The following is a 124,875-nucleotide window of genomic DNA, read 5'->3' on the forward strand; positions in this document are numbered from 1 at the left end:
CTTTTCTCAAGGTCACGGTCATCATCTCATTTTCATCCCCTTTGCTGCCCGAGTAATGTGCTTTTTCTTTCATCTTTCTATCTGCAACGGTCGTGAAGATATTTGGTGGACTAACGGACGGACAGACGAACACACAAAAGCTGACAATTATCACTGCTTTGAAGCGGGATGAAACTTGAACCAAGGCAGTCAGAGACTGCAAAATCCCGCGATGGGATGCCTCACATGCCTCCAGCAAACAGGACACTTCAGCCTTCCTTCACTTCAATGACCAGTTATTTTGATTCAACTGTTAAGGTGTGACTTTAACGAATCTTAATGTGTCAGCAATATCACAACACTTTAAATAGGTGAAACCCCCGACAGCCAGCTAGAACTGAGGAAGCCTCCTGGATGCCAGGTAAAACCTCTTCAAACCACCAACAGAATAAAGCTGCATCAGATTAAAGCACAACCACCCAAGTATGTCAGTTTTATATATACTTACAATCAAAAACAGGAAAAGGAGGGCAAAACGGTCGAAGTATGGCAGCAACATAGTAGGTCAGGCTCACGGTCACTACTGCAAGCCTGTTGGCTGATTTGGATGGATGATTGGATGATTTTATGGACACTTTCAATAAAACAGTATTCCAACTGCAAGACTTGAAGGTACAGATTCACATTTTCACCTCTGCTGCTTGAGGATATTTTGCAACATAACTTCCAAAATATTTAGGAATTTCTAGAGACTGTAAATGATGGTGACTTTGGAAGTGGTACTTAGGTTTCTTAGGGTATTGCATGCCGATTCTATACAAATTATGTACCGCATATGTGTTCTATCACATTTGACAACACAGGGCAGTTTTGTTTTGTTTTTTCCGAAACAAGAAAACAGTTAGACGTATTTATTTTTACTGACTGGTCCTAATAATTTCAGTCATTTGTTCTCTCGCACCATTAAACCAGCAGATGGCGACCCGTGGCAGTCTATGCAATCTACTTTGAGTGGACAGACCTGTGTTGACTCATTGAGACAGAAGTCTGGACTGTTGGGGTAGGTCCTTTGTCATCCAGATCAAGATAATTCAAGAAGAGCATAAAAGAGTCAACTGAAATGCTTTCGGTTGGTTGAAGATGCTTCACTTCTCATCCAAGAGTCGTCTTCACTTCTGAAGAAGTCTATTTGAATCTGTTTTGGCATTTTTTGAATCGCCTGAACTGTTGTTGAGTTATCCATCTTAGTAGGGTTTCACCTAATGACTAAATTGTCTGGGTTGTTGCAACACCCCTAATCTATCCAGGCAGTTCTGTCTTCATGAAGTTACCAATTAGGACTCATCCCCAGCCTCAACATCGTACTTTACGAAAAGCAATCTCAATTCAAGGACAAGGTTTGAGATAATCTGTTTTCTCAGAAGCTGTATTCGACACCGTCCGCTAAATCCTATTCACATCAACTGCTAGTAAACCTGGCCTTGATGACTCATCCAGTCTCATCCCAAAAGAATCAATTGCGTAATACTGCAAATAACTTCTTATGCTATGACTTCTACTTTCTTTGGTTAATTTTTATCTAGGTCAGAACGTACAATAAATTAAAACTTTATTCATCTATTTGCATGTCTGTTAAGAATGAATAAAACGTGCATTGCCTGCGGAGGATTAATGCTTGTTTTACGCATTGTTGTGAGAGAGAAAGGGACGGTCCAGATGTCCACCCCCTCCTGAAACACTCTGGACCGTTCCTCTCTAGTGGTCATCTTCACTCCATTCCCTTTTAACCTTTTAATAAAAGTTCAATGCTGATATTGTTGGTATCCAGTAATAAACTGTGTACTCCTGGAGTTTTTAGACCCCATATTGTAAAAAGACATCATGGCTGTACCCTTCCCACAACACTGTTAGGCTCAGAGACATATGTTACACAACAGATTACACATACCGGATTAGACAGCGTGTTAATCTTCAATTTATGTCATGTCAGTGATCATTTTTGTTTATGCTATCTGTAACAGCTTTCAAGAATCCCTTCTCTAGCTGATAGATTAGCTGTCAGAACACAACAGGAATCCTTTTCATTCCCCATAGGTACTTAATATGAGGGTCACAGGGAAATTGCTGTCTACCTCCATTCAGATGGAAATTGTGCCTAAAACCATTTTAAGAGGATTCTGAAGTGGTACCTAGATCCACACGTGGATCATTCTAACAGCTGCATGATGAACTTTGTTTCTTCAGGCTTTGATAATTTTGAAACAGTGCTAAAGAACAGCTTTGAGCAGAATGAAATTTCTTTCCACTCTTTAGCTCTATGCTATTTGGATAAACACATAAATTCAACAGTAAATTTGAATGTGATGCCATTTAAACTTAAAGGGATTTCACCAATTTAGATATCCTTTCCTTTCTTGTATACACTAAGCACTTGTATTGCTATTCCAACAACAACCAATGCAGTCAGAGACTGCAACATCCCGCGACACCTCTGAATTCAACATTTTACCCTGACCTACTTGCATAGGTCAAAGATCAAAGCTAGTGTTCCGACCTACTTTCATAGATCAAAGCAGTAGCTTTGATCTCCGGTCTTACACTGGCCTTCTCCCTTGTCTTTCTATCTTATCCTGTTCCTGAGTGTGCAAGTTAAAATTTGACCTTGACCTAGTTTTCTCAAGGTCTAGCTCATCATCTCATTGTCATCCCCTTTGCTGCTTGAGTAACATGCATTTTGTTTCATCTTTCTATCTGCAGCGATTGCAAAGGTGGACTAACGGACTAACGGACGAACACACAAATGCTGACGATTACAATATATCACCACTTTGAAGCGGGATGTAACAAAATTCCCGCTTGAACCACAGTGGCCACAGAGTTATCTAAATTATAACTTATAGCAGTGCAGGAGACCTGCAGGGGTCCGTTTCATAGTCTTAGTCAACTTTATTGTCAAATGTACGACATACAGCATACATGAAATTACAGTCCTCTCAGGCAGTAAAAAAAAATATGAAAGAAGCGCTGTAGCGGGAGAGAGAAGCCGCTGTGGGCACACGCCGCCAGAGAGAGAGAGAGAGAGAGAGAGAGAGAGAGAGAGAGAGAGAGAGAGAGAGAGAGAGAGAGAGAGAGAGAGAGAGATAAAGGATAAAAACATCGTTCACACAGGTCAGACTTCTGCATTATCTCATTGGGAATCCTCCTCATCCTCGTTATGTTTGACATTCTACAGTAAATATTAGGTGGACGTTCGACTATTCAGTTGTTTTATCACCAACATAATGCTCTTTACATACACGTAATTGTGCTCTCATCTATATCATCATCTGTTAAATAATGAAACTTATTTAAAATTTAGATTTTCATTTAAATAAAAGAGTAAATCTGCATATGCATGTTACAAAAACACTTCTCATGAAGAATATTTAAACCCATGTGTATACCCATATTCTAAAAAAACTGAAATCAAGTACTGACATCTGGCTAATTTGCACGGTTTCCTTGATAATAGCCAAAACTGGTGTGGTTCTTACATCAGTAGTTATGGCACTGTGCTGCTCAGAACAGCTTTTAGGCATTCCAAATTTTATTTTCTATTATTTTCTAGAGGCAATAGTATAAAGAACAACACAATTATATTACAAACGCCTCTCAGGGAATCCTCCTGGCCTTTCAGCAGGCCTATGGTCATCTCCACCCAGCTTCTCGTCCTGCAGGGAGCCCAGTTGAAGTTTTGTGGGGGGCCTGGTTCAGTGTCAGGGGTCAGCAGCCTCAGTTGCCATGGGTAACCACTGTCCTCCAGATAAAAAACATCAAAGTCTCAAAGTCATACAAGTCTCCTTTGGTGGCTTTGATGTATTGTGTATATATTAGAGTGGATTAAAGGATAAGTTAGTTATTGCAAACATTTAAGCTACCTACCACGTTACAGTCTGTTGTTCAGGTAAGACTCATCGTACACCTGTGAGTCAGGAACCAACCAGAGCACTTTACTTCCACAAGTGTCCAGATCACAAATGATCTGGACAGCTGTTAGTTTATCTATGATGCTGTCTTTAACATGTAGTCAATCTACATGCACATTTATGCTCTGAACAGACTTCCTATTCACATCATCAGCTTCATTATGTGAGGGAGCCTTGATGGAATGTGGATACCATCTCTGCAGCAAATTACATCCAATTCTGAGGTTGCAGCACAATGCAAGAGAAAGTATTTTCAAATTCAAATTTTAACATCATTCACCTGCAATCCTGTAGAACTCCTCCTTGATGATTCTGACGGGATTATCTCCAGGGAAATTGACAAACTAGGGTAAAAGCATTAACTGCAAAGAACGAAGATGCACTGTGTTTATCAAAATGAGTTTGATATATACTGTATATCAAAGTCATTTTCACTGAAGGCCACATCAGTATAATGGCTGTCCTCAAAGGGCCAGATTTAATTTATTAATGTGACTAAATGTAAGTCAATGTAATGTAAAATAAATCTAACTACTCCTTAATGTTAGTAACCCTGAATTTATTACTTATTCAAGTTACAAACATAACAGTTGCACAGGGGAAAAAAATGTTTGTTTGTTTCTCTGTTATAACAAATCCTTTTAATTTGTCAGGTTATGAAACTCACATAATCCCATCAATCAAGGATCAAAACTATCCAAGTGAATAAAGAAAAATAACATCAAATAAAAGTTAGGACATTAGTTTGTTCAAAGTGTTTTTGTCAGAGTTCAAATCGGCTGAATTACTGTATTGTAGGAAATTGCTCAAAGCACACTTTTGACCTATTTATTTTGATACACTGACCTTTTATGCTCTCGTGGGCCACGCAAGATGATGCGGCAGGCCACATTTGGCCCCCGGGCCTTGAGTTTGACATACAGTATGTGAACTAGAGTGTGCCACTACTTTCCCTTTAGGGTTTATTCAAGTATATGAAATTGAAAAAAGTTCTATTTCTGAAGCTTTTATCAAAGGTTCTGCTGTTGCTCAGCAAGGCTTGGCAGCTAACCAGAAGAGGGAGAACAGCGCAAACAAGACAATCACACCAAATATGTGACACGCAAAATGTATTTATTTATTTTTTACAATTATGACTTACAGCAGGCTTATGTAAACGCAGTAAAAAAAAAACATATTCGTGGCGTTTTTTTGTTATCTCTTTACTGCAAAGATCATACAACCTACGACTCAGTAGGAGTATCCTTAGCAACCATTCAAGATTGATTGCCATCATGTGACAAGCTCATCCAGCCAGGCATAGAAACATTCAGGGACACACACCCTAGTGAGGGAGGGAGGGAGGGAGGGAGGAGTGTGTGAAAGAAAATGAGTACTGTTGATGAGTCAGAGGAGGGTGATTCTGATGTAATCTTCCAACCAATCCTTCCTTCAGTTTTCTTTATCTAAAGGACTGTTCCTGGATAGTCTGATCAGTCTCCTGAATCGCTTGTGACAGGGACAGAGCAGTGAATGATATGAAATAGCTCACCTCGTCTGTAAGCATAAATGTATCTTGATCTTCTTGACATATTGCATTGACACATTGATGTTGATGCTGAGTTGATCATCCATGTTGATTAACTCAAGTAGACCAATGAGGTTATAGTAATATATTCAATTAATGGCTGCTGGCAAAACTCATAGTTGTCTGATTAAAAATACTTTCTAATATCTTATTTAAATAATCAAGTGCAAATCTTGATGGAGCAGTATTAAGTGCCAAAAATAAATTAATTACATTTGTCAAGGAATCAGAGGATACAGCAGATCCTAAGAATATTTCACCACCATTAAAAAATAAATAAATAAAAATATATACACACACACACACACACACACACACACACACACACACACACACACACACACACACACACACACACACACATACACATATATACATACATACATACACTTACATAGTTTTCCAAAATGATTTATTTTTATTATGTATTAAAGAGCTCAGTCCCTTACCTGCTTTCACACATAAAAATGCATCCATGGGAGAAAATCTATTCTATTAATATACGAATTATTTCGTACATTAATGGATTATCTCGCAGCCCAAATGTCGGTTCGTCCGCATCTGAGCATCTCCGTCACAGAGAAAATCAAAAGTGGATTCTCCGCAAATTGGTGTTAAAAAAAACCTTGAAAGTGTTTTTTTTTTTTTTGCACAGCCTTAGTTTTTCGTCCGGTAGGAGCGCATGCGCAGTGGGCCGTGGTGCCACAGGCTGAGCTCGGCAGGAACCGTCACCTGGAGATAAAAATCCAGCCGTAACCCCTTAGAGAGAAACTCCTGGGCGGTAAAGGGACACAGAGGTCACTGCAGAAGTTTAGTTTGATTGATAATACAGGAATCAATGTCGCTGTGCTGAAATCGTTTCACCACGTGACCAGGTATGACCAATCGGAACGAGCCAGATGGAACCGACAGCGTGGTCTTTGTTGGAATATTTTTTTTAAAAACTTTATTCCCACACGTGTAGCCTTATAATTGTACGTAGGACCAGATGTGTGTTTGGATCGGACGTGTCGTGTCAGAACGGATGCTCAGCGGATGCTTTTTGTTGGTGTTCGCGGGATGCCACGTGTTCAGGTTTCGATCAACATTACAGTCAGACTCGTTTCATCACATGACTCCCCTCCCCCACCCAGCCTGGGCCGTGGGGGAGGAAGGCGGACATGTTGGGCAGAAACGTGTTGGCCAAAAGTGTCGAGGTGGAAGACAAGAAGATTATTTCAGAGAGGTTTCATCATATTTGGGATTTACCAGTTTTTTTTTTAATGTTAATTTGAAATTCAAGGTTCTGTTATTCTTTTCAAATATATTTGTTTTTTTTTGTCTTTTGGATTATTCAAATGTTAAGTTTTAATTCTGTACGTTACACCTTTAGATTAGTTGTATGTGTTGTTTCCTCATGTATGATCGAGTCAAACATCCCATCGTTAGTTTCAGTGACATTGTCTTGAATTTTAACCTTGATATGGGGGATGGGCCCCCTGGTTGGGAAACCATTTTGTGTGGTTGTATTCAGAAAACCTTTAAGCTAAATAAGTGTATTTGTAGTCGCGGTATGTTTTGTTTTCGTGTATTATCTTTAAGTTAAATGTCAGATCTGTCTTTTTATTACATGTTTCACGTTGTGCTTAATAGTCATCAGTATAATCCGTAGTTATTTTGGTTGTGTGGAAGGATTCCTGTCCCAGGGATAAACTGCTGCGTCATGCTGGTTTTGTGTCTTAGGTGTGGTCGCTGTTGTTTCTTCCTTTGGGAAACGAAGGGCGTTGCAGTTTAATATTTTTTAATTTAAAGCTTGGTTTTTGTGACTAGTGAGTCTTAAAATGGTGGTTTTCTAGCAGATGGTCGGTACGCATTTCCGGTGTTGCTGTTTGGAGCGAACGTTTTACACGTTCTGTGATATTCGACGTTGCTAGTTTTCAAGATGGCGGCTGTGCCGCCTTGTCTGAAAGACAGAAATGCGGATATTGTCGTAAAACCGAGAGGTTGTTGGGAAAGGATTGCTCTGCGGAGTTTGAACGAGTTCGACGAACAGCCAATAGGCGTCCTGGTACCTACCTTCGGAGCCCGCGTTAACGTCCCGCTAACCAATCACAGTCGTCCGTTTATCTACGTTGACGTAATGTAATCTGATTAACCAGAGGGCTGCCTCCTTGCTTTTGCATATCGTACGGGGTTGTATGGAGGAACCAGTGGTAGACCGAGTTTCTTTAGTACACAGTATGCTGAACCAATAGTATTACGCAACTGCTTTGACGGACAGCTCAACCTTGCGAATAGGTTGGGCTAAAAGATTGGCAGCGAAGGCACACTTTCAAGGGGTGTGGCCATTTAGATGGAAACCCCATCCAGCGAATCGCGCCTTAAGGGGCGTGGAAGCTGAGGCAGTCCAGCCAATAGGGTAAGCCATAGGTTTATAAAGTACCGGGTGTAGTCGCGCATTCGCCATTTCAGCGTAGTGGAGCAGCGGCGGTGTACTGTAACACTTGGCGGAGGCGACGGGCGAACAGAAACGGATCCGGGTCTGAGTCTTGTAAAAATTTAATCCGGATCCATCCTAATGGATATGGCTGTGAACCCACTCCTTGACAGGTATCCACCGGTAACATTGACTTTCAGCTTTTCATCAAAGGAAATATTGCATATATTTGTTTATATTTTCAATCATATCTTTGTTCGCAACCAAATGGAAAAGAGGAATGGACGCTGAAAGTGCTGCAGGAGGAAATGTTGTCGTGTGAGTTGAGTGAAAAATTCACGGGAAGGAAATATTCTTGGGTTGTTTCTGTTGTGGCGACTGGAACTGTTCGCAGTCCGCCGGCGCCATCTTCGGTGCTCGTCTGCCGTTGGCCGTCGGATCGGCTGCCCGGTAGTCACTAGCTGAGTAGCGTTAGCCGCACAGACCTAATGTAAATCAGATCAGACCGGCGTGTCTTGTTCGTTTTTAGCCGCAGACAATGTATTATTTTCAGTTTTAATGGATATCGTCAGGGGGGTGTTTCCATAAGGTAATGTAGCGGCTAGGGTTTGTTGTGATCACCGGGTAATTTATCCCAGTGTTAGCGTGGGGGCTAACGTAGCTATCCATGTGTGCTATGCTGGTCACATCGACCAAATTCCACTCAACAGTAAATTATAACCCAAAATTGCCTTATTTTATACATTTTATAATCACAATTGCATTGTATTCAAGTACAATTTTTCTTGTTTTTTGTTTCTTTCCCCTTTAGCATACACATAGCATTTTGCTAATTTACAGCTAACAATGTTTTTTTTTTTGTTTAGTGATAAATGTGATGTATTGGATTATATATATATTTTTATAATAAAGTACACTAACTGTCAAATTTGTTTCCAAAAGTTGTATCATTCAAAACTTAACTATAATCTTCTCCATCGCTTCACTGCATGCTGTAGCAGTTACGCTAGCCGCACAGGTAATACGTACACATACCCATGGGATTGCCCAGTAAACAACGTGATGCAAACACGGTAATCCTGCAACAATACTTGCATCAGTCGCTTTACAGGAGAGAGACTATAGATGCACAATGTGCGCTAATGTTGGTTGTAAAGGGGGCAGGTTACCGTGATGCTGCAAGTAGATGGACTTCAGCTTGTTTCAAGCAGATGACCCTCGAATGCCCTATCCATGCCCTTGAAGCAACTTTTGTTAGTCTGTGTGTGAGTGTGCTACCGGAGATGTCATGGTGAGTTCACTGATTTGACATAATGTATATTTCTGCTATATAATACAAAGGAGTGCATACCGTTTGTGGTTTTTGTCCCTGTGGTATGTAATGTATATGGTGCGAAAGCGACATGTCACTGGCTTGACTTGTGTGAAACTATTGTTGGCATTAATGGTATTCTGCAGAAATGGCCTCACTATATTTCCACTTCTGGACACAGTTGATAAAATATGAATGGCATTCATTCTATTTTTTACAGTAGGTGTGTAATATCTATAATTTTCTAGTTTTTGGTGCAGTGTTAAAAGACAACACTTTGTTGGTTGATGCCAGCCCGTGGAAATCCAGGTTATATGAAAGTTTTAAGTCCATTAGAATCTCATGCAGGTTATTGATGCTGTTTGGAGCCTGGAAATAACTTGATTCTAGCAGGGGCACTGACCAGCAGAACCTCGTACTGAGAACTTGTTGTACGGCACTGCAGGATGTTGACTCGTACAATGACACAGCGTCTGGTCGATGTGTGATCTGGACAGTGAAAGCTAAACGGTGTGTTTATTTTTTCCTAAAGGAAAGTGGGTGAGGAATGTTGTCTGATAGGAAGGATGTTGTCATACCCGTTGACCTGGAACTGGGAGGATTGAACCAGCAGGAGGAGTTTGCCCCCTGATGTTTTGATCATGTGACCAACTGAGTCAGAGGATAGCAGAGTAAACGTTTATTACTAGTCACATTTGTGTATAGAATCAGTGTACCTGACTTTCTTCGTTCGATTGGGGGTAACTCACCAACAACATTCCCTTGTTTTCAATCAAGCGTTTGAATTTCTTTTCAATGCACGCTGCTACATCCGTCTGAGTCGACATACTCAAACTGGATTGATCTGCTCTCTACAGCTCTCACATCGGGGGTGAGGTTGGCATAATGGGAGTCACAACGATGGACCAGGGGTCCGGCGCGGCCGGAAAACGCATCCGAAAGCCTTCCCTCCTCTATGAGGGCTTTGAGAGTCCCGGACTGCCTGCCATGAGCCAGATGACCCACTCGGGGCCCCCGCAGCCTCAGGTGAAAGACCCCAACCGACACGGCAGGATGACCAACCAGCTGATGTTCCTGCAGAAAGTCCTGCTCAAGTCTCTGTGGAGGCACCACTTCGCCTGGCCCTTCCACGAACCCGTAGACGCAGTCAAGCTCAATCTGCCCGTGAGTGTGAACGTATAAGGCCGTCCTGATTTTGTTTCCTAGAGCTCACTTGAGTGAGAGCAGCTTCTGAATGTAACGAACACTGTTTGATATCCCGCTGCCCTCCAGGACTATCATAAGATCATCAAAACCGCCATGGACATGGGCACCATTAAGAAGAGACTAGAAAATAACTACTACCGCAGTGCGAGCGAGTGCATTCAAGACTTCAACACCATGTTCACCAATTGTTATATTTATAATAAGGTAAGACGTTGCTAAGTGTATGTGTGTACAGTATTTTCCGCACTATAAGGCGCAACTAAAAGCCTTTAAATTTTCTCAATTTCTTAAAATCCAATGTGATTTATGTATGATTTTTTTTTTAAAATAGACCATTGAAGATGAGTTCTCCAATGCGTTTCATAATCCAGTGCGCTTTTTGTATTTTTTTTTTAAATATGGCATTTATTGAAGGTGCGCCTTATAATGTGGAAGATACTGTAGCTGTGAGAGGATGTGGCGTTCTGCTAAACTACTATTTAGCTAGTAACCGTTAAGACCTGACCTGATTTTCAGTTTAGTAAACGTCATAAAATCCACTTCTCTGATTGGGATGATGTTAACTTTGCCCCCCCCCCCCTGTAGCCGACCGATGACATCGTGCTGATGGCGCAGTCTCTGGAGAAAGCCTTCCTGCAGAAAGTGGCGCAGATGCCCCAGGAGGAAGTGGAGCTACCTCCCCCCCTTCCAAGGAGCAAACAAGGAAAATCTATCAGGAAAGGCCGAGCGAACGCAGGTGAGACCGACTCTTCATCCTTCGGAGTCGCGTTGACACGCGTGTGCAGACGGTTCCATGATTATCGACCTCCTGTAACCCCACCTGTTCCGCCCCGACCTACAGTCCCTGGAGGAGTGACGACAGCCCATCAGGTCCCGGCCGTCTCCCAGTCGGCGTATTCGCCCCCCACCCCGGAAACACCCGACCCCATCCTCTCCACCCCCCCACAGACTCTTCTGACCAAGGGTCTGCCGTCTCTTCCGCTCGAACAAAGCCTCCCCACCCTCACGGGTCTGCCCCCCACACAGCCCACCGCCAAGGTAGCGCGACGGCCTTTCGAGTAAAAGCTAACGGAGACGGCAGACTAAACTCTGACTCACCTACTCGCATTCTTTGTTCACCCCCCAGAAAAAAGGTGTGAAGAGGAAAGCGGACACCACCACCCCCACGACGGTTGCCATGCCCATCATGAGCACCATGGGCATCAGCCTGGCGGTGGGCGGCGGGCACGACTCCCCGCTTACCCTGACGTCTCTCGGCGTCGACCACGGTGCCACCCTGGGGATGAACCCCGGTCTGGGTCAGGGCATGGGGGGGATGGGAATGAGCTGCGGCGCCGTGATGATGAATAACAAAACGTCGGCGGGCGCGAGGAGAGGCGTGAGCGGACGGCCCATCAAGCCCCCGAAGAAGGACTTACCGGACTCCATGCTGCCGCCGCCGGTGCGCCGCAGCAAGCTGAGCCCCCAGCTGCGCTACTGCAGCGGCGTCCTGAAGGAGCTGCTGTCCAAGAAGCACGCGGCGTACGCCTGGCCCTTTTATAAGCCTGTCGATGCGTCAACACTCGGTCTCCATGACTACCATGACATCATCAAGCAGCCCATGGACCTCAGCACCATCAAGGTATCATTTTTTTAAGAGTACAGTATTTTCCGCACTATAAGGCGCACCTTAAAAACCTTTAATTTTCTCAAAAACCGACATTTTACCTTATAAGTGCACAACTTTCGGCGTGAACAGGGTGATCCTTGTTCTGTTCTGCTGACTAGCCTTCGTATCGCCACACAATTTTGTGTGTACTCCTTCTGTGACATCAGATAGATGGATATAAACTTTATTAATCCCGGAAGAAATTCCCACGTATCCGCTGCTCAGGCATTAAACAATGAGTACATACTGGATAAACACCAGGAGAAAAAGAAACACTGGCACCACAGGACATACACTACACTAACAGACACATGCAGCATTAACAGGACTTATATACTAAACTATAACTAAAATATAAGCTGTATAAAATTAAATAAAATAACAAAAATAAAAAGTGCAAGTGAAAATTAGCAGGAGGCCGACATGGTGGCTAAGGTACATCCTTACAATGTAAGGCATCACTATCTAACAGGACAACATCTAGTATGTAATATATATCTAATATCACAATGGTCAAAAATTTAGATGTGATGTTCAAAAAAATCCATTTCCAATCCAGTATTTAGTTCAACTTTTTTTTCTTGTTTAAAGCGGAAGATGGACTCGAGAGAATACCTCGACTCGCCGCAGTTCTCTGCCGACGTCAGACTGATGTTCTCCAACTGCTACAAGTACAACCCCCCCGATCATGACGTGGTGTCCATGGCCAGAAAACTCCAGGTGCATTTTGTGTGAGAATAATTCATCCCTGTCTTCGTCCACAAACCGGTCCACTCACTCACAGATTCCCTGTTTCAGGATGTGTTTGAGTTCTGCTTCGCCAAGATGCCAGACGAGCCCCCGGCGCCCCCTAGCTCCTCGTCTTCCTCCTCCTCGTCTTCGTCGTCGTCCGAAAGCGAGCTGAGCAGCGAGAGCGAGGAGAGTGAGAGCAGCCCCAGCTCCGACTCTGAGGAGGAGAGGGCCAATCGCCTGGCAGAGCTGCAAGAACAGGTGACTTCTGGGACTTCATGCATATTAATGCAGTTAATGTGATATTCTGAATTTGTTCTTTCCCCAGTATTTTAGTGATTCATCCCTAATCTCTCCCTCTCCCTCCAGCTAAAAGCAGTACACGAGCAGCTCACCGCGCTCTCCCAGGGCCCCATCGTCAAACCCAAGAGAAAGAAAGAGAAGAAAGAGAAGAGGAAGAAGAAAAAGGTAGAAAAAGAGAAACATCGGAGGATAGAAGAAGAGCTGCTGCCTGTTAAACCCGCCAAGGCCCCCAAGATCACAAAGACGCCAAAGACCAAGAGCAGCCGGGCTTCAGGGTGTCCTGGAATTCCAATTAAGAAGGCGCCAAGCAAGAAAAACAACAAGAGCAAGTGAGTAGTGACACCTAGTGGTCAGATGTGGAACTGAAACCTAGTGTTAAGGCTTGGAAAAGATGCCTGGAAAATTACTACGAAGTACCAAAACAGTCTTTGATCAAACAGGAAGTTATTGTTAAAGTTGTCAAAATGGAAAACTGTTCTAATACTTTCAGCATTTTAAATACTCCTCTAATCACCCTCTTTCCTCAGATCCAAAAAGGGCAGCATGATGTTCAGCATGCCTCAGTCCGTCCACGACCCCATAGTGAGTCATTTCGACTCCGACGAAGAGGAGGAGACGGCGCCCATGTCGTACGACGAGAAGCGGCAGCTCAGCTTGGACATCAACAAGCTACCCGGAGAGAAGCTGGGCCGCGTCGTTTACATCATCCAGTCGCGCGAGCCGTCGCTCCGGGACACCAACCCGGAGGAGATCGAGATCGACTTCGAGACGCTGAAGCCGTCGACGCTGCGGGAGCTGGAGAGATACGTCATGACGTGTCTGAGGAAGAAACCTCGAAAGCCGTACGGTCAGTAGAAGGAAACGAAGGAGTCCAACTTGAATCCTGGTGGGAGGGGCGAATCTTTTCTGAGTTTTTCTGTTTGATTCTGATGTTTCTGTTTCCGTGCAGCGAGTAAAAACATGGCCGGCAAATCGAGGGAAGAGCTCGCTCTGGAGAAACAGATGGAGCTGGAGCGACGGCTGATGGACGTCAGCGGTCAGCTGAACTCTGGGAAAAAGCCTCCAAAGACCAAACGTGAGTTGGCCACTCCCCCCCTGAGGATCCCGCCTGACGTCAGACCCCCGCCCCTGACTAAAAACCTGTCTGTGTGTGTTTCCTCCAGCAGAGAAGCCCGCCACGGAACCCCACGCCCAGCCGTCCCGTCTCAGCGCCAGCAGCTCCTCCTCAGACTCCTCTTCGTCCTCCTCCTCCTCATCCTCCTCGGACACGAGCGACTCGGACTCTGGTTGAGAGGGTTTTCCAAAGGGAGAAGGGGGTGTTCTTCGTGCGAGAGGGACCCCCCCCCCCAATCGTTTCGGCTTCCCACCCAGTGGACTGAAACGCACTCGAGCTACTGACGACGGCGCCGTGGGGACAGATCGGACCGGCGGGACTCCCACGAGACGAGACTTTCCGGGGGTGGGAGTGGGGGTCGTCGCTCTGGTTCCCGCGCTGGTTGAGGATGGATGAGTTGGATGTAAAGTCGGACGCTGATCGCGAAGCCGTTCTCTGGAGAAACCGACCTCGTTTGGTGTAAAAGGAGAAGAGCGACGCGCGTGTAGGAGGGATAAGGGTGCTAGAGCCAGAAGCTGTCTTATTTCTGGAGATATTTTCCCTTCTTCCAGCGCTCTGTCTTTATGCTGTATGGATGAGATGTACAGTTATAAATCTAATTTCTTTTATAAAGAAGCATTTTATGGAGCTAATTTATCCCCTCATTCTGGGGGAAGATGAACTGTGTGGACGTGTCGTTTTAGTTGTTAAATTTAGTTTGTTTTTGTTTTTTTCTTGAGTGGAGGTAGAGGGGGAAACAACGTGTGTCTTGTATGAATGATTGTGTGTGTGTGTGTCTGTGTGTGTGTGGGCGGGTGACACCCGGCAGCACAAAGCCCAGCCTCGTGACGTTCTCATCGATTTCGACACAGGCGTTGAAAATCCGTCTGCGTCCAGAAAGCACCTTTGTTTTGGTTCAGTAGAAGAAGAATGCATGCAATACAGAGGAGCTGACAAACACCTGCATACTCATGTACTACTTTTACTGCATTGTGTACTCGTCTGAAGGGGATGGCCACTGTACAGCGACGTTTGCATATCAGTTACTTCATAATTGTGTTTTGTTTGTGCTGTCGTGTTTTTTTTTGTTGTTCATTCATGTTTCTGTAAAGATCTTTTTTTTTTTTTTTTTCTTTGTGACCAATCTGCTAATAAATTGTGAGGACATGTGTTGTCCACTCATCTGCGCTCAAATAACATCTTTGTTCTTTTGATTTCTCCTTAATCAGGTTTTTTTTAACCTGACTCACAAAAACAATAGAAATGACTTTTTCTGGCTCTCATATATTTTATTTAGGAAGAAGGTCGAAGGTTTTTTGGTGCATTTACCAGACAGACCATCGCTTCACAAACTAGAGCTGCTCTGTCCAACCATTAGGATATTAACAGGCGTGGCTTTTATTTTTGTTCTTTAGTTGTGGAGTTAGTTTCTTTGTGAGATCAGAAGCGTGATGAATATTTTTTCACCACATGTCTAGTTTCTGTTTGGTGAAACTTTAATAATTCTTTCGTGAAAACGTCATGTTTTCCGTGTGACATCTAGCAGCCGATTCAGTCAGTAGAAATACAGGATGGTTTCATGTTGCATAATAATGCACTGTTTGGTGGTGGTACTGTAATACTAAAATTTGATTTTAGGCAAGGCTTTTCTTTTTATTGCTTTTAAAATCTGTGTGGTAAGAGATTGGAGTTTAGCGTTTAAAACTTATTTATTTAGGAGGATTTTGAATAAAGATCCTCAATTTCATCCAACAGAAAGGAAAGAAATGCTTTCAAATCAGTGAAATATGCACATAACAAGATTGTAGGAATTTAAATATTGAATGATCTCAATCTTTGATTGCTTCTGTTGGTTTTCGTAATTTAGGCCAGCAAATTTTTTCCCCAGCTTTTGTAAAATACTCCAGTCTTCTGAAGTTTGTCAGAAAATTCCTCTGTACTTGACTCCATCTGGACATGTGTACATAAATAAACTGAGACGTGTTGACTTTATTGACTGGGGGAATAATTCAGTTCCAGGTGTATTTAAACCTGATATTTAACAAGTCTTTGAAGGAGGACCTTCAAACTGAATGATTGACTCTTCTGTTTGAGGCCTGTGAAGCTACATAAGTGCAAAGACAGGTATAGCAATATATTATTAACAAAAATTATTAGCAAGGCTGTTATTTTTTCCATAATACCACAATATTGAGGAGTTTAAAAAAGTCAATCTATTAAATAAACTAATTGTGCTAATGATGTGCAAATAATTCAAATTTTGTTGCAAATTTGATGCAAATTGTGATGCAAAGAAACACAAAAAAATTTTTATGGTTAGGAAGTCATGTACTAACAAGCAACAACAAAAATAAATGCCAAAATGTTATGTCAACTTTCACTATGAAGTTGAGTTAATTAAATTCTATATAAAGAAGACTAACAATAGATGAATGTACTGTATTTTATTAACGTATAAGATCATACTTGTGTTGAGTACAGTATTTTTAGAACAAATATAACTGAAATAACTACCACGTTATTCCCAGAATGTTGGAATCGATAAGAGCTCTAATCCGGAAACAAGACCCACTGTTATAGGAATTACCGGTACCTCTGCTACTGTATTATTATTACTATTATTATTATTATTATTATTATTATTATTATTATTATTATTCGAGCTTTGTCTACCCTCTAGTGGTCAAATAGTACATCTGCACTACTTCCCATGTGCCATTGAATAAGCAGTACTTCCGGTAGTATCTCTCAAAATAAGACTTAGCGCTGATGCAACTACAGTACACTAGTTATTGTGCATATAATTTATTGTGCATTAGTCCTGCCCTATCTGAACTACTGCGCTGAGGTGTGGGCAAACACATATAAAAGTGGTTTACAGCCTCTATGCTTAACCCGGAAAAGAGCCATAAGAATTCTTAACAATACTCACTATAGAGCACACGCAAATGAATTATTCATTAAATCCAAATAACTTAAGATACATGACATCATAAGCTTATATGACTGTTCAACTCATGTACAATGCAGCCAACAACTGTTTACCACAAAATATACACGCACAGTGAATAATGAGTCCAACTACCAGCTGAGATGAAACACAATATATTGTTATTGTTATTAGTAACGATAACTATTAACAAGGCTGTTATTATTATTATTTATTATTATTATTATTATTATTATTATTAATAATAATAATAATAATAATAATAATAATAATAATTATTATTATTAGTATTAATAATAATAATAATTATTATTATTATTAATAATAATAATAATAATAATAATAATAATAATAATAATAAAATATTTGAAACTTGGGGACCAACAGCTGAAAAGCTTTTGAATATACGGTACTGAGCTATTTTCATTCACTCCTTATTTTCCCTTCAATGTAATGATAAAAGTACAACACACTGAACAGTTATGATCAGAACAGACTTTGACTAAATACCCTTCAGTAATCAATACAAGTGTAATGTTGGTATCAAACCTCCTCTACTTTTTAACCACGATACCATTTTTCTGTCTAAAGGTCGGGTGTTGATTCCCCTCACAGACCAACACTGACACCTAGTGGAGGAGATGAAAACTACAACAACACAGGAAGCGGAAGCGTCATGGCGGCCACCAGGCTCCTGTCGAGGTTGACTCTGGTCACCGGTAAGTCTGGAGGTTAACGGGCTCATTTATTCAGATGAAATTAGAGAATACTTCTGACAGGTGATCCACTAATCCAGCACCACAGTATTTAAGTAGAAGAAATGTTATATTTCCGTTACATGTTGGTTACCTGAAGGTAAAAACACAACAGAACAACCATCTGTTTGACGGCTGTTACCTGATAATGGAATCCTGCTAGTAATCCCCCAGATTCGGTGGATGTATTTGTACTTGGATTACATCTTTTTACTATAACATTTTCAACATTTGATTTTTTTTTTTTACACTCTTGTTTTACATACTATATCCATTATCCCGTCATTAGTTTTGCTTCAGAAAGTACAGTTTGACATGTGGGTACAATCAGCTTGTTTGAACTGATGTACACTGAACGCTGAGTAAATCATACATTGAAGCATGAAAAGTGTGTGTGCACGTTACTTTTTAGTGCAAATGTATTTGCAAACAGATGTGAGCCAAATGCAATAAAAACCAGCTAATAAAACTCACGCCTCATGCCTGTGAGCCTGCAGAAACCCCCATGAATTGCAAAAGAGGAAGAAGCGGATAAGATGATGAATGAATGAATGAATGAATGAATGAATGAATGAGATGAGATGAGATGAGATGTACCATCTCCATCCAGGTGGAGGCAGTGGAATCGGCCGGGCGGTGTGTCAGCGCTTTGCCGCTGAGGGAGCCTCGGTGGTGGTCGCTGACATCAGCGAAGAATCAGCCAAAGACACCCTGGAGAGTCTGCCCAGTGACCTCAGTGGACAGGGTCACATGGCGGCGGTGGTGGATGTATCGTCAAAAGACAGCGTGAAGACACTAGTCACAAGTATCCAGGTGTGAGTTAGAGACACTTTCAGCCAAATCGTTTTTGTTGAAATGCTGCAGAGAGTGTTTCTGGTGACCGTTCATTTCCTCTCCGTCCTCTGCAGACTCATTACTTTCATCCACCTTCGGTGTGTGTGAACGCTGCAGGCATCACACAGGACGACTTCCTGCTCAACATGGAGGAGGATCAATTTGACAAAGTCATCCAGGTCAACCTGAAGGTACCCAGCAGTGGCATCTGGAACCTGTGATGTGAAATGACGTTATATCCCAGAATGCACCGTTATATCCCAGAATGCACAGAGAATAACTTCAGGAAACAAACACCAAGCTGCATTTACATTTATCTTCTAACATTTATCTTCTAAATGGATCTTCCTCCATTTATGTTCCCCAGAATGACATAAGGCAACTTTGTGGTGTGTTTTGGAATGAGAAGTGTTCCATGTTGTCTTAAACTGGACAAAATCAATCAAAGTTCTCAGATTTATTTTACAATCTGAACACGGTAACAGTCTTACCTTTAGACGCTCGAACCAAAGGAGGAAAAACTCCATAAAAACGGTGGAAAAAAAGAAATTTGTGAGAGATAAGGAATCTCTCTCCACAGTAAGGTTAAACAGGATGTTACAAGTATAGAACAAAACCATTATAGCAGTCAACAACAACTAAAGTCCATAGTGGTTGAACTGAGTCTGGGAGCATTTTATTGAAGAGGTGCAGCCCAGGAACCACCGGTTCTTCTATCTGTTACCCAGAGCCACATGGTCACATCTCCACTGGACTGCAGGTTACTGGTAGAACCATCATTCCTACAAAAACAGGAAGTTGGGAAAATCTAAAACAGTGAAACTCCGTGGAGAAAATTCCCTGGGGTGGAGTTATTAACACAGAAAGTCAGTTGTGCAAAGTTTGAAGGAGCAGAAGTTGAGGGGAGACTAGATAGAGGGTCTCAGGATCTGATCAGAAGACCCCCAGCAGTCTAAACTGTAGAACTGTAGCTCTGGGCCGGCCTGTGACATCTCAGTCAGTTCGTCAGTCGTTCCTCCTCTGTCTCTTCCAGGGTTCGTTCTTGGTCACTCAGGCTGTGGCCCAGGCCCTGGTGGCCTGTGGGGCCCCCAAAGGATCCATCATTACTGTGGGCAGCATCGTGGGGAAGGTGAGAGTCCTGCGGGGCTGATTGGCATGTTAGGGTATCCAGAGAGGCACAACAGTCAGTGTGATGTTGATCTACAACACAGCATGTTGCTGAAGGGAGTTTGGAGGCCATGTGTGATGTTCAGGTTTCTGCGACGCGTGATGTGCTGAACCCCCAGGTGTGTTTTGTGCAGGTGGGAAACATTGGGACAGTCAAACTACTCGGCGTCTAAAGCTGGCGTGGAGGGTTTAACCCGGACCTCTGCCAAGGAGCTTAGCAGGTGAGGAGAACATTCATTCATTCATCTTCTTTTAGATTATTGTCATTTTCTAATCTTATCTGAAAATACGGGTCACGGATCTGCGGGACCCCACCTCAGCTGGCTACGCATGAGAGGTGGGGTACACCCTGGATGAGTTACCAGGTCATCGCAGGGCTACATTCACGCTACACACACATCTAAAGTGTCCAATTCACCTGAACTGCATGTTTCTGGAGGTGGGAGGAAGCCGGAGAATCGAACCTGGGCTCTCCTCGTTGTGAGGCAACACCAGACTGCAGCGTCACCACTTCAGGACTTCATAAAGCAATTCAGACATGGATCAATCACTTTTCCTTCTGTCTTCCTTCAGGTTTGGCATCCGCTGTAATTGTGTGCTGCCAGGTTTCATATCAACGCCGATGACAGACAAAGTTCCAGAGAAGGTCATCGACAAGGTGTGACCTTTAAACCGTCTGCTACGCTGTTGATGCAGACTTTACGGTGACGTTCTGACGACTGAACACAATGCATTTTTTAACAATATTTATATTTAGTATACAGTATTTTCCGTACAATCAGGCTTTAATATTCTCAAAAACTGACAGTGCGTCTTATAATGCGGAAAATACTGTGTTCATATTTTTATAGCTACTGTAAAACTACTGTATTTTGAGCAATTTTTGCTTTTATTTCAGAATGAAATGCGGTTGCTATTGCACTATAGAGACTATAGAGTCATCTTCACAATGAGAGAAATCCCAGACGTTAAATATCCCGGTGTAAAATTTCCATTAGTATAAGTTTCTTTTGTTTTTTGGAAACAAGTGGGAGTTTTAAAAGTTAATTATTGATATAATCTCCATCCAAGTCAACCAACGAGCTTCCATGATTCGGTGTCTTCCTCACTCTGCTCTGTCATGTTTCAGATGAAGTCCTTGGTGCCTCTGGGGAGAATGGGTCAACCTGCAGGTCAGTGAAGGCGTCTTAATCTTGTTATTACCGTATTGGCCCGAATATAAGACGGTGTTTTTTTGCATTGAAATAAAGGGGGTCCTCATACAGCTGGGGTCTAGACATTATACCCATTCACAACGCTAGATGGCGCCAGATATCTTTAAAAATAAAATGCTTTTTTCTCTCGAATATATTGTTGTAATCATTTGTTTCACTGTCATTATTTTCTGTATAAAAATTAAATTTGGTGTTCAAAAAGTCTTTTTCTGAGTCTTATAAAAAGAGGGGGTCGTCTTATAATCAGGGTCGTCTTATCACACTTCTCGTGCTTTTATCGCCTTCCTGCAGAGGTTGCTGATGTTTGTGCCTTTCTGGCTTCAGACGACTCTCGATACATCACAGGAGCGAGCATCGAAGTCACAGGTTCAGTACGATCAGACCCTCACCAGACGGTCTTTAGCTTTGCTGTCATAACAATTTACAAATGAGACGCTTTCTAGAATCCTACATTTCAGACGTTAACCTCAGCCTGTGTCTCTTTGTCAGGAGGACTCTTCATTGGTTGACTCGGCTGCCCGTCATACAAGTCCAGATCCTTCATAGTTAAATGTATTAAAAATGAATCTTCATTAATTAGCTTTTTAATAATTATTGATGTTGATCATGTTTTCTAAATATTAAACATATAATATAGAATATAAAGGAGTTTGTGCCAATAGACTCCTGTTTGTGACATTTCTGTCATGAATGTTGTTTTAATTTGAATAAATAAAGTATATAATTGACCATTCAGATGACTGTAGTGTCTCATATGATACTATTTTTTTAAAACTATTTTTATTTTTTACGGGGGAAGATGAAGGGAAAAGGTCAGAAGATTTTTGAATTTAGATTTAATTAAATGGTGATACCTCATCTATATTATTGTGAAGACCAGATCACTGATCAATAATAACTTAAATGTTGTTGAGGATGACCTCCATGTATTTTATTTGTTTTAACTGACTTAGAGAGAGAGAAATTTGATTTCCTGATTTAAATATTATGAAGTCGTCCTTGGTTTGAATCCCACTGTTACCACAAGATGAACAGTTGTTTTTATACTTGAAAATCTACCATGTTCTTGTAAATAACATTCATTTGTTTACACATAAATGGTTATATATATTTGTATCATATACTGCAAATCATACGAACACACATGAACAAGTGTGTTCTTTGTCCTCCTGCCAGTACGTATCAATATTATTGTCTATATTATTTCAGATCAATTTTATAAACCTTTTCAATATCTCTCTGTCAACATCAGTCCAAAGGGATCACATGACCATGTTCACCTGGTTTAAAACCACTTTCATTTTTCACCAGTGACTCCACCCCCCACCAGTGACTCCACCCCCACCCAGTGTACATAAACAAATGTGAAAATACATTTAAAAAATTGGAAAAAAATAATTTCCCTACAGGGATGAATAAAGGATATTTCTTCTTCATCTTCTAAATATATATACAGTTATCCACCGAAGACAATACTGGATCAATAAGTTATAAATCCAATATTCACTCCTTTTTCTTGTCTTCAGCTGCTTCAAAGCCTGCGGGTCACACGTGATGCTGGAGCCAGTCTTGCAAATACCAAGATGTAAAAATAAATACATAAATAATAATACGCTATAATAATACGTATAATAATACGCTGGTAATATTACTCCATACATAGTCATAGAAATGTTAAAATGAAAATTTTTTTACGGCTCACAACAACAGACACATATCAACATATGACATCAGTAGGGGTGGGCACGGTGTTATACGGAACGACGTTTAGTCATAAAACAGGAAGCCAATTGATAGTTTGTCCTTTGGATGGATTTCTACTGAGAAAACAATTCAGTTAATGGGGTAGAAACTTTAAAGATCAAATGAAACATGGTGTATCAATGGAGATTAGGATTAATCCAGTGTTCCATTCATTCCTTCATTCATCTTGACTGTTTCATCTGCTTTCGCGGGTCACGGGGGTTGCAGGAACCAATCCCAGCTGACTTACAGCAGGGATTGGTGAATCCAGTGTTCCAGTGTTCCCATACGTCTTCCCACTGACTTTTTGAGTAGTGCAAGCTGCTCTTGTTGATGTCAGAAGCAGGATTCAGAGTGCAAACCACATATTTAACATTTACCTAAAGAGCATTACAAAAACAACACAAGAGAATTCTGTGTTGCTATGGTGACGCACTCAGGCTTCCTTAACAGTAACATCCTGGGAAGCACTGATGGAAGGGATGTGGAAGAAAAACAAGACGCAAAGAGCTCTTTTTAAAAAGAGTGTATATTACATCAACAAAAATTAAAAAAAAAAAAATTACTTACACACATTTTAAATATTTGTTTTTCTCTATTCAGCATCATATTTTTAAATTGAGATGTTTGTCTTCAACAACAATTAAAAGAAATACTTTAGGTCATTAATTCACCCTGAATGCCAAGTAAGGTTTATTATCTTTTATGTTTTGGCCATCCCACTCCATCTTCCTGCTATATGTATAAAAAAAAACAATTAAAAAATGAACAAAAAAACCAGAATGTTGTCACCCTTTAACCCTCCATTGTGACTGATAGAGCTGTCCCCTCCCTACACACAGCGGGCTCAGATAGAAACGTGAACGATCGGCAGATTGTGTCCATATTATTTCAATAAACTGTTTCCACGATGCAATTAAAAGCATGGATAGCCTCAATCAAACGGCAACAAAGAGAAATGAAATGTAACAGAGCTGGAGAGTCACCATTTAATCATTACAGTGGAAGCAAAATTCAACAGCAACAGTACAGTTGATGAAAACACTGAAAAGGGACATTACAATAAAAGATGGCCACAGATTCTCTGGTTCTAACAAAGGGAGTTTGGGGCAGGGCATGAACAGAAGCACCATAACTCAGGTCGGCTGTGAGTTTGACATGTTTCATTTGACCTCGGATGTAAGATACAGGAAATAAATACAAATGAAATATACCACGTTTTGACTGGAATATCTGGTGGTCCTTGTTTTTATTCTCAAAGCACCCTGTTTGTTTTAAATAAATACAATAGAATATCACTATTTCTGTACAAATGGAATGTAATGCACATGTTCCCCAGTAAAAAGCCTTGTGACATTATAAAAGAGACTAAAGACATTGAAGGACTTCTTACAATTTTAATGCTTTGGTATAATTAGCACCTTGCCACACAGTTTCTGGCAGTAAAAGCATGCATTTTATTCACCGCTGTGGGAAAAGGGAGGAGGGAACTCATATACATATTTAAACCCTGATGATGTTCTGTGCTTGGATGCAAAAATCAGACAAATCAGACAATGTGTGCTGACGGAAGACAATCATTAAGAAACCCAGAAAAGCGACTGAGCAAATACTGGATTGGTGTGTGTGTGTGTGTGTGTGTGTGTGTGTGTGTGTGTGTGTGTGTGTGTGTGTGTGTGTGTGTGTGTGTGTGTGTGTGTGTGTGTGTGTGTGTGTGTGTGTGTGTGTGTCGTTCTGATTTAAACATGCAAGTACAACCCCAATCGAGTCCAGCACCGTTTAGGATAGCGATGGCTTTTTAATTCAAAGAGGCTATGTGTGAAATAAAATGAACCTCTTGTGTCACACTGGAGTAACCTGAATGCATGAAACCGGAGAGTTTCCATTTTTATACCGCTTAACCCTGCAGGATGTTATCAAATGAATTTTACCAAGAGTGGAAAGTTGACCCAGAAAAACCCTCAGATATCATTGGTTTCAGTTGGTTTAGGTGTTTATTCTGTTGGATGCTGGTGATGTTAATTCTTTAAATTAAGGACTGATTATTTAATCTGTGTTTTTACGATGTGAGCAAAGTGTTTGAAAGGTCACTTCATTTCTTACAAAACTAGACGACCAGGTGAGTCAGAGACGGACTGAAGCTTCCTGTCGGCCACACCTGAACATTTTCTTGGCACAGCTTCCTGTCGTCACATGTTTTTATGTAGTGAACACGTGTTCCACCTGGCGAGTGCAAAATAGAGATAAAAAAATTGATCCACAGCTATTAATCCTCAACTGTCTTTGAGCACTGATCGAATGCTCGAGCCGTGAACGAAGACTTCCTACATGCGGAAAAGAGTGACCGTCAATCAAATTGCTTACAGGGCGAGTGTGAGATTAAAGAAACGTACGTAACATCCAAGACCCTCATGTGTGTGTGTGTGTGTGTGTGAGGAGGAGGAGGAGGAGGGGGAGGTAGAGCAGGTGAGATGAGTGGACAAAAAGAAAGAAAGCAGGGAGGCGAGAGGAGGTGGTGGTGGTGTTGGTGGTGGTGGGGGGGGCGGAGACAGGGGCGAAGGGCTTCAGGCTTTCAGACGCCGGCTCAGAAGCGAACTCAGACCGGCTCCTCAGAGTTTCTCCTGGCGTTTTCTTCTTTCCTCGCAGATGGTCTCCTCTCTGCAAGCGTTTGACTTCTCTTTCCTTATATTTGACGTCCGTTAGTTGTCGGGAGGATCTCGTGTTCCCCCCAGGCACGTACGTGTGAGTGTGAGAGCGTGTTCGTCCCACGACAACATTTTTGTGTGTGTATAAGTGTGTTTGTCTGTCGGGGTTTTTTTTTGTGTGTGTTTTTATATCATTTACAAGTTAATTTACAAATTACTGGGCTTGTATGTTTTCATATATAAATGTGTCTTTAAGTGCATGTGTATGTGTGTGTGTTTGTGTGTGTTGTTCTTGCCATGATGTGTGTGTGTTTTTTTAGCCTTGGAAACAGACAGGTCCCACTTCAAACCCAAACTGTTGGTTGCTCTCCCCAAAGTCTGACACCTTGATATCCAGCAGAGGAAGATGCTCCACCTGAGGCGTGTTGATCTCCAGGACTGTCCTGTCAAAGCCCTTACGATACTGCAGAGACACAAGGGGTGTGAAGAAATGGAAGTGAGAGACGGTTTGTGAAAAATCAGTTTTCAAAAAAAACAAGAGTTTATAAGAGCCGGGACTATGGCTGCATACATGAACTGCAGCACACAAACAACTCAGTGGTGTCTGTTGTTCTGTCCAAACATGGCTGTTTGACTGGAAACATAATCATCCTACACAGTGTGAGTGTGTGTGTGTGTGTGTGTGTGTGTGTGTGTGTGTGTGTGTCATCACAGTTTTCACAACAACTGCGTTCGGTCAGTTACACAATGATGGTAACTGGTGACATTTTCGAAACACCACATTCTGGTACCCAGTTTTAAACAATGGGTTTAAAGAAATGGATTTAAAACGCTACTGGCACCCAGTTTAAAACTAAACTGGTTCTTAAAACACCCCAACTCAGCTGATGCTCTTCCATTTTATGCAATGATGAATTAATTTCTTGAAAAACAGGACCAGATAAAATTAGAGTATTCTTCTTTCTGCTCATTTTCCTTTTTTTTTTTTGGTGTATAGTGTGCCCTCGTTCTTCACGGTTAATGCGTTCTATGAACCACACGTGGTTAACAAATTCCACAATATAGCGACAAACTATTTATCTTATTATTTATAGCAATTTGAACTGATACTGATATTAAACCACCTTTTATCTGTATCACGATTTCCCACACTCTTATCGACCGTTTAAAGCACTTTTGTGTCTCACTGAAGGCCGAGACTCACAAAAGAGTAGCACACTTCTGGATGCCGTCAGCCAATCAAATTCGCGTATGGTATCACGTGACTGCCTACCAAAAATCCGCGATGAGGTGAAGTCGCGAGTGTTGATGCACGATTGCACGAAGGCAAACTATACATTTATGTCAAATACCCAGAAACAAATGAAAAGAATCAACGAAAGTAAACTAATCTAAACTAGACTAGACTAAACTGACCTTTAACCTTCTGGAAATAAAATGTTTTCACTAAATTATTTTGTCTTGTTAGCACTTATGTTAACACACTGTCAAACAAATTATTGAGTTATAGCTCAAACAACTTTTCACCAAGTAAGGTCAAAGGTTACAGTGACCTTTGACCTCCATGTGGAACCCTCTTAAATTTAATGTAATCTGAAACAGGATGTTGACATGCGAGGGATGAAGCTGTACTTCCTGCCGTAGCACTATCCCTTTATCAGTATGGTATGATGGGATGGGTAAAGAGCCAGAGTATTCAAAAAATGTAAATAAAATTTATCAACCATCGTTATGCCACAGAATCGTGTGAGCTATAGCGACAGTCGGGTTTGATCATGTGCACTCACAGAGCAGCCGTCGACCAAGGCTTTAATGTACGGGTTGGTCTCGTAGCTCAGGTCCTCCTCGTTTGCACCGCGGAGGTGCAGCGCCCTGTTGTGGTTGTTCTTGGCACTGCGGTCGGACCACGCCACAGAGCGGTGGCAGTGGTAGGTGAGACTCTGATGGGCCTGGACGCTCAGGAGACGCAGGAAGCCCAGTTGGACCACACCCACAGGCTCGCCGTTAGAGTCTATGTAGGAGAACTGGGATGTAGAGGAAGGACAAGAAAAACAGAAGGTGGGAAATAAAGGAGAAGAGATGACATGAGGTATATCTAAGAATTAAAGAAAGATTCCCGTCCAGCCGTCACGTCAGAGAAGGTTACTGACCTTTCTACCAGTGGAGAACTGACTGTACCAGGATCCTGGAGTCTCTTTCTCCCAGGAGCTCATCTTCACCTATCACATGTCACAAACAATTTTAGTTGGATATTTGTTAAATCTTATTTTTGCATATCTTTTATTTAATGGGTAGGAAATGCAGCAGACATGCAAGAAAGTGTGTAGAGTGTGTAGATGGGTGCACGACTCGACCGCTGCACCGTGGATATGTCAAAGTTTGAGCAAATAAACAAATAAAAACAACTTGCATGTGTAAATCAAACCATTTTAGAACAACCTGGTCCAAAAGTTTCTATTCCATTGGCGAAATCTTACTGTTTTTATTATAAATATAAATAAAGGCTATCATTGTAATGTATTTCTTAACATTCTCTCAGGTGCTTTGGCTTGATAATGGGGAGGACTGACCCTGTTGGTGTTCTTGCTGGGGTACAGGCACGTCTCTGCTCCATTTGTGAAATTACAGAAGACCTTGAAGGAGTCTCTGGAGCAGCCCTGGTTGGGGTCGATCCAGTACTCTCCTGCAGAGGATGACATTCTCTTTTAATACTTTAAGGTTTCTTTATTAAGCTTAAATTGATTTTCTTATGACACAAATTACATTCTTCACATCAACTTAGCGGCAGCACGAAATGAGAAACAGGAAGTCTTTGTGATGTCAACCTTTTCATGACATGCAAGACAACGTCCCTCTGGTCCTACGACATCTTTGGTCATCTCACATGGCCCTAACGACTGTCTTAATGTCCTCACCGTCTTTGAGGTCCGGCTGACTGAGGTGCAGGTCTTGACAGGTACGGGCAGGGCTGTCCCGGGTGCCCAAGGGGAAACGCATGCTCTCGATCTCCTGTCGAAGTGAGTTGAGGGATCCAAAGATCTCCTCCATGCCTTCACTGCCCATCAGGAACTCAGTGCCAGTGGCGTCAGACGCTGGCATGTCGGGGTCATTGTCGGGGAGCAGCTGGCTGGCATCGATGGAACGCTTGGACTTAGGACTCCTTTGGATGGGAAGAGGCTGAATGACCTCGCCAGGCGGACCCTGGAAACCAAGGAGGAATTTTAGTCCAACAAAACAGAAAACAACCAGTTGGAGTACTTACTTGGTGAAAAGTTGGAGTACTTACAGGAGGCCCAGGAGGTCCTTGTACACCCTTTTCTCCCTTTGGACCAGAGCCTCCCTAAATGCAGAGCGACAAGATTCAAGCATCATTACTACATGTTTTTCATGACTGACATGTTGGCACAAAGAATTTTAAAGGATACTCACAGCAGAACCCTTGGCTCCTTTGACACCTTGAGGACCCTGTTGAAGATAGGAAGATGTAATTGAATGATGATGACTGTCCATTCAGGTTTTAGCACTAAGTCCTACAGTACTAAATGGAGTACAAAAGAGGAAAATATAATGAGTCATCATGTTCATGGGATTAAACACTCACAGGCAGACCAGGAGGACCAGCAGGTCCAATGGGTCCAGTACTTCCGGCTATCCCCTGTTAAAAAGCACAAATATGTCCAGCATGAGAAAATGTGATTGTACTGATCATTGAGAATAATGGTAGTTGGTGTCTATCCAACACACGTGAAGGAGGTATGACTCACAGACTCTCCTTTTGATCCAAGAGATCCCTGAGGCCCAGGAAGACCTCTGTCTCCCTTCTCTCCCTGTTCTCCTGGGGGTCCAATGAGACCGATAAGACCTGGGTGTCCCTTCTCTCCCTTGGCACCGTGGTCTCCACGCAGGCCGGGCAAACCAGGAGGACCCTATGAGGACAAAGAAGAGACGGGAGTGATGGGAGGCAGAAAGTTGGAGGACCGAAACAGACATGAACGTGACGTGAATACGTCTTACGATAGGTCCGGGTGGTCCTTTCTGCCCAGCAGATCCTGGAGAACCTTGCTCACCCTGGAAGACATTAGAAACACATGAACAAGCGTAGATCACACCCTGTATACAACACACTTGTTAGTCAGGAGATCATCTTGTTTGTAGTTACACAAAGAAAGTAAAAAAACCCTCTACTGACCACTGATCCTGGAAGTCCTCGGAGACCTTCTGTTCCTGGTTTTCCTGGTACACCCTGGGGGCCCACAGGGCCAGTTTTCCCAGGGGGGCCAACAGCACCTGGGTCTCCCTGTAGATTATAACAAGAGTTGCAATTGGATGATGTGACACAATGACAATACATAATCCCTATCCCAACACAATCTAGATCAACCACGGCCCGTGGGCGATGTCTAGGCTTTGTAAACTATACAATACACACTAAGACCTGCATATGTATGCTTTTCTGCCTGTTAAAGGTCAAAACCCCTAAAATAATGTTTTTTAAATGTAATTTGCGTTAGTACAAATAAACACTTTTTCTGTCTACTCCTCAGCTGGACCTCCTGTCAGATTACAGAACCGTGTGAGCCACCAGTCAAACAGTTTGACCACCCCTGAGCTAGAGTATGCTTGATAAATGAAATCTCAGATACTGTAGAAATGTTTCCAGATGGAAGTTTTATTCTTTGTGTGACAACATGAACAACTTTGTTGTTAAACGTCTATGAGCACATGTACAGTCATTCAAGCATGTGCACCTTCTTTAGATGTGTGTGTAATCTTTTATCATCAAATGCTGCTCACCTTTGTTCCTTTTTCTCCCTGCCGTCCCTCTGGTCCTCTTGTTCCAGCAGGGCCCTGCAAATAAAACAAATACCAGAACATTAACAACCACAAGATGTGTCTGTCTAACTGCTCAAGCTGGATAAACGGCTGAGAACTAATGAACGAAAGATTTCAAATCTCATACATTATCAGATATATACTAGTAAGGACAGATAACATTGCTAGTATAAAGTAAATTTTTTCAACACTTGGGTGTGTTAAAGGACTTGTTGGTGGAGATCAACTGCGTTACGTCAGGACGACTGCTGCAATTTAAACTTTCAAAGCAGCGTTAATGCTACCATATGTACCTTTAACTCATGTCCACTTCTTTACTACACAAACTACACAAAATACTTCATCCAATAACAGTAAAAGAAAACAGAAAAATGGATCAAAGCGGGGAAAAAACATTAATGGGCAGTATAAACAATGCCTGGTCCTCAAATACACCAAATTTCCTAGATTTTAAATGAATATTTTTAACACAACTTATTGTAAATTTCTGAATCCTTTCCTCAAAATTTAAAATTTACCTAATTATATAACTGAGTGTTAGTAAGTGAGTCCCTGTTGCATGTTGCCTTTAGTGGCAGTCACTTAATATCTACCACGGATGTGGATCTCAAACAGAGCAGGACTACCTGAGGAAATGTCAAGGTGACAACTTGTTATGTAATGTTTTGTTATGTTTTCCTCTTATGGAAATGTTTAAGATGCTGCATGAATTCAGATGCAGCAAAGAAGAAGCATGTTTGAGCCCTTTTTTTCTTTCAACTGCTCCCAATTTGAGATTGCCTTCCATCAGCATTTTGGGTCTGTTATTTGTTACGCACCAGATGCCCTTCCTGTTCCATAAATACTGTCCTCAAGGACACTTTGACATGTAGACTACAAGAGCTGAGGATTGACGACTGCTGAGACTTCAGCTGAAAAGTCAGCTTTGAGCGGGACTCCATGGCGATTTCAGTCCTACACAGAATCTCACTACCTCCTACATTATTTACATCACTATATTTTTGTTTTCTGTACTGATCCATACTGTTTGGTACCTTCAAACCGCGTGAAATGTGTCTGTGATCGTCATGGAATGAGGGAGACGACACAAGATGGTGAGGTAAGAATATGAACACGTTACAAACCAGGACAGTGACCTTACCCTCTTTCCTAGGGGGCCTGGAGGCCCATTCTCACCAGGAGGTCCAGGAGAGCCCTGCAATAGGAAGCAGACTGTAAATGCTGATATTATTATTACACTTGATTCATAAAGTTGCTTTGCAGCTTCGTTGACTCACAGACTCTCCTTGTTCTCCGTCTTCTCCTCTCTCTCCTTTGGCACCGTCTTGACCCTGAAGTGAAGCAGATCTGGATTAGTGGTTTACCTTCTAGTTCAGCAAAAAAACACAAGACGACCCCTGACCTGAAACGTGTACTACATAGTTATGACATCCAACAAAATAAAGAATTGATATGATGACAAAAAGAACACTCACTCTGGGTCCAACTTCACCAGGGGGACCAGGATCACCAGGAAAACCAACAGGACCCTGATGTTAGACACAACAACAACAACATGATACACTTATTGAGAGGAAATAATTTAAGGTTCATGTCATTGTGTGTGTGTTTGCTGGGTTTTTGATGCCCTACAGGGTTTCCTTTTGGTCCATCATCTCCAGGCCGTCCTCGTCCACCTGTAGGTCCAGCGGTTCCTGGTTGGCCGGCCTCTCCCTTTTCTCCACGCTCTCCTCGAGGACCCTGTCAAGAAGAACACATGGATGTTATTGATCAATCATCAAAGGCACAGCATGGAGACGAAGGAGATAACTAGCTGTTCACTCACCTTCTTGCCCGGCTCTCCTCCGATCCCTGGTGGTCCGGCCTCTCCGGGTTCTCCCTATGGAGCACACAGCGTTACCAGTAGCTGTCAGGTCAAGTTAAACTGGAATTCTTTGGGTCTAGTTCATGCAGAAATAATGTTTCAGGTGTGTTTGTCTCTTCACCTTCTCTCCAAGAGGTCCAGGATTACCCAAACCACCAGGTGGACCTTGAGGACCCTAAAAAAACACACAGGATCAATAGTTGAACCCCCTCATTAAATCAGAGTTATCCTGTTAGCAGCTTGATAAAACCTTTTGTACCAAACTATGCTGTGTGACTATAAACTAATTTAAATTTCTAATGACATTCAATGTTACAGCAATGCCTTGATTACCATTAGATGTCAGAGGATAACAACTAAACACTCACATCAGCGCCATTGGGCCCTGCAGGGCCACGGGGTCCAGGAGGGCCTGGAGGACCCTACAACCGAGAAGAGACTCACATTACAACATCATTAATGACTGTGTAGTTACTAAATAAGTCAGAGTCACTATGACTTGTGTCATAAACTGGTGAAGCTCACCAGAGGGCCAACATCGCCAGTCTCTCCTTTCTCGCCTGGTGGTCCTGGTAGTCCCTACAGGACAGATATGAAAGTTACTCCAACAGCTTGTTTTGCTTATTATGTACATATTTATATATATGTAAAAGTGATATAAATCTACATAAATATGTATACATAGAAATTTACAGCACACATCTGTGTGGCCATTGGTATCCTGTTCTTAAATGGACTGAGGTCAGGGGCCCTTATGGTGCATTGGTATCTCAACGGAACAGAAAGGGAAGGCAGCACGGGGCAACAAAACTCTGGTCTTGAATCAACAGTGCTTTGTTTCGTCTAAAATTTAAATCTGCATTTTTTAGATGATAATCTTAATTTGACTGGTTTGTAACATTCTGGAAATATCAAGGCAGCTTAAAGTCAACATGATAGAAGAAACTGGACTCCACTGGAGGACGGTTGTGACAGAGCTCTGGATTGGTAATCTAGTAACGAAGAGAGTTAATAATCTAAATAATTAATCTAATTGTCCTTTCTGCAGGTAATTTAATATAGATATATGTTATTAAAGATGAAGACTGTTATCTGCAGGAATCACATCATACACACACACACACACACACACACACATGCACACCTACACACACACTGGCAAATCTGTTGTTGCGTTGGTGTCAAATGGTCACACTCAAAGAGCATTTGTTTTAGAGCTTTTAAACAAAGTCCTATGATTTAATGAAGAATTAACAGACTTCCCCTCTGAGGTGAGGATTGTGATTTTATTATACCTGCAGTCCGATGGGTCCAGGGGCTCCTGGGAATCCTCTGGATCCTTCATCACCTTTAGCTCCAAACGGCCCCTGTTGGCCCCTCGGTCCCAGCTCTCCATCAGCACCCTGAACCACAGAAGAAGAAAAACACAGGTAAAGACCAATAAGTTAGCAGAAAACATTGTGCCCATTTACTCATGATGGGGACTTAATGTGTTCTTATTCCAGTAATCAGATCAGTTTAAATGTAATTTACTAGATAATTTAATCTCCAGTTTGTGAGTATATGTAGCTTTTGTGTTATACAACAAAATTATAGCTAAATGGATATTTTATACACTTTATTATGCATGTTAAATCTTGGTTTTGTACAAATCAATGAATGTTTGCAATATTTCTAAACCTGTGAAACTAGAACCCAGTTTATCCCATCAGAAACCAGTAGGACCAGCTGACACTGTCAACTCTCCTTTAGTCTTTGAGTGTGAACTTACAGCAGCACCTGGCTGACCGACGGGACCCATGGGCCCCGGTGGACCAGGAGGACCCTGTCAACACCAACAACAATAAGCAACAAACATCAGTAAATAAAAGAGAAATATCAGAAAGACAATTTCAACTCACAATAAGTGACTAAAATAACCACTCACATGCTCTCCTTTAGCACCCTTTGCACCTTTTTGACCGTGCTCTCCAACCTCACCCTGCAATACCAAAAAAAATTGATGAAAAGATCTGAATGATAATCAACCTTCCTAAGAAGGAATAAATAAACACAATTCACAATATCACACATCTTTTGTGGCAACTCAATAAGTGATTTGTTGTATTTAAAGTGATGAATGGGTCTGAAACTGGTTTTTGTTTAAGGGCTGACCTTGTCACCATCCTCTCCAGGTACTCCAGGTGATCCAGCAGGTCCAGGTAGACCCACAGGACCCTGGACTCCATCACGTCCTGCTGGGCCAAGGGGACCTTTATCGCCCTGGACAGGAGAGAAGGACAAAGCTGACGCTCAGTCGGGTTTCTTTGGCTGGAAGGTGCCATCTTTGTGCACAGTGAGACGTTAGATGCTATTCTTCACTCACAGGAACTCCCTTCTCTCCAGCGGGTCCAGGAGGCCCTTGAGGTCCCGGTCTTCCAGGGGGTCCAACAGGTCCAGCAGTACCAGGTTGCCCTCTTTCACCAGAGGACCCCTAAAAACATACAATACAGGATCAGGCCCTATTAGAGCAAGTAAGCACCAACACCAACCACATCCTGTAACAAAATAATTATTTCACTAAAATTAAGTGAAATTAAATTATAATTTTCTCATACAGAATTAAAAAACCTTTCTACCTGCTAATCATGGCAATTTCAGTAAACAGTAAAGAGACTTTTTACATCATGTTTATGAATAGTTTCCTGAATAAAATTCTTATCATTGGAAGAAGATTGGCCACACATGTTTTAAACATAAACGTACAGCAGGTCCAGGAGGTCCAGCAGGTCCTTCACTTCCTTTGAGCCCTCCACCTCCCTACAAAGAAGGCAAGAGAGGGTTCAGTCAAACCTCACCCTACAGGATAACAATGTCAGGGATGTCATCAAATAGTCTAGCTTCAGATATCTTCCTCTATATGTCTGTGGGTCACACTCACTGGGGTTCCAGGCAGTCCCCTCTCTCCAGGAAAGCCTCTCAGTCCTGGTGGTCCATCTTTCCCAGGACCACCAGGGGGTCCAGGATCTCCTTTGGTACCCTCTTTCCCTGAGGGACCAGAAAGTCCTTGCTCTCCAGGTGGACCTGGGGGTCCAGGATGCCCACGCTCACCCAAAGGGCCAGTCTCACCCGATGGGCCCTGGGAGGGGAGGATGGAGAGGGCAGAGACGGGTAGAAAGGAGGTTATATAGGCGAAAACAAAGTTCAAGGGTGATAAATATGAATAAATATTATAGAAAATAAAAGAGTCAAACTGTGTTTTATGGCACCGATGCCGTTCACTCTAAAAAGTATGCACCACAATCGTAAAAACTCACCTGAGGTCCAACAACTCCAGGAGGTCCAGGTGGACCCATTTTACCTTGGAAACCCTGGAGGAGAGAGATTCAGTTTACGATAAATCCACTCAGGTCTGAACTTCATTAAGACTGTCGAAAGAAGTTAATGTGTGTACAATCCAGGCCTGAACAACACCAACAAATTCAAATAACCTTCATCACAGTCTGAATTACATATGTAGATAACAGATGTTGATTGAGAATTCATTTGTCTCCAAAGGGTGCCAAAACAAAAATCTCTGTCTGTATGATATTTCTTCATTTAGGATGTTGAACATTTGACTGGAAGGAAAGCAATGACTGGGATCATGGTAAAAATAAAAATAAAAATTCAATTTAATAATCAAGAATAACAATTTTTAATTGTGTGAAAGACAAAAAAAACATGAAAAGCAAAATATAACTTACAACTTCTCCTCTCTGCCCGGGGTGTCCGGGAAGCCCATCCTTTCCTGGTGGTCCCTGTGAGCACATATCAAACACTCATCATAAGTGAATGAAACAATCATCAATCATAGGTGCCCCAACAAGAGAGGGGACCCAAGACAATATAGGATTAAACATGTACAGTATCAACAAAGTCTTTGAGAAAACAGGATCAAATGTTTTCTTACAGGAGGTCCCTTTGGTCCTGGGAAACCATTCGCTCCCTGAGGCCCGGGCAATCCCTGGTGGGACAACAACATTTGATGGAATGAAGCATATTAGAATGTGGAAACACCCACTTAAAGCCCCGTTATAATAGTAAAAGATATGAATATAAGCTCTGGCAATGTGCAGCCCAGGAGGAGATGCTCACCCTCTCTCCAGAGGGACCAGGAGGGCCATCGCTTCCTGACGTTCCCTAAAACAACGAGAACAATGAGACTGTAAACAACAGAGAATCCTTAGAGGATGGCATGTTCCCCCACGTTTTGTGTAGACAAGACAGTCTTTCCCCTACTGGTCATTTTCCTGAGCATTATAACCATAATTTAAGAAAAAATACATTTATTTATAAATAAATAAATAAATAAATAAAAATAAAATTTATTTAATTTAAATTCAATTACTGTCAATTAAAATTAAATTAAAATTAAAAAATATTAAAAATATTAACAATAATAATAATAATAATAATAATAATAATAATAATAATAATAATAATATTATAATAATACCCTAACATTGCAAGTATAAAGTTATTATTAAGTGTGGAACTCTGAATACACAGGACTTAATGATAAGCCATATCTACTACTGGTCATTTTCCTGAGAATTATAACTGTAATTAATGTTGTATATACAATTTCAACGCTAAGAATATGAATTTATGATGATGAGACAAACCTTTGCTCCGGGCTTCCCAGTCGCGCCCCTGGGTCCTCTCTGCCCTCTGGGGCCCTGATGGACACAAACAGGATAGCATCACTGGTGAAGACCTGTCATCGTTCATCTGCAGCAGTAGTACTGTCATTTAAAAGTCCACAAATTCATATTTTTGTTTTTATATATCAGCTTGAGCAAAAGATAGGTAAATGCCTTTTGCTCAAGCTCTGAGCAAAATGGTCTTAAAAGAATTAGTGAACGGCTGTGAAAAGCTACCGTTGGTCCTCTTTGTCCTCTTGGTCCTGATTTGCCACTTAGACCCTGAAAAAATAAAAAATAAAGATTCAGTCATGTATTAATGAACAGCACATTACTGACTATAATGCTGAGGATATTATTAGCCTACAGGATCCATCATTCTGGCTCATATCGTTTAATATTGATTATTTAAAGCAGAAATCTTCCACAGAGACATCAACTTACCCGTGTTCCTTTCTCGCCGTTTGAACCAGGGAATCCTGGGAATCCAATTGATCCCTAAAAACACAAATCCACAACTTTATATTAACAGTTACATATAATACAGAGGCCCAGCAACTCTCAAGACACGTCTTTCTGAAGGAACATGTAAATCGTTTTCTCTTACCTTGAGGCCTTGTCTTCCAGGATACCCAGGAAGTCCAGGGACGCCAAGTTTACCCTGAAAATACGCAGAAAACATTGTTTAAATTTGTCTTGTTTGAATACTATGAAAATTGTTATAGACTTTTAAAACAAATGCATGTCATTATCTGAAAGATTCATGAACAATAACTGAGGTATGTGATTGTTATACAAGCATGCAAAAAAAACCCCAGAAACCATTTTGGATCAAATCTAATATTTGGTCACATTCAGGTATCAAATTTAATAATTAATTATGCATGCATTATAATCGGTACAGGTACTTAACATAAGTACGTCACCTCGTGCACATGTACATGTTTTAGCAAAAGAGAGTTAGGGTTAGGGTAGATATTTACTGCTTTATGTACCATAAGGATGGAGTCTAATACTTTTTTTAAGGAAAGCAAAAAATCTTGCTTAATTTGCAAATGATCCGTTTTATGAGTCCTTCACTTTACACGACAGTACATGGAACAGGTAACTGTACCAGAGTATCAGAATGTTAGTAACGTGTCTGATGTTACCGAGAGGCAATTATAGTCCTGATTCAACAGGCTGTACCTTCTCTCCAACAAGTCCAAGTGGGCCGAGCTCACCAGGGGGTCCGACGCGCCCCTTTGGCCCCTCTGGACCATCTTCACCTCTGGGTCCTCCTACTCCGACCTCACCCTGTCAGTAGGAGACATGGAGGGCAATACAAATGACAAGCTAATCAATCAACACACATCTTTTCTACTAATGACGCGATCTTACCCTCTCTCCTTTGGCACCAAAATCTCCCTTCACTCCAGGGAAGCCATCTTCTCCCTAGGAGCACAGTTCAGACTCAGTGTCAGTGAACATTAAGCTCAAATCCCCTCAAGAAAATGACCTTTTCTGTTTCTTCTACATATTATCTGTCATTGTGAGTGAATTACACACACAGCTTCACTATTCAACTGAGATCGAAGAGAGGATATCTCTTGAGACGGCGATGAAGGGAATAACTCACCTTCTCTCCCTTGTGGCCCTTCAGTCCACGGATTCCTTGACTTCCCTGCAAACAAAATATTTCAAAATCAATGAGATGTGGAGCAATATTTATGTTTTGTTGGTCTTGTTTTTTGCATGTAGAACATAAAATATTCTACAAGGCAAAGCAACAGGAAATCATCTCACTGACCTTGATACCACGAGGGCCAGGATAGCCAATAGCTCCTTGGGGACCATTGGGACCCTAAAAAAAAATCAAAGAGAGAAGGAAATACCTTCATGTATTATCAGTGTGGATTTCCCTTCTCTAATAAATACAATATGTGAGTCTAGCTCTGAGTCACAGGAAGGTGATGGTGAGATGAGGTTGCTTCTGGCTGACACCCACCTGGTTTCCTTTGGTACCAGTTGGCCCCTCTTTTCCTGGGTGACCCTTGAGAAGAGCAAATTGAGAGTTAAAGTATCAGGAAACACGTCTCAGCACTGGTTGATTGAACTTTATTTAGTTCACAGATAGAAGGAAAGAAAACCCAAAAACACAAACATACAGGAGGACCGTCAGCGCCTGGCATTCCTGGGAGACCAGGTTTTCCTGTGGGACCCTGGTGAACGAGAACGACAGGTGTAAGACATGTTATTAACACAACTTGATACTATCTATCTGTCTGTCTGTCTACTATATGTTTGGTTTCTTACTTTCTCTCCTGGGGGTCCGAGGGGCCCCTGGGGTCCTGGCATTCCCTGCATGAAAACAAAACAAATGATGCTCAAGTGATCTCCAGCTCCTGATCGCTCATTGATAGCTGTCAGCATCACAGGTGTGTTTGGGTGTCCTCTGTCTCACCTGAGTTCCTGGGGTTCCCTGCTGCCCTGGTGGTCCTGGCTCTCCTTGGGGGCCCTGAGAGACAGAAAAACAAGAAACAGTGATGAAAAACATACAGCATGGCGTAGTGAGGTACAGAAAGGTAATTATAGTACGGAAAGGTGATTATTTCTATTTATACAATAAAAGTGAGATGACAACACATCCGATCACTTGTGTTACTGACCAAGTTTCCTTTAGGACCATGGGGCCCGTCATTTCCTCGTACACCCTGAGAAGAGAGGATAACCAGAGGAGAATCCAAATCAACAAACTGAATGTTTAATGTTTGTTTTGCTAAAACTTTCCTCATTGATCCTTTTCCATTTAATAGTTTGGATAATAATTTGATTTTTGAGGTAATCAGAGAGAGTACTATAGGAGAACAGAGCATTTTTAGATTCCTGAATATCTCTGTCTGTGTCTGTTCATGGGAGTCATTCAGGACAGATTCTATTCCATAATTCTAACTATTTAATTATTATAATAATTATTCTATTACATATCTAACATCAACACAGTGTGGTGTGAAACTGGTTTTACTCACAGGAGGTCCAGGGATTCCAGCAGGACCTTTAGGGCCGAGCAAACCACGAGGTCCCTAGAATACACACACACACACACACACACACACACACACACACACACACACACACACACACACACACACACACACACACACACACACACACACACACACACACACACACACACACACACATTCAAGGCCAGTCAGTAATCATGAATGACAGTCAAACCACCCAAATGAATACATCATGTTGATAAATAACAAAAGCTTTGCACCAAATAATAATATTTTAATAATTCATAATTTAATAATAATAATTAATAGTTTAATAATGTCCCTACTGGGATTACTACAGTAAAATAAAATTAAAAAAATTAAAAAAACAAACAAAAAAACCCACACGGATATCCTGAACTGATTCTCTTAGCTGTACTTTATAAGCCTCAGTTCATCAGTTTCACCTTTTAACGATCTTTTAGTTGTATTTTTATTTCATTGATTTATTAATTTGAATATTTTTTTGCTTCTTTTAATTTTCCAAAATGTTTGCTACCCAGTTCAACTAACCCTAACCTAATCCTGACCCTAATCCTATCTCTGACTCTAACCCTAACCGCGACCTGAAACCTGACTCTAACCTGATCCTGAACCCAAACTTAACCCTAACTAAAACTAAACCTGACCATGACCCTAATCCTAACCCTAACCTTGTCCCTAACCTTAACCCTAAACCTAAACCTAACCCTGACCCCAACACTAACCATGACCCTACCCTAACCCCCTGACCCTAATCCTACCTCTCACCCTGACCCTAACCTAACCCTAACCCAATTTGCTTGCAGCAGAACCAGTTTTTAAATAAAGACTCCCAAAGTTCAGATCCTTTCATCACAAAAAATTGTCTTCACAGGGAATTTTATGGAGACATGAAGGACTCTGTATTTATATGGACCTTCACCTCAACTGGTGACTTTTTAAATAACACTAAGATTTTTCATATTGAATAATCTGTTTTAGTTTAGTGTCAGTTTGTACGAGATGGTGATATGATGGGAATTGCCCCCTACTACCATAAATCCCCCTAGTACAACACCACCTTTATCATTTTGGGCAATTGGGACAAAACTGATCTGATTGACTTTTTTTACACTTAAATGTTGTGTATTGTATAATGATACATCCATTTACAGCAAACTGTTATTGTGATTTGTTATTAAGCTAGGACTGTCTATCTACTAAAATGAAGGCTGACATTCTTTGCACTGCTATGAATAAGAGGGTATTTTATATTTTGTTTTGTGTAGAGTTGTAAATATGTGGGCTTCTTTCTTCCATAAACCGAGAAAGGCTTATAATAAAATAAGGGAGGTGGGTGCAGTTTATAAAAGAGTTTAAACCAGCTGTGTTGTCATGGAAACACTCACTGGTTCACCTGGAAGACCCCTGGGTCCAACTTCTCCATCGTCTCCCTGGAAGAACCACAGAAACATTCAGGAGGTGAAGACATGGACTGTTAGCCGTTACAGAAACATGATGGTGGTGGGGGGGGAGTCTTTTCATACCCTCTCTCCATCCTCTCCTTGAGGTCCTGGGGTCCCCTGTATTCCTGTGTCACCCTAGGTGGGGCAAAAAGAGAATTAGAAACATCCTAAATACCTATTCAAGTCTTAAAGTTCTAGTACACAATTAAAAATAGTATTTTTCTGCTGATAAACAACATTAATAGTTAAAAACACAGTTTATGTGTGACGTGAGCTGCTTTGGACTCACCCTGTGTCCTTTGTCTCCAGGCAAACCAGGTAGGCCATCAAATCCACGGTCACCCTGAGTGAAACGCACACGTATTTAAGGTGCTATTTCTGTTTTTTTATGTGTCATTCAAAAGTAAAAATTGAAATAAATCAACTTTATTCAAAATGTCACTTCATTTTAACAAAGCAGGCGTGTGACCAGGTCATTTTGATGAAGATGGCGTTACCTTCATCCCAGACTCTCCTGGCATTCCCCTGGCACCGTCAGCTCCAGCACGGCCCTGTCAGGAGGTGAGCAGAGGATGGGCACGCTTTAAAAGGCAACAGGACAATGAGAAGAAGAAGAGCAGGTCATTAATTATACTGGACTCACTCTTCTTCCAGCTTTGCCTGGAGGTCCCATCACTCCCTGGGATCCCCTTGGACCCTGGAAAATAAGTTAGTGTGTGTGTGAGACATTTTTGTATCAGAGCTCTGACCTACAATAATAAAAAAAAACCCCATCTGTAATGAAAAGATCTGACAGATATATTATAGAAATGGTCTGATGTGAGGTCAGAGGTCAAGTTGGCACAGTAAGTGTTTGTACCTGAGGACCAGGGTCTCCGCTCTCTCCCTTCAAACCATTACTTCCTGGATTACCCTGAAACAAACGCAGTGATCATTACTTCCACCACAAAGCAGTCATTTCACACCACTTAATGTTAAGAAAACGAAAATGCTGCTTTCGCAATAGAGAGATTTAAGAAAAAGGTCAGCCGATGTTGTTGCATTCTGAAGCTAGTTTATGAAAATGACAGCAAATGACCAAAGGACAGATGACGTACCAGCGGTCCAGGGCGTCCAGTGAATCCCATTGGTCCAGGAGGTCCTTTCAGAGCCATCTGGAGACGACATGTCAGAGTTAATGATCATAGAATTCAACGTCTGTTTGTAGAGTTGGTGATACATCAAGAGGAAAAGACAAAACCTCCCTGCATGAGAACAGTCAGTGTTGGCATCAGTACTAAAGACAGGCTGGTTCCTTCACTATATGTACACATTATAATAAAGCTCCACAGTACACCTCACTGGTGTGATCTTTGAGGCAAACTGGCTGAACGTAAAAGTGATGACTGACCCGGGCTTGAGACAGGATGGCTGCTGCCTGGGCTTCCTGTGCAGACACGACCGGACCCTTGTCTCCTCCACTCTGACCAAAACGGAACTGCAGAAAAGACAAAAAAATAAGTATTTACAATATTTTCCGCACTATAAGGCGCACTTAAAAGCCTTTAATTTTCTCAAAAACTGACAAGTGCGCCTTATAATCCAGTGCGCCTTATAATCCAGTGCGCTTTATAATCCAGTGCGCCTTATATAGGAAAACGGTTTTAAAATAGACCATTCATTGAAGATGAGTTCTCAGAAGAGTTCTCAGAAGAGTTCTCAGCTCTCAGCTGAAACCTCAACCCCCACGCTGTTGCTCATCTGGTCAGCAGCCCAGACAGTCTAAGCTGCTCCATCCTTCCCACAGTTACCTGCTGGTTCAGGTGTCAACCACATTTGCGAATCGATTGTAGCATGCCAGGAACCTTTGGCTAGCAGTGACTTGGCTCTTGAAATTTGAGAAAAGTCTGCAGAGTCATGAATGAAATCCCTTTAGTGCAACTCAGTCTTCTTCTTCTCCTTACGGCTTTTCCCTTCAGAGGTCTCCACAGCGAAACAGTGTCCTCCATCTAACCCTGTCTTCTCATCCTCTTCTCTCACACCAACTACCTTCATGTCCTCCCTCATTACATCCATAAACCTCCTCTTTGGTCTTCCTCTAGGCCTCCTGCCTGGCAGTTCAGAACTCAGCATCCTTCTACCAATATATTCACTATCTCTCCTCTGGACATGTCCAAACCATCTCAGTCTGGCCTCTCTGAATTTATCTCCAGAACCTCTAACATGTGCTGTCCTTCTGATGTATTCATTCCTGATTAGCGCAGCTCAATCTAACGGATGCATAATGCGACCACAGTCACTACAGTAGCTTCTATTCTATGCACCTTATAATGCGGTGTGGCCTATTCTAGTGGAAACAGTTTTACAATGGGCCATTCATTGAAGGTGTGCCTTATAGTCCAGTGCGCCTTATAAAATACCGTAGCCAATGTGAGGGGCGACAGTGCAGCAGAGGGGCGATTGTTGAACAGTAAGAACGTCTCGTGTCCACAAAACATGAGAATCTGCGTCATTAAACAGGACTAGAGTGGGCAGCTGTGGATCAGGTCCTGAGATGGACCAGGTGCTGAACCAGAGCCACACAGGTAAACTAATGGACACTCAGACAGGACAGTCATTAAACACCAGATGTCAAAGGTGACTCACAGGCAGCATGACTGAGGTTCCAGGAGGTCCAGGGACTCCGTCAGCTCCAGACAGTCCAGCCTTACCAGGAGGGCCCTGTAGGATGGGGGGTTAAGGTAAGTTGGTACATTCAAGGGTAGAGCGGAAGTGGCTTCAGCAATGGCCTCTAATATTTCAGTTGTCTTATGCTATAATCTGACAAACTTGCTTTTCTTCAGATAAGCTCAAACACTCACCCTCTCACCAGGGTCGCCCACGGAACCAGGAGGTCCGGAGGAGCCAGGGGGGCCAGTAGGACCCTGAACAAGGGTGAAAACAAAGTAGTTCAGTTTTCTGATTATAGGCTCATTGAACTGGTCTGTTTCTATGTCGCTGATGAAGGAGCAGCCTGAACACGACTTAACATTCCGTTAAAAAAGAAGAGCAGAATGGTGTACTACCTCAAGTGGGAATCAAGGAGACTGCATAGCTCCAACAAATAGAGGTTAATGTGGGAGGAGGGGTGTGAGGTGATGTATGAAAGCATGTAAAGTAACCAAAATAACCATTGTTAACTTACCGCAGGTCCCTCTGGCCCTGGAGGTCCTTCAATCAGCATTCCCTGTAACACCAAAATAAAGTTAAATGCAGTGCAAAAAAACAAAAACAAGACATATTTGATAAAAAATTTCTTCAAATTTTGCATCTTTGTTGTTTCCTGCAGTTCAGACTTGGTGGTGGCTTAATGATTGCCACTCGTTGACATAGTGTGGTTTATTTCACCTTGATGCTTAAAGTTCTGGTAAATAATTCTGCTGAGGAGATCATCTGTCTCCAGAGATCCTGGATGATTTTTGGATGGAGCGCACAAATAATGATCAATTGCTCTCTTGATCTTATTAATTGATCAGATAGAAAGCAGTATTCGGTACTAGGAGGTTTCAGGTACAAATCCCAAAAGTGACTTTGCAATCCAAAGAAGCTTTCCATATCTGTCACAGAGCTGCTGAGTCCACCTGCTCAGGTGACTTACTGGCTCTAAGACAGCTGGTTCTCCTTTCTCTCCTTTCTGGCCTCGGACTGCAGCCTGTGGAAAACACACATGTAGGCACAAGACAGCGTAGTCAGTATAAAGTTATGCGCTCAATAATGTCATGCGCTTAACAATGAAGGCAAACAGGAGGACGCACACTCACACAGCACACAAAAGTTTGCATCAAACACTGTAAAAACCTGTTTTTTTTTCGTGAAAGACATAACCTTTCATCCGAACAGGATGATTCAATGGTCGAAACGGTCTGTCCCTTCCTTGTGGAGCTTTTTGCATAGATGCAGAGAAGCCACTGAGCTTCACAGCTCAGAAAAGCCATACACTGAAATAAATGCATTTGTGTCAAAATATGCAGCAATCATTTAATTCTGCACTTTGAAATGCCTTTTTATTCAGTGTATTTAGCAGATATCTTCAGGAACTCAAATAGCTTTTACAACAGTAATAGCTATTTTCCCCAGGGCCCTGAATTGTCCCACGATACACTGCACAGAAAAAACCCTTTCAACCACTGCTGTGTAGAAAAGCCCTTTATTTGAAAGAAATTCAAATTTAATTTAATTTAATTTAATTTAATTTAATTTAATTTAATTTAATTTAATTTAATTTAATTTAATTTTAATTTAAAAAATTACAAATTAAAATTAATTTAAAAAAATTATTAATGTAAGGTCACATCTAAATCAATAACTGGTCAAAAATTGTTGGTCTTTCTGATTTTGTTTTGGGTCCCTCAAAAGTCCGTAATTACGCGTTAAAGTCAAGCCAATAATGCCGTATATTCTATCTCAAAAATAAGATAAGATAGAGTTGGGCACAACACCAAACGTATCCCAGGTATCCACCATTTACAAGAAGGTCAATAGGTCCAAGATAGTAAAAAACAAATCACACAGAGAATAGAGAATATTATCTTCAGGTGGAGATTTGGGAAGTTTAAAGTGATTACATGTTTGAAGATATTTTGACAAAGATAACGATTCAGAGTTGGTTGAAATTGATTTTTCTTTTTTTTCTTCTTTTTTTTGCATGTGAAGCGAAACGACTTACGCCTCCCTCGTCTGTCACGGCAGACAGGGCGGGGCCCATGTTGGCATCGATCTCTCCAGTCTCCAGTAATGGCTCATTGTAGTCCCTGTAGGAATAGTCGTATTCCTTAAGGCCCAAGTCCCCAGTCACATACTCCTCAGTGAAGGCCTCTTCGCCCACACCGCCTGCCTTGGTGGAATCTACCTCCTCTCCAACCAATTCCGGCTCCACCTGGGGCTAGGTTGGGTTTGTCAGAGTCGCAAAAGAATGGAAGTAAAGGAAGTGAAGGAATAAGGAATAAAATGTAAGAAGAAAAAGGTGGTGGTGAAAAGAACCAGAGGTATGTTTGATGGGGAAATGTCAGTGAAGAAAAGAGGAAAAGTGGAAGAAGGAGGCATATATAGAAAGAAGTGAGTCTTACCTCTTACAATTAAACATGGACAAACAGTCAGAAAAAGACATCTGATGGACTTGAGCCTCTAATTTAAAAAAAAAAAAGTATAATTTTTTTTTTAAATGTAATTTTTAATCATATTGAAAGTGGATTGTTTCAGTTGAAAAATTATTGCCGACTATAACAGAATACAATTAAACAAAAACATATTCTGATCCTCCTGTGTGTGATGACATGCATCCAAATGATTTCTCCAAATTACTGAAGATAACAGCTGAGTTTGATTTAAACTAGAAAAAGACACTTTCACTGTGAATCTCATACTCACATAGTCCATAAATAGAAATCACAGAACTGATATGAAGCACTTTGTGAAATCAAAGCTGTTGTTATGTGCTGTGTTATGCAAAGCAAAAACTATGTTATTTTCTATTTTACTTACCCACAAAAACCAATAAGAATCCAATGGAATTATTCTGTTCTCTTAAGACAAACACTATGAATAATGAGTACATAAATGTTTCTATAATATACTATACAGAACGGTAGATCATAATATTAACAAAAATCGCTTTCTTAGTATTAACATTGGGAAATGAGGCAAAAATAGTTAATATAAATAAAAGGAAAGAGGGTCAGAACTGAGACTCATTCTCAAATTCTGAGTTGCCATCTTCCTTATTTTAGTCAGATTTTCCTCCTCAAACAAGAATGCATTATATTCACCTGTCTTTGGTTAAAACTACACATCAAATATTCCTACGCAGATCCCTTTTTTGACAAGATGTTTGTTCTTATGTCGAGATCAGATTTCCGATCAAGCCACGATCTTGACATGAGAACAAAACAGGAATCTTGGTGTTAGGAAAAAAAAGAGAGCCACATAAAAATATTTGATGACATAAAACAGGTAAATATGGCGCATTCTCCTTTGAAAGTGTTTCTATGTCTTGCTCATGGCGTCGGTGCCGACAAAACATTGATGTGTAGTTAGAAATGTAAGGACAGACATAGAGCTACAACTACTTAGTTAAACTACAAGGACTGGGCTCACCACCACACAAGTATTACACCATCTTCTTCCCTTGGTGACAGAAGTCTGTCTTATAGTGATGATTTGCTCTTGTTTGTTGGTAATTGTTCACTTCTGTTTTGTAATATTTTACGGCGCAAATCTGTCTGGAGACTTTGCATTAAATCTATTTTCTGTTGGTCTTCCTGGACTGTTTAATTTCTTTTCATCTATTGTTGCTGATTGGTGTGTAATTTTCTTTTTACCTGTACTGGGACCTCTTCTGGTGCAATCACCTCACCATCTGGCATTGGGACCATCTCTTCATAGTAATAATCAGTCTCTGTAGGGGTGTGGCCAGCCTCTGCATATTCCGTGTCTACATCCTGATTGGTCAAGTTGACAGGAATTGGGGGGAGCAGGGAGGAGGTAAGAAAATTTGATTGGAAGAGTGTGGTTAGTTCAAAAATCTACTTGTAAGTGATAATGAGTTAAAAGAAGAAATTGGAATACATCAAAAAATTGTGGTTGCCAGACTGACATCTCACATTTTTTCACTTGCAAAGATTCTTTATAAAAAAGAAATATCAGGAAGCTTGAGAATCTCACTGACTTTAAATGTTGCCAAAGATGCAATTTAGTGAGTCACAATGAGATTATCTTGCTGAGATTTCTCTTTAATAGTTTTGTTTTTGCTTTTCTAAGGTTACAAAGCTGAGATACTGAAAAGGGTGAAGTCTAATCTTGCGATTGAGAGCCTAGATTCATCCCGTAAGAAGAAAACATCACAACTTGATGCTCTGGGATGTCCAGTTTCACCCAAGACAAGAAAACAGATATAAACCCAACAGCAGCCTCACAGAACACAATTTAGCTACTTCAATGTGACCGTCAATGTTATGACTTTAATGGTCTTGAACCTCATGAACCTCAATGTCTCTACGATGAAACACCTTGGATTCATGGTAGATTACCCATTGAAGTAACTTTAACAGCAAACAAAAGCTAGCTGTTTTGTTTCTATGAGGCAACTTCATTCATATTTGATACAAAACATATCCAGACAAGGAGACAGTCGAAAACACAGGCACTTCAAGAAACAAAGACAGAAAATAAAGGTGTAACAGGGTAGATTTGTTGTGTTTCTTGTGTTCAGAATGTGATAGTAGTTGTGTTTTTAGCTCTTGAGCCACAGCAATCCATGCTCATTCACTGACGTTAATAGTTTCCTCTGGAATGAGAAAGTGCTGAAGTATATTCAGGTTCTGAGATCTGGTTTCAGAAGCTTGAAGGTAGGAGTATGAAGTGAAGTAAAGGACAGTCAAACTGTACATGCTTTTAATGTGTGCCGCTGTATCATATCATATAGAGAAGTTGGCGTGATCACGAAGATCATATGATATATAAACAGAGGCAAAGCCATCCAGTTTGGTATGAACCAACTTCCACACTGAAGACCAGATTGTCCACCATCGTGATCATTTACCTCTGAATTTGTACTGCCATTCATCCACCAAAAGAGGAAATTAATGAATAACAGACAACTCCCAAAAAACGTATTACAGATGTTTGATGGTGGAAAGAGCTGTTAACCAGATGGGACAGATGGGACATACCAGTCTGAGCATTCTGACCTATATATGGGCTCTCCTGTTGTACCTGTTGATAACCGTTGGTGATTTTCTTTGCTGGGACCGCGGTTCCACTCAGTGCAGTCTTTCCAAATGGTGGGAAAGGTCTGTGCTGGGATTTGACATTAATGTCCACCAACATCTTGGATTTTGTGGGTCTTGGTGGAGTAGGTCGGACAGGGACGGATGTCGAAGATACTTTTTTTGGGATGGTAATCTTTTCGACCACCTTCTTCACTACTTTGCTTTCCGTTGATTTGACCAGTGGGACTTTGGTGACCACAGTTTTTACTTTGGTGGCCTCTTTAACCTCTGCCTTTACTTGGGATTTTTCTGCTGAAGCTTTGGTGGCCACAACCTTTGCTGTTTTTGCTGACTTTGTGGGTTTCGGTGCCTTAGTAGCTTCCACTTTGGCAGCTGACTTAGCTGCACTGACCACAGTCTTTTCTATCTTATCTACTTTAACAACTTTCTCAGTCTTTGCTTTTGTAGTGGTTTCAATTTTTGCCTGATTTGTAGCACCATTGCTGATGACTCTCTTTTCTACGAGAGTAATAACTTTACTATTGCCGTTAGCCTTTGCATCACCAATGACTTTATTGTCAGCTTTACCATTAACTTTGATTTGAACCTCTTTAATCTCAATGGTCGTTTTGCCTTTCCCGTTGGCCTTCTTCTCCGTTGTAGATTTGCCGCTCTTAGACACAACAACGACTTTACCATTTCCATTGGATTTCTTTTCTGCTGAGGATTTTCCATTTCCAATGACTTTCTTCTCTACTACAACTTTGGTATTGCCATTCATAGTCTCTTTGGCTTGAGCTGTAGCCTTGGTACCAGCTATCATTTTTCCATTGCCATTCATTTTGACTACAGTTGTTTTTCCATTGCCATTGTTGGCGGCCTTGGCTGAGCCATTTGTTTTCTTCTCCACAGTTGCTTTACCATTGCCATTCTTAGAGGGGGCAGCGGTGGGCTTGGATTTAGCTGCAGATGTTGGTTTGATCTTGGATAAGAGGATCTCTACTGCAGTAGGTTTGGCTTTCGATGGCTTGGCTGTGGAAGATTTTGGTACTTTGGTGGCCATAGGCACCTTGACTACAAGTTTCGATGGTCCAGTCTTGGCTGCCTTAGTTGGAGTGACTTTTGCTTTGACAACGGTGGTAGTTTTTTTCCCATTCAACACTTTCTTCTAATGTCCGTGATTAGTATGTGATTTATGAGGGTGTTGTTCAGTATGTAACAGAACATATTGATGAAAAGAGGAAGAGAACGTGTTGGAAGACAATGATATATGGAAGGGTTGGGAGGGGGTTTATAAGCACAGACAAGGGATGGACAGAAGAAGAGAGAAAGACAAGAGTGCATGTTTGAGAAACAATGACATAAAGATGGCCATGGTTTGATTTACTGAGACTTTACAGGCATTACTGGATACAGCACAGGATTTAAAAGATTTCAAATAGAATGCAAGAAAACTACAGAACAATGCACTAAAGTTCATAATTAAAAAAACACATTTTGATAAATTTCATGTCAAATTGTTTTGGTAAATTTCTTTAGATTTCTATTTTTGCTGATCTCTCCAGTAATGCCATTCCCAATATTATATGATAAAGCAGCATCTTTGTGCTAATATTAACTGGAGCCTGTGGTTTGGCAGAGGCACTGAGGTTGTGACAGGCCAGTTATAACTGGTGCTGGAAACACACACACACACACACGCACACGCACACACGCACGCGCGCGCACACACGCACACACACAAACACACACACTACTGATGTACTGAAAGCTGTGCTCATACAGAGAGAAGGTTAGCCATGCAAAAGAAGGAAGATGGATGTCAGACTAGTGTGTAAATACATGCTAGTCACATAAAACCACAAAATAAATACAAAGAAAATCATTCTTACAACTCATGCTGATATATATAAAAAACATGCAAATATCATCGGAAATAAATAATAAATTAAAAAATGCTCCCTTAGTTATGCATGAAAAAAGGCCATCGTGTGAAATTATACTGCGTAAAAATTCAATACAAAACACAAACAATCTAAAAAGAGAAAGTACATGCAAATCATGTATTGTATGTCATACAAAAGCTATATGAACACATCATAAAAGCAAATAACACACACAAACATGTGCATTGATAATTCTTAGTTAACAGGTGGACTGGTGTGAAAATAGATGGCAGAGATATATAGTAGAAACATGCATTGACATCCTCCAAGACATTTGAGAAAACATGCAGGACAATAAAAACACATGCTCTGGTCAAATAGTATTTTATGTGTAGCCACTTGTATGTATTTCCTGTGCTATCATGTATTTTCATGAGGTAAGTTTGTCTCCAAAGAGAAAATACACAGCAATCATGTAAACCACACAGTAACTACATAGTAATGACACAGACCCATAAATCAAAATATGAATTGATTTAAATAAGTTGAGTCAAAATTCCTACCAATCAATATCTTAATATGATAATGATTATATGTTCTGATTTAACATGCATATATTCTGACATGGCTAACTTAATCTCACAGCCCAGCGTCCCAGATTGTGATAGAACTTTCTTTTTTTTTTGAACAACGCATGATAAGTGGTGAACATTTTGTTACACTACTAAACATTTAGGTCCACTCTATTCACTCAGTTTATGGTGGGATAGAATGTGTGATGAACTTGAGAAGATATGTGTGTATACCAACACAGCTGCACTCCCACCACCCCAGTGCCCCCACTTTCCCACATGTGAACGCACATACATTTATCACAACTCGTAAAAGACAATGAAGACAAAAAAAAAATATCACAGTGAGACACGATAATCCTGCGTGACGGAGACGGTTGAGACGAATGTGGATTAAAGGGAAGGTGGAATGTGACTAAAACAGGAGGTGTGGAGTGAGGAGGGATGAGGGAGAGATATCTAAAACCAAACACACACATTTTCAAACAAACGTTTGTTCATTTTGTGGATACTTAAATATCAGGAAAATTGAACTTATCATAGGAATTGTCTCATTAATACCCATCTCTCTCATTCCCTTTCTCTTCCACAAACCCTGCTTGTGTTCCTCGTCTCTTCCTCCCTCTTTACCTGTTGACTGGCGGCCCCAGGTTGGGGGGAGAGGGATGCAGTGGAGGAAGGAGCGCCTGTTGTTTCCTCATAATAATAGGGGTATTCATGGTCATCCTCCTCATCAAAGTACTAAAAGAGGTGGGGGGGAGTGGAGATATTGACAGATGGGAAAGATAGAGGGAAAGATGGTTTGGCAATCAGGAGCAAAGTGCATGAAAGGAGAGGAATGGGAGGATGGGAATGCAGGATGAGGGAGGGATACAGGTGTGAGTAAAGGTAAAGGGCACAGTGGTTGAAGGGGAATAAATGGGGGCAGTAAGAGTGGAGAAAATAAAACATTGTGATAGACAGCAAGAGATTTATCATTCATCAAAAGGGGTCTGTGCTGTGCTGATGGTAAAATGTTCAAATTCAGACGACCTTCATGAATGAAATGGCTGCAAAAATAAAGCAATGGGGGCAGAAAATGAATAAAACCACAGTGATTTATATTCATTCAGAAAAAGAACAGATCATGTGCTTTGGATGGATGAATGCAGAGGAAATTCACTCACTATCTATGACTGGTGTTATTCTCTATCCCCTACCTTTCTGTGATGATCAGAAAAAGTGACGCTAGTCAACTGCTGTGGAATTTCTTCAATGCAAACAGTAGAAAATGATGTTAAAATGTGCATTAAAAAGGTTTTTAAGTTTCCCCAGTGACATATAGACTGAGGAGGTGAAGAGGAAGGGTGATGATAGACTGTTGATGATGATGGGGATGCATGGGGAGGACAGAAAGAGACAGCAGGACTTTGATGACACGATCTGACCTTTAACTAAACCTGACAATTTCCCTTTCATTTTTTCAGGACCCTGAATGCAGCGTGCAAACTTTTTCACGATGTTCTAAAAACTGGAACAGCTGACAGAGAATACACAGTTCTACGTCACTCCGGGTGTCATTTTCTTGATGATCATTGATTCAGTACAAGAAAAGACATCAGATCCAGTGAAGATTCAGTTTTGTTTCTCTGTTCACGTTAATCAAATTTATAAATTGCCACAAAAAAATAATAATAATAAAAAAAAAAAAATCCAGGTTCTGTTCTGAGTAGATTTATCGGAGCTACGAATCATTTTATGAGTAAGTTGCATCAACAACACGATCTGGGGTTTGAACGGCTGCGACATTTGTGTAGGAACGATAACAAGAGGTAGAAAAAAGAGGAACAATCGTTAACATAACCCGCAGGATGTTTTTCCATGTAGTGTTTGATCAGAGTTCTCATCTGGGTGTGTGTGAACTCATGTTGATGGTGTTACTCACGTAGGTGTTGGGGTCCTGAGCCTGGGTCTTGGGCAGTGGGGAGTCACAGTCGGGGCTGTAGTGTTCACAGAAGTCGTAGGCGGCCTGGGGGTTGGAGGCAATCAGCAGCTGCTGGATGTCTCCCTGTGGAAAAGAGAAAAGCAATTTATTACACGTGTAAACGGAAACGTCATCAGCATACAAATCCACGTCTTTTCATCTTTCTATAAATAACTACACACTTCATCATTTGACAGTTTTGCCTATCGGAGTCCTCACCTGGAACACCTCCTCATCCAGCAGACGGGCTCCGAACACGGTGATGCCGTTGGTGTCCACCTCCGCCTTGCTGCTGCGAGGAAGAGGACGGCTCATCTTCTTCTTGCAGTCCAGCAGCAGGGTGACGTTTTTCTTTGAGACGGAGAAGGCGACGCGATGCCACCTGCAGACGCGGAGGAGACGGAAACGGAGGACAGATAAATATGTGATGCTACTGCAGGCCTCATTTATCACACACACACACACACACACACACACACACACACACACACACACACACACACACACACACACACACGGTTCCCCAGGACCCACATGACACTCAAGGTGTCAACTCAACCAGTCACAAACTGGTTGTTGCTGGTTACTGACTTGCCATCAGCCAGGTTGATGCCTCTGAACAGTGGGTAGTCCTCGGGGGCTGGTTTTCCATTCTGGTCCTCATACAGGAAAACAGGGGAGCGTCCCATTTCAATGCCCAGCTGCTGGATGCCCTGCTCGCTGTAGATAGAGAGGAGGAAGGCCTGGAGGCCAGCCTGGGCCTTGATCAGAGCCATTACGGAGAAATTCTCTGGGAATCGACCTGTATATGAGGAAGAGGAGGGGTTAATTAATTACACACAGTTAAAGTCTGCATGTCTGCTGGTTGATAAAAATATGTTTTCTTTATAATTTAAGGGTTTTGAGGCTATTTTTATAAGGCTGGAATGGATTGAAATGACTTTAGCTATTTTTGTGTGACTTACGAGCTCAATCGCGGAACGGATTCAACTTCTATCTCGAGTTTCTACAGTAATAAAAAATAATAACATACCTATCAAAATGTCAAAAACAAGCAAGGCAGTCAGAGACTGCAACATCCCTGAATTCAACATTTCACCCTGAACTACACATTTTTGTGCCTCTGGCTTCCTGAAAATGTTGCTTTTTGTTTTGTGACCATATTTCATCAGGGTTCAGAGACGTGCACCTGGAAAAAAAGGTATAAAACTGAAAATTTGACCTTGACCTAGTTTTTCAAGGTTAAGGTTGCGATCTAATTTTCGTCTCCTTGCCTCCCTGAATATAACGCCTTTTGTTTCGTTTTTCTATTTCTCATCCTGAGATTTGTGCAAAAACATGTTAAAAAAAAAAAAAGTTGAAATTTGACCTTGAACTAGTTTTCTCAAGGTCAAATTTCAACTTGTAAGAAAAAAATATTTTAAAAGAGAGGGTCATTATAGACTGGACCACATATTGTCAGACTTTACAGAGAGTATTCGTCTTTCTACTTGCGTATCTTCTGACAGAGAACGATATCACGGTAAAGATCAGCTGATTAAAGACAGAATTCAGTCCTGGGTGAAGTTTTGCCGTAGACGATGAAGACACGTAATAACAGGTGAGCAGAAACCTCAGGAAATGAGCTCAAAATGTACTTTGAGTTTAGAGGATTGCTTCATAACCACATAAATGCTCCTTTCTCTAATCTCTCCTCACTCCAGGGTGTCAGACAGAAAACTAACTTTAATTTGTTATGGCTCTCCAGAACACCTTAAATGGGTTCCTGCACTGCAACCCATAATTATACTATTATATTTTATATCCATGATCAATTAAGCGTAGAATGCAATTGTCTCACTTTACGCCACAGATGTTATTTTAAAACACATGAGAGCCTGTTGAGTATTGCAGACTGTACTGCTGATTACACGTCTGTACAGTCAGGAATTTATTTTTATGCTAAATACGTTTAATCTGAAGTCGATCAGGCAGAACTGTGTTCAGACACATGAACGCGGGTTCATTCTGGTTCTGGTTCTTCTGCCCCATCAAGACAGAAAAAAAAAATCAAATGCCTTAAATTTTCCATTAAAACTAACATTATCTGAGTCATTCATTCATTTAACCAGTAACAGAAATGACAAGTATTTATGAAAGGATTTGTCAAACTCATTTTCACCACGTCAGCGTCACGACTGTCCTCAATGGGCCAGAAATAAATTAAAAACGTGACTAAATATAAGTCAATGTAATATAAAATAAATATAACTAACATAAATCCTTTTAATTTGTCAGATTATTAAATCCGCAGAGCTCCATCAATCAAGGATCAAATTATCAATGAATAAAGAAAAATAACATCAAACACAAGTTAGGACATTAACTTTGTTCAAAAAAAAATTTTTTTGGTCAAAGTTAAAATTAGCTGAATTACTGCATTGTGGGAAATGTAGTTGTAGTCAACGCAAACTTTTTTTCCTATTTTTTTTTAGATACTCTGACTTCTGCTCTGGCGGGCCACATAAAACGATATGGTGGGCCACATTTGGCCCCCGGGCCTTGACTTTGACCCATGTGATTTATGGTAATGTTAACTGTGTTTAATATGGGTTTTGGGAGCTCTTTCAGGTTATCACTGTTGTGGGTGCTCCTCATGGTGGAGCTTTTATTCTCCATTCATCTCCAGACAGATGTTCATGTTCTTGTTTTCAGACCCCCCTCCCCTCCTGTGGCTCTGATCAGAAGACATGGCTGTAATTCTTTGTATGGCGGGTCTGTTGAGGTCCGGTTCGCTTGAGGCCTACCTGAGAAGAGCTGCTTGGTGGGGGCGGAGATCTGAGCCTTCTTGCTGATGCGGTAAGCGTGATCTGGGCTCCCTGAGCGACGGGATGCACAGAAGCCGGGGACTTTCTTCACGCCCTCGGGGAGGGATGGGACCTGCAGAGCCTTCAGCACATCCACTGGGTCTGAGGTGGGGGGGGGGGGCAGAAACAAAAGTGTTACCATATCTTTTCTAACTCTTTAAGAGAAGGATGTAAGCATCTTAGTTCAGCTTGACGTCACCATCAGCTGTTATTTCAACTGCCTGCATTCACTTCTTTACAAGGGGGTGGATGTCTGAGTAACGCTCTTAATTCAAGGCAGAATGACAAAGATGGAAAATTCTGAAGAGGTTTAGAGCAAAATCTTGATTTTTTTTTTTTTTTAAATTTTGATTAAAACATGTAGTTAAACATGCATAAAAAGTCAAAATAAAAGCGACACACAAATAAAAAGTGAATTCAAAAGAAAATGAAGTAAGCTGGTGACAGCTGGGGCAGTTCTTATAGTACATCTAAGGTGGCGCTGATGCATTTCTCATGTAAAAACTGAAGCGATGATGAAACATCTGAGTTAATCAAGTTTCACTTTTCTCTCCAATTTTATTATTCCATCAACAGGAATCATCTGGGTTAAATAGTGTTGTATATTAGACAGGGGAGGTGATCAAATACATCGCAAATAAAATTCAAACTATCAAAAGGCTCAAATATGTGTTGTTATTGGGTTAGTCAGACATGCACTCCACAGGATGACCTAAAAAGAAAAATCTGGTTTCCATGGAGATGACAAAAATTATTTGTGCAAAGTTCAAAATGTCAAAAGTTACATAATTCATGTAGTATAATATTTATAAATCATAATGGATCATATTTAAAAATATTTATGGTATTTTCTTTTAAAAACATGGTCTATGTTAAAGAGATGCTGATATTTGTGCTCTTGTTCTAAAGCATCAGGTAGAAGATATTTCCCAGGGAATGTCATCATATAGAACTCAGCATGTTTGAGAAGCACAACAGAAAACACAACAACATGATTCACAAAAAAATCACACATCTGGAAATATGAAGGGTAATAATAATAATAATAGTAATAATAATAATAATTATTATTATTATAAATATTATTATTATTATTATTATTATTATTATTATTATTATTATTATTATTACTATTGTTATTATATTAGGTGTCAACCCAACAGTCCATTAATGCCAGTTTACACCAGGTAGAGAAAGAAGAAGAGGAGAGGGGATAAGGGGAAGCGATAGAGTCACTCTCCTTTTCTCAAACTTTTCTTTCTTTCACTTTTTCAACTTTCTGTTCAGTTCAACCTTCAGGCTGCATTCTGTTTTGGATTCCTTTATGCATGCCATTCAATGCATTCATCACCTTCTTGTTATGAAGGTGAAAGAGAAAATAAACACATTCACGACTTTTCATTGTCGTTGAGCCCTGATATTTTCAATGTAGTGACAAAAAAAAAAAAAAAAAAATTTCCGACTTAATGTGCAATGAACAAACTTTTTAAACTTTCCAAATAAAGAGGTGCTGTTCTTTTTTTGCCATATTTTTGAGACAAATTGGGAGTGAGAAAGAGTGTGAGGGCATTGAAATCGAGACGTAGAAGTTCAGGCAAAGATGGAGTGTATGTGTATGTGTGTGTGTGTGTGCGTGTGTGTGTGTGTGTGTGTGTGTGTGTGTGTGTGTGTGTGTGTGTGTGTGTGTGTGTGTGTGTGTGTGTGTGTGACAGTAGATTGCAGGGGCACTAGATCAGATTGCAGCCTCACTGCACCAACACAATGTATTGCTCTGTTATCCGCTGCCTGCCCAGCTCACATCTGCAGCCGGGGCCCTTCCTGCCTGGAGGACCACAATCACGACAAAAACACACCCTCAAAAATAACACATAGGGCCACAGAGGTACACAGTCACACAACCCAGTCCAGAAAAACATCCATATGCCCCATGAGATGACGAGAGGCAAATATAACAGTAAGCAAGGTAGAAAAACAGAAGGGGGCACAAACTCTCTCTTTGCTTTCTTTCTTCTCCTGCTGCCACTCCATGAGACCTCTACAGCAAAAGTGTTCACAGATGGCAACAGCCCTGTGATGTAAACGAAGGCAATTACACTGCTGTCACTGAGACAGGAAACAGCGCTCCCATGTGAGGCAAAACGCCTCAATAGGTCAAGTCTTTACCCTAAATGTTACAGACAGACGCACATGCAGCTACCTGCTGTCTACCTGACTCAGTGTGTGTACATACCTTTGGTCAAGGTGGCCCACGGAGGCTCTTCTGATTTACTCACACACACACATGTATAAACACTACAGGATTTATTTATAATTTTATCTTCTAGTGAAATTATTTTCTATGAAAAGACAAGATTACAAAGTGACGACGAGCAAATATGATCTAAACTAACTTTAGATCGCAAAACTGGTGTAAAACTGGTGCGCACGCACACACGCACACACACACACACACACACACACACACACACACACACACACACGCACACACACACACACACGCACACACACACACACGCACACACATACACACACCAGCAGTATGTTTGGCTGCAGTTCAGAACAGTCGCCACTAGATGGCGCTGAAACTGATTTAATGAACTGACAGGCACCTCCATCCACTGCTCACAGTGAGGCCCTGGAGCCACATGCTGCTGCCACACAAACACTAAACAATGTTAATTAAGCTCAATTAATCTACGAGGTGACTCTCTGCTAGCAAACAGAAGACACACACCACCTGTCTTAGCAGGACGCAGCTGGATACACAGAGCAGAACCTGTGTTTACACTGGTCAAGATGGGGTTCAGCCTCCTGGGGTTCTACACCAAAAGTTAAATTACATTAATGAAAGAGAGACTCATATAAATGTACCATGTGTCTTATAAAACAATCTTTTGGCTGGAGTCTATCCCAGCATGTTCCCAGTTAAAGACAATCCTGAGATGAATAGATGAATATGAATATGTCGTGTACTGAAACGTTAATATAGCACACACACATGCACACGGAACACACACATCAGTGCAGACACCCCCTGAAGACCAAGGTCACGCATCACTGTAGACGTGTGTGAAGAGACAACCGCGTCGATCTCAGGGCTCAAGGAAATCCTGTACTTCCTGTCTGCTGAGGATACTCTGTGTGTGTGTGTGTGTGTGTGTGTGTGTGTGTGTGTGTGTGTGTGTGTGTGTGTGTGTGTGTGTGTGTGTGTGTGTGTGTGTGTGTGTGTGTGTGTGTGTGTGTGTGTGTGTCCTTTCCTCCTTTGGTACAGCTGTGCCAAATTCCAGACACACACTCCAGCTGACACGTTGACCCCTCACCTCTCACCTCAACACAACGACCACATTGTTAGACATGGAGAGTAGAGGGACGCCATATATAACACACTCACACACACACGCACACACACACACACACACACACACACACACACACACACACACACACACACACACAACACTTGACACACATTTTATATTCTAAATTCATCAAATAGCCGCCCTTTGCTTCATGAGGTCGTCTCCTGAAATGGTTTCTACAACATTCTGAAGGAGCTCCTGGAGATGCTGAGAACTTGTTGGACTTCCCTCTGTGGTGCCATCGCACCCCAAACCAACTCCATTGATTTTAGGTCAGGTGACTGTGGTGGCCAGGTCATGTGACGCACCACTCCATTACTCTCAGATAGTCTTCATAGAGTCTGGAGGTGTGTCTGGGTTCAACTTCCTGTCGGAAATAAATGATGGTTCAACTAAACACAAACCGGATGGGGTGGCAGGTCGCTGCAGGATGATGCTGGGGTCGCAAATTTGGAATAAATCCCCGATGGTGTCACCAACAACGCCCCCCACACCTTCTCCTCCTCCAAAGTGGAACATGCATGAGGAGAACACGCGTGTGTTCATCTGTTTGGTCCATTCCTTGTGCTTTTTGGTCCAAATAAATCTCTTCTGCTGGTTGTGATTTCTCAGCAGCCATCGGACCATGAAGGTTCTCTCTGTCTCCTCTGAACAGTTGATTAGAACCATTTCTGGAGACGACCTCGTGAAGCTCATTGAGAAAAGAACAAAAGCTTACAAAACTGTCATCAAAGAAAAGGTTGGGGACTCTAACATATAAAACACATTTACAGTTATTTCACAAGTTTTTGTTTGCTACATAATTCTATATATCTTACTTCATAGTGTTTATGTTCTCAGTTTGTATCTACAATGTAGAAATAAAGACAAACCATTGGATGAGAAGATGCGTCCATTTTTGACAGCTAGCGTCTATGCAAAGCTGCACAAACTCATCTGCAAACCAATTATTAAGCATCACTGAGAATAAATTAAAGATGGTCGGTCTCCCATGGGCCTTAGTTCAGAAATCAATCAAAATTAATTCCAAAGAATTTCAAACATAAAAGTAATTTCTGACAGAATCTCCATGTAAACTGAACTCCAGCTGTTGTCTTTCCAGCTGTGTGCCTTTCCGCCCAGCCGACCGCCATCTGACGGTCAGGCATTTAAATTACTGCAAGTTATAATTTTCAGCATTGTGCTTCATAGTTGGGATGTATTTATAGCGCTTTGTGTTGACAGACTGAAATTCCATTTGGAGTGGCCATTATGTTAAAAGGCATTTCTTAGACTTTACATTGTTAATCAGCTGAAAACAGGAAACAAACAAACAAACAAACAAACAAACAAACAAACAAACAAACCAGAAGAAGAATACCAGAACAATGCTTTACTGTGAAGCTACAGTAATGTTTTGTCACTGGATTTGACTGAATCTTCCTCAACAACTCATTCAAACACAACTTATTTCTTTCTGAAAGGATCTGAGCAATCGTTTTCATCAGCTCATTCATTCATTCTTTCATTCATTTTCCAATTTCATCATCTGAGAAATATAAAAATCCATCTGTCTTCAACATTTCAAAGTGATAAAAAATTATCCAAATAAAGCACAAAAACCTGGAACTTCTCAGTTTATGAGCATTTAAGAGCCCATGTAAGAGATTTACAAAAGATTCAAGTTAAACACCTGCTTTTTGAATAAAATCATGCTGCAAGATAAAAAGCAGATTGAATCTGTTTTACTCTCCTGGTAAAGAGGACGTTGAACCAGGAAAAAATGGACATCATTTATCCTGGCATGAACTAATAAGGCTTCTATCAACACTGATTATTCTACATCTATCAGGACAGATTATTCTACATCTATCAGGACAGATTATTCTACATCTATCAGGACAGATTATTCTACATCTATCAGGACAGATTATTCTACATCTATCAGGACAGATTATTCTACATCTATCAGGACAGATTATTCTACATCTATCAGGACAGATTATTCTACATCTATCAGGACAGATTATTCTACATCTATCAGGACAGATTATTCTACATCAGCACTGATTTCACACTGCGAATGAATTCAGCAGTCGTTTATGCGTCACTACAGGGCCTTGTCAGCATTCACCCTGCTGCAGCCTGACGTGGTTTCTTTACCCCCCCCCCCTTTGAGGAGGTGCTGCCAGCAGCGCTCCCAGGTCCTCCACTGTCCCCTGGTTGCCATTATGTGGTGTGTGTCCCTCTGTGTGAGCTGCCCTGGTGCTGCCAGCCTGTGTCGTGCTGGAGCCTCGTGTGGTTTCAGGGCTGGCGGCCGCAGTCTCAGTTTGGATCTGAGGGTGGATGCTGACACCACAAGGCCTTTGGGAACCGCAGGACCAGCAGACAGTCTCTGCAGCCTGCTATCACATGGGACAGACATAGAGTGAGGGAAGAAAATAGAAACCTGTCTGAGGTCTGTCCATGTGTCTGTGCTGAAAGTTAGAACTTCACAGCTCCGTTCTTCCTGCACCTGTTTCCACCTGACAAGTTTGAAGGCAGGAACCTTCAGCTGAATTTAATGTTGCTGCAACTTTATTAAGTTTTGCTCCAAATAAGCTGCTTATTAATGTTCCACATACTAATTTTATAACAAACTGTGTAAATTTGTGCAGCTCACCTGACTGAGTCGTAGAGGGAGCTCTCTGCTTTAACGTGTCAGAGGCTGAGATGCTCCGGTGGGCTGACGGGGAGAGGAGGGTGGCTGACGGGCGCATGGACAGATTTCTGAAAATGTCACCACTGTGGGACGAATAAAGCATTATCTTATCTTATCTTATCTTATCTTATCTTATCTTATCTTATCTTATCTTATCTTATCTTATCTTATCTTATCTTATCTTATTTTATCTTATTTTATCTAATTTTACTTAATATAATATACTCTAATCTAATCTAATCTAATCTAATGTGATCTATTCTATTCTTATTTTATTTTATTTTATTTTATTTTATTTTATTTTATTTTATTTTATTTTATTTTATTTTATCTCATCTTATCTTATTTGATCTCATTTTATCTAATCCTATCTAATCTTATTTTAAATGTGTGCTTTGAGAAGTTTTCCAGTGGAGTGGGTGGACTGATGGTTTAGACCACAGATCTCTTCACTATACAGTACTTTTGAAATGGTTCATCCATATCTCACATGCATTATTTGCCTTCTTCTTCCACCCAAAGCGTCTGACTTCAGACTTCTTGTGAGCCAATCAAACTTTGACGTTACATGTCATAACAGGTTAAGTAATGACACAAAATAAATAAAATACTGCAAAATATCCTTCAGATCGCCTGTCACACAAAATGACACGACTGGGTGACATCTGGATGACCTTCCAGTGAACAGAATGTAGAATGAAGGACCTCCAGGTAACAAACTCCATCGTACAAAACAACACTACTTTCCTCCTGTTGCCCTTTTTATTATTTTTAAAAAATCTCTGGTTCTGACAGTTAAGTTTGAATAAAGTAAGGATGAATGAAGTAGCTTTGATTGATTGATTGATTGAACCACTGGAAATCACCATTACCTAGACCTATTTTTGAATTGTCATTAATAAGGTTGTCTGGGTACCTTATCACTGCATGTAAAAACACAGCTGTTCACACACCCTCCTCCTACACAGACTGACCAGAATCAGTACAATAACAGGAATAGAATCGAAACTAGGAATAGAATCCAGCTCAGACAGTCTGTCATTAGAAAACTGGAACGGCCTCCTGCCGCTCTTGTACATCTTCTACTAAAGCAGAATGCCTTTCAGAAATGATGCCCAACTATCTGTATGACATGAAATCACCATCTAAGAATAAAAGCAAGAATGAAGAACCATCATCTACATTCAGAACAGAGGCCACAGATTCATTTCTTCTGAAGTAAAAATATTTTAATGTTGCATGTGTCCTCACGTGTGATGCTCTGTCTGTTCTTGAGGCCCCCAATGATTGAGACTAACCATTCATACTTGTTTACTCTGTTATCATCAATAAACTGAACCCATAAATGCCACAGTGAGACCATCTAGTCACAAAACACCAATCTGGACAGCTCAGGTCTGGATGTGGAGCAGCAGAGCTGCAAGAACCTGTGAGAAAATGATGACAAAGCAGAGGAAAATCAAAAGGGAACCGATTAAAAGCTGCCTGAGTGAGTCATGTGTTAAGTTATGGAAGCCTGAAATACCACACACTTCAACGGAGTCAGGGAGGAGACTGTCAGTCCCTCCTCTGCCCCCGTCATACAGGAGCTCTATTCACCCAGGGAGAGGAGCTCTGGGTTAAGTTTTGTTTGGCCAGGCCCGGGACAGACCGGCCTTTGAGGAGCACTCCGCTTTGAAATGGGGATGAGGAACATCCATGTCAAGAAAATATTGCCCTCTGATTTTCTCCTCCTTTGAACAAAACTCTGCTTTCATGCCCCTTCTAGGCGCGCTGCTCTCTGGGTAATGGTTGTGCCTCATTCACCCTCCCCCCACCCCCCACCTCCCACCAGTCTTCGTTCTCCCAGATTCTGACCGCTTTCCTCTCTAAATCGGTCTTTCACAGTTTGGGTGGGGCCCAGTTACAACTTACACTAACATCTGCGCTGCTCCCCCGCAATTACGCGCACAGACGCGCCGCGCACACGGCGCTGCAGCGCGTCTGGAGAAATACGCGCAGGAGCGCGCAGGAGCCCCACACTGCTGGTCACTAGGGTCGGTGACTAAAAGCAGGGTTTAATTAGAGTGACTAAAACAGTAGCAGGGGGTCAACAGATTAAAAAACGTTTTAAAAAGCGTCTTTTAAAATGAGGAGTACGCGAACCTGCGCTCCGCGTTCCACACAGAGGCTCATTCACACCGGTGGAATAAATTTACACACCCTGTACTGGGGAAAAAACATCCATAGCTCGCAGACGCATATGCACAAACACAACTGTACAAAGCGCACATAGACACGGGGACACTGAACGCTTTCACTCCCAAACCCCTGCGTCCGAGGTGCTCCGCCGCATAATAACCTATTCATAAAGAGCAAAAAATGTCTCAGGCTTCCGCCTCCAAAATACACATGGGAGACGACGGGAAGGTGCAATCGCCTCTCGCAATCTGAAATTGGAAACGGGGCCAAAGAATACACTGGAGGAGGGCAAATGATGTTACAAAAGCCCCCTTGGTTCATGGGTTGTTCCCGTGTGCTGTCAAGACGAGGACTGAAGCGCCTCCGATGCTTCCGCTGTGCCTACATATGTTAAAGTTGTCTAAAAACTGTATAAATCCTAACTTTCTTTGGCAGATTGAAAGTTTCAGATTTTCAAACATTCACAACTAAGTTGATAAAAACATGATAAAGAAAAAAACAGCAGAAAAATTGAATGGAATCCTTTTACAGTCCGTGTGACGTCCAAAAAAATAAAACAAAGATCCTGTGTTCAACCTTTAAAGCTCAAAATATGACATTCACCCCAATTTTAAAGATATACCTTCATTTGTATAATGAAGTTATATACAGTATATATTAAATTTATTATACAAATGTTTCATTTTCTTTGCTGTGTTTGTTTTATGTCAACTTGCGTCAGTGCGCATGAACAGATTCCGTCCGGGTTCTGCTCTGGTCTTAGAATCAATAGATTCTGTGTTAATAATATCCTGACGACCAGAGCCCCCCCCCCAGTGAACTGCAGCACAAACAGATTCAAGTCAGGCGACTTGACCTATAAATGTGGACAAAGTGACTAAAAGCATGGAGTTTAAACCGAAGTAGGACAGGACGAGATAATCTCTTCAACAAATGAGAAAAAAAACAACATGTTTCCAAAACTTTCCAGGCTTAGAGTCACATCCCCCCAAACTGGAAGCAGTCACCCTCCCTCACTGGGACCCTCAGACTGCCGTCAATGGACTGGTGCACAGGTTAAACCAGTAACCGCTCCACGGTCACTCTCACTCTCAGGCCAACATTCATGCGCAAAGCTGAAAAATACTAATAGAAATATCATAAACAGAAAGTTTATTGGAAAGTTTCAAGTTTCAAAATATGAACGAACTACCCTGAGTGGTAAAAAAAGGAATATCCCTCTTCCAAAACTTTAGGGGAATTGCAAAGAAAATGCAGAGGAAAAAAAGATAAATAGTCTTTAAATGATAAAAAGCAGTGTTGTGATCTCAGACAGGGGGGGGGGTGTTTGCTCTACGGTCCTCCAGCCCTGCTGAGATGACACCTGTCAGCAGGCTGCATCCATCCGGACACAGGGAGACGCTGGAGGAAGTTATTCAGATCACATTTACGCGTTCGTCGGTTTCTCTGCAGCAGAACTCGGATAAAAGGAAGATGATTTATCAGATTAATGAACAAAGAACTACCTTTTCATTACAATGAGAAAATATGCTCTAAAACCGTGTTGTCTTTACGATAATCTTCATTGCTTTTAGACGCAGCACCGAACTTTTCCCTTTCGCTGTTCATCCGACATACAATCCTTCTCCCACTGATCTCTACTTCAAGGCCTCAAGGAACCAGAGAGAAAACACAAGTTACCTGAAGATGCGTTTAGGAAAATGACAATTTTCTGAACATCCCGGTCCCGACACTAAGAGCAATGGGGTTGATGTTGTTAGAACCGCTCCTTTACGCGTGCGTAAAGTCTGATACTGGATGAAGAGCACGTTTTTACGCATAGTAAAAGAATAAAATGTAATCAAACCAAGAGTCCAACCAAAACTAGACACAGAAATGAGAGCAACGTCTTACCTGCCCGAACCACGGAAGTTTGGCAAACGACGAGTGCAACGGTTACCAAGGCGAAGGATGAGAAACCCATGCGCCATGGTCTCCGTTTCTTTCGGAAGGGACAATCGCCAGTATCCATAGTGTTGCAGTAGTTTGTCGTCCTGGTGGAGCTGTGAGTGTAGATATGTTGAAAGTTATCCTCTCACAGAAAGCCAGCCGAACGAGGGAGACCCGACCGAACCTTCTCCGAGGACCAAATAAAGGCACGCCTCTGGAGACGTCTCTGCTCTCTCCCGGAGACTCTCCTTAATGAGATACCTTTATCTGTATCTGTTAATGCATAAAACTAAACTCTAAAGGGAGTTTGGGGGTGAATAAATATTTTTATTTTAACCTTTAACCCCTTAGTGCTAAAGCCCCATTGAGTCAGAGCGGGTACGAGTACCCAGAGTGGAGAGAGCAGCAGAGAGACTTAGAATCACGCTCTCCCTCCCTTCTCTCTCTTTTCGACTCCCCTTCTTTACTTACACCCTTACTCCCACAAAGAGTGAGAGCGTGTGTGTGTGTGTGTGTGTGTGTGTGTGTGTGTGTGTGTGTGTGTGTGTGTGTGTGTGTGTGTGTGTGTGTGTGTGTGTGTGTGTGTGTGTGTGTGTGTGTGTGTGTGTGTGTGTGTGTGTGTGTGTGTGTGCCTGTGAGAGAGAGAATGAATAAGCAGAAGGGGAATAGAGGGCGTGCGTAATGCGCCCTGGACGCCCGAGGACCGCCGCGTACGGGGAAACGTCTAAAAGCAGGGAGCTGGAGGTTTTTAGTGATAAACCTGTTTAAACATCATCCTTCACAAACAACAATGGTGTCGTTGTTTTCAGCTGTACTTTAATGCGTTGATGCCGCTCATTGCTCTCAAGGCGGTCAATGTTCCTGTTTGTCTCTGGTTCTCACTAAAATCTTAATTTATCGCCACAGGCAGGTAGAACTCTTCCTGTCGCCCCTCTGCCCCCATCATTGTTGTTTTTGTAGCTGCGGTCTGGAAGTTGTGACGTCATAAACCTTCAAGGACCGCTCAGGTGAACGGACGGGACAGCAGATCGAGCTGAGCCAGCAGAGGAGTGACTGTTCGGTCAGCCAATCAGGCTTCTGTCCGCGCAATTCACCACGCCTCTTTTATCAGATTTGTAGCCCGCCTCTCGATGTGATTGGTCAGTCCCACGTGCTTCAGTCCGGCTGCATCGCTACAGGTGTAGCAATGGAATAAACCAATGGACAACGGATCATGTGAATTAATTTGAACCTAGAGTTTGCATTGGTAGAGTTTGTGGATTTTGTGAGAGGAATGTCTATTTATACATACTGTGTATATATAGTTTGTGCACTGCAAAACTTGTAAATGTTCTTCATAGATAAATATTTCCTTTATTGATCCCAATTTGGGAAATTCAAGTGTTGCAGCAGCATCATTGGACACAAAACAGGTTAAAAAGAAGAATAAAATTAAAAAAAAATTTTTTTAGGAGACTATTATGAAGTAGTTATGATTATGAATAAAAATGAAATTTAGGAATAAAATTAGGAAGAAGATATACGCTGAGTATACACATTAAAAATGTAGACTAAAATGTGAAATGTGTAATAGAAGTGTGATAGCTGTAACATCTACTCACTCACTCATTCCTTTTGTCAGGTACGTAACAATATCCTAAAAATTAATTCAAACAATAATACCAGTTGCTCCCTACTACAGTTGTTCATTAGCAAGAATCTGGTGATATGATAATGACACCAATAGAGTGTAATTCAATATTCAACATAATGCAACATATTACAATAATGTAGGAGAGGTGACAGGTCAGAGCTGAGAGTCTGCTGGAGCGCGAGCTCTGCTGTCTGTTAGAATGGAGTGGAGAAGTTTTTCCCATGATGCATCAATTGTCTCTTAGCCAATCACAGAGCCAGACTTCCTGATGAGTGAATTGATTCTGTTTCGGTATCTCCCAGCTCTTACCCACATTGAGATGCACCGTCATAAATACTGAAGTGTTTTGATATTTTCGTTTACTCCTTCCATCAACTACTCCAAATCCTCTCTGAAATAGAATAAAGACCACATTTTTCGCCAATTAAATTTTAGTTTTGGGAGAGTTCATCCACTGGGGCTACACCTCAAACCACTGCAGCAGTTAAGTCGGAGACATTCCTTTCCAAATTTCGGAGTGACTTTCATACCTTTTGCTAAACGTCTGACTGCATCTACATTTCAAAGCCGTCCCCTGTGCCCTGCTGTCTGCCCTGTAAAAGCGTCTGCAGTCACACAGCCTATGGTTAGTCACTTTCTTTGAGTGCAGAAAGCAGTGATTAAACATAATTATCCCTTGATGCTCGATACCACTCACTCTTTCTCACCACCCTTCATTTCTGTCTCTACGCTCCTGTTTGAGGGAATAAGGAGTGGCAGGGATTTGCATCCTGTGTTGTTTCCATCATAACTCCAACTGCTTAACTCTAAAAGCAACAAATGCTTCCCTTAGATTTATACTACTTATGATGAAATATTTTGTTGAAGTTCCTTTAGTATTCAGTGAGTGAGGAAATACCTCAGTGGAATTTAACATGAACAAAACTACCCCAAAACTTGGCTGTTTTTTTTTTTCACCTAAGTCATATTAGATTTTTACTGACAACTGTGACTAATAACAACACTGAAAATAAATAATTAGTGTTCACCATTAAAATGGAACATATAGAACTCTGTTAGTCTGATGCAGATGGGAACACCTGCATTACATCCCTGAAAGAACCAGTTTACAAAGGGAGGAGTTGAACTGTGTCAGGTATGACGAGTCATACACTTCATTCTGTAAAAATGAAATGAAACTCAAATAATTCTTTTGGAACTAGTAAAATATTTTTTTAATTTCATATTTAAATGAGGAATAGTACTGTACGTCTATTTATGTATTACTTGTGTCTTAAAGCCTTATATTCTGAATAGTATGACATGAAATTACAGCCACCAATTACAGGATTAAAAATAAGATGTATTGAATTTTTAAAATGTGTAGTGGAATATTATAAATCATGTTTTTTTTTAAACTTCTTTTCTCTTAATGTGCATCAACGAGAACTTAATGTCTGAAATTTATTTTTTATTTTTGCCCAGTCATCAATTTTCCCAAAGAACTGGATGCTAAAAAGAAAAGGGCGCCTTTGACTACGAGTCTCGTGCTTTAGCTTTACCTAAACGGTAAAGGATTAAAATAAAATATTAAAATAAAAACAGTTTTCCTACTGTAGGGGAAAATGCCTTCAATGACAAACCAACAACAACAGGAGATCACAAAACAATCAAAACAGACATCATGAAAATGATTTCTTTCCTTTCTTCACACTGTGGCTTCAGTCAGCTTTTATTTTCATGCAGAGTCCAGGAAATGCTCTGCGGCAGCTCTGGGTTTTTATTTTAGCTTCCTGGACTCGGTATTTGTCAAGAACAGACTGTTTGGTTTCAGATGGCTTGGGCTCCAAAATTAGACACCAAAAGTGGTGAAGAGAGACACCCCCAGAGACATCTGTGGGACTGGCCTTCAGTGTTTCTTCACTTCCACCCTGGAGTCACTGTTACTGCATGAACGGTGTCCATTTACCCAACACTTACACGTGAGGATGCCCCGTTCACACTGAACCTGTTCACCTGTAGGACGGTCAAACAGGTGTTTTTTAGGATGTGTCCCATCAGTAAGAACTCATGGTCCCAGAATTCCTTCTGTTTACCTTACTAATCACTCACAACTAATGGTTACGCTCATAATTTCTTACTAAATATGGTTCAGTAAGGCTGTTTGAGACTCTCTTTTTTTTTGCAGTTACATATGCAGTATTTTTTTCTTTTTTCGTAGCACTGCAGCCTCTTATAGTCAAAGATGTTTGTGTTTTAAAAAAACAACTAACGCCAGAATGTGGCAGCATGGAGGGAGAGCCAGAATAGGTTGGACAGCATAAACACAGATTATCAGATGACAAAGCTTCAGCCAGTAGGGTTCAGACCCACAGACGTGTCATCAGAGCTGCCTGATGTTGTAACGTGTCTTTAATGGTACAACGAACAGCTGATGTAGAGCCTGTGTAATCCTGTTCATGTAACATTATAATAAATGGTTGTGTGACGAATTTATCCGTAGTGGATGTAATAGTGGTTAGGCTGATTGGAGAGGCAGAAGGATCATCCCAGAAGTTAATAGCTGTGCTGCTCTGGACACGGGCAGCAGGAATTTCTCTCATTAAGAAGCTACATGTGGAATATTTAGATGACCTTAGTCCAAGTTCCTGTGTTATTTTCAGTTCTTTCTCAATGGGACATGCTTTATTTAAAATGTCCTGCTTTCACCACCATTGTGATTTCCCTAATTAGTTTTAACTCTCCAAATTTAGCCCTGGTATTTGTGTGTGTTTCTGCTCCTGCCTCTATTTCTCTTGCATCAAGCATCCAGTTTTCTGAGGCCCCGTCCACACGATGACGGATTTTTTTGAAAACGCAACTTTTCAAAAACGCATTGAAAACAATTTTGCATCACGATCATGGAATCAGTGTAGTTTAAGCTCCGCCTCTACATGTGGCGCCTCCTTGTGCTGTTGAGTAAATAAACAAAAAACTGCCATTAAATTGGACAGCTTTCCTTAGAGATATTGCACGGCCACTTTTCCTGCTTATGGGTGACAGGTCTACTGGAGCCTATCCCAGCTTGAGAGGGGAGAGAGGCTGGGTACACCCCAGCTAAGACGCCAGCTCATCGCAGGGTCACACAAAAGACAAACAAACACTCATACACACATTCAATACTACAGACAATTTAGAGTGACCAGTTCACCAAAGTTTTATATTTTGAGGTGTTGAGGAAGCTGGAGAACCTGGAAGGAACCCACTGTGCTACCTTGCCAACCCATTTTTTAATTTTTTAAATTTTTTTTAAATTTCTTTTAAAATCAATCTGAGATATGAGGGATTCTGCAGACTGGGACTTCACTGAGATGAATGGAGCCATGTTATGGTCCCTAAACCTGACCCTACCCCTAACCCTACCCCTACACCTAACCCTGACCCTACCCCTAACCCTAGCCCTACCCCTACCCCATACACCTAACCCTACCCCTACCCCATACACCTAACCCTACCCCTACCCCATACACCTAACCCTACCCCAAACCCTACCCCTACCCATAACCCTACCCCTACCCCATACACCTAACCCTACCCCTACCCCTACCCCTAACCCTACCCCAACCCCTACCCCTAACCATACCCCTACACCTAACCCTGACCCTACCCCTACCCCACACCCTGACCCTGACCCTAACCCTGACCCTACCTGACACCCTGATCCTAACCCTAACCCTGACCCTACCCCACACCCTGACCCTAACCCTACCCCTAACCCTACCCTACACCCTGACCCTAACCCTAACCCTACCCCACACCCTGACCCTAACCATGACCCTGACCCTGTTGCATGCTGTCCTTCTCATCTTGTTCCATTGTTAACGCTGAAACACTATTTTATTGAGAAGGTCCAGAAAAGTTTTGCGGCCGAACAAACAAGCACCAACCAGCTGAGTTGGCAGGTTTTGTTTTAGGTCAACCCAAACGGATCCCACCACCCTGCTTCACCCTACAATCTGCTGATCATCCACTTAATGGACACTGCAGGTTCAATAAAACAGGAAACTCCTGCATGGCTCCAGCAGCAGGATGACGTCATTGTTCTTAAACAGACCCAAAGCACATCACACTGATTTCTTCACCCAGAGGTGAGGTTGTTTAATACAAGACACTAAAAGACAGGTACTTCCACTTGTCTGGTCCAGAAGACAGCCTGGTTAACGTGAACCCTTCAACTAAAGATTAAATTCCCATTTCAGCTACATTTGAATTAATAAAAGCCAATAATTCACAGGGACAGACAAGCAATTACAAGACAAGCCTTCCCTAAAGAGAGTCTCCATCAGACGTGGCCACCCACTGAGCTGATTTCTGACATTCCAGCGACTCAGCTCTGGTTGAAGTGGTTAACAGTGACTAGTAACCAGCTGATGGAGACACCAGGATTGGTGACTTCTGGGTCACTGGAGGTGAGGGAAACTTCCACAAAGAGAAAGACAAAACAGGTTCTGCAGGAGGACAGGGACAGATGACATTAGCTCCTTGAAATGGACTCAACAAGTGCCTGTGGGCAGCGCTCTCTGTGTGCTATTTTCAAAAGGAGAACCTTGTAATTACAATAAAGCGGCCATATTATATTGCTGACTTCCTCAACAAGTCTGTATTTTACTAGGCAGGGCCGAAAACACACACACACACCCTGCCAGCCACAAAACACAGAAATAGATCAGAGCAGGGGTTTGCTGGGGACGCAACGGAGAAAGGGAGTAGACGATACCATCAGTTCTAAAAGTCAAGTCAAAGTACAGCATTAGTGTGTGTGTGTGTGTGTGTGTGTGTGTGTGTGTGTGTGTGTGTGTGTGTGTGTGTGTGTGTGTGTGTGTGTGTGTGTGTGTGTCAGCACTGATGGTGAACGTTGCCAGGTGAAAAGGAGAATTAACACAGAGAATGGGTCAGTGATTTTGGATGTGAACACACCCAACTCACCACACACCTCAAAATAGGCAGCAGAGGAGGAGGAAGACGAGGAGGAGGAGGAGGAGGAGGAGGATGGAGCACAAGGGGTGATGAAGGAGCAGATGAAGGAGCAGAGTGAAGGGGGGGTACAGCAAGAGTACACCTAAGTGGGTGTGTGTGTGTTTCTGTGTGGAGTGAGTGGTCATTAGCCCTGATCTGTGGGTGCCTACTGGTGCACCAGTGTGCGGTCGTGACTTCACACGTGTGCACAGAGTGTATTTTGCTTAGGTGTGCAATCTTTTTGATATTTGATCAACTGAACTCAGTTAGAAACATTTCTCTTGTGTATCAGCTCTCTTCAGCAGAGATCAACTGATGGACGGTGGATTCGCAAAGTCCAAAATAATAAAGTTTGTTAAAAGAGAATAAAATCAACCCCGCCCTCTGGACTCAGACATGAACAATCCAGACTTTTATTCCATTCATATTTATATGACATTTTATGTTTTTATTCAATTTTCCATCAAAGTACTTGAGAAGTTGACGGGTGGAGTGGATTTTTCTGCCATCAGTGTGGATTAAATAATCTACTTCCAACACTAAGCAGCCAACTCTGACGGCAGCTTCCTCACCATTAGATGTTAAATATAGGAACAGGCTAAGTTAACCATTCAAACTGCTCAATTTAGCACAATTACTCCCAGCTAGAAGCTAATTTGCCCAGATGTCGCATATTGACTGCACTAATAAAAGACTATTAAAAGAACTGTTACATGAACCAGAAAGCATCAAATATCCATTCACACACCCCACACACTACCGAATACCTGAACCTGTAAGAAGCGTGGCCACAATTATTGGAAATTCGTGGTTTTCCTCACGGAATGTTAATGCATTAGACCAAAGCTGGGCATAATTACATTTAAATCTGCATCAAACACCAAAATCCCTCGAAATGAAACCCAGACAGAGATGGAGGACGGAGATAGGACGCCAGTGGAGGTTTGAGGAAACAGCTGTCTGGGAGGGGGGGGGAGCTCAGCGCCGTGGAAAGGTACAGGCAGCAAAAATCACAGGAATGAATAGAGAGAGAGATGGAGAGGGAGGGAGGGGGGGCGTAGAGGCATGTGGAGGGTGAGAGGGAATGAATGAGGGCCATTGATGAAGAAAGAGAGAGGGGGGGAGAAAGAGAGAGAGCAAAAAGGGAAGAAGGCAGAGATCAAAAAGAGTTTACTGGTCGAAATTCTAGAAATAAAGGAAGATAGAGGTGGATGGATGGATGGCTGGATGGATGGATGGATGATGTATGGATGTATGGACGGATGGACGAGTTCTAGCTGACCTACTGACTAAATCACAGGGTGGGACCGTGGTTTCTGTGACACAGCAACATATTTGAGAGCGATGCAGGTTTTTCCACGGATGGAGTCTCTAAACGCTGCTGTGAGTCCAGGAGAAGGTTGGAGCAGAGTTTCCCTTCCACACAAGTACTCCTGAAATAAAAACACCATTCACACGCTGTTAGCTTAGAGCTAACATTACAAGCTGTGGTCGTATGTAGAAATCACCTGCATTGTCTGGGGTTCACGGAGTCTCCACACGGGCAGGTGATCATTTTTAGAAAGACAAGACTCGTCCTTGTAAGGATGAAAGAGGAGAAGCAGCAAGTATGTGAAGTATTGAAGGTATTCCATTGGTAGAGAAGACGGCGAGGCCTGGCCGTGACCCAGACTGATCAGCTGGACGCTGCGGTTGAGGCGAAGGTCAGGCGGGTCACTTTGCGTTAGAGTGACACCTGACTGTACCTGTCTCATCCGACTGGACTAAAGACAAGCCTGAGGATCTACTTGGAGGCCTAATTCACACCCGTTGTTCACCGACTGAGACGACCAGACATAGGAGTACCTCATTCGGAGATGTATTTTTAATTTGTATGTGTTTTTTCTTAGTATACTTGATGAAAGAAGTCAAAACCTGACTGTTTAGGACAATAAAGACAGACTTTAAATGTGAAACCATCTCCAGCCTGCCTCCAGGTCAGCTCAGCTGGAGCTGGACCCTCGTGGACCGGCCTGACAGAGGGACTCCTCAGCCGGACTGGGGTCAGTGAGGAATGCATCAGGGAAGAGGGAGGGAATGTACCACAGGGGTGTTGAGGAAGGGGGTGGGGTGGCGGCGGAGGAAACACAGGGGCAAACAGAGGGGTCTTTTGTGAGGCGGGAAGGTGAGGAGACCAGAGCCCTCACTCTGGGTACAGGAGTGAAGCAGAGAGGAGCCTGGGATACGAGATCGATGGGACCTGGAGGATGAAGCTGAATGTATATGAGTGAAGGTGTAGATGTGGAAGGTTATATTAAAGGCTTGCAAGTTAATTTATAGAATAATATAATATATATAATATTACAACAATTAATAAGTCGGCACAGTGGTGCAGTGAAATGGTACAATTGTGTGGAATTATTATTTTAATTGTATAACAACTTTATATGATCATCCAGCTGTTTATACCATTACGTTAGAACAGGCATGGGCAAACTACGGCCCGGGGGCCATGTTTGGCCCCTTGAGCTCTGTAATCCGGCCCGTCAACCTTGTTTTATTTTGATGTACGGGCAAAAATGGGAGACCAGCAGCACAGTTCCCACGGGAATTGTATGCGAGTACATCTACTGTTATAGAATAAATGTAGTTGTAAAATCATTTTTTACAAGACCAGCATACTGTATGTATGCTGTGCTACGGAGCCCCTTGGGGGACATGGAGAGAAAAGTATTGCGAGATCCTGCAAAACTTTTGCTAGATATCACAATAACTTTTGCTGGATCTTGCAAAGCTACAGGTATATATACTTCCGGGCCATTTTGGCTTTATGGAGAAAAAACACCCGCCCATATGATCAGTTTATTGCATTTTATTTTGTAATCGGCCTAAAATTGTTAATATTTTTATTATCATTATTATTATTCCCTTTCCCTATTATATTAATTTTCTTCAAAAAATGTTCCCTGTTTCTGTCTGTTTTGCTACTGTAACGTTTAAATTTCCCAGTTTGGGATAAATAAGGTATATATATATATATATATATATATATATATATATATATATATATATATATATATATATATATATATATATATATATATATCTGTCTATCTATATAAAATATCAGGACATTCAAGTAGTGCTTAGTAGACGGCACCATTTTCGCCTAAGCCATTTGAAAAGAAATTTGAAAAGGATTCTCACTGCAAGGGGATGGGTGCCCTCCATTGTTTTTTTTCTCCATAAAGCCAAATCGGCCCGGAAGTATATATACCTGTAGCTTTACGAAATCCTGCTAAAGTTTTGCAGGATCTCGCAAAGATGTATAACCTTTATTTTTTTCTCACTCCTTGTCCCCTAAGGGACTATGGTACTATGCTGCCTGTTAAAGGCCCAACGTTTTTATATGATGGTTTTTATATTAGTACAAATAAACACTCCATACATCTGCTCCCCAGAACTCGGTGTGGACCACCAGTCAAAAAATGTACCCACCCCTGAGCTAGAAATACAGGCAAACTAGTGTTGTAACGTAAGTTCAGTCACCAACACCTGAGACCGCCAATCATAAAATCAGAGCATCACGTTAGACTCCCAGAGCTGCTAAAATGTAGTTTCACGTGGGTTACATGTCAGCAGCACAAGACGACTCTAACAATGTGAAAGGGTCTGGAGGCTACCTCGGCCGGCGCTGACCAAAGGGCGGGGCATCCTGTGGTTGTGAGTTCATCCCAGGGTCAACACGTAAAGAGACAACCGAGCATTTACACTCACATTCACACCTACCGGCCGTTTGGAGTCACCAGTTCACCCATCGAGCGTGTTCCTGTGTGAGGCAGCAGGTCTGGATCTCAACCCAGAAAGGTCCTGCTGTGAGGCATCAACATTAACCACCCCACCACTGTGCCACCCTGGGGTAATTCTACAGCAGTTTTCAGAAAACGATGAATGGTAGACTGTAATTTGGGCTTTCTTTCCCTTTAATTTGTTTTAAACCCCCAAATTTTACAATGTTCACGCCTTGTTTTGCCCTGTCTAAGATCATGTAAGATGGGGATAAGAAAGACTTTAAGGTCGACCTGTGGGATTCATCTGAAGTCCTGCAGTCGACAACCGACATTTGGTCTCAGAATAATCAAGAAACAATCCCTCTTTTTGTTTTTGGATTTTTTTTATTATACTTTTTAACAATATCAAAAATTAAAAATGTACCCCCCCATTCAAAATAAATAATAAAAAAATTCTCATCTCTTGTCTCAAACACCTCCTACATCAATATATTTACTCTAAAACAAAAACCAATAGAGTTTTATTGTGTGCATGAGTTTTTCAGATGAAAATGAAATTATTAAAAATTTGAACTATTTGTAAGTTTCAGATGGATAAACTATAAAATCTGAACTATTATTATATTTAAAATCATTTCAGAAGCAACAAGGTTTTCATGAAATCAGGATTATGTGGGCATTTTATTGGCACCATTTATAAGATACAAATTCACATTTGATGTAATCTGAACCCTAATGTCCACCAGTTTAGAAAAGAAGACGTTTGTAACGCTGTCAGTTTAATCTGTGGATGAGGGAGGGATGATAAACCTGAGAGGACAAAAGTATATAATCAACACAAAACAAATGCTCCAGATGATGTCAGCTGACCAACACATCTATGCTGGGAAAAGAATTAAGAACATGTTGGAAAGTATATAAGACAGAAAAGCGGAAGTTGTACTGAATCAAATGGAATGAAGGGACCGTAGAGATGAGGTTGGGAGACGTGAGGGCGGATGAAGAGTCTTCTGGTTTTTGAGGCGTAGCTCTTCTGACACGTAAGCAAGAGAGATAAAACAAGTGATCACACAAACAAGAGGCTTGACATGAGTGTTTCTGCCGACGCGGCTAATGAGATGAGGGAAACAATCAGAGTTGTTATGGAAACGAGCTGATTCCAGTCAGCCTGTCCTCCACCATCAAAGAGCTCAACCCCATCCTGGTCATTACAGCTCCAACAAAACATCAGGCAGCAGCGTAAACCACCGTCCTGCTGCAGAGGGACACCAGGGGCCCTCCCCTTCCTGTCCAGCTTCCCCTCACACATACTGGAGCTGCTGCATGTTGCATCTTAAAACATGCGCTGTTACGTTAACCATTTTCACGCGTTGGTCATGTGATCGGATCAGATTTTCAAAAGATGCCCAGCTTCAGTTTTTGAGTCTGATCAGCCGTCAAGTTTTATTCTTTTGGTGAATTAAAACTTCTCTGGCACTCGATGCTAAACCAGCTGCAGTCTGAGCAGCTTAGTTTCCAGTTAGACTTGTGTTTTATGAGTTAATATTTTATGATTCATTTAACCTATTTTTATGCATTTATTGTTCAGCCTGTGGCAGTTTGCAGTGTGGAGTCACAATGAGAGAAACACTGATGCTGCTCGAATACAAAGCCTAATTACCCCTGGTCTGCCTTTTATTAGCTTAAACATGAAACATTAAAAGTTTTTTCTTTTTTTTTAAAGAATTAAATCACTAGCTAAATCTGTCAATATGTATGTTCATGTTTAAAGTGACAGTAGAGTTAAAAATGAACCGGGTCTGTATTTGAAGTACATAAGTTAAAAAAAAATGTATATACGAATGTATGAGGATCAGGGTCTGACATGCTGTTTTTTGTATGTTTTATTTCAGTGTCAGATCTTCTCAGTAAAATTACTCGTCGATCACTTTTGAGTTTGTTTACTTTTCTTGAGTGCCATAATCGCGTGAAAATCTGGTCATAAAACATTTATACAATCCCTCCAGTAGCTCCAGACATGAATTAGCAATCCACTACACATTGGGAATTCAGAATATATACTATGGGTTGTCTGAAAAGGATCTTACCTTCAAATCTGTGCTGTGGTGCGGATTTTAAGCTTTTCTGACCAAAGTGATGATGCTACACATATAAAATTTATTTATTCTTCTATTTTTCATAACATATATGTCACTGAAAATTAACTTTACTTTCCCTTTAATTTGAGAATTGTTTTGGCTCATTTTACATGAAATTAAAATACAATATGTGACTTTTTAATGATCTAAACAAGAACTAAGTGGATGAGGTGATGTTTGAAATGAACAATTCTGTAAACGTGTAACATGAATTTCCATCATTCCTCAGCACCTCGTGCTCTGATGGGGATTCGCTGATACAACTTCTGCCAGTTTCAGCCCAGATGCCCCTAAAATTTGATGCAAAATGAAAAAAAAATCACCACAAAATGTTTTTTTTTTTGAAAGTGACCACATTCATATTTCCATGCCCAACTTGTGATACACGCCATGATTTAAGTCTTTCTGAATCATTTCTTCCACCACATCTTTCAGTCTGACATACTTTACACCCCTTGGTCTCGACGACGACCAAACATTCTCAAATGTAGAATTATACGCTTTCATCTGGACACATTCTCAGCTTCATCCAGATTTAGATGTTTAAAAAAAAAATTTAAAAAAACTCTGGGCGCTCAGAATGTACCCTGGCTCGCTGTGTGCAGAGCCCAAAACCGAGCATATCATTACATCTGAAACAACATGGAGCCGGTAGCTGACCAGTAATTTGGCTTTCCTAAACGTTGTCGCAGTCTTTCCAAAGTTTCAAATAGATAATCTGCATCCCACAGGGACGACGGGTGGGACTGTGGAGCAGCTGTTGGGACTAATTCTGCCCTTAAAACCATTTTCACTTAAATCACACATGGAATTAAACACCAACAAAAAAAAAGTGCAAGTGCACGCTGTGCTCCTGGGGGTCAAGTCTCAATGTTCAAATGAATGACGTCACTGTTTTATAAGCTCACAAAAAAATGCTACATCCCTGATGTTCAGATGTTGAGTACGTCTACGTGGAAGAACATAAAATTAGTCAGCATCGAGAACTGGCACCTTTACCCTATTTGTCCCATCAACAGTACACATGGGTGAGTGTGTGTGTGTGTGTGTGTGTGTGTGTGTGTGTGTGTGTGTGTGTGTGTGTGTGTGTGCACAGAAGCGATGTGTGTGGTATTTCTACCACACAGGACCCCCCCCCCCCAAAGCCATACTGGCTCGTGGCTTCAAACATTGCTTGTTCCTTTGGTGCACAGCAAAAGCATTCAGAGAAATGAGGAGAAATTTAAGCCACAGTAAAAAAAAAAAAAAAAAAGGTGTGTGTCTGCAGCAGAAAGGAGGGAGGAGTCAACAACCAGGAAGGCAGGAGAGAGCAGGAGGGGGGACTGAGAGCCAGTGGATGGAGGTTGGAATGAAAAGGAGGACAAATGACTTGTAGGAGAAAGATGGCAGTAAGAGATAGCATGATGCTGAATGGCCAAAGAGAGCATCAGAATAAACACTCATTTAATAAGCAAACTTGTTTTAAATTCCAAAGCACCAAATTGCAATTGTATTGAACTGAATTATTCTGCTCTGTAAGAACGTTTTCTTGTATCTGTGTGTGATCATTTATTCTTCATGTCAACTTGGTTATTTTCATCCTGTCACAACTTCTTCTATCAAGGCAGATTTGAAACGACACAGATAATAGCACAAAAGACGAGTGTTATCAGTATCTTTCTGTTGTCTGCGTTTCTCTACTTGACTTTTGAATACCGGTCATTCATGCTGAATGTATTCTTTGTCTCCAAGTGGCAATAAAAGAAAATTGAAATAAGGTTCCTCATTCTTTAAATAATATATTAGTTTGGCATGAGTTTCTGTTCAGTGTGCACAAAAACAGCTGTAGAAATTTCTTTCAAACGGCTGCACTTGTCTTTTACACAGTACTTCAGAGGACATCTCAGAACCTAAACTTGTGTGAGTAACGAACTTATGAAATTTTGCCAATTCTGCTAAAACATTGATTTATGTGTCAAGATTTTAAACCACCTATTTGCTCCTATTTATAGGAGCAAATTACTTTTTTACACCCATTCTCCAGTAACCATACTGTATAAAGCCGATGCTGCAGGCATAGCTGCTCTGTGCCTCAGGATCCTGAACAGAATTCATTGTTGCTGCGCCCCCTGCTGGCAGGAAATAGAGCTGCTTCCTCTGCTGGCCCCAACATCTAACAATGATGCTGAAAATCCTCATTTTTATTCAAGTTGGTCTAAACCAACTAATGTTTTGTAGTGTCAACAGTGACTCTGGAGTCATGGGGAGTTCTCTTGAGTTCTGAAAACGATAGAATTGGCCTGGTCATGTATCGATTATTCATGTCTGTAAAGAGTCTGCAAACATCAGACACATGATAGGATTTAAAGATGATGGGATGATCTTACCTTGAGAAAACAGAGTTTACAGAACTTTTTAAATGAGGAACGTGTATTTAAGACTCTTGAATAGTGAAGTAACTGAACAAGGTCCTCACAGTGTGGATCTTCTCTGACAGAATAACTAGTCTGGATTGTGACAGGGACAGTCAGGAGGAGAAGGAGACACAGTCATAATCTCAGTCCTGGACGTCCCAAAGGTGAAACTTTTCAAGGGAAACAGACGCTCCAAACCAAGGCAAAACACACCCATAACACTGTTTTTAGTCTTCCTGCTTCTTCATTGGCCATTGGATGAGTGAAGTAGGCGGGGCTACAAAGCACCTCATCTGTTAATGGAGAGGGGAGGGAGGAGGTGGAGCCACTTGTTGAATCTTGAACAGGTGAAGAGGTAAGTGCTCCCCCTAGAGGCTGGAACACGACACTGCAGTGCCAGTGGACACCTTGCTCCCTGGGGTCCTGCTGGACTAAAGCGAGACGATCAGTCCTCCAGGACACAAGGGGGCGACGAGCTGGAGTGTCCCGCTTTATTGCTAATATAAAGACAATTAGTGCAGTCTGATATTCAATTTGAAGCACAGAACTAACTGATATCTTGTTTTGAACTAGTTAAGACATTTTTAAATAAAAAAGTTTGCAAAGTTTCAAAGGTGAGGTTTTTTTTTTAATTAATGAAAAAAACACTTCACAGACAGTATTAAAACCTTTACTCAGACATGATACAACAAACAGAAACAAGATTCAGAATTAATGACTGAAAAAAAAAATTGTTTTCTTCTTCTTTCAATACCCAAAGCACACAATCGTCAATCAGCTCCACGTGTTTGATGTAACAGGATACAAACGGGACAAAGAACAGAACATGAGTGGGAAAACTTCTGAATAAACACAAGAGTGACAGATTCCATTCTGATTTACAGTTCCTGTATTTCTTTAATACTCTCAAGTAAACAGAAGATGAAACAAAGGGGGAGACAGGAAACCAGACGAAAGAACAACGTGAAGGATGTCACGGTGAAGAGTAAACAGTTCAGGGAGATTCTAGATAGAAATTTCTCAGGTTTTCTTCATGATCGACACCCGACCACCGTTCTTAGAGGCCCCTGCCCTTGTCCCTCCTCTACCTCAGTTCTCAAACTCCAACAGCCACCTCCACCCCAATTCAATGCCTCCCACCCATCAAGTTCATGACGCTACTCCTGCAAACGGGGCTCTGGTGGTCCTTGTGCTGCGTCTCCCTCATCGTAGGTTTAGATCTTAGTGCTGGTGGTCTACACCTGCAGCCACATGTGTGGGGGGGTCTATATAAAGCACCAATGCACAGCATGAGCACCCTGAGGGGACACGTTGGTCGACATCCCTCTGCACTGACCGGTCCTCACCTCCACACGCAAGCTTGTCAGTCCATTCCCATTTACTGCCCCCTTTTTTTAGTATGCCCTACACGAGCCAAGGTTAGTGCACACTCTAGTGCTGTGCAATAATCATAAGATACATGAAAATGAAAAACCGTGGGGGGGCTGAGCGACCCCCACGCACGGGAAAATGGCGACATCCGCAAAGAGCTTGGCAGTGATAAATAAACCAGTGAGGGTGGTGTGTTCAAAGCTGCATAAAGCACGCACGACCTCACTGATCATGATGGGATGGGGGTCGGCTCCAGGAGGGGGAGGGTTGTGTCAGTAGGTCACAAGACCTGCCGGACATTTAATGTATGTGCAGATGATCAATTCTTCAGTCACAGCCTACGATCCATTAGAAAAGCATTAATCAATCATCACTCATAATCTGGCAACAACAATACTGCTACACAGTTCAAAGGTCACAGCATGCGTCTGCCTCGAGTGCACACGGCTGCAATGGCGAAAACACCCGTGGGCAGTGCGGCGCCATTCAGCAGGTCATCGCTGCTCCGCCGTCAAGTCAAGTAAGCAAAGAGGGACGCGGCCCCCGTCCTTGCAGCCCCCCCCCCCACCCCCCCCAAAAAAGCTTCACATCCTTTTCAAAAAGAATCCAAGAAAGAAATTTTTTTAGCTGCTAACATCACAGCTAAAGCTGGGGGGGGTCGGCAAATGAAACGGTTGAGCTGTAGATTCCATATACAAGCAAACCTTGGTTTTCGAACGCTTTAGACATCGAACAAATCGGAATTTGACAAAAAAATTCTGAATTTTTTTTTGTCTTTGAAGTCGAACAAAATTTGGAAGTCGAACACGAAACGAACGCCTTTTTCCTCGCCGCCAAGCGCGATAAAGGCGAGAAAAGTCAAGAGAAAACGTGACGGTAATGTGCTTTTTATTTTAGTTTACTGTATTCAACAATTTCTCACTTAATTTGCGTCCCATTGCCTACGGTACGAGTTACGGTACCGTAAACTTCTGTCCAAAAGACGACGGTAACTCGTACCTTAGGCTAACCTGATTACGTTGGGGTTTTTTTTTTCTTTCTTTCTCATGTTTGCTTCTTTCTTTTACATTTCTTTGATATGTTTCATTACTATACAATTTGATATATAAATGACATTATGAAATATTATGCTGAAAAAAGGTCACTTTCTAGCGTCTTAGAACGGATTAAGACCATTTACATTATTTGTAACGGGAAAAATGTATTTGGAATTCGAACAAATCGCCATTCGAACAGCCTTCAGGAGCGAATTGTGGTCGGAAACCGAGGTTTGCCTGTACGTGACACATGTAGCCCGCCACAAAACGCTGAAAATGACTTGCCATAACATCAGCCCCTCGCTAAAACAGTCAGTAAAGTTAAACCCTTTATTGGGCAAGTGGCTATTTTTGGTAATTTGATTTTCTGTGAGAAATTGAGAATTTCTTATAAAAGTTAGGATAATAAATAAAGTTTTATGTCCTCTGATATCAATCTAGGTTTGAATTTCAAAGTATTTCAATGAGTGCCCTATAAAGGATTAAACAGGCCCAGACCACTGCCCTGAGCCTTTTGCATCTGTTGACTCTATCTGATAACATAAATGATAAAAAAAATACGTGTACACAGGACAGGTCACTTTTGGGAAAAGAGATTCCAATCTCAAAGGAGCATTTCTGTCAGTTAAATAAATGCTATAGTTTGAAAATAAGTAAATATAGAAATGGTATAGCATAACTTAAATGCTTTGCCTTTATGTAAAGATGGTAAATTTAAATTTTATAAGAAATCAGCATGAACTTATATAAGAGACGAAGATAAACGGATGAATGCCTGAAAGGCAGTGCATGACATCTGTTACATCACAATAAAGATGGACACGTTGCATATTTTTGACGAAACATCAACCAAGACGGGAGTTATGAGTCCACTTCCTAACAGACTAGTGTTTGTATTTATCACTTAACTCCACATTGTTTCATCAGAATCTTTACAATCTCTAGCTTTTAAACACGATGCAGCTGCTGGAGGCCTGAAAATCAGATGGAAGAAGCGAAAAAAAGAGAGAAATATGCAGAGAAAAGAAGTTATTCACAGAAATCCTTAAGGTCAGCCGACTCGTCAAGAACGAGGATTAAAACTAAGTTTGAGTTCACAACTTCACTCAACATTTCAAGAGTATTTTCTGCACCAAAAAGCCTTTAATTTTCCAAAAAAAAAATGATAGTGCGCCTTATAATCCAGTGCGCCTTATATATGCAAACAGTTTTAAAATAGGCCATTCATTGAGTTCTCAGATGAGTTCTCTTCTCAGCTGTAACCTCAATCTAATGCGCCTTATATGTGACTTTTTTTTAGATGGGTCATTCATTGAAGGTGCATCTTATAATCCAGTGCGCCTTATCGTGCGGAAAATACTGTCTTTTAAAACGGTTTGCATTTACAAGGCGCACTGGATTATAAGGCGCGCCTTCAATGAATGGCCTGTTTTAAAACTGTTTTCATATATAAGGTGCACTGTTGGGTTTTGAGAAAATTAAAGTTTTTTAGCTGCGCCTTATAGTGCGGAAAATACTGTACTTGAATCCAGAAAAGGATCTCAAAAGGTCTCAACGCCGTGACCACAAACCCCTTAGCATTCATTGTTAGCGTTAGCTCGTACAAACCAAGTCAATCCACCAAAGCACTGGGACCATTCAGGACACAAACGGTGGTAGGCGCAGTGCCGAATGTATGGATGATGAAAATTGAAAACACCACCAAACATCAGGGTTGGACCAACTTCCTGAGGTGATAAACACGAGTGCCTAACCTACAGCGGTGACCTCAGAGTCCACACTACATGGGGTGGCCATGGATCCTCTCTGAGGAGAAGCATCTGGACTCAACCACTTACGTTCATTTTGTGTCTAACTGCTCTTTAAACCACAAGACAACACTGGCAGTGCCCGGTCAAGTACAACCATTTCCCTTCCACAACCAGAAACGTTCACCACTCCGCTGGTGCTCACGTTCCCTCGTTGGGATTCTGAGACAAAAGTTAAGATCGTTAAAAAAAACAAAGAAAAAGAATTAAGAGGGAAATATACATTTCAAGCAGACCTGTTAAAAGAGTGGAAATTATTTTTGATTTGTCTGTATACTTGCATACTGTGTTTGCATTGATGAAAATGTGCAAGTCTTATATTACAAGACTATGTTATTTAGCACCTGGTAGAAGACGGCTGTGTCTCTCCCATGTCAAATGAACATCTCTATTTTTGTTCAATTGGACTACCAAATAAAAGGGATGAATCCACTTCCAAACATCAACATTCTTCAAAAAGTAACTCACAAATACAGAATGGACAGTAATCATTTGGTGCGCATCAGTACTGATGAGCTCTGAACATGTTTACCGTGTTGTTTTTTTCTTCCAGATTGCACGATAGCTGCATTTGACTTGTCAACTGTTCAAATCAGTCGCCAACACATTTTCAATCACGCTAAGTGTCAAGTGCCTTTTTTTTTTCTCATTAAAACCCAGCCAATCGGTTCGCAAGAAACAACAGAAAACATTGGCAAAAGTTGGTGCAAAAAGCGACAGTTTAGGTGTGGTTTGGCCCTGGGCTCAGTAACAACTTCATCATGGTGTAGTTACAACGTCAAAACACTGAACGAACAGCAAAAATAGAGCTTTTTATTTTCAATTTATTTGTCGGAGTCAAGAGTGTGAGCAGGTCTTTGTTGCTGCGTGACTCCTGTGAGTTTAATTTTAAATTATTTACAACTACTGTACATAACTGGCAAACATTGGGTCAATATACACCAAATTAACTTTCCTAAAGCAGCAGGTAGTAAATGCAGGATTTCCATAGTTATATTTCATTATTGCATTACAGAAACACGATGCACAAGAATTGAGCGGCGTTTTCCAATCGATATCCACGTCCGGGGATCCATCTAAGAGCAACAAGCTGCAAACACGTCGCAGACAAACCAACTCCGATACTGATTACCAACCAGGTGAATTTAAATGCTGCATTATTAATAATTTCTTTTGGTTTTAACACCTCTTTTTTGCTGTTTTTGTGTTGCACAAAAAATTCAGCTGATTGCACCTGATTTTACACAAAAAAAAAAAAAAAAAAAAGGAGTGCTGCATTGCCGATACAAAACAACGCATCTTCAAACAAGGACACTTAAATAGTTGCTGGGTGGAAGGGTCGAACGTCACACTTCACTTATTATCACATTTATTTACTCAGTTGTCTCAGTGAACAGGGCACACAACTAAAAGGGTGAGCAAATATGTGGAAGTATTCCAACAAATACTGCACTTGGATTTTTTTTTTTCTTCTTCCACAGTCAATGGAAAAACTCATACAAAAATCTTTTTCTTTTTTTGGAATAAAGAGCAACCCATCAAGAATAATAATAGCCTTTCAAATGGATTGGGTGCTTAAACAGAATAATATATCTGACAAAACAGACAGTAATGACTGAAATCTCCCAAATCAAATTGGAATTGGCCAATTTTGGAGCAAGTTCAAACGACATGATTGGACGATACAAAAAAACAAACAAAAAAAACCAAAACCCCTACACATAGTACCATCAAGCTAAACTTGGGTGTTTGAGAACTGATGGTCTTTTCTAAGAAACAGGAACATTTACACAGTCACAACTCACAAAAAGTGCATAAATGACCACCAGCAAAATAACTATTTTGGCCAATGGGTGGGGTGGGGGGGATAAAAAAAGCTAACAAATAACAATTTGTGGCTCATGAAGCTACGCTTCATGTGAGAATCGAGCTGTTTGAAATACCAACCAACTGCCAAAAAGTAAAAAGGAAAAAGGATAAAATCAAAACTAGAAAATAAAATTCAAGTCATTCTGCTTTTCTTACAAAGCCAGCTGTGCGCATCAGGGTGGTTGGGACAAAGGACTCCCCCCAGCCCCCTTTTTTCCTGGATTTCAATGCCTTGGAAAAAAAAAAAAAAGCTCTCATTTCATGAGTACAGTACTTCAAAATAGAAACTCAAACAAGTTTCAGCATGATTATTCAAAAAAAAGAAAGAAATATATTTCAAATGTCTAAAAGATTGAATTCATTTTGGGTTTTGTTTTGTTTTTTCTGCCCATCACTGGACACCTCCTGACCAATAAGAAGTGAATTCATTTGATGGAGGATAGCTGTTTGAAATCTGACTGGAAGCTAAAAAGCGTATATGAATAACTAACCTGCTAGTGATGGATGTAATATACAGAGGTGCAAGTTAGCCGTGTAACTAAGCAACCCAAGTAAAAACAGTGGAAGTATACCAGTTATACGCAGAAGCATCAAAACCAACTGTGAGATGATGTGATGACTGAAGACTGACTGAAAATTAAGACGTTAACTGTACAGGATGTGTCATAACACTGGGGTATATTCCTTGCGATGGAACCCCCCCCCCCATAGTGGAGAACGGCGTACGGGAACAGTGGCGGAAAATGTTTGCGTATGTATATTACAATATTATTAATTCAAAAAACCGTATCATCTACTTAGTTACGCTGTTTGTCTACGTCATGTATGCGAGTTAATGTGCATGTGCGTGACAGAAGACGACCAACTGGTGACGGGGAACCTGTGTGTTTGTTTTCAAGTGTACAGCCGGTGCGTTGACACCAGCGGGTGTTGCGGTTAAGTTGAGGCCCAACGAGAAGAGCCAGAGGCCCCGGCGTGGGGATGACGTGTTGGGAAGTCCTGGTTGAACGTCACGTCCTGCCTGGAAACAAACCTGGATCCTCTAGGTCAGCTGGTGGGGCGCTTCTAGCATCTCCATCAGGAAGGTGTCGATGGGCGTGTCGCCGATTAGTTTAAAGAAGAACAGGTGCTCCAGGCACTTCAGACCGATGGAGCGCAGTGCTGGGAGCCGGAGGAGGAGCTTCGCAAACCTGCACAAAGGGAGGGGAGAAACTGAAAAACAGTACGGTAGTGACTCGACATACAAGTTCCTTAGAGACGAGTCGTCACCCGGTCTGTATTATTGATCGGGATACAAGCAAAAATCGGTTATGAACCGAGTTCGAGATACGACATCACCTGAGACCGGATCTTGTTCTTTCTCATGTGTTTTCTGTAAAAAATGCAGCTCGTGTGTCCTCATGACTTTTACGTTTCTTTTAATCTTTTCTTTTTATCGTTTCTTTTTATTTGTTTATGTAAATGTACAATTACAACTTACAAGGATAAAAGCCATCGTAAAATGTTGAGGGAAAAGGCTACAAGTATTATTTTCTATATAAAAAATATAAAACTAAACTAAAATTAATCATTTATCATCAGTTCCAGCCTTCCACCAGGGTTTCTGTGCTGCTGTGAAATATCATAGCTGTTAAAATTCTACCCTAAATTCTGGCTTATTATCTGCTGCTTTTTTTCCACACGCGTTGAACCTTGCAGGTTTAACAATGCGGCTGATTTCTAGATTTACAGGTTGATGGCCCCCAGGGGGCGCTCTAACAGGAAGGGCAAGAGTGAGACAGACAGGAGGAAGAGATAACGTCACTACCATAGTTAAGACATGTTTGTACTTCATGCGCACCCCTTATTAATCAACTTAAATCAACTGCAATGATCCCCTTAAGGAAAATTATTCGTCCACTCTGCAGCTTTTACGTTAAATGCAATCGATCTGACCGTCGATGTAGGAAACAGAAGATTTCAAAGAGTATCACAAAATGCCCTTTTCCCCCAGAAACGACGGTACGTGTGCTGATCTCTGAGCAGCAGAATCATCTGTCATGACCAACACCCTCACATTTCAGCAGGTGTGTGTGTGTGTTTTGCCTACCTGCCCTGCTGGTCGGGGTACTTCTGTTTGCAGTAAGCCTCCAGAGATGCGTACACTCTCTCTCTAAGGAGCTCCACCTCACTGGGGTTGGACAAACCCTTAGCATCTGCAGGAGAAGAGACACATTTACATAAACTGTATAAATCAGTAAATCTGTTTTTATCTTCTTTTTTTCTTTTATATTTGACCCCAAAACATCCACGTTGTCGTCCCTACAGACATTCTCAACCCTCCATGTCTCCTGACCTGGGTTGAACAGGATGATGGCTCGAAGGCAGCCCAGCTCTGTCTTGTCCATTTGCATGTCTCTCATTTTGCTTACAAGCTCTGTTAAAACCCTGTGAAGAAGAGACGAGAGGAGTGTGTCCCGTTATGAAAGAGAAAAGGGGCAAGGAAAAGGAAGGCGGGAGAAGATACGGAAAGACAAGAGGGCGACTATCACAATGTTCAGATACGAGCATTGCTAAACTGCTTTTGTACAGAGAGATATTTTTAAAAAAATATTTCTAAACAGTGCTATAGTTTAAACTAGCAACAGGGTAAAACTGTATCCAATAAAAGCGTAACACTAGAGGCTGTTTTTCTTTTTTTTTCCAAGAGCTAAATACATTGAAGATCTAAAATTCTGTCTATGAACACAAAAGATTTACTTCTTAAATCGAGTTGATCCATCCGCCTGACAGGTGTAGCGTCTCAGAGTGCTGACTGATCAAAATGACTGCGGCACAGGTTAAAGAAGGATGATCACAAAAAGACGCCACCGCAAAAATATTCATTTCAGTTTTTTTGACTCAGCGTCAAAGCTGGTATAGATTAAAAATAACATTATGTGGTGTGATCCTTTTCCTACATGCTGTACAACGAATCTCCTTCACATGAAAGATTAGATTGTTGATTGTGGCCTCTGGGATGTCGGTTCACTCATTAACGACCGCGTAAAAGTAGTTTGATATTGGCAGGAGCTGGAAACTGTAGCCTGGAGATGCAGGTCAAAGAGAACTGGGACGTCTCCAGCTTCCAGAATCTACGTCCTGATCGTCGCCGTGCCCCAATAGGAGCCTCAAGGAGTTGTTGTGGCCCTGATGCCTGCTCAGACACACCACACACACCAGCAAACAGCTCACCTACAAGCTGCCACACCCAATTAAATCAAATATTTATTCATATTTTAACATTCAACTGCATACAGTGCATTTTCGTTGGATGCTCTTGGTTCACAAATACAATAATATAATACTGATATATCACGATAAACTAACAAACTAACATTTCAGACCAATTTCCACATTTACAAGAAGATAAAAGGCACTTAAGTTAACATGTTACACCCTTGTGAACTGGTTGGCCACTGGTAAGATCACATGGACCATTACTGAGAGACATTTCCTTATTACAAGGATACTAAAAACCAGCACCGGGGGAATTGTGAGATGATTTCCAGAAGTTAAATCAGATTTAATGAACGACTTTAGCCGTAATTATTTCACAAGACAAACAGATTTAAATATGAAATCAAACCATGCAAATATAAAAACATGTTGGTTTGGATGAGCCTAGTGGTGTGTGTGAACTCTTTGTTAATACACTTCAGCCACCTCTGGCTCAGTTGGGACATGTTGATACATCTGACACGAGGATTACAGTTCACACTGAGTTGTGAAACCACTGCAAAGTAGAGGGATCGGAGTGAGTATACAGGTAGTCCCCAGGTTACCAACAGCTGACTCTCTCTTGAAGTGTTTTGTTCTTATTCTCCTCAAGGATTAAATTATAGGAAGCAAAATCTTACTGTAAAATAATCTGAATTTGAAATGATTGGGTGAATCACCATAATCATATTTTAATATGATTATGGTGGACATTGTGGAGTTTTTCTTTTTTTCTTTTTGAAAACTGCTGTACATTTATAACTTAATTGATATAACTTGGCTTGAAATGACCTGTACCTGTAATTTATGTGTTGTTTTTATGTCCTGTAACTGTTGTATAGTAAGTCTTGGGGAATAGTATTTTTGTATATAAATATTGACTTTCCAGCAACTTCTCTGAACCAATTGTGTTTGTATGTTGAGGACTACCTGTATTGCTCTAAAGGTATTAAACAGGCATTTCCAAACACAGAAGAAGCATCTGAAACGGGGGCCAACAACACATCCAAAAGGCTCATCAGTGAACTAGAGTAAAAAAAAAACTAGCTGCCCAGGGTAAAACAGGATGCTCCAGCGGAGCAACAGTGTTTCTTCATTTAAACACATGGAAAAGCTACATGCATCTAAAAATTTGAATATCATGAAAAATGCAAATATTTTACTTTAGAAAGTTAAATCTTTGGTAAACTTTAGTGTTTCAAAATTTTTTTTAAAATCTTCCTTTTAAATAATTACATCCTACAGCTGAAACAAATACTCAATGAAATATTTCATGTCAATGCTGAGTAAATCCTTATTTAAACAGTATATAAACCACTAATCTCTCAGGCAACTTGTTCACACAAGAAAAATCAGGGGGAAGACTGCTGACATGACTTTTGTCCTGAGGACTCTGACTGACCCCCGTGACAAGATTCACCAGGGGGGGGGGACTGAGGCTGGAGGATCAGGATCTACCACACAGACGTGTCCAGGAAACGGACAACAAGTGTCTCGTTTCTCGTGTTAAGACACTCCTGAACCAGACGCAACGTCAGAAGAGTCCAAAGTCACAGACTGGATAAAAAAAGAGATGCTTTCCTATTCCAGCAGGACTGGACATCTGCTCACAGGGCAACAACTACTGGGAACTGGTTTCTTGACCCTGGTTTTACTGGAATTGACTGGCCAGTCAACTCTCCTGTCCTGAACCCTGAAAAGAATCCCCTCCAGGATGTATTGATAGAGGCTTTTGTACAAGAAGGACAGAAAAATTAACATGCGCTCAGATTTTTGACATTTTTCTAATATACAGTATTTTCCGCACTATAAGGCGCACCTACAAGCCTTTAGTTTTCTCACAAACTGACAGTGCGCCTTATAATCCAGTGTGCCTTATATATGAAAACAGTTTTAAAATAGGGCATTCATTGCAGGTGCACCTTATCATCAAATGCACCTTATAATCCGGTGCGCATTATATAAGAAAAAATTGAGGTTTGTCATTCGCTTAAGGTGCGCCTTGTAGCCGTGTGCACCTTATGGCGCAGAAAATACTGTGAATGCTTTTCTGACTGATCTTATGAAGCATTTTTTGATTTTCATGAGCTGTAGGTCAAAATTATTAAAATTAAAACACAAAAGGCTTCACTTTATTTAATGTACATATAATATAAATTATAGGAAAAATAAACTTTTTCCATGATGTTTTAATTTGTTTAAGGTGTACCTGTATCACATCATTACAGTCTGGCAGGGGGGAAGATGCAGTACTGCTCTTTGTCATTTTCTACTTTTTAAACCACACCCAAATAATACTGTGTGGTCACGCCATCAGGACCAAAGTCAATCATGTGGTGAAAAGGAACATGCAGCGAAAAATGGCTGGCTTCTGTAATACTATAGAAATATAGATTTTTAACTTGGGTTCTGTTTTTCGGTATTGTTGTAAGAGGAGGGGTTTCAGAAAAGTGTTCGTGTAGTGGCATAATTACCTGTCAAATATGGCCCCAACCTCAGCATTGTGCGCCCTGTGTATTCAATCACAATGTGTTATTACAATGTCATTACACAGTTACACTGTTATTACAGAATTCTGTTTTCTGAATCGTTCAGATGTACAGATAATCAATGCTTGTATATAATTTACAGCTATTGTCTTACTTTAAAACTGTTGTAAAATAGTATTCATGTGGTTTGTTTCCACAAATGTCAAGACACTGCAGTCTTAATTTAGGTTGTACTACACTCACGTTTTAAAATATATTAATTGATCTTATGCATGACAGACGAACAAAATCATATGAACCTGTGTAGGAGAGAAACTACAAAACCTTCATGTTTTAGGTGTTCCTTGCTTAACGTCGACACGTTATTGAAAGCAACTTAAAAATGTGTTCTTTAAATCACTTGTGTTCTCATTTGATGAACCCAACGTGAAGCCAAAGGTTTATGTAAGCAGCCGATAAAGTTTAGCATTCTGCAGTACTATCAGTGTTCTCTCTGAGCTAGATCAGCGAGCATACTGGGATAGACAGCAGTGTATTAATGATGAAAACTGCTCTGGGTGCAGGCAGAATAGAAACATGTTTGACACTGTCCACTTAATGTTAACGCTGTAATGACACAATGTTGATTGGAAATCTGAAAAGTCTCCTTTGGAGCTTTTTGGATGTGGATTATTTATCATATTCTCTAGCTTTTCCAAACTGTATATATTACAATTAAGAAATCTCCACAATTATATGAAATTGCAGTGCGTTCTCTATGGGATGGACAAAGTTTTCCACAGACCTCAGGTAGTCACTGAATCATACAGTAACCTATAGATAAGAAGTGTGACATGCTAGAGTTTCTATAATTTTAGTTTGAGTGCGCCTGCAGGAATTTATCTAAAATTTTATGATTAAAGTGTAGAATGAAATCTTGTGTGTCCCAGATAATCAGAGAATATCTGTTCATCGAAATGAAAAGCGTCCTTTGTAGGAGGACTGTTTAATGACTGTGGGACAACAAGGTCTTAATGTTCAAATGAGGTCAGAGTTCATATCGGACTGTAAAATGTAAATCAACACACTATTATATACTAGGATATATTCACATGTTAGTATTGTACATTAGCCAGCCATTATCACCTTATGAAGTGCTACAATGCCACTGAGTGTGTGTGTGTGGAGTGTGTGTGTGTGAGCACATGCATGTCTTTTGGGTAAGCATTAGTCACCAGTCTGCCTAGCATGCGCTGTCGCCCTACCGGCACGACTAAAAGAAGCCAAGACTCTCAGTCAGTCACAGCCAACGCCGAACACAGCAGCTGCAGCCAGGATGAAGACGAGGATGAAGACGGGACCCAGCTAACTAGTCTACCTCAGTCACTAAGCCGGCTGGATTCCATTCATGTGTGAGTGGAGTGACAGATCAGGTCATCGGGAGACATTACAGCACAGAAATCCATGTGACTTTCATGAGGAGGGTGAATTCATTGAGGGGGGGGGGTGACCGATTTTAACCTCCTGATAAGGACACAGCTGTATTTTAAAACAGGGATCGGATACAGTTCACCTTTCACAAAAAACAACAATCAGAGTAGAATCCAGTGAACATTAGTCGGTATTTCCTCTCCTGTTGCCAAGCGACATCCCTAAAGCAGTGTCAGAGTGACGGTGTGTGTGCGTGCGTCTGTTGTGTTACCTGTCAAAGATGGCTCCAACACCTGCGCTGTGAGCGCTGTTTCTGTGGACGTGTAGGCCTGTGGCGAGTAAGATCCCGTCCTTCACCGAGATGGAGCGATGGGAGAACGACGCGATCAGGAGCTCGTTCCAACCTGTCGGCGTTGGAGGTTTGTGTCTCAGTGTTACCGGCGAGTTCAATCCTCTAAATATTCTGTTTTTAGTGTGTTTGTTTTTTCAATACCTGATGTTCCACATTGTAACATCAAAAAGAGGTTTTCTCATGAAAAACATTGCCATTATTTCACAGCAATTACAGTATTTTCTGCATTATAAGGCGCACCCTCGATGAGTGGCCTATTTTAAAACTTTTTTTTCCATATATAAGGCGCACTGATTATATGATTATTTGAGAAAATTAAATGGTTTTAGGTGTGCCTTATAGTGCGGAAAATACTGTACCTAGAGTATTAAATATTTTCTGTGGCAGAGATCTCAGAAAAGATTTGCATTCCCTCTTTATGGAGAGAATGCAGGATTTGTATATCAATTATAATGCTTAACAGTGTTTCCATACCCTAATTTACATACACAACAGTGATCAAATACTGTCCCTAATGGTTGTACAGTTTGGGTAAAAGCTGAATGGAATTGAACACCCAACCAGGATACTTATTTATAGTATTTTCTGCACTGTAAGGCACAACTAAAGCCCTTAATTTTCTTAAAAAAACCGAAAGTGCACCTTATATATGAAAAAAAAATTGAAATAGGTCACTCATTGATAATCCAGTGTGCCTTATAGTGCGGAAAATACTGCTGCATTTGACCCAACATCATTTGCAAGACAGGGTGACCGTCAACCAAGAAAAACGAACTTGGCATAAAGGAAACTTTTTTATAAAAAAAAAAAATTACTAGCATCGTGAATGTTGGTTTAGCCGAATGAGGGCAATTAAATTACGAAACATTTCATCAGGATCAGACGGGTTCAACCCTCTGGAGTCGAACTGGGGGCTAACCTGCACGGAGGAGGATGACTTGGTCGTCCAGGGGCAGCTCAGAGAAGTGAGGGATCCTCTTGGCCCACTCCACCAGGGTGAAGAGCTGCTTGTCTGCAGCCTGACAGATGTTGGTGACGGGATCGTTGGGCTGAAGCACGCAGAACAGAATAACATCAAACAACAAATAGAGCTATGGAACTCCAGCCAGTTTGTCTGTATTTACAACATTAAATAAATTTGAATAACTCCACACACACGGGAATATAAAAAGTACAGGTTTACCGCGGCTTAACTTAAATAAATTGGTTCCAGGAGATGTGATGTAAGTTAAGAAACGACGTGAGTTGAATTAAGTCGTCTCCAGGCTGAACTGAAGATAACCACTCCCAGTTCTATACTGAACTTTATTAATGAATGCCTTTCCAATCCTTTTTGTTAATATAAATCTATTTTAAGCTAGCAAATTCAATTTTATATTTTAATACAGTACAGTACGCCATAGGTCATAGGGGTTGCTACAGGCTAATAATATGATATGTCTTTATTCTTCTTTATCCTACAGTAACATGATATTATGCATTTTCAATGGTTTACTAGTGATTTTAAGATTCCAATATTTGTTGAGGAAAGACGTGAAGTAAACTGACGTAAAAGTGAGTTTTATTTTTCCAGGTATTTTTTTGAAAACCGACGAGAACGAAGAAACAAGAAGCGACGTGAGCCCAGGTTTTACCTGCATACAAAGCTTGATTCTACTCACAGAGCTGCCGCCTGAACTTCCGTCTGCATGGAGCTCCGTCTTCTGCTCTACGGCCATCTCTGCCTCCAAAATCTTCTCCACTGGCATCTCTTCGTTCACCGCGCTGGTCGACTCCACCTCCCCATCTCGTTCCTTGTTCCTCTGTCGCTCCTCTTGGACAGCTGCGACACGAGGGATCGGCATGGAAAGGGAGGGCAGAAAAAAACACACAATGAAGAACAACAAAAAGGGAGGAAGGGAGAAGGAGCAGGAAGAACAGAGAGGACAATATGGGAGAAGCGTGGTTTTAAAAAGGATGGAGATAAATCCACACAGGAATAAGGACGGAGAAGCAAAGGGTGTGGGCAGGCAAGGAATGAGAAAGAACATCAACAACGGACTCGTGCCATAAGACAACAGAAGGATTTAAGTGGAATTTAACCCAAAATATGCAGTAGAAGTAAAGCAGAAAGAGCGGGAAATGAAAATGGAAAGACAACAACAAATAAAAATGAAACACGTACAACAGTGAGAAGGAAATATATAGAGGGATGTACAATTCATCAGAAATCCAAATCCTCTCATTCCATCTTTCACACCTTTTTCTCAACTGACTGCTTTTAACGCCGCCTTAACAAGCACATTCAGGACGAACGTTTAAATGTCCCGTTATATTTGATATTTAGGAACTATATTATTAAATAGATTATAGAAACTACATTTCCTGCTTCCTGAAGTTCAACAGACTAGGACTCAGGTTTATTTCAGAGTAAATCTTTTGAACACAACGGCACGTTCACACTGCATTTACTCTCTTTTCTTAGATGTAAACTCATTCATGTCACTCATTTTACAGTTCCAAACATAATTGTACGAATTGCTAACACACAAGCTAACATGTTATATATATTTGTCATGCTTTGCCATCAAAGGACTGGATCAGTAGAAGCGTGGAGGTTATAGGACCATCAGTGCTTCTGGCTGTCTGACCCTGTTTAGACCTGCAGTTCATAATTGTTTAAACACCGTGTGAGAGTAACGACACGCATAAACTTAATTGTTACACACAGTCTGGTCTCGTTTTCAAATTTAGTTGTCCATAATGCAATTGTTTGGGCTTTAACAATTTTTTTCCTAAAAAAAAAAGAAATCAAAAATCTACATTTAAAGTACAGTATTTTCCGCACTATAAGGCGCACTGGATTATAAGGCGCACTGTCCGTTTTTGAGAAAATTGAAGGCTTTGAGATGCGCCTTACAGTGCGGAAAATACTGTAGTTAGTCTTTGTGATGTATTAATGTTTGTGCCTTCTGTGCACATTAAGTTGATTCTTTCCTCAAAGTGCGCCCATTGTCATCAGTCATTTAAATGTGTAAAGGAAAGCAAGCAGCAACAAAGGATTATTCAATGGATTTTTGTTTTGACACCAATTTTATTATATTTAAAAAAAAGAAGTCAGAATTTAAAAATGGCAGTTAAAAAAGCACACACAGTTTTTCTGAACTAAGTTGAAACACAATGACAAATATTTAACTATTTTGACTTTGTGTTTCTTTGTTTTGCAACATGACAGCCACCTGAAACCATATGAAAAGATCCACGGTAACACCAGCTGTACACTGATGGACTCCACTTGTGATCAAACTATCACAGATGGATGTTAACTCCAGGTCTGAACATACTCTTTATCCTAAAGCCGCTGTAACTCATCTAAAATCCACGGCGGTGTGTGTGTGTGGTCACAAATTTAGTAAATTCTGTTAGCAAAAGAAAAGCAGCCACTTACAATTGTTTGACAAATCTGGTTGGGGAAAAAAAAAAAGATTATCGTTGTGATGTGACGGGTTACGAACGTATTCGTACAAACGGCAAAGCCATGCTCTTGAGAGTAAATGGAGCTACTCTGAGGCATACTGTAAGGAACCGATTCAAGGCTGGCACCAATCAGATACACAATGTAAAATCTGTCTGCTCTTTGCTCACTCATACACAGACACACACCCCCCCTCCCTCTTCTCCTTACATCTGTCGTTCATCTTGGCCACTACAGAAGGAGGGAGGGGGGGAGAGAGAGAACGAGAGGAAACAAAAGAGGAAGAGAGGGGGAAATGGGTTAGTGTTTACAAGGTCGACCCACCCCCATCTCCCCATCTCCCCCTCCGTACTCGTTCTTTCCATCCCCGACTGCAGGGGGTGTCAAACTCATTTTCACCGAGGGGCCACATCAGCAAAGGGCCAGATGTAACTTCTAAATGTAACTAAATGTCACTTAATGTAATGTAACATAAATGTAACTACTCCTTAATGTTAAATAACTCATTCAGATAAATATTTTATTACTTATTCAAGTTACAAACATGACAGCTGCACAGAAAAAAATGTTTTTCTGTCATAACATGAATCCTTTTAATTTGTCAGGTTTATTAAACCCACAGAACTCCATCAATCAAGGATCAAACGATCCAATAAATAAAGAAAAATAAAATCAAACACAAGTTAGGACGTTAACTTTGTTCAAAAGGTTTTTGTCAGAGTTAAAATGGGCTGAATTATTGCATTGTGGGAAATGTAGTTTTGGTCAAAGCACACTTTTGACCTATTTATTTCTAGACACTCTGACCTTTAATGCTCTCGCGGGCCACATAAAATGATGTGGCGGGCCACATTTGGCCCCCGGGCCGTGAGTTTGACACATGTGCCCTACTGTATCAATGCACGTGAACATATCACCGATCCCATTATGCAGAGATGCATTGAGCGCTAATTATAAATGAGCTATCCTGTTGGAAATGTGTGGAGCATTCTGGTCAGGGGCAAATAAGAAGAATCAGCCCCCCCCCCCCCCACTAATGGAAGCAGCTGCCCTAGAAACGCCATCTGAACTCACAAGGCGAATATTTTATCGTAAAAATAAACCGACCACTGATTTGTCCACAATGACGTGGCATCATGATGACGTGTTCACCTGTCCTACTCCACACACAGCGAGCGTCAGATGGAACTAACAGGAGGCGTGTGCAGTGTTTAGCATTTCTCACATTGAAAATAGTTTTGAATTGGCTTCAGCAAACATTTTCTAAAATTCAGTGCTTCAATAAAAGGTTTTTAAAAATTTGAATTTGCGCTGCTATCATTAATGAAGTCTCAAACAGTTACTCCTTTAAAGAGTGTGGAGGTGTATTGTGTACCTACTGGTGTAGCTGAACATCATTTTTTTCCTGATCATTTATGGTGCTGATGAGACTAACTGTGAATATTTATGAGGTTTGCAAGTGGTGACAGGGCCAAGAGGACGAGGAAAGGCCTGCTTTACCATCAGTAAAGAGAATGGTGAGAGGAATGCAGCACAAAGAAAACCCCAGTTTAGCAGCAAATGTAATGTGTGGGATACAATTAATGAAAGTTGAAGCTTCTGAAAACCAAGTCGAAGTTCCTGTCTTATTTAATCAAGATCAAACTGTACTTCCAACTGCACAACTCCTCTTTCTGTCAGTGATGCAGTCAGGAGTGCTATTTCTTTTTAGCTCTTTATTTTATTTTATTTTTAAATTCTGACATTTAATACGCGTCTTTCTGGAGCAGCGCAACGAAAAAGCAATTTCCCCCTCGGGCATCAATAAAGTAATCTGATTCCGATTGTAAAAATTAATCAAGAAGAAACAGAATTTCTACTGAAAGTAGAAAAAAAATCATTTTAAAGAATATGGAGAAAAATATATTATTTCATTTGATAAAAACATGTTTTGAAATCTATTAAAATTATTTTTCAAATGTTTATTTTACAACCTTCTACAGGATTACTCCTGTTATCTAGCTCTACAATGTGTTTAATTCTAATAAAAAGAGCTTAGCAGTCTTGAGAGGATCTACTGGCTTTAAACAGAATGAAGACAGAATGATAAAATGTATTTAAAAAAAAAAGGGTGTGCAGCATCTGAATGCTAATTTAGAATTTGAACGTCAGTTATGTACGAAGCATCAAAATGCTTGACACAGTCTGGAATTCTGCGGTTGATGTCGAGAACGACTTTGGACAGAGTTTGTTGTTGGTACAAATAATGGGACGCACCAGCTGGCGAGTGAGGGCCACCGACAGACAAACATCTGTTTAATTTATAACAGCCTGAACACCTCATTACACAGCACCTACAGGAAGTGTTCAGCTCTCATGGATCACTAGTTTACACTGAATCACTGCAGACGTCTTGAACAGTTTCTTTTTACTCAAAAGGCAAAGAACACGCGGTTGCGTCTTTCAGCTTTTTGGTGCCAGAGGTTTTCAGGGCTCAGCAGCCAAACGGTTTGAAAAACCTTTGATTTTGACAAGTATTGTCATTTTATTTTTAACAGCACTATGTGTACGCCTCGTACAATTTATCACATAGAATTATTTTCGGAGATGAGCTGATTAAACTACATCAGTACTGGTGATAGGCTACTTTAAGACTTCATTTAAAGTGGACTCTCAAGTAAAAACCTTTGATTGTAATTTGTTGTGTCGATGAAACGTTAACATGGTCTCATGTTTTAGGATCATGTGGAGAAGAGGCTGAAACCTGCTCAGGTGGCTCTGACTGCTCACCTTCTCTCTTCATGCCCATGGCCAAGCATTTCTGGTAGCGGCAGTACTGGCAGCGGTTCCTCTGCCTCTTATCCACCATACAGTCTTTGTTGTCTCGACAGGTGTAGGTCAAGTCTTTGCGAACTGTCCGCTTGAAGAAGCCTTTACAGCCCTCACAGCTGTAGACGCCGTAGTGTTTACCTGAAGGACAGGAGACGTAAGACGTAAGACAAGACAGATGGCAACTTGTTTCAAAAACTGAAAGAATGGTCTGGAACTCAAGTAAAGGTAGAGAACATATGGCTTGTATTGATGAAGTATTGTCACCAGAGGATCTGTCTCCACAGATGGAACAAAGGCGTTTCTGGGAGAGCATCGGACCCGGGCTGTGGGACGAGAGCTGCTTCAAGCCCAGAGGAGGCTTCACGTCATCCGAGCTACTTACTGCATGGAGCCCCGACATGGACACAGTGGAGTTGATCTGAGGAACGACAGGAGACGGAAACCAAATGAAGCGCTTTCTGTTTTAACTGAACTTCTTCACTCCAGAGTTATTTCTGTAAGAATGTGAAGAGTTAACTCAGAAGCTAAGAGCACACACTCAACGTAAATTATATATGTTCTATAACTAGAACTGGTAAGAATAAAAGCCTGACGTCCACAGTGGGGTCAAAGGTGATCCACAGCTTCTTTCTTCTTCTTTTCCTCTGGTCGTGTCCCGATCGCCACAGCGTGTTATCCGGTTATCAGCCAATCTTTCTTTCTCTTTGGTCTTCCTCTCGCCCTCTTTCCTGGTAGCTCCATCCTCATCACCCTTTTACCAACATCCTCACCATCTCTCCTCTGGACGTGTCCAAACCATCTGAGTCTGTTCTCTCTAACTTTGTCTCCAGAACATCTCACCTCTGATGAACTCAGTTCTGATCCGATCCAACCTGATCGCTCCTAGAGAGAACCTCAGCATCTTCATTTCCTCCACCTCCAGCTCCACTTCCTGTCTTCTTTTCAGCACCGCTGTCTCTAATCCATCCATCATGGCTGTCCTCACCATGTCCTGTCACAAACTTTGTCCTTCATTCTCACATGCTCGTCTGTCACATCGGACACCTGATACTTTCCTCCACCCGTTCCAACCTGCTTGGATCCATTTCTTCACCTCTTTACCACACTATTAACCCCAAGTATTTAAAGTCCTCCACTCCTCCTGTAGCCTCGCTGTTCCACCTCCCCTCTTCTCTTTTATGCAGAAATGTTCTGTTTTACTTCAGTTAATCTTCATTCCTCTCCTCAGCAGTGCACGCCGCCCTTTCTAAACGTTCCTCCACCTGCTCCCTGCTTTCACAATGTCATCTGCAAACATCTCGATCCATGGAGATTCCAGTCTAACTTTATGTATCAGTCTATCCATAAAGGTGATCTACAGCTAGGGTTCAAATAATGTCAGCTGAATACGGAGGTGTTCACTTGCCTGTGGACTGCTGATGGGGCCATAGCCCACCGAAGGTGTGCCAGGCAGGCACGGCGAGCCGAGAGAAGAGCTGATGACGGAAAAGGGGGAGCCAATGCTACTGATGGGGCTGTTGACCCCAGTGGTGGTGATGGGGGGCAGTGAGGTCATGGAAGCGGCGGCTGAGGGTACCAGCGGAGGTGAGCGCTGGCCTGACGGGGGGGAGGACACAGACGAACTGTCTGGGCTGCGAGAATCTGGTCAACAAGAGGAACAAGACGTAATGAAGTGGTGCGTTCACTGGTTAAAAACAGCAAAGGCCCAACAAAAGTCACACCAGTTTGATTTTTAACTAACATTCAAATGTATTCCCATATTTTAAATACACATAAGAACCCATTCAATACGCTGTGCACAGGGGTAAATCTAAGGACAGGGGTAAAAATTGCATTTTGGATGTGGTTCTCAAAGGATCAGCTGACTTGGCAACTTTTTTCTTTTTATAGTTTTTTACAGCCTGTTCAAAGAAGAACTCTAGTGTGTTTATTCCTTGTTTACCTTTCACATTAAATCTACAAAAGCATAATGGCAGCCTGTAATGTTCAGCCTCTGACAGCAGCGCAGCAGTGAATCAGGTATCTACTGGAAACACACCAGCCAGCCAGGTTGTTGGAAAGGATGAGGGTGTGACGCTCTGACATGGTGTTTGTGACAAATAAAGTTTCTACAAAAGTATTTTTTTTTAAGTTTTTGGTTCCCCCCCCCCCCCCCCCCCAAAAAAAAAGCCTTCTTAAGTATTTAACCTCAGGTTTTCACTGGATTTTGAAGATCACTTCCAAAAATGCATCAGGTGGTGTAACTTAATATTTATTTTTAAAAATGTTGACATAACTGGCATGTGTCATTAGAGATTGTTTGATTGTTATTTTCATAATTTAATATTACTGGAATCCAGAGGACAGGTATTAAGAATTTCTAAAAATTCGATCAATATTTCAAGAAAAACGAAACGTAAAAAATGAATGCATTCAATACAAACATTGATCGCATCATACTTAACCTTTTGTTCACTTGTACCTATAAGTTTTTGGTTCAATAACGATTACGTCATCTAAACACACCTATTACCAGTTATGCCACATGACAGTTTTGTCCCATAATACCATGAAAGGTGCTGAATAACTGCATTTTTTATTTCTAATACAAACAGGCCTGTTAGCAGTTTGTGGTCAAATTGATTAATTTAATAAATCAACTGTCTAGTGCTGTCCTGGGCTGAAACCTGCAACAGTTGTACGACTTCTGTTACACTTTCTATTTTTTTTCTTCATTTGTATATTTTATATTTTATACCCTTTTAAAAATCTGAAAGTTCTGACTACTGCATTCAGTAACTGAAAAGTAGTCATCCACACTTGATTCAACAGTTTAAAAGGACAAATTACCTCTCGTTTCTTTTGCAAGATATGATTCTCTTGCAGCCCGATCATATCTAATGAATTCCCTGTTGCTGATTTTTATTTACTTGATACCATCATCCTTCAATAAGATTTTACTATATTTTAAGCAAAATACAGGAATGGGATGTTAGCTTTTCTCAGACTTTAAGACCCTCTACACTCCTCCTTTGAGTGGCTCCCGTCACAACTCCGTCTCCGTTACCCCGGCTGTAGGACACAGAGGAGGAAAACTACCTTTATTCCCAAAGCCGTCAACCTCCTAAACTCCTAGATCTCTCTAGTTTGTGTTTACCTGTAGCTGCATATCTATTCATGCTTACACTATTTATGGTTAAACTGTTCTTAACAACACACATATATGAAGCGTCTGACGGACACCTTTTTCGTTTTACAATTTCCACGGTCTTAATATTTTTTATATACTCATTACCTGATTGCACATACCTGTTTATATTGTACATATTTGTTTATCGTGTATTTTAGTGTTAGTGTTGGTTTTCTGTGTATCGCGTTGGGTTTTGATCTTCACACTGTGCATTTCTTTTTTGTGCTCCAATCCTGTCTTTTGTACCAATACTACTTTATGTTACTTCAATTGGGGACACATAAAGGTTTTTGAATTTGAATTGAATTGAATGGTTAAACTACTGCAATCGAAGTACAATACTTTGCACCTCTTAAGCCAAGAATAGACAATACATGAACAGAAATTTGATGTAAAATAGTTAAAACTATATAAACCAGGAGATGCTCTGAGAAATATCAGGTAGTTATTGACGTATCCTGAGCTCTACTTCAAATGATCAGATATTCTGGAGAAAAAAAACTGTAGGCCTGCTGTTAACACATGTCTAAAAACCTTCTATATCCCCATTAAACTACAGAGCATGTCTTATTTTAATTATTATCTATATTCTTAAAAGGCTTCAGTTTACAGCGTTCATTAAGACAAAATGTTTCAGTGATTTTTTTTAAAGTTGGAGCTAATGCTGACAATGGATCGAGGATGTAATGTGTGACAGATATTGCTGAACTGCTGTTATTTCCTCACCTCTACTGTCTCCCATGATGGTGGCTGAGCCAGGGGCTGCTGCCTGGCAGATACGCGGTGACTTCCTTCCGTTTTGAGCGGCCCACTATCAAACTCTAGACCGCGGACTGAGGCCCGGGCCGGAGTTATTTAGGGAAACCAAACACGGGTCTGTAAGTCCAGCACAAGAAAAAGCTCCGCATGAGATCATGATGTGGCGCAGACAACGCCAATCCGGTCATGGCACTGATAATAAAACCGAAAAAACACTCAGACCGTCACAAGATTTGCATCCGTACGTATGATCGCTACTAAAACGTAAGAGCCTAATGCTATTTTATGCATTTTATGTAAAACTGAAACAGCGCTTTGCAAAGCAGCTGCCCGACTGATGCCAGGGGAGTCTGGTCTATATCCGGACTGGAACAGGGCACTACGGTGATTAATAACAAATAGTAACGTGAAACTAAGTACGTATTTTTTAAAATCTTCAACAGTGCCGATTAATAATTCACATCACGTATGAATAGAAATAGAAAAAATAGCAACAAAAATAAAAAGAAAGAAAAAACCCCACTGGTTTTGTTAGCTAACCTGTCGTTAGCATCCTTTAGCTCGTAAACTTAGCTTCTGGTTTAAGGGAACATCAACACTGTCTGTGCCAACCGTTGCGATAAAGAGCTGTCCTGCTTGAATTTATGTTGAAATGTTATCACATATCTCAACAAAACGTTCAAAAGAAACGAAAGCTTGCGGTTGAATTGAGTTGACACGGCGCTGTCTGACGTGAAGTTGGCTAATCGCTTTAGCTAGGGACATTTTGCTAACAAACCTAGCTAGGCAGCTAGTTAGCCTAACGCATCACCACAGAGCGAAAGAACAGAAAATACACATTTACATTTTTATCCTATTTAAAATAAACTATCACAATGTTTTAAATATATATATTGTGGAAATAAATGCACATTACTGACGGTTTGGAGGCACCGCTTCTTCGCATGAATGTGACGGCTAGGCCCTGTTCGTGCTCGCTTCTCCCCCCACTTTGCCTCGTAGTCGTCCCTCCCTCCCCCTGCAAGAATGAAAACATGATGATGGTGAAGGATTTGGCTTTGCGCTCCCTTACAGTTTTACATTGGCTTTAGTATCTCTGCATCAACCTGCAGCCTGATCGCTGGAGGCAGGGGATGGGTGGTGTGGTCATGTTGCGGCTCACATGTCACTGGGTGAGGGAGACACAGCCGGAGCAGGAGGTCAAGAGGTCAAGACCAGTTCAGCTCCATCAGCTGCTCACAGGCTTGGTGTCCACATGGAGCCTTGTGGACCTTTCTCCACTGAAAATTTGCATTACAACAGTGAAAATATATCAATCTCATATTTTTAGATCAATTATGTACCATTTTTGTCATGCTTTGTGTCAAGCAGATATGTAAATTTAATATTGAACTCTGGGAGAACTGGGATTGTCAAGTCAGTCACTCAGTCATCTTCAGATTACCACCGCTATATCCGCCGCAGCAGGTCACGGGGAGCCGGTCACGGGGAGCTGGAGCCTATCTCGGTGGCATAGGGCGTGAGGCGGGGGACACTCCCAGCATGACGCCAGTGCACCGCGGAGCCACACACAAAGACATACAACCATGCACACGGATTGTGTGCATCTGTAAATGTAGAAGTGTTTTAAGTGCCGATATCACAATCAGCATTATTGGTATAAAGTACAAAAATTAATTCAAATCATACGTCACCATATTTTTTTTCTTATGCTCCATATTACATATTGTTCTAGTTGTAGGGAAGCTACACTACTTCTGCAAAATATTCTGCAAAATCTAACAGTCAGAAAAAACAGTGCCAACAAAACAGAAGCTCTTCATGTAGGCAAAATGTTTTTGGTGAAGTTGACTTGAGATGTACTTTTTAATATATTCAGTGGTACAGATTTTTTTGTGACAAGAAATGTTAAGACATTAAACATGTTGTGCTTCCCTGACTGTAATTATGAAACAAACTAGTTGCTGTCAAAGATTTTTTTACAATGATTTCCCATTGAAATGGGTACAATAAAAGTTAGCATTGACAGGTTGTATCAATAAATCAACTAAATTTTTCCATTTTACTTTTAAAGAAAGGAAACAACCAAATAATAGAAAAATTGCCCATGGATCTCAAAGGAGTTACAAAATGTGCTACAGTGCTACCCACTGCGCCGCCGTGCCACCCAGTCATAAAATCATCGAATCGAATGATGTGACATCTGAACTGAGATAGTCAAAAATTCTTCAGACAGATATTTTTGTTGTTTCATTTTTAGACTTTGCTTATTTTGTCCCCAGAGTTCAGTGTTTATGTATTTATTAACATAAATGATGCATGTAAATAATCCAAAATATTGAGAGTATTGTTTGCAAATGACAAATATTTTTGTTCTGGGTTTTTTTTTCTACTAGAGTTCATCACTGCAGACACGAGAAATTTTAAAAAAGGAAACAAGTAATCATTAAAGTTGAATAAAACAAATAAAGTTTATTTAGCAAATGTGAAATGAATACATAGAAAACTACATACAACAATAATTGCATGGTGTGATTTATAAAGAATACATGAGCACAAATTTCCACAATTCAAACTAGGCTGTTGAGAAGCATTTCAGTACTGAAATAAGCAAACACAGGAATAAGAATAATAATTCTTCCATCACCAGCAGATAAACATAACACCGAAGTAACCTGTCAGGAGTCTAAACATGCTTTCTGAACCACTGTGTGAATATAGCTTCAGTGACCAGGTAATTTCTCTGGGGGGTGGGTCTGTAAATAATGGTAAGGAGCCATGAAATAAATTGTTAGTCCAAACCTCCTCCTCCAAAATTTTATGGAAAGGAAAAATGTACTTAGGCCATGAAATCTTTCATAAGTTTTCCTTTTCTGCTTTTGGGCACCAGGTTTTTGCATCCTGCAGCGCCCCCAGGAGGAGATATGTGGTATTACACAAAACACGGCCTCTCACATTCTGTTTCAGGGGACTTTCACTACTCGTACAAGTACACTTTTCTTCAATTTGGGAGATTTTTGTCCATGTATTTCACTAACAGATAATTAATAATATATACGCATATTTTTTGTTATGTTTTTGTTAATCTAAATGTTGATTTAAATTTAATTTCCTTTTTTTTTTTTTTACCCTATCTGGACATCCATCCATTTTTATTTTTTTTAGATGAGATGATCGTCACTGGAGGGTATCCCAGCCAGCTAGGTGCTGAGATTCCGGGGTACACTCCAGATGACTCCAGCTCGTCGCAGAGCCACATGCTCACACTCACACCTACAGACAATTTGGTTTGGAAGAGAACCCACACAGACTCACAGAGAACATACAAACTCTGGTGTATGGTGCCTTTCACATTCATATCATTCATATCTTTTTTGAATTTTCTTCATTAAACTCTTTCCCTGCAATATTTAGCAGATCAAACTCATTGAAATGATGTGACTCCAACATTAAGCTGCAGCAAAAAAAGAAGAAGATGATTTACATGTGCAAGTCAGACTTTTTTAAAATTCATGTATAGTGTTTCATTTCAAATCCAATATTCTGGACTGCAGAGACAAAGAAATGCAAATATGTCACTGTCCAAATATTTGAACCTGCTGCTGTCTGTCCGTGTGTGTGTGTGCGTGTGTGTGTGTGTGTGTGTGTGTGTGTGTGTGTGTGTGTGTGTGTGTGTGTGTGTGTGTGCATGAGAGCTACGTGAGGGATTAGCCTCAGTGTGTGTCCACCAGTGATTAGCCTGGTCAGTGGGCCTGTTGTGCATTCACTCAGACCATTAGCATATTAATGCAGACTCGCTCTTGATCTCCCCCCCCAGCCTCGCTCTCCAGCTCTCCTTCTCCCTCGCTCTTTCTCTTTCTCTCTACATATTTCCCAGGCTGAGTTTTTTGCTTCCTGCAGCTTCGATCTATAAATTTCACCAATTTACGCCGGTCGTGCTGTGAAGCAGTCGACTATTCCGCCACACAAGTTTCAGAAGTCTGACTGTTATTTCCCTCCCAAAAAAACCACCCCGTCCTCTTGGCCTCTTCTCTGTCCGCTCCTTCTCTGTCAGATCTTTGCTTTCTTTCTCATCTCACTCACCGTCTCACTCCCTTTCGCTCCACCTCTTCAAATCCTTTTGCTAGTTCTCATTTTCCTTTTTTTTCTTTTTTTTTTAACTCCCAGTTTTGCCCCCCCCCCTGATCTCCCTCCCCACTTTCAGCCCCCCCCCCCCCCCCTTCTTGTCACTCACCTCCTTCCATTGCAAATTTTGCAAGATGCCGGTGCTGAAGTGCAAACCGGACACATTCAACTGTACTTAACATGGAGAAAGCTATTCAGGCCTTTCTACTCCACAGACAGGCTCTACCCCCACCCCACCTTTTCTAAAGCAGAGCACCCCCCTGATCTGCAGTGTCAGGCTTGCAAGAGGATTTTTCCTTGGAACCAAGCAGGAGAAGTGTACAGAAATGTAGATAAAATGTACAAAAACCTGTCAAAACTCACATTTTCACATCTATGTTACAGCAAACGTGTGATGCACATGAAAGTGAAATATTCAAGGCTTCATAAATAGATTAAATTGACTTTCTCTCACCTCACATTTGGCTGCTGTCTCTGTTTGGTACCATTGACTTTCAAATCACAATAATATACATAATACACATCAACCCATTTTGCAGACTGGCCTTTAAAAGAAAGATTTACTGCTTTTACCTTTTACTAAAAGGGCAGAAAAACTTTTTTTCACGTTAACTTTCTCTTCACTTTCTTGTTGTTCAGTTTCTAGGACCAAACTATTCTCTTCTTAATGATGGAAAAATAAAAGTTTAGCCGACCTCCAAAAGTATCAGCATAAGCTCTTATAGGCTTGGTCATTTACATAAACACACACTCTGCCTTTTTCAACATCTCATCTCTCGCTCTCTCTTTTTCTCTGTTTGCCTTTCAGTGTCTCACTCATCCATCCACAAAGAGTTCCATCCCATCATCGGTCCCTTTGCTGCGTTTTAGGAGATCAGGGGCGTGATGTCCATCCACAACTCCTGGTTTCACAAAGGCACATGCAAGAATTGCGTTTGGACAATCAGCTCCAGACCTCCATCCATCCGTCCGTCTGTCCGTCTGTCTGTCGCTCATGGCTGAGTCCACATACTCACACACACACACCGAAGGTCAGGTGGATGACGGACCGAGGGTCGTTTCGGTTTCGAAGAGTGATTCCTGAGGTGCGATGACGACGTTTGACCCCGATCTGTCTTCAGGTCATCACCTACGGGGGGGGGACGGGTCAGCCTGGAGCGGAGGAACGAGCGGGAAGGCGAGGAGAAAAAAAGAGAGAGAACTCTTAATTCATGCTTGTCCTCTGTGTGGGTGACACCATGATGAACGAAGGGGTCACCACCCAGGGGCCAGGCCCCCAGTCCAATGGGAGCCGCCGATGTGACCCCCCCCCCCTACAAAAGAAGAAGCGGGTCCCCCCCGACGGTCACACGGATCAAAGGAGACAAAAGGCCCTGAGATGATAACTCAGCACAGCAGTGGAGCGGATTATTATGAGATGCATGAGCAGCGGCGGTGGTAAATTTAACTGAGTTCTGGGGGGGGGGGGACTAAAAAGTAAAGCTCTGACTCACCTTAATCTGATTTGCCGTACGCCACGTCTAATCTGTGTGTGATTCTCTCTGTGAGGTGTTTTACTTTCCTGTGGGAGCCTGTCTTTATCCCAATGATGTGTTCTTTTGGGGAGGCCTGGTCTATTCATGGGAACCCCCCCATGTGCTGTGTGCCCCCATTGAGGTGCAGAGCAGCGCGGCCACAAAGGATGGCAGCATTTCAGAAAGTCCATTCCATCAGAACAAAGTTCACTCTTAACAACCAGTACAGCTTAAAAAGTATAAAACATCTCCAAATGTTACCTGAGTTCTCAAACACGGTTCGGTCTAATGACTGAAATATAGACACGTAATAGAAAGTATTTTCTGTCATGGCTGCCATAAGCAGGTGATGGATGAAACTTTTTCTCCAACTCTTCATACGACTTCAGAATGAAGTTTAAAGGAGTGTGTTCTGTTTCAAACTGAAGTCGTTTTTTTTTTTTCTCCATCGTGATCCTGCTGTTTCCTATAAAGAGGTCCTAGAGAAGCCTGAAATAACCAGAGTTACGCTTTTCGTTTTGGTGACCTCACCATCACCAGCAACCAACTTCCCGGAACCCGTTTTTTCGTTTTAAAGACTTGTCCTGTGGGAAATCGTAAAACAAAAACAAAAAAAGGGTGTAAAATCTCACTTTAAATCAGTTAGTATCAGCTCAAAGGAAAGGAGGGGAAAAAAAAAAAAGACAAGATGATAAAAGTGCAGTCCTGTCCAAATACGTGGACCCCCAGGGGCCTTAGAATTAGTATCAGGAACGACTGCAGAAAGCTGCTGATAAAGTCCCTTTCAGGAGGATTCATCCTTACATGTGCAAACAGACATCCTTTCCTCGTCCCGCGTTCTTCCTCCTTCACCTCCGGGTCGAGTCTCAGCCGAGTCTCATCCGAGTCTCAGCCGAGTCTCAGCCGAGTCTCCATCAACGCCTCTACTTCTCCATCTTTCCCTCTCTCCGCCTCTGCTTCCTCTGATCCTGTGTCCCTCTCCCCTCTCCTTCTTCAACCTTTTCTATCCGCCCCCCCCCCATCACCACCTCCGCCTTTACATTTCCTTCACCCTCTCTCCATGTCCCCGCCCTCTCTCTCTCTCTCTCTCTCGCTCTCCCCTATCTCTCTCTCTCTCTCCTCCTCTCCCTCATTTCATGCAGCGCTGAGGTTACCTAAGAGACTAGGCCTCAATGGAGAAAATCTCCTTTGGTACAATGAACTGGGTGAGAGGCAAGAGAGGGGGGGGGGGGGGCGTGGGATGGGCGAGGGCGGGGGGACTAGAAGGAAAGATAGTGGGATGCAGATGCATGCAGGGATGGGGGGGGGGCACGAAATCCCAAAAATTGAATAAGGGGTGTCGATTTTTCCCTCAATTGTCAATCTTCTGGCGATCACTTATAAATGGTATATACGGTTGCTTATAATGGTATTTTATATATATATATATATATATATATATATATATATATATATATATATACACACACACACACATACACTTATTTATTTATAAATTAATACTATATATAAATGGAATGACTGAAATAAATAAATAAATAAATGACAAAAATTAAATGATAAAATACGTTTATTTTATGAAAAAAATCAATAAATAAATTTTTTTTTTAAATAAAATAAAATTTCACTTCTTTTCCCGTCTTGAGTGGACGAGCCGTCGGTTGTGTCAGCGTTCGTCGGGAGAAGATCAGAACTCCCTTCCTTAAGACAAGCGTGTTTCCTCTGCGCAGCACGGACTCCATTCAACACCAGTAATTACACTACCCCCCCCCCACACCTTCTCTTCTATTCACAGAGAGAGAGAGAGGTGTTCCTGACATAACGGGACAAAACACACACAACCTTGTTTCGGGGTTACTTTACTGATTAGCACCAAAACTGTTGCAGTTCATTTTCCCGCTGCACCTTATTGATGCCATTCAGGTCAGCGTTTGTCTCTGAGTTAGCAAACAGAGCCCCCGCTGCTCAGTTCGGTGTCTTTTACAACTGCCCCCCCCACCCCCCCACCCCTTCCAGACCCTCTTCTCATCAGAGGATGTGAGAAAACAATGGGGGCAATTAAAGGAAGCAGAGAGGTAATTACAGCGTGGGGACGATGTTTGCCCTCCGATGCTACGAACCGTAAATCCCAGCGGTGTGAAACGGGATGTGTGTCTTTTTACATGTATGTTCCGTGTTCATGCCGTGTTGAATCTGGGATCCGTGGTTTAATGACTCTATCAGCGCCTGATACCCAGAGGCCCCCGCTGAGGGAGCAGATCCAAGGGGATGGGGGGGGGTGTTACAATGTGGTACAGGAGGTGTCAATGTCGAGTGTGTGTGTGTGTGTGTGTGTGTGTGTGTCACAATATGTGTGTGAGACAGCAAACGGGAAAGGGGGGGGTGCTTAGGGCAGATTGTGCATGGTGCTCGCCCCTCCGGGTGGGGCTGAATGAAGTTATTGCCAGCCCCCCCCCCTGTCCATCTGTTACCGTGGCAGCAGTGGTGACCAAGGTGTTGCCATGGTAAGGTGGACACAAAAAGGCGTGGCGTGGGAACGGGTCCAGGGGTCAGGAGTGAGGGTCACGGGGGGTCAAGGGTCACAACCAGCTGGACAAGCACACAAGAGGAGGTTGGGGTGAGAAAAGAAGGAGTCCAGGTTTGGTTTTCTTTCACTTTTTTTTTTAACCCTTTCTTCTGGGGGGGGGTGGGATCTGCTGAGGAGGGAGACGTCTGAGTGGACACCGCTGGACGTTAACATTGAACTGGGATGGTGAGATGAAAAAAGGGAAGGGGGGTCTGTAAGGGGGGGGTGAAGGTTCACAGAATGGGGGGGTGCACAATGTCCAGGCTTTGGGAGGCTGGTCTCACACCTACTGGTGTCTAACGCACACATTCGACACACAATTGACTCTGGTCAATGTACGCGCAAATGCGACTATTGAGGGGCCGCGGCCGGCTGTAGGGCCGAGTGCATCTGTCTGTGTGGCCCCCACTCCAGCCCCATCAGTGACACCCGGACAAAACAAAAGCCCATTCAGCTCCGTTCCATTCCGCTCATTTTCAGCTCAATGCTTCTCCCAGACGATAAGACGAACCACAAATTCAATCCATATCCAACCCAACATCGGGAAAATCCATTTTTATTCATCTTCATGCGTGTGGTAGCTCAGGCTTCATTTGAAACTTTTTTTTATTTCATGTCCAAAATACAAAATTCACTTTGTCAATTCAGATAAATGTCCAACACTGGAGACTGACTCGTCTTCGAAAATGTCAAAAACTTTTTTTTAATCATTTTGAAAAGTTTCCAACAAAGAATTTTGTTTAAAATGTGTTGTGATATAAATCTTGTAATAAATATGTGTAACAATGTAGTAAAAGCAAACAATGCACTCATCTACAGAACAGCTAAGTTCAATTTGACCCCAACCTCTCACATCATAGATTTGTCAAACTTTTTTTTTTAAGTGAGAATTTTAAATATTTTTAAATATACCTGCATTTATTTGCACCTTTTTTTTAATGGGACCCCTTTTTTTTAATATTCTCATTGTAACTTAAAACCCCCAGATCTAAGCCGAGGTGTCACCAGAGATTGAAATGTCCAACTTCCCATAGCGAACCCAAAAAGACTGCAAACCTCGAGCCGCATCAGTGGGTAACACATTATGACAATGCGGATAAGAAGTTGCTTACAATGCAATTACACACACAAGAACACACACACACACAACACACACACACAGACACATGTGCATAAGCAGAGTAAACACACGGGACACCCCCCCCCAGACTTTAATAGTAGCTGGGACGAAGGGAGTGCATGATCCACGCTCCTCCACAGCCCCCAGTAATAGGATTAGGAGCAGCCTCGGGAGGACATGGCCGGCCAAGTCCAACGCTCCGTTTGACACCTTTTGTCCTCGAGCCCCGAGATGCAGATCACAGCAATGGGACGAGGGACAAAGGCTTTTTGAACATTGTGTTGTATCTACAAATATATCCTGGTGGGAGAACGCCGAGGCACAACACATGAAATGACCAGACAGCAAGTTTGACAACTCAATCAATTCTATGACGTTTGTGTGTTACAGGAAAGCAGCTTCACTCTTTTTACCCTGATAAATATTGTATTCTCTCTTTATTAGGGAACGTACAGTTCTGTGGTGATCATGTTTTATTCCAATGAGACAGAATCCAAGTGAAAGGAAGATGCTACAACTCCACAGGTCCCGCGTGTCACAGTTCAGTTTCATGTTTCATTCCACAATTGATAGATAGATAGATAGATAGATAGATAGATAGATAGATAGATAGATAGATAGATAGATAGATAGATAGATAGATAGATAGATAGATAGATAGATAGATAGATAGATAGATAGATAGATAGATAGATAGATAGATAGATAGATAGATAGATAGATAGATAGATAGATAGATACTTTATTAATCCCAGAGGAAATTGTATATATCCACTGCTCAGGCATTACATAACAAATAATACTGGATTAAACACCAGGAGAAAAAGAAACACTGACATCACAGGACATACCACAAGACATACACTACACGAACAGACACATGCAGCACTAACAGGACTTATATACTAAACTATAACTAAAATATAAACAGTATAAAATGAAAATATAAACAGTATAAATTTTAAAAAAATATAAGTGTTAAATTAAAATATAAACAGTATAAAATTAAAAGATAAACAGTATAAAATTGAATTAAAATATAAAACAGTATAAAAAAAATATATAAACAGTATAAAATTAAATCCATATATAAACAGTATAAAATTAAATTAAATTAAAACCATATATAAACAGTATAAAATTAAATTAAATTAAATCAATTGCTGTGCTCTTAATAAAAATACATGTATTTATTTACACATGTTATTTTTTCATTTACATATGTAGTGTTTTCCTAACATTTTTAACTTAAAGAAAATATTATTTTAACTTATCCATAAAATCAAGAGTATATACTACTATTACAGGGGTGTCAAACTCATTTTCACCAAGGGCCACATCAGCATAATGGCTGTCCTCATAAATTCAGTTATTTTTAACATAAATTCATTTATGTTAAACAACTGAATTTATTACTCATTCAATTGATAAACGTTACAGTTACACAGAAAAAAAAAGTTGTTTTTTTTTCTCTGTTATAACATAAATTCTTTTAATTTATCAGGTTATTAAACCCACAGAACTCCATCAATCAAGGATCAAACTATCAATGAATAAAGAAAAAATAACATCAAACGCAAGTTAGAACATTAAATGTGTTCAAAACTTTTTTCTTAGTTAAAATAGGCTGAATTATTGCATTGCAGAAAATTTAGTTTAGTATTTTTATTTATTTTTTAGACACTTTGACCTTTTATGCTCTGGCGGGCCTCATAAAATGATGTGGTGGGCCACATTTGGCCCCCGGGCCTTCAGTTTGAAACGTGTGCACTATGAGGACACTTTTGCCATCATCATGTACCTAATATCTGTAATCTTTGGCATCTTTGATAATTAACATTATCTATTGTCTCATGTCAGGTGGTGCAGTGGTTAGCGCTGTCGCTGCACAGCAAAGCGGTTCCCGGTTCGAATCCCGCTCTGTGCGGAGTTTGCATGTTCTCAAGTCCTTTTTTATTTTTATGTAGACTAACTAAACACATAAACATCACTTCCTGTGCGCACCTTTTATATAAAACCTACATAAGAAAATTAGAAATATTAAGAACTAGTTTTTAATGTGAAATTAAAGCTGGATACGATTTTAGAAAAAATAATCAATGTGGGCATAGAAGATTGAAAAACTGATATTGGACAGTTCTGAGTTTTTTTGCTGATGCAGGTAGAGATTGTTAAAATGTAATTGCAATCGTAGGAAAATGGAGAACTAGAGAGGATAGAGTCTGTTTAGAGCTGGAATTCTCATCCATCCCAACTGATCTGATCTCAAGTGGGCAGCTCTCCGCTGGTCGGGGCCACATGTGGCCAGATTCTGGTCCACGCGGCGAAAGCTGCTGACTCAGCAGACGTCGTCTGAAACAGGAAGCAACAACAGCAGAAATAATTTTATATATATATATATATATAAATTTTGTTCTATTCATTTTTGGGACAACCTGTAGAATTTTCTCTGAAGTCAAATTGACCCATTTGGAAAACTTCATTGTTATAACAGAGAAATAAAAGTTCATTCATTGTCTGCAGACATGACGGCTCTTCCTTTCCTCTTGAATCGCTCCTCAGGTGGTTTTGTCACACAGAAACCTGCAGCTCCTCCGCGGTTCAAGTGATTATTGACATTCCCAGCGATCTCCTCACATCCCATGCCACGGCCAGTTGACACAGAGATTCTCTGTCCTCCTCCTTCCCAGTGCACCCTGGGAAAGTGACCAAAAGCAGTTTTATGACCAAGCGCCGCTGACGCTCACTTCCTGCCAAGGATCAGAAAGCCGAGGTTCAAAGTGATGAGCGGCACACACACAAGCCCTGGCACACGTGTGTTCAGGATTAGCTCTGGATGTGTTCAGATGATCTCCCATCATGCTCTTTGTTTTATACGGGAATGATTTCTGTGCACGTGAATGTAACACAAAAATCTGACATAATGAGAGGAAAAAGTAGAGCAGGTGCTTCAACTTTACATCAGAAACCTGTGTGACCCCACGAGGACAGGGTCGGAGATGACATCACGGGTCCCACGAGGTACAAAAGCTGTCGTCCATGGCTCCTCAGAGCCGGGTCAAATACAGACACCAATAAGAAATAACACTTGAGGATGTAAAAGTCATTGATTATTATAGATTGACACTAGATAGGCTTTGATTTAAGTAGGTTAAATTGGAACAAAGACTCGACGATACATAAAGAAAATATTTGTGTTTACTGGACCAGAGAGCTACAGCCTATAATATAACACTGTTAAAGCCAGTAATGTAATAAAAGTCCTGAAGCAATAACGTAATAATTTATTATGTTATCAGCCTGGTTAAAAAAAAGAAAACCCGAAGCCAAAAAGTTATTAGATTATCGGTTCAGGACTTCTGTTACGTTATTATGTCAGTTGTTACGTTATTGGTGTTTTATGTTTTTAAAATGTTCAATTCATATTTATATAAGATTAATGTCCTAGATATTTATGAAGACACTTCCAGACTCATCACCAACAAATTCTGCTAGATTTGGTGTGAAAAGCCTCAAATCAAGACCAAATCAAGACGTTGAAGAGCTCGGTCTGTCCTCACAGAGCTGCAAAAAAGCCTGATGAATCAATAAGAGCATCAAGAAATGGTCAGAGCGGGAGGGATGTCCGGATAACAGCCTTCTGAAAGAATCGATCACAAAGGGAAAGATCCAGAGAAAGGAGAGCCTTAATGTTCAAGACAAAGTCCCTGAAGAAAGGGTTCCGTTTGTTTCTGTCTGTGTGAGAACGTATGAAAAAAAGAGCGGTGCATGTGATTATCGGACACACATGCAGGGGGGGCCGGAGAGGGGGCCGGAGAGGGGGCCGGAGAGGGGCCGAACAGGGCTAGCCTGCAGACAGACAGAAGGGGACGTTACCTTGAACTCCAATCGTCCCGTCTCTGGGGCGGGGTCACGTATTGTCGCCGGGCCTGACAGGGTTAGGAGGGGACAAGAGGGGTGGGGGGGGGGTGAGGCACAGGCCACCCCTGGGGTCATGGGGTGCTACCCTTGTGGGGGGCCGGTTGGGGTAGTGGCGAGAGAGGGGTGGGGGTGGGGGGTAGGTATTGGCAAATTTTCATGGGGTGCAGATGCTCAATATGCAGATGTCTAATCGAATTGTGCGACAATGAATCGCCCCCCCCCTCCTGATTTGCATCAGGACAATCCCGGGCAGCGGCTCAGGGGTCAGCGGAGTTCCCCCGGACAAAATGAGCAGCCGGTCGCTAACGCCCCGAGGACGTGTGAACTTGAAGGAGATTTTATTCAGTGACAAGGATATTGATTGATTTAAATGTCTGTCTGTCTGAGGCGACGTCTGACATCTGCCATTCCAGGGGTGGGGGGTGGGGGGTGGAGGTTTCTCAAAGTCTCAACATGGAAACAAATATTTATTTTCTCATTATTAGGTGTTTGAGGTGCCAGGATTTAAAGTGTTTAAATTCTAACCAGCCAAAAATGTCTGGGGAAAAGAGAGAGAACCAATTCGGGTTAAAGATAGTTCAATAAATATGAATGTCACAATGACTTCAACTACAAAATAAAGACAACTGAAACTAATGATAATGGGTATCCAGCAGAAGGTGTTGCCTGGAAACAAGATGTGACCAGAGAAAATGATTCTGGGAAAAGATCTCAATTTTGGTATCTCCCATCTTTTCTGTTTCACCAGTTAAATACCTGTTGGGGTGATTTATTTTCTCCTCTGTCATCATTTGCTGTTGTTGTCTGTTACTGTGCTGCTGTATAATTACTCCAATGTCATCAGTATAGCCCAGCACACTTTCACATCCCTCTAACATTTACAAACATGCCAAAGCACCACAGTGTGGGCTGAGTCACTATTAAATATCACACATACAGTATATCCTACAGCGCTCCAGTTCCAGCTCTGTTCTCACTTTGACGTGCACTAGCACAGTGGTTCTGAACCTCGTTGGAGGTACCGAACCCTGCCGGTTTCATATGCTCACTCACTCACAAAACACCCGACATGACATGTCAGGTGTTTTCTGTCTTGACCTCCGTCTCCGCCGAACCCCTGAGACTGACTCACCGAACCCCTAGGGTTCGATCGAACCCAGGTGAAGAACCACTGCACTAGAAGGAGCATAGAGATATAGAGTCGTCAGGATTTGGGACATCACGGGTTCTAACCCAGTTTTATGGAACTCCTTCAATTTCGTTGCGCCAGAAAAGACTGTGGGGTACTGGGTTTGAACTGCAAGGACTGTATTAGTCTGAACAATAACCTGAATGTGTTGGAGGATTTGAAGTACTTAGGGTCAACAGTCCAGAGCAATGGAGAGTGTGGAAAAGAGGTGAAGAAGCGTGTCCAGGCAGGATGGAACGGGTGGAGGAAAGTGTCAGGTGTGATGTGTGACAGAAGAGTTTCAGCTAAAATGAAAGGAAAGGTGTACAAAACTGTGGTGAGACCAGCGATGTTGTTTGGTCTAGAGACAGTGTCACTGAGGAAAAGACAGGAGACAGAGCTGGAGGTAGCAGAGATGAAGACGCTGAGGTTCTCTCTGGGAGTGACCAGGATGGATAGGATCAGGAATGAGTACATCAGAGGGACAGCACATGTTAGAGGTTCTGGAGATAAAGTCAGAGAGGCCAGACTGAGATGGTTTGGACATGTCCAGAGGAGAGATAGTGAATATATTGGTAGAAGGATGCTGAGTTTTGAACTGCCAGGCAGGAGGCCTAGAGGAAGACCAAAGAGGAGGTTTATGGATGTAGTGAAAGAGGACATGAAGGTAGTTGGTGTGAGAGAAGAGGATGCAGAAGACAGGGTTAGATGGAGGACAGTGATTGGCTGTGGCAGGAAATGTCTCCTAGAAAACCAAAATCCTCCTCTTTGCCCTCCTTGCCTGCTTCTGTGATGTAAGTAAATGGAATGCAGCTTAACCTTCAAGGCACCTCAGAGGGTTTTGGAAACGATTCTCAATTTAACTCTTATCCTATAGATATTCCTTTAGCCCGGCATAATCTCTCCCCACCTATGAAGCTTCATCACAGATTTAGTGCTTCCTGCTTCCTCTTCTGATCCCTCAGAGTTGTCTTCTTCCTGCTCTTTCTATTGATAGACTTAAATGTAGAAAGCATCATTCATTCATAATTTTAAAATTGAGGTCTCCAGATACACTGGAGACTATCCCAGCTGGCTACAGGAGAGAGATGGGGTACACCCTGGATGAGTCACCAGTTTATTGTAGAATGTGCAAAACATTAGTGATATACTGTACTAGCGGGAATCCGTGGAAATTCCACGATAAAACAATAATATCAGACATCATACCAAACATGAAAAAAATGTACTGGTATTAAAGATATTAAAAAAACTAACTTTATAGAGAGCAAAATAATTTATCCAAAAAATTGGGAGTTGTAACTATTGACACCACTGAATTCACATTTTGCTGTGTCCCTATCACCACAGTAATAGTCCAGAGTCTCCTGTGGAATGTGACGAGCATGAGGATATGATGGAGAGCAATCTGAGAATGTTCCTCTATACAGAAATTCTCCAACTCCTCCAGATGCTGAGGGTTGGTGTTCGTGGACTCGTCTTCATCGCCACACAGATGTCTGTAGATCAGGTGGCAGGAATGGCCACTGCAAAACCTGTATTTTGTGATCTTTACACATTCAGCAATTAGAAGGTTATAGTCCAATTTCGAGTGAAGCACTCGAAAGTCACAACTACCATTCAGTCAGAATTGATGAAGTGAACAAAGATTTATTTTTGCTGCTAAAAATAAACTGTAATGTCGTCTGTCATCAGAGCTCAAATTCAAAACTAAAATGAAAGACATTCAAAAACTTTTGAGATTTCTGCTGTTGGGTTCATTCATCAGTCTCAAAACAATTGTAACACTAACATAAAGTAATATCCTTCAGGCAAAATGTACCAATAATTTATTGATTTTTAATTAATTAATTTAATTAATTTAATTAATTTAATTAATTTAATTAATTTAATTGAAATTTTTGTCCTTCAGGCAAAATGTACCAATAATTTTTTGATTTTTATTCAAGCGATCTTTGATATCCTTCTGCTTGTAGAGATGTCATTAGAGTTTAGTTGAAACATTTCATCAGAAAATCATCAGTGGCAGTGGAAACAGCACTCGACTCATCACAAGTCCCAAAGAAACCTGCAGATAACTAGTATTTAGTTCTGACAAACAAGAGGATGAATGAAAATCTATACAAATATGTGTCCAACACAACTTAAGTGATCTAAAGAGGTTTTTTTCTGATTTTTAAAAGCACGTTTATTCACAAAAAACCCCCCAAATTCCATAATAATCACATTCACAGAAGAGATTCATGCAAAAAAAAAGGAATTCACATTCAAAAACAAATAATAGTATGAAAATAATAAACAAAGTAAACAAACTTTAATTGTAATCATACGAGGTCATTTGTTTACTTTTGTGAAGTATGGATAAATTGAATATTGGTTTTCTGAACGCTCTGATAAAAAAGAGAATTGTTGTTTCACACGGTCTGTCTCTGTGAACATTAAACAAGAATACTTGAAGATGACATTTCTGTAACACACGCGCTTTACAGAATCATAAGCAAATTCTGGGCCACATATTAAAAAATAATAAGTCTGTGAAACAAATACAAAGAGTGGTGGAATAAGTGGCACACCAGTCTCTAGGTAGTTATTCACCCTTACTGTATAGACATATTGGCCCTCATACCAACAAGGACCAGGATAAGACAAAGCACCTCTTATTCTTTTGGAGTCATCATGCTGTACATTCACCTGAAGTACGTATCATGATTCATCAATCTTTTAGAATCGGTTTGAATAGTGTGATTATTAATAACTAAATTCATGAAACACAAATTGTATGTCTGTGTCTGTGTGGGTTCTCAGTCGTCCAGGTGCAGGAAAATATAGAATCACAGAGAAAGAATCAACTTGTTTTATGTTGGTTGATCAATGATTTCTGAAGCAAATTGTACGTTTCTTTAGTTCCTTCTGAGCTTTATTCATTCTTAAAGTGTCAGAATGTGAGAGTTCCTGCAGTAAATGGCCAAGTGAGAATGGTAAGCTTTAGGTCATTTACATTTAGTCAAAGTCAAAGTCAAGAAATGCACAACAGGAATGATGTTTTCAAAAGTTTACTCACTTTTTACCCCTTATATTCCTCCTGTGAACAAATGACCACAGTAGCATTCATTCGATTATGTGCAGAAAAAACAAGTTGTTTTGTATATTTGTAATGTGCCCCATCAGGAGAACGTTATTTTATTTGTGACAAAAAGTTTTTGGATGGATCTCCTCCGGATTTTGTGTGAATGTATTTATTTTGTAATTTGTTTTTTTGTTGTTGTTGTGAATAAACGTGCTTTAAAAAAATCTGAAAAAAGAAAAAAAAATCTTTATATCAGTTGTTTGACACATATTTGTATAGATTTTCATTCATCCTGTTGTTTATTCGAACTAAATACCAGTTATCTGCAGGCTGAAAATATTGCTGTTTATTGATAATTTATTCCCAAAACTGAAAGTAATTAGGGTTTAGATTATCACCATAAATCACCGGAAATATCACCATAAATATATATTGTCAGTTCTTCGCTCTCTTCCCACAGCTGAGAAGAACCTGAGGAATCAATCCGTGATGAAAAAAGGAGGGAAACGTTCTGAGAGGGATCACAAAAGAGGAGCTCCGGCGTGAAGTCATGTCATCCAAAGAGAGGCAGGAATCAGAGTTTGTTTCTGTCTGTGTGAGAACGTATGAGAAAAAGAGCGGTGCATGTGATTACCGGACGGGGGCCGGAGAGGGGGCCGGACGGGGGCCGGAGAGGGCAGACAGACGGGGACGTTACCTTGAACTCCAATCGTCCCGTCTCTGGGGCGGGGTCACGTATTGTCGCTGGGCCTGACAGGGTTAGGAGGGGACAAGAGAGGGAGTGGGGGAACTGGGGCACAGGTTGCCCCTGGGGGTCATGGGGTGCTACCCCTGTGGGGGGCCAGAGAGTGTGTGGGAGGGGAGGTAGGGTGTAGATGCTCAATGTGCAGATGACTAATACACAAAGGGGCCTGTAGGGATGCAGGTGATGTGGAGGTAGAGTGGAGGGCAGCTCCTTCATGGTGCACTCCCAATGTGCAACTTGTAAAGGGGGGTGGTGCCTTGCTCAAGGGCACCTCAGCGGGGCTCAGGAGGTGAACTGACACCTCTCACTGTCAGTTTTGCCCCGCATGGCTCTTGAATTGGCAACTTTAAATCAGATTTCCACATGAAAATTAGGTTAATATTAATGTTATGTCTTTATTCTGTCTCACCTTTGTACTAACTGGAATTCAGCGTCATCAGGACACTGGAGCAGTAAAGACTCATGAAAGTTGAACATGGTTTTTTTTCTTCATAGGTCTGTCTTTATTTAAACTGAGGGAGAATAGTTTTCTGTTTATTTTGTACCATTGTGAAACTGCTCAGATGTAAGGTCTCCACTCTGACACCTGATATCAGGTCCGTCACCTGCAGCTTCACTTAAAACAAGAAAGAAAAATGAAATGTGTGACGAGTCCATCTCTTCTGCCAAACCTAGAGAATTTTAGGTTTGTGCTTCCCTCTAGTGGTGACATTTGAAACTACACAAACTTGAACGCGCCAAGAAAAAGGCTTGAAATAGTTACTGTATTTCACTCCATAAGGATTACACTTATAAAGTGACACCGTATTCACTTAGAAAATAAATAAATAAATAAATATATATTATATATATATATATATATATATAGTATACAGTATATACTCATATATTGGGGAAAAAATTACTGTAATTTTAATGTACACTCAAATGGTGCATAGAAAACTTCAGCTTTAATGTATTTTACACGTTAATTGTACATAAATTAATAAAACTGGTAATATACAGTAGACATAACATTTTTGAGACATTGAAATTTAATGTCTGGCTTGTTTGAACTACATTCTTATTGGAATGAGAGACATCATCAGATGGAAACAGCTAAAAGTTCATCGATTTTAAAATCTGCCTTTCCCACCCCCAGAGTCTGGGTCCTGCCCGGAGTTTCTTCCTCAATGAGGGAGTTCTTCCCTGCTGTGGTTGTTTATGCTTGCTCTGGAGTGTTCTGTTGGGTTTCTGTCTGTTAAAGTGCTTTGAAATGTCTGCTGATAAGATTAAGAACTATACAAATAAAGGTTGACAGTGAATAATGATTTTATTAAAAACTATCTAAAAACAACCAGAGACGGATGACAGTAGTCACAGATGAGTAGATAGAGCCAAATGTTTAAAACACCATGATTTTATTGAAAATGACAAAGTGAAAAAACAACACACTTGGTTTTTGCAAATAATTTACATAACATATATTAAAAATATT

The 124,875-nt window shown here is 41.2% G+C and overlaps 4 protein-coding genes across 13 annotated transcripts; 2 read left to right on the forward strand and 2 right to left on the reverse strand.

Moving 5' to 3' along the window:
* The first annotated feature begins 6,206 nt into the window (after positions 1-6,206).
* brd2a (bromodomain containing 2a) lies at positions 6,207-16,210 on the forward strand. 2 transcript variants are annotated; one of them, XM_068332435.1, is made up of 12 exons: positions 6,207-8,100; positions 10,097-10,403; positions 10,512-10,649; positions 11,031-11,181; positions 11,287-11,483; positions 11,572-12,066; positions 12,685-12,813; positions 12,892-13,083; positions 13,192-13,454; positions 13,653-13,972; positions 14,075-14,200; positions 14,292-16,210. In XM_068332435.1, exons 1-12 carry the CDS (start codon positions 8,069-8,071, stop codon positions 14,414-14,416), a joined length of 2,475 nt encoding a protein of 824 aa, XP_068188536.1. In that variant the 5' UTR covers positions 6,207-8,068; the 3' UTR covers positions 14,417-16,210. The 2 variants fall into 2 exon arrangements, with proteins under 2 accessions (XP_068188536.1, XP_068188535.1); XM_068332434.1 differs by having other exon boundaries at positions 6,208-8,100; positions 14,289-16,210.
* A 1,612-nt stretch (positions 16,211-17,822) lies between these two features.
* Positions 17,823-21,863, forward strand: hsd17b8 (hydroxysteroid (17-beta) dehydrogenase 8). The gene is given in 10 exon segments (XM_068333411.1): positions 17,823-17,887; positions 18,534-18,736; positions 18,832-18,948; positions 19,791-19,886; positions 20,059-20,070; positions 20,072-20,145; positions 20,498-20,582; positions 21,054-21,096; positions 21,430-21,504; positions 21,628-21,863. Coding segments are annotated over 10 exon segments (768 nt in total). The 5' UTR covers positions 17,823-17,844; the 3' UTR covers positions 21,648-21,863.
* A 1,529-nt stretch (positions 21,864-23,392) lies between these two features.
* On the reverse strand, positions 23,393-66,935 carry col11a2 (collagen, type XI, alpha 2). 5 transcript variants are annotated; one of them, XM_068332312.1, is made up of 65 exons: positions 66,463-66,935; positions 56,290-56,451; positions 54,095-54,305; positions 53,723-53,885; positions 53,465-53,587; positions 49,087-50,250; positions 47,694-47,813; positions 46,043-46,258; positions 44,975-45,028; positions 44,522-44,563; positions 44,199-44,261; positions 43,984-44,058; positions 42,749-42,835; positions 42,456-42,512; positions 42,218-42,271; positions 42,002-42,055; positions 41,856-41,909; positions 41,648-41,701; positions 41,440-41,493; positions 41,302-41,346; positions 39,896-39,949; positions 39,536-39,580; positions 39,331-39,384; positions 39,183-39,227; positions 39,035-39,088; positions 38,875-38,919; positions 38,677-38,730; positions 38,506-38,550; positions 38,268-38,321; positions 38,076-38,183; positions 37,495-37,548; positions 37,332-37,385; positions 37,125-37,169; positions 36,870-36,923; positions 36,340-36,384; positions 36,155-36,208; positions 35,949-36,002; positions 35,520-35,573; positions 35,144-35,341; positions 34,969-35,022; positions 34,589-34,696; positions 34,378-34,485; positions 34,151-34,204; positions 33,995-34,048; positions 33,519-33,626; positions 32,749-32,802; positions 32,592-32,645; positions 32,345-32,398; positions 32,185-32,238; positions 31,992-32,099; positions 31,835-31,888; positions 31,637-31,690; positions 31,501-31,554; positions 30,321-30,374; positions 29,716-29,823; positions 29,541-29,594; positions 29,291-29,452; positions 29,128-29,181; positions 28,956-28,991; positions 28,813-28,866; positions 28,442-28,727; positions 28,097-28,209; positions 27,677-27,745; positions 27,314-27,550; positions 23,393-25,989 (listed from the first exon to the last, which is right to left on the reverse strand). In XM_068332312.1, exons 1-65 carry the CDS (start codon positions 66,578-66,580, stop codon positions 25,843-25,845), a joined length of 6,486 nt encoding a protein of 2,161 aa, XP_068188413.1. In that variant the 5' UTR covers positions 66,581-66,935; the 3' UTR covers positions 23,393-25,842. The 5 variants fall into 5 exon arrangements, with proteins under 5 accessions (XP_068188413.1, XP_068188416.1, XP_068188414.1 ...); XM_068332315.1 differs by lacking the exon at positions 49,087-50,250; XM_068332313.1 differs by lacking the exon at positions 47,694-47,813.
* A 15,125-nt stretch (positions 66,936-82,060) lies between these two features.
* Positions 82,061-106,275, reverse strand: rxrba (retinoid x receptor, beta a). Of its 5 annotated transcripts, XM_068332244.1 has the most exons (13): positions 106,093-106,271; positions 105,140-105,289; positions 102,650-102,885; positions 101,509-101,662; positions 101,203-101,382; positions 98,644-98,664; positions 96,641-96,801; positions 95,899-96,028; positions 94,899-95,031; positions 93,203-93,238; positions 89,827-89,918; positions 89,581-89,686; positions 82,061-88,681 (listed from the first exon to the last, which is right to left on the reverse strand). In XM_068332244.1, exons 2-13 carry the CDS (start codon positions 105,153-105,155, stop codon positions 88,534-88,536), a joined length of 1,413 nt encoding a protein of 470 aa, XP_068188345.1. In that variant the 5' UTR covers positions 105,156-105,289; positions 106,093-106,271; the 3' UTR covers positions 82,061-88,533. The 5 variants fall into 5 exon arrangements, with proteins under 5 accessions (XP_068188345.1, XP_068188346.1, XP_068188347.1 ...); XM_068332245.1 differs by lacking the exon at positions 98,644-98,664 and having other exon boundaries at positions 106,093-106,270; XM_068332246.1 differs by lacking the exon at positions 93,203-93,238 and having other exon boundaries at positions 106,093-106,270.
* Positions 106,276-124,875: the final 18,600 nt, after the last annotated feature.

The sequence above is a fragment of the Antennarius striatus genome, chromosome 14 (assembly GCF_040054535.1).
Source record: "Antennarius striatus isolate MH-2024 chromosome 14, ASM4005453v1, whole genome shotgun sequence".
NCBI lineage: Eukaryota > Metazoa > Chordata > Actinopteri > Lophiiformes > Antennariidae > Antennarius > Antennarius striatus.

Excerpts from the sequence above, each read along its gene's own strand:
- brd2a (XM_068332434.1), top strand. The coding sequence starts at position 8,069 with ATGGATATGGCTGTGAACCCACTCCTTGACAG. Across the intron at positions 11,484-11,571 it reads CCACACAGCCCACCGCCAAG|AAAAAAGGTGTGAAGAGGAA; the intron begins GTAGCGCGACGG and ends TTCACCCCCCAG. Across the intron at positions 13,455-13,652 it reads AAGAAAAACAACAAGAGCAA|ATCCAAAAAGGGCAGCATGA; the intron begins GTGAGTAGTGAC and ends CTCTTTCCTCAG.
- col11a2 (XM_068332312.1), bottom strand. The coding sequence starts at position 66,580 with ATGGATACTGGCGATTGTCCCTTCCGAAAGAAACGGAGACCATGGCGC. Across the intron at positions 56,452-66,462 it reads AACTTCCGTGGTTCGGGCAG|ACCCAGTGGATGTGCTGAAG; the intron begins GTAAGACGTTGC and ends CCCCCACCTCAG. Across the intron at positions 34,697-34,968 it reads CTGGACCTCCTGGACCTGCT|GGGTCCTCTGGTGAAAGAGG; the intron begins GTACGTTTATGT and ends GTATGTTTTTAG.
- rxrba (XM_068332244.1), bottom strand. Across the intron at positions 89,919-93,202 it reads GTTGGGGCCATATTTGACAG|GGTTTTAACAGAGCTTGTAA; the intron begins GTAATTATGCCA and ends TCTTCTTCACAG. Across the intron at positions 88,682-89,580 it reads TACCCCGACCAGCAGGGCAG|GTTTGCGAAGCTCCTCCTCC; the intron begins GTAGGCAAAACA and ends CCCTTTGTGCAG.